Source organism: Lissotriton vulgaris, chromosome 11 (assembly GCF_964263255.1).
Source record: "Lissotriton vulgaris chromosome 11, aLisVul1.2, whole genome shotgun sequence".
In the NCBI taxonomy this organism is placed as follows: Eukaryota; Metazoa; Chordata; class Amphibia; order Caudata; family Salamandridae; genus Lissotriton; species Lissotriton vulgaris.
In genome coordinates this window covers 968190135-968334313 of record NC_141699.1, presented here as the reverse complement: position 1 = coordinate 968334313, position 144179 = coordinate 968190135, and the positions used below count along the sequence as shown (strand labels likewise).

The 144179-nt window shown below is 44.8% G+C and overlaps 1 protein-coding gene and 1 non-coding gene across 2 annotated transcripts; one reads left to right on the top strand and one right to left on the bottom strand.

Moving 5' to 3' along the window:
* Window positions 1-32697: 32697 nt before the first annotated feature.
* CLRN1 (clarin 1) lies at window positions 32698-134179 on the bottom strand. The gene is made up of 3 exons (XM_086944145.1): window positions 133795-134179; window positions 76009-76188; window positions 32698-32963 (listed from the first exon to the last, which is right to left on the bottom strand). Exons 1-3 carry the CDS (start codon window positions 134045-134047, stop codon window positions 32698-32700), a joined length of 699 nt encoding a protein of 232 aa, XP_086800271.1. The 5' UTR covers window positions 134048-134179.
* On the top strand, window positions 96642-96755 carry LOC147683776 (small nucleolar RNA SNORA35). Its single transcript, XR_015302014.1, has one exon. It is a non-coding gene; the product is annotated as a small nucleolar RNA SNORA35 (small nucleolar RNA).
* Window positions 134180-144179: the final 10000 nt, after the last annotated feature.

Here is a 144179-nt window from a genome sequence, read left to right as displayed (position 1 = left end):
ATTGCTTTAGTGCACTTACTATCGAACCACCCGTGCACTTTATTAGCGCCACGCCTATATTCTCTGAACAGAAGAATATTTACCGCTAGTTGGATTTTTGAAAAAGAGGTCTTTACTTTATTGGGATCCTCATCGTCTGCCAGACATACCAAGATATCATCAAGGGATGACGTTATTAATTTTTTCAGGAACCCCGCAGGCTCAACCTACTCCCATTTAATGACGTAACCTTTTCTAGCCGCCAGTTTGATCTTTGGAGTATAAGGGCAACTGCCCTTTGTATTTCGTATTTCCCCCCTAATTTTTACTGTAAAAGATATTGGGTAATGGTCACTAAGTAAGGCCTAACCTGTTTCCCAGGTGCTCACAAACCCTGCATAAGCTGAGGACATTAATGCAAAATCAATTACAGAATTGCTCCCACGCCGGTTAAAGGTGGGTTGAAAAGGGACGTTCGGGGTGCATAACTCATTCGCAAAGGACAGATCAAAGTGGAAGGCAAGATCATTAAAAATATTGCCTATTTTTGTGTGGTCAAAGTGAGTAGGGCTGTCTTCCCCATAATCAGTAAGGCCGCAATTAAAATCACCGACCCAAATTATCACCTTCTCTCCTGTTGTCTGTTCTCTTAGAGATGTTAGGCTAATCGTTAGGTTACCAATTGTTGACTCTATCATATTAGGAGGCACATTATTATAAACATTTACTAAGATTATGTTATGTAATTGGCCCCATCTAAACACCAATACTTGATAAAACGCGGTGGTCAAAAACTTGTGAACTTTTATGTCCCCTGTCGTTGCTACATAAATGCAAAGGCCTCCTTTGTTTCGGCCCTGTACACTAGCCAAGGCTGGTGTGTGGAATGTTTGGAAACCTATGATGTGAAGTTCCTCAATCGTCCATGTTTCTTGTAAACATACTATGCTGTGCTTCGTAATAACATCTAGCCATGATTGCTGGGAAACCTTGCTTAACAAACCCGCTACGTTCCAAGAGAGGAGACTATGAAGAGAATTATGAAGAGAATTACTGCGCTTAGCACATGTATTCTTTAAGCGGGGACTTTCTCTAATTCTAATTCCCTTTGATGAAACATGGTCAGTATAAGCCTGGGGGGCAGTTAACAAGTGGCTATCAACCCCGGGGAGTGTTTTCGGTGGATATATGCATACTACTTCTTCAGTTTCTTCCACCATCTTGTCACTAATTGGAGCAATTACATTTGGGTTGAGTTGGTCCCCTACACGGGCCTGGATTTCTTCCCTCGTATTCTGATGTGGCACTATGATTAGCGGGGTTATTGGTGTCACTAGTTGTTCCCCCGGGGAGTGCCTTGCCTGTCAATCTAAGTCATCCAATCCCGAAAAAACGTCATATCTGTTCATTACGGGAATTGACCAATGTGGAGTGTATGTGGTACATGGGGCAAATTGTGAGCTTCCACCCCAGTGTCTATCTGGTCTTTCTACGAACCTGGGACCGTGTCGTATAGGTCTCCATTGATTTGTATTCATGTTCATTGAAAAGGGGGCATGAGTAGTATGTTTAGAGTTATTACGATGTTCACATCCACCCCAAGGTGACACCAGGGGCTGAGGATAAAAATAGCTCAGGTCTCTGGTCGATATACCATTGCCTCCCCATTCTATGTACCAGTCAATTATGTGAGTGACCACCCTTAGGTCTCTAAAGTTGATGATTATTACATCCCCAGATAAATCTTTGGGTCTCTGTCCCAATCAGGCCAGCCTTCTCACGTACGCTATCTCTCCATCTATATTGGGGGGCAGAGGCAGACAGTGTTCCTGAGCCAATGGTCTACCTTATTCTTTGAATCTAGGTAGTCTTCCCTCTTTCCTTCTATGAGTTTGGGGACCCCTGTGAGAACAATTACGTATGGAGCCGCATCTGGTGGTAAATCTATGTGGCGGTTTGTTCTGTTATTGTTTTTCTCTGGGAGGCTGGCCCTTTCAATATTTGCATCTTTCGCTTTAACTTTAGAGGGTGGGTTTGTTTTTAGAAGTAGTATCAATTGACCCTCTACTCTTTGTCTCCTTTCTTCCTGTCGCCTCGGGTATTACTTTCACTGCTTCTGTTGGTGTTTTCTTTTTACGCCCCCTGTGGTTGCTTTCTTGAGAACTTTTGGAATTATCGCCCCCTCCCTGTTGTTAGTTTCTCAGCTACCTTACTGTACGATTTGGGACTAGAAGGCATGTCCCCAATAGGTAGACCAATGGTATTGTTGGGGTTGTGGCCATTATTTGTGTTATCCGATATGAGTGCTGCCAATTCTTTTAGAATTTTAGTATTTGAAGTGGTTACTTCCATTAAGCTACTCATATTGCTACCCATCCTTTTTACCCTCTCTGTTAATGGGAGGAGAAGGGACTTGAATAGATGTTCCATATTTTCTCGGGTACATTGATTTTGGCCTTTCTCTGGGGACTGTGGTTTAAGCGGGTTTATGTTATCTTGTGTTTTTTGCACCCTCCGTGATTGGTTCTTCCTTACTGCCATGTTCTCATCCATGTATGGATTTGGAGAGGTTCTGGGTACTTTGGTTCTCCTCCCCGTTGAAAAAGTCCTCCTCTCTTCCTTTTTAGTGAAGCTCCTGAAGATGGTTTTGTGACCAAGACTTTGCTCTTGGTAGTCTTGGGAGTGGGTTTGGGCAGCTGTAATAAGGATGGCTCCTCCAGGAAGAAGTCCAGAGAGGGGTCTAAATTAACCACTTCAACAGGCGTCCTATTAATTGACTTCTGTGGGGGTGAGTAATCTTGGAGTAAAAGGGGGATACCGATGTCTGTGGTGGGAGTGTTTTCATTGCTTTGCGTGATGTGTGTGGGTGGGGTCATCGTTAACCTGATTGAACCCAAGGAAGATCTTTTATTTTACTGGAATTCAAAAGACAGGCGGCTCTCGGCGACGGAGATTTTGCGCTCCAATGTCGAGACCGCTTTTGTCAAAAAAGCGTCCAGGGTCCCTCTGACGCTCCCCCCCGCCTGAAATTTCGTTACTTTGCTAACTTTAGTGTTAGTGTTCATTATCAATCCTGTGTACGTGGGCTAAACCAGCAGCAGTTTCTGTGTAATGACTAACACACGGAATACAGAATTTGGGTACCGGTAGTTAAGAGTGGGTTCACTTCAATATTCACAAAGCGTAATCGATGAAGATAACAATACGCTTACTGTACTTGAGTCCATTTGATGGTGGTTGTTAGGGGGGTGGCCCAGTCCAGCCTTATCTGGGCTTAGACGGGCCCGCCCTTGAAGCCGCGCGGCTCCCGCGCTGCGGAGGTCTGCGGCAGATTTTGTATGCTCGGGGAGGGGGAAGTGTCAGTGGCCTCTTGCGAGACCACGCTGCCCTCTGGGGTGGAGAGTCCTGGGCAGCACGCGGTACGCGAGGCAAGAGAGGCAAGCCACGAAGCAAAGAAGCAAACAAACCCCAGCAGCAATCCCCTGGGTGATCCAACAGAGGTCCCGGTTCAGCGGTAAGGGCAAAAGTTCGGAGGTCCTTTGAAAAATGTTGTCCCGCGCCGCGGTGGTCTGAGGCAGATTTTGTATGCTCGGGGGAGGGGGGCGTGTCAGTGGCCTCTCGCGAGACCGTGCTGCCCTCTGGGGTGGAGAGTCCTGGGCAGCGCGCGGTCCGCCAGGGGAGAGAGGCAAGCCATGAAGCAAAGAAGCAAACAAACCCCAGTAGCAATCCCCTGGGTGATCCAACAGAGGTCCCGGTTCAGCGGTAAGGGCAAAAGTTCGGAGGTCCATTTTCCTCTTTTTGAATTTGCGGCAGAACGCAACAGAAACAAACAATGAGGAGAAATAAAGATATATCTCCTAGTTGCACCTCTGGTGGGAAGGCTTCTAATTCTGTCACATTCCCAGGTATACCACTGTTGATAAATCTGGGAATGCCGCAGAACACACGTCAGACTGTGTTTAAAGAAAAATAGTGCATTGCTAATCAGTACCTTCTGCCACAAATATATATTAATTCCATTGCTGCTTTGTGGCGTTGTGCAAAATTGAAAAATATGGCACTGTTGGTTGTCCCATGTTGTCCCATGTAGACTGATCAGTGCTGTACAGATGCTTTACTCAAAATATGTGCTCAAAGGGTAGAATGTGCCAAGATACATTAAATGAGAGCTGAAGGTTCATAGTGGAGTATGCCACGTGTCTTAGCCCCAGTATTTTCCAGCATCCTCATATTTCTTATTAAAAGTCAATTTTTCTTTACTATAAATGAAACAGACATAGCAAATCGTCCAATATATTTGTGTCCAACACTCTCAGTAATAAAATGCCCAAAGGGTCCTTAGCTTTAGAGGAGGAAAAAGGTAAGTGATATAGAGAAAAATCATAAAAAGTCAACGAATTTGCATAGGTAGGCTATCTTATTACTAAATTGACCTATATGTATTATTTTTTTTTAAACCTTTATTTTGTAAATAGTAAATACAGTTACAGACCTACAACAACGGAGGCTGGTCAGTTACACACAACAATAATAGCACAATAATACACAGCTCATCATCCGACAACCCGAGGGTCCGGCAGCGAAGAGTATCGATAACGTAGGAAACATGTGGCATCAAGAGGATTAGTGAAAGGTTTTACATTTTGTATTTTCATAAATAATAACAACAACAGAACACAAAAAAGATCGAGGCAGTACCGTGCGATAGATTGGCTGTCCATATGGCAGGAGGAGATGAATGATGGATGTGCAACACTATGGAAGAGGAGAGATCCTGGGAGGGGGGGGGGGCGAGGGCAAAACGATACAACACCAACATCAAAAAGCTAAGAATCTGAAACGCATAGTCAAGGGAGGTGAAGAGGATCAGGAGTGTCAGTGAAAGGGGGGGTGCAAATCTCACCACGGTACGAATTCCATTGACCCCAGATCCTGCCCCATTTCTTGGGCCTGCCACGGGAGACATATACAGTTTTTTCCCTGAACATGGACCAGTCCATGTTTTCTTTCCAGGTTAGGAGTGATGGTGGCCTCTGAGATCCCCACAATTGGGCTATGTCCCGTTTCGCGACCATGTTACCCAGTGTGACCCATTGAGTCTGAGCAACAGTGCAATCAGTCGGCTCCCAAACATTCAACAGGCAGCGTCTGGCCTCAGGCAGTAACTCAACACCCTTCACCTCACCCATCACCGCATGCACTTGATTCCAGAAAACCACCACTTCCGGACATTCCCACAAAATGTGAAGGAATGTAGCCAGCATACCACAACCACGCCTACACAACCCATCCACCGAATAACCCATATGCACCATTCGTGGACCTGTGACATAGACCCGGTGCAGTATCTTAAATTGCACCAGTCTGAGACGTGCCGGAATCGCGACCTCTTTAGGGGAGGATATCGCCGCCTGCCAGTCTTCATCATCCAACTCCAGCCCATCGCCAGTCCAGGCACCCCGAAGTTGTACAAGTAGGTCCGAGCGGTCGTTAATCAGTTTTTTGTAGATAAGCGAGATGGTGCTGTCAGGGACATACCCGTCTAGCACTCTATCCTCCAAGGGGGAGGACTCCGGGATAGTAGTTCCAGCCGGAAAAGCCGAGCCGAGCGCGTGTCGGACTTGGAGATACCGGAAATATTCCCTGTCACTCAATTTATACTCCCGCTGGAGTTCATCAAAGGACTTGACTCTGGCCTTGGCCCAGAGATCGCCCACTTTACTAATACCAATAAGGTCCCATCTGTCAAACCCCTTCGACGTCTATAAGCTACCCAGTTTCTCCACAGCATATAAGGGGGTCGATTTAGTCAGTTTATCCGTCCATCCCCTGGCCGCGGTCGCACTTCCCCATATTCGCACCGCGACCTCAGTGGGGCCCGTCAGGTGCTTCCTGTCAGCTCTAGAATAGAGCGCTCTATTGTAGTCGCCTCCGGGCAGCTGCCACCTGTCCATCTCGAATGCAGGATTCGGGACAGGACCGTAAATAGCATGGTTTACAGCACTCAGTTGGGACGCCCAGTAGTAGCGTTTAATATCAGGCAACGCAATACCACCGTCGTACCAAGGCAAAGTCAATTTTGCCAATGCGATGCGCGGTCGCCCGCCCCACATCAACTTCCTCTGCAAGCCCTCAATCTCGCGGAAATAACTGACCGGCACCAAATCAAGTGTGTTTTGGAGAGCATACAGGAATCGGGGGAGAGACATCATTTTGAACAGGGCCGCTCTACCAAAGGGGATAGAGGCAAGCCACACCACGCCGCAATATCCGATCTAAGTCGGGAAAGCGGAGGTAGCAAATTCCGCTCATAGCGGACTGTGAGGTCCAATGAAATGTATATCCCCAAGTACTTAAGCCGACTCTAGAAACAGGTATCGGGCAAAAGCGGGGTAGAGAGGGTATGTCTCCCGTGAGCGGGTAGATACAAGACTTGGCCCAATTAATAACTAAACCAGAGTTCTTCCCAAAGGAACTCAAAACATCAAACAGGACACCCAGTGATTTAGGGGGAGGGGTGAGATACAACAATATGTCGTCGGCATATAGCGATATTCGGTCTTCGAAGTCGGGAGACCACCGGATGCCCTTAAGCGAAGGTTCCCAGCGAAGCCATGCGGCCAGGGGTTCAAGGGCAAGCGCAAAAAGGAGTGGCGACAAAGGGCATCCCTGTCTCGTGCCGCGTCCGAGAGCAAAGGGTTCCGAGGCCCTGCCATTAACCACCACCTGAGCCAGTGGCTGCTCATACAGAAGCCTAATCCATCCGATGAACTTAGGGCCGAAACCGAACTTAGCGAGGGTCGCCCACAAATATGACCACTCCACCGTATCGAAGCCCATCGAGGCATCGAGTGAAACCAAGATGGCCGGCTCCTTAAGAGACCCCGCCCTTGCTAAGACGCCATGAAGACGACGAAGATTGAGCGCGGTGTTGCGATGGGGGATGAAGCCGGATTGGTCCGGATGGACCAAGTCACTAATTACCGTAATCAGCCGATTTGCCAAAAGCTTTGCCAGGATTTTGGGCTCTACATTCAAAAGCGAAATCGGCCGGTACGATGAACAGTGTTCAGGAGGCTTGCCATCCTTGTGGATAACCACAATGGACGCTAATCTCTGATCTCGGGGAAGAGATCCGAGATCTTGCGACAATGAAAACATCCGACGAAGATATGGCGCCATTTTATCAGGGCACAATTTGTACAATTCCACTGGTATACCATTCGGACCCGAAGCCTTCCCAGAACGAAGAGAGCGGATAGCGAGCGCTATTTCATCGGAGGAAAATTCGGCCTCCATAAGCTCCTTGTCCGATTCCGACAGGCTAGGCAGTGCGATATCTCGAAGCAGCAAATGTGAGTCCTCTTCCGGCCTATCCGAGACCGGCGCATAAACCGTCTGAAAGTACTGGGCAAAAACCTGAACTATCTCAACCGGGTCCACCACTCGCGAACCATCCACCCTTTCAACAACAGGCACCACCCGATTCAATCTATCCCTTTTATCCAGCCAAGCAATCAACTTTCCCGCTTTATCACCAACATCATACAAACGCCCCTGCTGCTCACGATTCATCACCTTGGCCGCATCAGTGACCAGCGCCCTATATTCAGATTGTTTAAGGGCCAAAGAGTGCAGCCCCTCAGGTGTAACTCCAGACTCCATCCGCTCCTCCAACTCAGTGATTTCATTCTCCAGGTCCACCACTACCGCATTTTTGCGCTGTCTCTCGCTGGCAATTAGGGATAGGGTTTGGCCACGGATCACAGTTTTATACGCCTCCCACAAAGAGACAGGGGAGGACACCGATCCCTCAGAGTGGTCAGAGATCCCCCTAGACAAATGCCTGATTTCCCGTACAGAGACCATCTGCACCGCTGGCACGAGGATATAATCAAGTCTCGAGAGACTCCCATGAGCTCCCGAGTAAAAGGTATACTGGAGCTGTCCAGGGTGCAGTTGCCTCCAACAATCAACTAGACCAAACGTATCCAAGAGACTCCCCAACCATAGCTGTGACGCGGGCAGGGTTCTGGGGGTGCTACGGTCTTCATCCCCACTGACTACTGAATTAAAATCGCCACCCACAACCAGCATGCCATCAGGAAGCCCCAGGATCACCGTACCCAAGTCCGCAAATGTGGTAGACTGCAGGCCGGGCCGAACATACACAGACAAAATGGAGATCGTCTTCCCCTCCCACCGACCCGTAATAGCTGCGTAGCGGCCCCTATCATCCAACACTATGTCATCTATCTATAGGGGGAGGGAATTTCTAACCAGGACACCTGCCCCTCTCGAACCAGTGGTAAATCCAGAATGGGCCACCAAACGGTAGCCCCGTCTATTCAGCGCATGGCACGCATTTCCTACTAAATGTGTCTCATGGAGTAAAATCACATCAGGGGAACATCGCCTCAAATATTGCAAAACTATCCCCCGTTTTATCCTGTCACCAAGACCGTTAACGTTCCAGCTCAGCACCCTTAGCCCCCTACCCCCATCCCAGCAGTGAACACCCTGCCTCCCCCGCCCCGAAACAGACACATAGGATAAAAGCCAGAACAAAGCGCAGCCTCGATGAAAACAGAAAGGAAAAGACCCCCCCACCATCCCCAGTGAACCCCTCAAAACACACCCCCCACCCTGCACCCCTGCGGTAGACCAAAAAGCCACCCCAACTTGCAGTGTGCCTGTCGCCCCATTAAACTAACCTACAAATAGAGAGAAAAAAGTCCCCAGAGGAGGAAGAGTCCCGATTCCCCCCACCCCCGGGTATCAACACTGTAAAACATAACGGACACAAAGCCACTGCCATAAGTCCAGAAAAAAAGTTGGCTCGCCGGCGCAGACTCACTACTCCTGTTCTTCCAAGCCACCTTCGGCACCTCTCGAACTCTCGTTTTTGGTGCGGTTTGCAGGCAAAGTGTTCAACCAGTCACTGGCCACCTCGGGGTGGTCAAAGAAGAGTGCACGTTTTTCATATTCAATCCTCAGGCGGGCCGGAAAAAGCATGGCGTATTTCAGTCCCATATCCCTGAGCCGCCTCTTCACTCCCGTAAAACTCATGCACTGTCTCTGTACCGCCTGCGTGAAGTCAGGATAGAAACTGACTGACGCATTTTCAAACTTAGTGGGACCATTAGTACGTGAAGCTTGCAGGATAGCATCCCTGTCCCGGAAATTAAAAATCCTAGCTATGATAGGCCTTGGAGCGGCCCCCAGCTTGGGCCTTCCGCCGGGGACTCTGTGAGCGCGCTCCACCGTGAAAAAGTTACTGAGGCCCTTAGGTACCAGATGTTTTAGAACAAGATCTTCCACCAGAAGGTCTGTAGACACATCCACGGAGTTCTCCGGAACTCCTATGATGCGGACGTTATTGCGCCTGGCCCGGCTCTCAAAATCATCCAGCCGGCGGGCAAACAAATCATTGGAGGTCCGGAGATTGCGGACTTCAGCTTGGAGGTCCGAGACATCTGTGGTCAGGCTTGCAGTCTTAATATCCAAGGACTTGACCCGCTCATTGGTTTTCCCCAAGTCCGTCCTAATAAGATTGACTTTGATCGCCACCATGTCAATCTTAGCAGCAAGGGTTTCGTACTGCTGACCCATGGTCGTTCTAACACTTGCGATGGCGCCCATAACATCTTTCAATGTCGGCTCTTCAGTCATAGGAGGACTATCGCCGGTCCCCTCAAGGGCCTTACTCGCTCCGCCTGGGGATCCTTTAGGGCGGGTATAGCGCTCAATGGTCTGCCACTGGGGAACCCCACCACGATATGAACCCTTGGTATTCCGTTTCTCGGCGTCCGCCTTGCCCGTCATGATGGGCAATGAGCTCCGACGGAACCGGTGAGATCTGGTCAAAATGGTCCCTTTCACGGCAAGCTCGTAGAGGCAAGAGGGCCAGAGTCCAAAGCAAGCGTAGGACCAGCAGCAGGAGCAGGACAGCCGTGTAAAGCGGCAGCAGATCGCCGTCAACAATGACCAAGAGCGAAACCGAAAGTACCACAGGGGCTGTGGGCGTGTCACACAAGCCGTTGTTGTTCAATTGCCACCTGGGTACCTCGGGGACTCAAGTCCGTGGATGGTCTACGATGTAGGCCGCAAACTTCAAGGCGCAATAAGTCCGGTTCCCGGCGGCCAAATTAATTTTTGGAAAAAGTTCTTAATATCAGCAGGGCATCAGCAAAAGGTACCCGTCGTCCAAATCAGGATACGTTACAGGATAGATGCGGGAGGCGGAAAGGGTCTCGGGAGCCCTGTGCTCACGCGTCCATTTTGGAAACGCGCGAAGCTCCTCCCTATGACCTATATGTATTTTAATAAAATCTCATGTTCAGGCTTAACAACAATAACATGTCTTAGGTTGTGTTTATCACCTCTCCCCTTTATTAAAGGACGCTAAGGTACCCTCCAACCACAAATTACTCTTCACATATTTTAGGGGCGTTAGGAATTTTCCGTGACAGATGATATTGTGTTTTCTTTCAAGTGAAGCTATGTGTAACGATAAAGCCATATTCTCACTCCCTTGTTCTTACCAGACTCTTTAAGTGTGGCCTTTGGGGAAGCTTTCGCTGTCGCAACACACTCTTTTTTTTTAAACATCCATACATGATACACTTTAAATATCGAGAGGCTTTTGATCAGCAGAGTGTCATTTACATTTTGCTTCTACCCCTACAGCATGGGAAAAGGGGTCAGCCCAGTTTACCCAATATCTCCCTTCACTCTAAGGGGCACATTAGGATGTCGGGCGGATTACCCCCGCCAGGCTGGCGGTAGCCACCGCCGGCCTGGCGGGGGCAATCCGCCCGACATCCTCTCCAGAATTCCCCGCCGCCATATTAGAATGGCGGGGGGACCGCCGCGGACGTAAGGACCGTCCGCCGCTTTTCCGCCCGGTCGCCTTGCAGCCGGCGCAGAAAAGGATTAATATGGTGGCGGTGTCTTTCAGACACTGCCAGCCATATTACAATGGGCTTCTGGTGATGTCTTTCCGCGGCGGCGATGCCGCCACGGAAAGGCATGCGGTCTTCACTCTGGGGGCCCCCTGAGGGCCCCCAGAGTGAAGGAGAGGTGGGGGCTGCAAACAGGGGGTACCTGTGGTACCCCCCTTCATTTGCATAAACAAAGCTGCAGGCACCGTGCGGTGCCTGCCGCTTTGTCTGCCGCTTTGTTTATGCAAATACATGAATGCATTTATAGCATTGTGGCGGGTGATGCAGAGAGCACCGCCCGCCACAATGCTATAAATGCAGGATGTGCCTGCCACTGTGGCGGGCACATCCTAATACCCCCCACGGGACCCCTGCCCTAATGGCAGGCGGTCCCGAATTCCGACAGGATGGCGGGCGGACAAAGTCCGCCCGTCATCCTAATGAGCCCCTTAGTGTGCACATTGTTTACATTCACTTAAAAAAGAGTTCGATTTTCTACAGTGCTTGTCCAAAGTGTGTTTTTTAATTTTATTTTTATATTATCTTTAAATAACAGCTTTGTATTTTGCCTGCACGTCGATTTCCCAATTAGATGGTGATTTAATCCATGTCTACTTTTTAAAGTTTATGCTATAAAGAGTTTAAGATGCATTGTAAGATGGTAGCCTGTAGTTTTAGTTTTGGTTGGGAGCTGAACTCGTCTTGTCGTCTTCACAACAAATAGTACAATGCATGGCACAACTGAAAGGCTTCTTACTTGGAAAAAACATCGCCAGTAAGTCATCTACATCATGGAATGCGTTCTAAATAGAACATATTTATTGTGAGTTTATGATGGTCCCATTTACGTGGGATTTTTTCTTTTCTACCTTTTTTTCATGCCATAAGCTTGTAATAAAAGAAAAAGTAGAAATAACTATTGCAACACCATGCTATAGTCAGGCCTATTGGCTTTGCTAATGCTTGTTTAAATCGCGGAGGTAATTAATGGCTTTGTTTTACATCACAGGCACACTTCAGCACTTTCAGAGAACATGGAGGTCATTTAACGTTTCCATTCACTGTGTTAATAAATAATACTGAATCAGTTCTTTCTTTCCTGGTTCCAAATTAATTTCCAGCAGTGGCAATTATTTTTGAAGCTTCATGTTTTATAGTAGTGCTTTTTTTATTGTCTCTGCAAACTTCAATAAACTTCAACAGCATCTCTCAAATATTTATAAATTCTACCAGAGTAAAGCAAATGTTTTTTTAAAGTTTGTACTCTCCTCCTTCCTTCATTGACTACATCTTAACATCTATTTCTGGCACTCTGTCACTGGAGATTTAGGGGCATATTTACAAGGAGTTAACCCCACCAGAACGTCACATTTTCCGACATTCTGGTGACGTTAACTTCTCCGCCTTATTTAAAAGGCGGCGTTAAGCTATTAATGCCTCCTTGTAAATAGTGCCCCTATTCACGCAGCACTTGGGTGCAATGGGTGTTGCAGTGAGTGTTCTGCCACAACAGCCATTGGTTTATGATGCTGCCCCATATTTACAAGGTATGGGGCAGCACCATAAATACCGCCTGGGAATACCTGGACTTGAGCAGGTGACACAAGAAGAAATGTTTTATTTCTCCTCATATGTTGCTCTTTCTGCATGTGCGGCATTCTGCAGCACACATAGAGCAAATAGCCTGTAAAGGTTGTTTGTGTGCAGGAAGGTGTCCCTTCCTGCACCTACACAATTTCCCCTGCAGCGCAGGCACCGTAGCAAAATGGAGCTGCGATGCCTGCCCTGGCCCTATAGAAAGGTAAAGATGCCTTCAAGGGACTTTGTTCAATCTAAGTTTTGTTATTTAAAATTAATATGAGAAGAACCAATTTATCGTCCTTACAATGAGTGAATCAAAACTGATCAAATTGTGTTGTCAACATGAAACATATAAACAAAGACACAGGGTGTATACGAAAGAAGTGTTTTATCAAATAATTCATTAAGAAAAATCAGCTTCATATACAGACAAATAAGCGAATAAGATTTTAGGACTGTGGGTACACATAAAAATAAATTGCTAAGTGACTCAACAGAACCTAAAAGACACCTATCCCAAAACACATTGAGTAAAACAAAGCAAGGGATGAAGTGCAAAGTCGACGTTTCGGTTTCTTAGCAGTTATTTGATGAAACCATCCTCAGGACTGTAATCAGTTCAGATCTGTATAGAAATATTGTAGTCTGTTTGCGGATTATCGTCATCCGCAAGAAGATCTTGGAAGGATCACAGTATCCTAGGGACCTGACTATCGAATGCGGAGACCGCTCATCCAAGTTGGATGTAGCGTCTGAACTTCACTCACATAGGGTTCACGTATTCATACACAGTAGAATTCATCCAGTGTATGTAAGGCCAATTATTATCAAATTTCTGAGAAAAATCAGGGGTCGATGCACATAATTTGCGCTTAAACGAGCCTGTGAGCAGTCAGAGATCCTGCAGTGTCTTAAGATGCAGCGAGGTGAAGTCAATAACGCGTGTCATCAAAGTGAAGCCACTCTGGCCCTAGACAGCTTTTTTAGAGCCAGCACTAGGGGTAACGCGAGGGTGTGCCTCATTCTTGTGAATACGGCACATCCCTGCATTTTAAAAGGGTCATACTGCGGCGTTACCAATTCTGCCGTTACTCAGCCCTCCACCAGTTTCTTGTAAATATGTCCCTTAGACTTCCACAACTAGCGCTGCTTTTTATAAATGTCTGTGCATAATCTAATTTTTTTTTAAAGTTATCTGGAGTCTATCGCTGTAAGATGATATTGGTGCATAGTGTGTAGCACAGAGATATTAACAGCCAATTAGCTCTTGCGAACCAAGATCAAAGTGAAATTGGTTTTATTGAGAAACAATTAATCCAGCTCAATGTTAATAAAAATTACTTTAGAAAGCCCAAGTTTGGGGAGGGGTTTAAAGGAACGAAGGTCCTCCTTCCTAGAGCACCAGTAATCCCGATGGGCCCGCTAATGGAAGTTATAAGGGCCACTGATATTCCAAGATCTACGGTAACTCTACAGGTCAGGAACATTTTATCTAAAAGATTTTGGCTTGAAGGCAGCCAAACCCCTCATTGAGTAAAAGGGCAAAAACATGCAGAAATTGGTGTGGAAGCACCGTCTCCCTCAAGTTGTACCCCTATGGCCCATAATCTGGGGAATTTTGGGCCCTCCGCATTACGATGCCCCTTGTGTTGGTAGCTCCAGGGCGGGTGATAGTTAGTACAAAACTACCCACAAAATGTAAGTGAAGATTGGTACTCACTCTAAGGGCTTTCTCCAAATGAACCACCATTTAGTATGACCAGAAGGGAACTATGCAGAGCTCCTCCAGCAACATCGCAGACACAGTAGAACCATAAAAATAAATAAAAGACTTCTGAACAATGTTTATGTTATTTATTGCAATGCAATTCATTTTGAGATAGAAATTACTATCTAAAATGTCTGTAATGAAAAGGAGTTAATAAAAAACAAATTGGCACAATACAATGTCAATTGAAAAATGCATGGTGATTGCCTGGTAATATTCACATTCACTGAAGAACAAATGGATACAAGGCAAGTTCATGTTTATGGATAAATCTGAAGGAAACTTCTAAAAGATTCCACCTCATGGTCTGGTACAGTGCCCAGGAACAACATGTTTAGACAGTAGCAGAACAGGTAGGTGCTTCTAAAACATGTTGTGTGGCCCTCTCAAAGCTGCTTACAGGGTTTGATGGGCCGAACAGTCCTCTGCTCTGAAACGGAGGTTCCCCTGTGCCTGCAATGCCCAATAAACCTCAGTTACACACTCACAAGCAAAAAAAGGAGATGACATATGAAATATCTGACATGCCATACTTATAACAGTGGTACTTTTTGCAGCACATATGATAAAATGTTTGTTTTATACAAAAAGGTATACATTTCTTTAGGGTACATTCCAAAACGTCGAAACATTCAATATGTCAAAGTTTTGCACATATATATTCAGAAATAAATTTTTTCTTGTTATTAGTGTATTCTTAAAAATTACTGCAGAACATGTTCTTGTGTTGATGCGAGAAGTTCGTGTTACTGTCTTGCGGGAGGGCAAAGTAGCATGTTGGAATGATCCTTCAATGTAGGGATACCTGATCTAGGCGCTGAACTGTATAGAAAAAACAAAGGGGCATGTATAGGGATAGCCATGCAAAGGAACATTCCCAATGAGTCTAATACTTAACCAACCCAACATTACATGGTAAATTGTCTTTGTTTTTAAGAATATTGAGCATGCTATGGATGGTCATAAATATCAAGTGCAAAATACGCTGGTTGCACAAAACAGTACGCAATTATATAATTTAGTAACCATGCTTTAACAATTTTTTCCCAAACGTTGGCTTGAAATGGGAAAGAATTCCAAGCACCATGAGAACTTTTAAAAGGTCCGAAACCCCTAATTGTAGACAGATATGCTCCTCTAAAACCTTTTGCTTTGATATATACTACAACACTTCCGGGGGTAACATCAGGTTATGTTCTATGCCTGTTAGAGGTGCGAGGCACTTATTGGATTGAAATCAATATTGCTGTTATTTACTTGCACATTATGAACAGATGTTTCCTAAAAATCATGGCAGTGTATTTTTGTTTTAACAAAACCAAACAATTTAGGGGCATATTATCAAGCAGAGCGATAGGCAATTATTGCTGCTTTTGCTGGTGGTTTCGGACGCTAAGCGGTGATAATTCTATCGCCCTTTTAGCAAGCTGTCGCTAACTGATGTTAGGCGATAGCGAGTGGTTTGGGGCCCGCTTTGCATGTCAGCGATGTTTATCGCTAATGACATGCAAAGGGGGCGTACCCAACCAGTTAGCGACTGAAAGCAGTCGCTAACGTCGCTATCGCCTATTAGCAAGGCAGGCGTAGCAATGGAAATATTCGCGCTAAGCGCGAATATCTCCAAATACTAACTCCTGCCCAGACCAGTTCTTAGCCATGTTATCCAATGGGAGGTGGATAACATGGCAGAGAGCATTTTGTCGCTAATGCGTGAATATCACTGTATTCTCAGCGATATTCACGCATTTCACCGCTATCGCTGGATATTTGAGCACAATGGAGAAAAAAGTTGCTAATAGCATGTTTTCTCCGCTAACATATCCAGCGATAGGCAGCGATAAAAAAAATGCGCTAAGCGCATTTTGCAATAAATATCACTATTCCTTGGTAATATGCCCCTTAGTGTGTTGAGATGTCCTTCATCCATGTTGTTGTCATTTGCTAAATTTAGAGAACTGTACATAAAAGATAGCCTCCTTCACACATACCAATATATATAATACAAGAAGGTCACTTTTATAAAATACTTCTGAATACTGCTTTATATGTATAAAGTTTGTAATTTTTTAACCTCACCAAGATTTCAATATTGTTCCTGAACCTTCCTTAAATGTGAAATTGTTATTTGCTCTAGGTCTACAATAGCCCCAAAAACATATGCTTATGTTTTCAATGATCTAGGCACACTTTTCAAAGTCCTGCTTTGAAATGTATTGAGTGTGTGTGTGCACCCATGTTTACACATGCACGCACATGCATACACACAGCACTATCTTCTGTTATGCACAGGTATAGAAAAGATGCTGGCTCATACCATGTTGTTGTATGTATTTGGTGTGCACTGGTGCCAACAAGGGGCAATTTAGTAATAGTGATCTCAACAATATTATAATAGGAATGGTGAAATTGCATTTTTCGGTGAAATAATTTTCATACAAATTCTCAAAATTAGACGGATTTCACAACATTTTCGTGGCCACCAGCCCTTGAGGCAACTGAATGTGAGATCACAGTTCGTGTTCACAATTTATGCAAGATATTGGCAGGAGACTACTTTTAGGATAAAATGTCTCTCAGATTTCACTGCATTTTCTGCTCGAACCAATGTCAGATAGGAGACTATTATGAAAAGTTTTATACCTGGGGATTTGTTAGGAGACTATTATGCAAAGTTGTATACCTGGGGATTTGTTTTGAAATGTCATGAAATTCACATATGCAAAATGCATGAGTTTCACATGATTTCGCCCACACAACAGAAATAACTTTTGCGGATGCTTAAATTGTATTCACCTACTGCAACCCCAATGTTGGATAGTCCCACATAATTATATCAGCCTCTACATCCTCACCTTATCTTGATTAACTTAAATGGCTGATGATCTGAGCTGGCTGTAGAATTGCTGGAAACTCCTTGCATAAAATTATTATGAACATTTGTCTCTGGCTTTTTAGGTTAGAACATTCTACTCTCAGTGGTTGAAATGTTCTAATATGCCTTCTGCCTCGGGCTGTACCAGTTGTTAAAGACTCTCTCCCTCATCATAGCACCTCACCTATGCCTCGTACCTACAACTTGGGTTCACAGCCTTTAACAATTGATATAGCCCTTGGCAGCATCATATAACATTATAATATTTCATTATTAATTCATCACCAATGAGAAATTAGCATGCTATAGGATCTCATGGAAAATATCTTTCTTGAATACTGAACTGAAGCATACAATTGATAACTACTTAATTTCTATGTCTCTGAATATCCTCTGGTGACTGTTACAAGGACATGCGAGCAGTGTCGGGAGCTAAACACCTTTGGTTTTCATTGCCTTGGAGCTATAGAATTAGGCTATCACCATAATTACAATTAGCTGATTATGTGGATGGTAACAGTGCACGGGACAAATACCAATATTCCAGGGTGCAGTATTTAGCAGGTGTGATATTAGCTCTCCATTACTAGGTCCACATGAATTCCCCAATTATGAGGTGCAGGACTTGGAATGCTACAATTTTAAAAACAGGAGGTCATATTTACAATGAAAGTGACTCAGTGGGTGCTGCAAGCCATTTGGATGCGCCGCACTGAGTCACTCTCAAAGCACAGGGATGCAACATATATGCAACAATATGTCACATCCCTGTGCTTTCCCCTGCACTGGTACACAAAAGGCTGCCATGCACCAGCGCAGGGAACCTTAAACCATGGTGCAAGGATGCCTGCGTCATGGGGAGATTGATTTTCTGCAGGAAGGGACACCTTCATTTGAGCTGATTTCCTCTTTCCCTGTGCGCCTCGCTACGCCACCCCTGGGGTGGTGTAGTATTCAGATGCATTTCCAAGTTTACAATTTCTTGCTAATCTGGAAATGCATCTGAATACATGGGTGTTGTACGGAAACACCCACAGCAACACCCATGTCACACCCCTTACACGCAAAGTGTTACATGAGAAGGAGCGATATTTACAAGCACAGGTAAAGCCATGCAGATTGACTTTGCGTGTGCTTGTAAATATTGGGCAGCATGTTGCGCCGCCGGTGCGTCACGCAACATGACGTAACGGCAGCGCAAGGGGCTTGTAAATAAGCCCCTAGAAATGTCACTAGTTTTTCATTTTTAAAACGGCTGCTAAGAAGAAAGCCATGTGCTGTACTTTTGCAGGAAGTTTGGACTCATTATGATTTGGGCACAAAATCCTCTTTGTGACTGAAATAGGATTATTGTCCAGAGAGAATGATGACCCACCTCTAGGTTTAGATGGAGCTCACCTCCTGTGTGCTTAATGACATAATGTTTCTACTATCAGTCCTGGGTAAACATTTGGGTAAATATTTCCATTGCACTGCAGTTTAACTAAGTCTGTTAATATTTAATTACAATCTAGGTTCTTAATATAATTTTCACTTATAAAATTTGTTTATAGAGTTTTTGGGTTTACCTAGATTTCAATCTGAATCTGAAATTTTCAATAAAATGTCTTGTTCAAAATCCCAGTCAGGAGTGACAGAAGCTTTTTTGAGGAACATGTAAGAAATGTTCACAAGAGGCACCCCTTTTCGTCTTTGATTGCAGTAAAAAAAATGGTTCTCTGTATCAAAACAACAGTTTTGTTTTACTAGATAGCTAAATTTTCTGGCAGCATCTAGAAGTGCAGTTGACCTTGGCGGCCTTATACCAAATTAAATGGTCAGGCCTTCCTTCCCTTTTCAAATGACATGCTCCCTGAGTTGGGAAGAAAACAGTGTTACATAGGAATCATTGCAAACATTAAACACTATTTCGAGCTAGGAACACAAGGGCCTATTTTTCACCCAATGACATCCTGTAGCGCATAGATGCTTTCAGCCATATAATGTTACCAATCAGTAAATCTTGGTTCCACAAGAAAATGCAGATTAAAAACACAAAGGCTCCGATTATGAGTGCTCTGGTTAATTCCAATCTGTACAGTAACTATGTTACCACACATATAGGAATTATGAGGTTTGCTGCAAACACAGCACCCAGGCACATTTCCTCAGATACATTTAGACAGGTCAAATCAGCTGGAATTTACTGTGAGAAAAACAGCTAGTAAAAACTGGGTCATGTGCATTTTATTGCAATTTATGCCCTATTTTTCTGCTAAAACTCAAAATAATGAATGATTATTACTCCAAACGTACTCCAAACACCTCAATGTCAGCATTTATCGGATGAAGTACTTATCAAATCGGACACAAGGGCACCCGTTAATCGAGGCTACAGGGAGCAAAAATACACATTGTGTAGATTTACAAGCCCCTTGTGCCACTTTTGCGTCATTTTTGACATGCCACACAGATTCGAAAATATGGACGACCAAAATGACATCCTTATTTAAATATGCCCCTACATAAAAGGATAGTCTATTTTAAATTTCTAAGTCTAATCAAACTTATTTCTTGTGAGGTGGCTAATATTCTAATTTAACTCCACGTCTGCCATGTTTGAGGAAAAATGCTTGACAATATTTTTAGAGTCTTGCAAATGGGGGGAATCACTATCCACCCTAAGGTAGTAGTAGGTAGATGAATACATGATGCTGGTATGTGGTCTTTGTTCTGCATTGTGCCTGCTGACTGGCATTTCACTTCCTGCACTGCAGCTCCTAATAAAACAGCACCGCTTTAGTATGTGGGGAAAGGCGTGTCAGTAGGCTGAGAAATGGAGTATGGTATGGGAGGACACCGCCCAGTTAAAAAATAAGTAGCAATCATCACGGGTCAAACATCTGCGTCAAGAGTGAGTTGAGTGTTTGCCAGGTAGTGAAATGTTTACAAATTATCTGCTGATTCAAGTCGAGCGAAGGTTCCAGAGTCTTCAAATTTCCGGTTCTGGAGTGTGGACGGAGTGAGGCCGCAGCAGCACAGTGGTAGCAGGGGCGGCAAAGCCCAGAGCCTGTTACTCCTCCCTAGAGTACTGATGCCCTTACCTCCAGCCCCTAGCCATCAGCCCCATCTCTATTACTGGAGCACGGCCAGAGTGAGCCAACAGCTGCTGCACCAGGATCCGATAGCCTGCCATTCTAGTCCCGTGTGCCTAAGCTTCAACTCCCAGCCCTCAGCCATCAGCCCCCTGATACCGGCTGCAGCAGAAGCCAGAAGACCCATGCTGGTTGGGGTATTGCCACATCCTGAGGGGGGTTGCAGATGCATCCTGCAGCCCGCACAGCCTACTGTGCCTGTCCAGGGCCACAGCTGTCAATATTGGACCTGATTCGGATCCGTGGGGGGGGGGGGGTTTACCTCGTATAGCTTATAACAGCCTCTCCAGCCTTCAGAATCCTGCTTCTCCCGCCCAGCAGTTGTCATCAAAAGGCAGCCGCAATGACCCCGAAACCCCAGAGGATGCAGTGGCTGAGGGATGCCGCAAGTAACCCCAACCAGCAACACCAACAGCAAGGTAAAGAAAGATGAGGTGGTGCGCAAAAAGCAACCCGATCGAGGGAGGGGGAGGGTAGGTTGTGAGCACACATGAAGAGGAAGCAGCTGAGTTTGACTTGGTGTGGCTTCTAGCCTTGTACCACTCCCCTTCCCCAGGGACTAGCTCCAGCCTCTGCCCTCTTTTGGCTCCCAGCCCGTCCTTCCATCCGGCTGCCATCGTGGGTCCTTCCTCAACTCCATCTCAACCTTTTACACCCTCCACTCGACGCCACTCACAGAGACAGCGCCAAGACTTGCTGGTGCATCCCAAGGGCCTGGAAAAACTGCAATGTATCAAACTTCTACCAGATACTCTTGGGTCTTTGAACCTGTATGCCCATGCCCCTATCTGCCTTGCAACAATAAAGTCTGGTGGAGGTGTGAGGCAGCACATTCTTACCAGGAAACTATAGGCAGCACCTAAGCAAAAATTGAAAAACAAAAGCGCAATCCCTAAAGACCCGCTTCTGCAATATCAATAAATGAGGACTTGCACTGCAGCATTAGCCCCAACCCAGGTCCACCAGAGATTAACCATATAAATCTTCAAAACACCAAAAAGAGAGGTGCCTATACACCAGCAAGCAAGGTCTCAGAAACCACCAAGAAGCCACCATGGGCAAAAAAAATCAGGGCGCGGTATCTCATCCTGGGCACACCGCCGGTCACAAATTAAGTCAGCCCAGATACTCAGCAGCCAAAGTGTAAACTCAAGAATGATAGCTGAGGCTTCTTAGTGCAGCTTGAGAAGCCCCAATCGCCAATCACAAAACAGGCAAAATCAACCAGGATGCATGAATTAGACTGCACAAGGCCACACATTGGGCCTGCCAAACATAGTAGGCTCAAAGATGATCCTTCTAACATGAACCAACATTCATAGGCAAAACAAAGGGCTTCCTCAACACCCCTTAATTCAGGCTCCAGCCCGGAGCCAAGAAAGGTCTGGAACTGGGGGACCCTTCCACCCCTATCACTGAGCCTAACAGAGGAAGCCTCAGCCACCCTGGAGAAGGACACTGATAGAGTTACCACCGGCCAACTATAGGGCAGAGTGGTTCCATTAAGCTCAGAGATATGAGTGACAATAGAAAGGTTGATCACTGAGAAAGAAAGTAGGAACTCAATAGGAAACAGGGGAACAGCCCTAGTCCACAAAGCTTTGAGCAGGCACCTCATGCCCCAAGTCACTACAGCCCTTCCCTTATACCAAAAACACAAGAAAGGGCAGCAAACACAGGAGAACTCATGGCAGCTAAAGATAAAAGAGAAGAGGGAGAGAGCCAGCAAGAACACATGAAAAAAAAACAACCACCTTGTTGTAATTTACAAAAGTGGTATTTCCCTTACCCCGTGTTTCCCCCCTTCCTCCCTGCATGTACTTGGTACAGCCCATGTGTCAGCCGGCGCTCGCTATGGAATGTTGACATAGCGGCGCGGCTCAAGTGATGACAGCTGACGACATTCTTGATGTGTTGAACTTACAAATAAAGAACCTACTTTCACGTTGCTTCGTTCGTTATTCATTACATTCTTGGCAACGAGGAGAAGGAGAACTGTGCCAGGGACAGTGGATGTCGTTTCCCTGGGATGATTTTTGCTGTCGATGAAAGGAGGAAAAAGAAGGTGTTAAACGGAGCCGGTGAAGTAAAGTATGAAAAAGATCTAAGACGGTCCAATGGGCAGACGATGTCACAGGGAGCTCGAGTAAGAGGTGTGTGACGCGCAGACAGGCCAGAGCAGTGGAGCTGGTGAGCTTTCACAGGGTGTTTTTTGAGGTTATTCGGGTGTCGCGTCGGGCACCTCACCCACTGGTTAGCTCTCGGCTGTGATCTCACAAGGGAGCAACGTCATGGCTCTAGGGATCGGCAGTGTCTGAACTAAGTCGTGTGTCATACCGGGCACAGGGGGCGCGGAGGTGAAGAGCGCGAAGGCGACAATTTCTAAGTGAGGGAATACGTTCGCTTCAAGGGCAGGCGGCGGAATCCTCGATCCATTTGAGACGCGCTGCGCACTGTGCATATGCTGTGTTCGGAGCTCATGGTGTGAGTTTACGAGGATCAAGGAAGGTACCTTGGTGCGCGACGACGCGTTCCCCGCCTAGTCTCCTCACGTCAGGAACTCTGAGACTCTGACTGAACTCCTGTTTATTTTCGGTCGTGTGCTGGAAATAATTAGTAATCTACGTTGTGGAGGGGTTACAGCCAGCGATTCTTCACGCGCATTTTCTTCCAGTCACCTCGACACTGTGAGGGGAAGTTGTCTATACAGGAAGGTCCCGCCTGGGAGGTGGAGGTTAACGGGCTTATTGGCTGTGCATACAAGATCTGTGGAAGTAGAAAGGGGACTAGTTAAGCCCCTTTTGTCATACTGTTTTCACCTTATGTAAACGTTTTGAGCAGAGGTGGGGATTTCACTAGTGTGCACAGTACCTTTATCCAAAAATAAGCACATCTTCTCTGCAGCTTCTCTATCTTGTGGAGCTATTTAAGCTTGGAAAATACTATTTTTAGTAAGGTAAAGTTACTGTATGGCAATGGCGGGAGCTGGTATGAGCCAGCCTCCACCCTTCCTCAATGAGTTAGGGGAGCCTGTCATTCCCTGGAGGAGGTGGGAAGGCATCTTCAAATCCTATTTAATTGCCATAGGAGGTAGCAATTACACTAACATTCGCAAGCAGCACATACTTCTCCACAATCTAGGTACACATGGGAGGAAGATATATGAAGATATAACAGGGAGGTTAGTGGAGGATGACCAAAACGAAGTGGAGGAAGGTGTTAATGTATATGAGAGCACACTGAGAGAACTTGGGGCTCACTTCAAGGAGAAGATTAATGTGGTGATGGAGAGGCATAAGTTTTTTAAGAGGGTGCGGAAGAGGGAAGAGAAAGTGAGTAATTACATAGCAGTTCTGAGGGGTCTGTCTGCCACATGTGAGTTTGGGCAACTCACCGACTCACTGATCAGGGACCAACTGGTGAGGTGCACCAACGACACTAAAACCCAAGAGGAATTGCTCACCAAAAACCCCAACTTAGATGAGGCCATTAACATAGCCAAGGGTCTAGAACATACCGCGAGGTGCATTAGGGAAATGAAGGCACCTGAGGGGACAAACAAGGAGAGGGCAGAGAACAAGTCTAGCCCAGAGCGAGAAACTGTCTGTAAAGTAGGGGACAAGAACAAAGAGGTGGTTCGTAGTAAGGCAGGTCCTTTGGTGTGTTTTAAATGTGGCAGTCCCAACCATTTGGCAAGTAATTGGAAGTGCCCCGCCAGGAATGTGCAGTGCAGAAAGTGCAACAGGTGGGGACACTATTCTAAAGTGTGTAAAACTCCAGGTAAAGCAGTGCATGTTGTTGAGGAATCCACACAAGGGGAAGAAAGGGAAAGATCGTATATCTTCCAAGTAGGTGATGAGGAAGAAGACGAAGGGGACATGTATCCAAAATGTGATGTATTACTGGATGGTGTGATGTTTAGTACGCTGACTCATGCTCCCCTTACACCCTGGTGGATAAAGATGTTTTTGAGGAAAAATTTGCTAATCATCCTGTGAAGTTAATGCCACCTGACATAAGTCCCAAGGGGTACAACGAGGGAAAAATCCCACTAGAGGGCATGTTAACTATGAGAATATCCTTTAAGGATAGACATACGGTAGGAAAAGTGTATGTATCCTCTAGGGGCTCAACTCTACTGGGCTGGAAACACCAGAAGCAGTTAGGTATCACTCTTGACCCAAATAACGAAGAACAGGTTTTGCTAATTGACCCCTTAGGCGTAGCTGGTAGTCTCACCGAAGAGTTCAAGGAAGTGTTCAGTGACAATTTGGGGGTCTTCAAAAACTGTATGCACAAGATCATTCTCAAGGAGGGAGCTGAACCTGTAGTGCACAAAACCAGATCCATACCATTGCGTATGAGAGAACCCCTCCAGCAGGAACTTCAGAGACTTGTCAGTCAGGGAGTCATCAGGGAGATTGAAAGTTCAGCCTGGTTGGCCCCGATCGTGATCACGGCAAAAGATGGAGGGAACAGTATCAGACTCTGTGTGGACCTGAGAGGCCTCAACGCCAACATTCTGGTGGACAGATTTCCCCTTCCCTTGATAGGCGAAATGCTTAGCACAATCAAGGGGGCAAAGTACTTCAGTGTACTGGATTTATCCTCCGCCTATTACCAAATCAAACTCCACCCGGATTCTCAGATACTCACTGCATTCACAACTCCGTTTGGTAATTTCAAGTTCCTGCGTATGCCATTTGGTTTGGCGTCAGCGGCCGCGGCCTTCCAAAGAGTCATGCAACATGTATTGAAGGACTGTGAGAACACCCTCTGTTTCCAAGATGACATACTGATCTACGGAGGTTGTGAAGTGGAACACAATGAGAGGGCTAAGGAGGTATTGGAAAAATTGAGAGAGGTAGGATTCACCACCAAACCTTCAAAATGCAAGCTAGGAGTATGCTCGGTAGACTACCTAGGACATACTCTATCTGAAGAGGGCATCAAGCCGAAACACGACCTGGTCAGAGCTGTGAGAGATGCCCCTACTCCCAGGTGCAAAGAGGACATACTATCGTTTCTGGGGCTTGCAGAATATATGGCCAAGTTCATTAAGGATTTTGCTATGGTGTCACAGCCCTTAAGAGACTTGATCAAGAAGGACAGCGTCTTCAATTGGGGCAAGGAGCAAGCGGAGGCCATGAGAGGCATAAAGAAGGCCATCATAGAAGCCCCATTTATCGGAAAATTTGACCCGAATGGCGTGACCATCATCTCGACGGATGCCAGCAATAGAGGCATCGGTGCCACCCTGGCGCAGAAAGAGGGGAGCAAAACCAACGTGGTGGCCTTTGCATCTAGGACCCTCACCTCTTCAGAAAAAAATTACTCAACCATAGAAAAAGAAGCTCTAGCTGTCTTTTGGGCAGTCTGCCACTATAAATTTTTCATCTGGGGAATTCCTTTTGAGGTGCAGACGGACCACAAACCATTGGTCTCACTGTTCACGAAGAAAGATATGGAAAGTATGACACCCCGAATAGCTAAATGGGCAGTAGGGCTGCAAGCCTACAACTTCAAAGTATCCTACATTCCCGGACAACAAAACAGGGTAGCTGATTTCCTGTCGAGAGCTCCAACAGAGGAAGAAACGGAAGAGGAGTTGAGAGGTGATTCTATCCTGGAGTTGCGCTTAGCAGCGGTAGAGAAAAACACTTGGGAAACTCAGATGGAGCAAGACGAAACGCTGAAAAAAGTGAGAGAACATATACTTAAGGGGTGGCCGAAGAAATGCAAGGACATGGAGACGGAGATCCAGCCGTACTGGAATGTGAGAGAAGATTTATCGGTAGAAGGAGACTTCATAATGAAATCCGGAAAACTGGTTCCCCCAGAAGCTTTAAGGAACCAAATAGTGGATCTAGCTCACGAGGGACACTTAGGAAGAAGCCTGAGCAAGGCTAGGCTTCGTACTGATTACTGGTTCCCCACTATGGACAGTGAAATGGAGGACAAAGTGCGTGATTGCTATGCGTGCAGTCTAAGTGACAAGTCTAAGCTCACGAGAAGGGCACCATTGTCACCAGTGGAAGTACCAGACGCCCCGTGGAACAAGTTGGGCTTTGACATAGCTGGACCGATCCATGGCAAAGGGCCCCAAGACTGGTATCTACTAGTCATGGTGGACTACTTCTCCAGCTGGGTGACTTGCAAGATTGTCCACAATGTGAACACCAGAGCGATCATTGAATTCATGAAAGAGGTGTTCTCAAGAGAAGGGGTGCCTGCGACACTGGTGACAGATAATGGCGTACAGCTAATCTCAGAAGAACTGAAGGAATTTCTCAAGGACTGTTCCATTGTACACATTTGCACGCCTCTGTACTGCCCCAAAGCTAATGGTAAAGTGGAGAGAGTGAACCGCATGCTGAAAGAGTGCATACAGCTAGCCAAGCAAGCGGGACAGAACGTTGAAGAAGCGATAAGAGACATGTTGTGGGCATACCATAACACGCCAAAGTCTTCCACAGGCTGCACGCCTTTTGAGTTACTGAGGGGAAGAAAAGCCGGCGCCAAACTCACACCAAGTTGGATGGGAAGAGAACTAGAAGAGGAATCCAACCCCCAGGAGGTCAAGAGAAGGATTGAAACTAATCAACGCAAATACAAGGAATGGTACGACAAGAAGTGGGGAGTTAAGGGGAGAGGATTCCAGCAAGGACAAAGAGTCTATGTAAAGAAACCTGAGAGACTGAGAACAGGAGGTGAAAAGTTTTATGCCCCCAGTGCAATCAAGACTCTAAACAAGAATTCAGTTGTCATGGAGGATGGTAGACTGCGGAGTAACGACAGGGTAGTACCTGCTGGAGGGGAAGAAACCAGGTCTCTCTCGACCAGATCTGAGAGTGTGGACATCAGTAGAGATACCAGACCTGGCAGGAGGAGTGACAGAACTAGGAACACCCCCCAGTGCCACAAACATTATCAAATGAGATAGCCACTTGCGGGAGAGCCCTGTTAGTGCTGCAGGTTCCCCGAGATAGCCCCACTGCAGGGACTGGGAGGTGACTGCCCTATTCTCCTCCCCCATTAAAGGACTGATTCCCTTCCCTGGATGTTTTTTCCCCACGTTGTTATCAGTTCCCATAGGGAGGATGATGTGTTGCAATTTACTAAGTGGTATTTCCCTTACCCCGTGTTTCCCCCCTTCCTCCCTGCATGTACTTGGTACAGCCCATGTGTCAGCCGGCGCTCGCTATGGAATGTTGACATAGCGGCGCGGCTCAAGTGATGACAGCTGACGACATTCTTGATGTGTTGAACTTACAAATAAAGAACCTACTTTCACTTTGCTTCGTTCATTATTCACTACACACCTCTGAAGAACAGGCTTGAAAACACCAACATAGTAGAAGGTCCACAACTAACCCCCCAAGCTAGCCCCCCAACAGCTGCCTTGGCAACATCGGAAAGACTGGCTGGAAGAAAAACTAGTGGAGCACTGCCAGAAGAGATCACTCGAGAAAGGTGCTCTTTGTCGAGCACCTCTTTCACCTATAATCAGGATCCCGAGCAACCAGTCAGAATGACAGATCAGCAAACAGCGGCAATAAAGCAACTGGGGGCAATCATAAATATCAACAAAACACTGAATGCAATGGACAATGTGGCACTTTTGCACAGCAGATAAGCTGAAAGTACAAATTTCCATACTGAAAAAATCGCCACATTAATCATAAAAATAGATGGCAAGCTGGACCCCTAAACAACCTATTCATTAGAGTCCAAGATTCAGTCAAAGTGGAACAAAAGCAAGACACGTGCGCCTATGGACTAATAATAGAAAAACTAGAAACTTTATATGGCGTGATGACAACCTTGCTTGATGACCTAAAAAAGTCAGCCCTCTCCCAGGGCCCCAACTATGGATTGGTTCAAAATCAAAATCCATGAGAAAAAATCCCCCCAAAACAGCCTCTACGCTAGCATGTTACCAAACCCAGGTGGATAAGGATGTATCCCCTAGGAACTGTGAAGGGGAAAGGACCAATGCAGAAGCTGCACTCGGCAAACTTAATTTAAGTGAACATTATTCCCCACAGATAAGTAATATCGAATTAGTTATGCCCTAGGCAGGGGATGCTGCAACCGCAAAACCAAGATTTGAATTCGAAGCCAAAGGAAAAAGGGAGACATCCCATTTCAAAGAACAACTAGAAAATGTTTTTAAAACCTACATAAAAGCAATAACTATAACAGAAGATTGTCTCTTATCCAATGGTTATGACCAAACCCAGAAGAGAAGCATGGGAAAGTGGAACCACATATCCCAATTGTTAACAAGAGAAGCACATTTAGTCAAAAGACAAACGCCAGCACCCAGGAGCTCTTCAAATTACAGCTATAAAAGGCCTCCAAAGAAACACCTAGGGCCACATCAACTTCCATTAAGGGCTCAGTTCCAGAAGATGCTAGTGAACCAGCCCAGCTTATGATAAAGGACCCCTTAACTGCCATCCATATACTTCTGATAAACCAGCCAGCTGAGTGGGAGGAAAGGAACCCACCAGCCCCCCTTAAATCCTCAGTTGTGTCATAAAGAATGGAAACAATAACAGCGCCAAGAAATCAGAAAGAGGAAGGCTGGAGCAACCAGATGAGTCATCTGACCTTCACCCACCGCAAACAACCCCAGTAGCAAAATGGGGAGGAATAGGTAAAGTAAAGAACGCATGGGAAGGCAAATCCAGTATTGACCCTAGACCACAGACCAGGCAAACTATACGAAATGACCCACAAGACCACAAACCAGAAGATACCCCCCCCCCCCCAGGAAGTGATAAAAGCAAGCCTGGAATGGATCAAATAACAAACCTTTATACAGAATACAAGTCAAGGGGGGCAGTGGATATCCTCAATAGAAAAAACTTTCCAAATGATGTGTGAACATAGCAGGCCTGGAGCAAATCTTCTCAGCCGATATAGAAGGGGTTGGCTTCCTTCGACCAGGGAATGGTGAGATTAATGAGCACATAGAAATCATCTTTAAAAACCCAAGCCCTGTCAGTGCCCTACAGAAAAGCAAAACACAGCTCAAACAATAGGGCACAACATTGGTGGATTCTGTGATGAGGAAATACCCTGCCTACTTCCTAGAGCAGGATATGGGCAAAACAAAAGGCCCAGCCAAGAGTACCCAAGAACCTGCCTTCTACAGGCTCAGTCTTAAGGAGTTCCTCTGGGGGTAGCCGGCCCCCTGAAACAATGACAGAGCCACTAACCAGAGCTGGCGAAGGCCATCATTGCACAGGCCAACACTCAGCGCCAATAAACTGGGCATGGCTCTCAAGCATATTAAATGCCCAACCTAGCCAAGAGCCTCAAAACATCATAAATGGTGCCTGGTTTGAAAATACAGTCATGGAACATAAGATGGCTAACTGAGTCCGTAATCATGAGCTTAACCATAAAAGAACTGCGGAAACATGACATCATTGTACTTCAAGAAACCTGGGTACTAAATTCTTCCCCTGGCCATACTTTACAGCATATGAATCTTTTGCAAAGGCTTCACAAGCTGGTAGACATGCCTCTGGTGGGGTATCAATTTATGTTAAAAACAACTTAAGGGCATCAACCTAGATAATAAAAGCAGGAAAGGGAGACTATATCATAGTGAAAATAACACATGGAGCAATCACCTTCAGAGAAAGAAAGACAAACTGGCCAGATAGAGCCCAATTAATGTGCTATCAAAGAGTTTTACGACTCTCGAATTCCATGGCATATGCTCAGGTAAGAGAGGAGTTTTGTCTGATCTCACAGCACTGGGCACTCGAAGCCAAATTTCTAATATATTGCATAAAAGCTAAACAAGCTAAAGAAAACATGCTAAAGAGGATTATCTGGGAAACTATAAAGAAACCCCAGACCAATTAACATAAGTATTTCAGCTCTGCACTGGATCCAGTAGAGGTGCGAAAGATGTAGTCTAGGGGCTTTCCAAGACTAATAACCAAGCTAGCAAAGGTCATCTCCAAGGATCAGGACATTTGGACGATCAAGATCCTGTCCCATGGCTGCTGGGCATTCACTTTATATGAACCACCAGTGTCGCGGACTTACCTCTCCTTGCCTTTTCATCTAGCAATTAAACAGGAGCTACTGAGACTGAGACAGGGCTTAATTTTGTTAAAATCATACTGGTATGCAGCTGCAGCCGGTAGTGGGAGTACCTGCCGGGCGGTGATGTGGGGAGGGGAGGGGCAGTAATGTATGGATTACGGACCTTAACAGGTAAGTAAACATAGGAATAAATAAATCGAATTTCGTTGCGTGCACTGCATCCAATTTGGTGATGCAGAATCTGGGAAAAGCAGGACAGACGCTGCAGATTCTGTGCGAAACAGGAAGAATCACGAACTCATATCCTCTATTTATGCAAAAAGCTGCTCCACCTCAGGATTTTCTGTCTGTGCCCGATAAGGAGTGCAGCTGTCGAATCATGCCTAAAGGCTGAATCCTCACAGCTGGCGGCTTGATTCCTGAAGTTAACTGAGAGCACGTCACAAGAGAGTGTCCAACATTCCAGAGGAACTCAATGATTTCCTCCCGACTTAATTGCAGGGTCAATGAAAGCCTAGCAGTGATAAAAAGCACCAGCTCTTTCTGATGGCAAACTGTAAAAGGGAGATAAGGGAACCTATTACGTAAATTGTTAAAAGTTAACCAAGCAGTTCCAGTCCAATAATTATCCTTATAGTTATCTTTAGCTAGCTATTATGCTAGAGCTATCTCTAACATAATAAAATGGGCATATAATCTCTTACATGCTGACCCTGGATCTCCAAGGAATATTTTAAAATTGTAGACTTTTAGAGATGAGGCGTCGCGATATACTTTTAATGAGAACCTTAGTATTGCATTTAATCTGTCCCATTGCACAGTAGCACTTTTAAAATCTTGGACAACAGCACATTTGAAGCATTTTTTTTAAAGAATTTGACACCAAGAATAAGCTTTGACCTGGATGTAGAGAACTGTTCCTAATTAAAACATGCACAATTTGTAGAAAGTATGGAATACACATCTCTGCAGTGATACATATGCTTTTTACTAGAACACAGAGCCCGGCGCTGTATTCTTTTACTGCAGCTAGGAATCCTCCCTTTAAAGCATATACATCCAAATGGAGCAATCATGAAAATACTATAGGAATCTGTGAGTTGTGTGATGGAGGAGTGCCAGATTTACATCATGAATTGTTAGTTTGTTCAAATTCGATTCTGGTAGAAGCCTGGCATCGGTATAAAAGCCCATCTGTTTTAGATATAATTTCTCCTCTGCACAAGGTTTAATTACGCGTTGTAAATGGCCACCTGATGAATTTGTCTGTTATAATTTGTATAACATTTGAAAGAGTTTTTAAAGCTGTTTTTAAGCTGTACTATACCTGTTTTAAACATATCTGTTATGTATTTGTTTACTTCAGCAGAGGTATAAATCAAATTAAATACAACTATTGAAATCTTGTGCTTTGATGCCACTCAACAACATTTTTTGACCGCATCGAAATCCCACGAGGTGACACCTCTGGAAGACTCTTGTTTTAGTTTAAAGACTAGCTCTTGAATAATATTTTAGCAATTGTATTTTAACTGGGGCCTCATCAAGCCATATCACGTGGGGCCTTGGGGGTATGCCCGTAATCCACCAAAAGGCAATAATCGCACTTTATTCACACTTTTGCACTTTAATGCTCGCACTTTAGATAATGTACTCTTTATAAGCATATTGACCAATTTTAAATAGACCTTTCTATGAATCTTAAGTTCTATCCCAAGCCCAGGGCTCAGATCTCCATGGGCTGTAAACTCAATTATTCTGCTAATGTGTACAAATTAACTATGTTTTATTGTAATGATTTTAAATAATCGAAAAATAAAGAATTATCCTATTCTATTCTATCCAGTGACGGCATCTGATCTCACACTCTGTACCACACCACATGCTTATGCGCAGTGAAGTCAGTCACACTGTGATTACAGCATGTCACGACAAACCATAAAGGCCTGATAACTAACACCACTTTACCCTCCTCAGTAGGGCACCCACAAACCTTAAAATATTATAGCACTTTATGACCTCACCACGGTTATACCCCAATACATAACCTATCACATTTGGACTTCCAAGGATAGCACTGTAAGCCTCACCTGGGGTGTGGAGTGTTGTATACATTTCAAAACAATACAATGTCGAGTTACAGTTGGAAGATGTTTATGGATGGTCGTTATCTTGGCAGTCGATATTTTGCTCTTCACGTATATGTTGTCTGCGGTTTTTTCCATGTTTGTTTTTATGTTACCTAAATTTTCCCATCCAAATAATAGTCATGAAAAACTGAAAAAGTTGAGCCGGTGGACTCAGCTTATTAACCCAACTATCTTGGTATACATTGATCTGGATATTTTTTCAGTACATGATGTCTATTGTTGCAGTCGCGGTTTCTGACTCTTTGGACTTGGAGAAAGGAAATTCAAATCCCGCCAGGCGGATGAGAAGGATGTTTGAGAAGTGAACAGCAGTGCAAACCAGGATGAGCCAGAAGGACCGCCCATAGTGCTCGCTGTGGGTTTTAAAGGTGAATGTTCCTTCCTTGTAGTTGGCAATCTTCTCCGACAGATGGTGGATTTTAACTTCTGAAGCGAATAAGACTAGGATAAGACAACCACAAAAACCTGAAAAACAATGAAAACAGTGAAAGTTATTTTTAGTTATATTAGTAAAGTCTATTTTGAATAGATGCATTAAATAGCCATAAAGACGTTCTGCTATTTATGGTGGGCTTTTATACAGTAGGACACGACATGCTGCTTAAAGCGTTACTGATGTCACATGTATGGAGACATGTTAAAAGTGGCACGAGAAACATGCTGTGACATATGTAATAATGCTGTTTCGCATCAGTTCTGAATTTGTAAAAAGGTAAGTGCCAGGGCCCTTCTGAGGAGGTCAGGGCATCCTGCTCCACCCATTGCCCTTGCCAGTGCTGCCAATGACAGTACCAACACAACTACTAACCACCACACTCCTACAAGTGAGACAATTCAGTCTATTCCAGCCACCAAAAGTATAAAAATGGTGTCTGCATCAGGTAATATTTATTGTTAATGTATATTGAATGATTAAACAACTGTTGTCATGATCATCTCAAAATTTACTAACAGCGCCATCATGTGGTAAACTGTCATTAGAGCAGGTGCTGAGAATTTAGGGCCCGATGTAGGTAAATGGGTTTTTCCGATTTCAAAATACCGAGGCGGGCCGAATCGGTATTCTGAAATCGGAAAATGAGATGTAGGAGAAAAACACCGAAAAAATACCGAATAGGTCGGCATCGGTATTGTGATTCGATACGTACCGAATCGGCACGGACCGAATCGGAATGTACCGAATCGGCTACCACCGATTCGGAAATTACCGAATCGGCTACCACCGATTCTGCAATTACCGATTCGGAGGTCGGAATACACCCCCATGGCCAAAATGCCCATAGGAATGCATTGAACAATCCGAATCGGTAAAATCCGATTCGGTAAAATCCGATTCGGTAAAATCCGATTCGGTAAAATCCGAATCGGTAAAATCCGAAACAGCCAATGAGGTGGATCCACCCTCCCCCACCCAAGCAGGGAGTGGCTACCCAGGCAGGTGCAGCTCATTAAGAACATTCTGGAGAGCCAGCCTGAGCTGAACACTCACAGTGAGCAGCAGTGGGAGCAGGAGGCAGAGAACTGTGGATAGCAAGATGGCAAGCACCAGTGAGAGCCAGAAGGGTGGCCAGAAGAGAAAGCCAAAGTTTAGTAGCACAGAGCTGCAGGTGTTGGTGGAGGAGGTGGTGAGGGTGCACAGGCAGCTCTTCGGGAGGCTGTCCCTCACTGTGCCGGACAGCACGAAGAGGAGGCTCTGGAGTGAGATAGATGAGAAGGTCAACGCTGTAGGTGTCACCCCCAGGACCCTAGATGACCTTAAAAAACGATTCTACGACATCCGCAGCCTGACGAAACGCAAGATGGCTGAGCTGCAGAGGCAAGCTGGATTGACTGGTGGGGGCAGGAACCCGGCGCATCCCCTCACGGACCAGGAGGAACTGGTGTCAAGCACCATCGAGAGGGAGTGTGTGACAGGAATCGGGACCCTGGACAGCTCAGCCAGAGCTACAGCTACAGGTAAGAAGCATGCGCATCATGACACACCCTACCAGACACCTCCCCTTTAGACACAATGCACAGCCAAACCCCAGCCCAGTACTGCAATCAACATACATGAGTAAAGCATCATGGTAAATGTAGTCAGCAGAAGTTTCCAAAATATGGCAGTGCAGAACCACAAAATGGAAAACAGTGGAACACATTCAAAGGATATGCAAGGACATGTGCAATGCTTTAATTGTAGTGACTGTAATACATCGGCACTCAATTTACAAATGCTTCTTTATACCTAGGGGCACCATCAGGCGGAGGACCACAAGCTACTGATGCACCAGCACCAGCACCAACTACCAGTGCGGTGGCAGGGCCTAGCACAAGTCAGGCTGCCCTGGAGGAGGAGGATTAGGAGAACAACACCATTGGCCAGGGAGAAGAGGGAGACCTGGTAATTGACGACGCTTTCCTTCACTCCCCACAAATGTCAGGCACACCCCCATTGCTGTTCTCCCCTGAGAACTCTCCGACAACGGCCCACCCTGCACCTACTACACCTCCTGCCAGGAGTCTGGTTGTGACTACACTCAACCCCATCCAGGGAGCTGCGGGTCAGGCCCCGGCCACCACCACACCCACACCAGTGGCACCCCAGCCCACACAGCAGGGCGGCAGCAGCAGTACCCGGAGGCGTGCCATTTCCAGCACTGCAGCGCCGGCACGGGAGGGCAGTGTCTTCCAGGGCCTTGAAGGCAGCATGGTCAAAATCCAACGCCAGCAGGCAAAGTCCATCATGGCCTGCCAGCGCCAGCTCCGCCAGCACAACCTGCAGATGGGCGAGATGGTACAAGGGTTCAAGGCTTTTGTAGACACAAACAAGGAGGTTGCTGCAGGTCTTGGCAGGCTGACCACAGCCATAACACAGTTATGCGGAAGACTTGAGGAGCACGAGCACTCGCGCAGGCGGGATGCCCGCGTGCAAAACCGATCCATTAGCCGCCTTGCTGCTGCAACCGCGCAACTGTGTCAACGTGGTGCCAATATGGAGGCAAGTTTGACACAAAACACCGCCGAGGTCACCAGGGGAATGGCCCGCATCACAACAGCCATGGAGGCAATGATAATCTCCAACACTGCCGCCAATCCAGCCCTGGACCTGGGGGATGCTGGGGACAGCAGCAGCCGCAGCAGCCCGGCCAGCGCTGCGTCGGAGCCGCGCAGGAGCACGAGGCGCTCCGCAGAAGCCGCAGGACATGCGGAAGGGGGTGAGGCACACCCCAGTGGGGCTGCCAAGCGCTCCAAGAAGTAGGCTTGCCAGGGCGGGTGAGGCAACCCGGACCTCAGACATTTGTTTTCTTTACTTTTACATTTTATTTTGGTGCACATCAGTGCAGTATCGGTGTTGCAACATTATTAAAATTTGCTTTTCCCAACAACCATTTACCTGTCTGTGCATCTGTACTCACTCAGAAATAGTTTTCTGTAATCGCCTCACGTCTGTATCTGCCATCACTTGGCGTAGACACCCCAGCAGGCTGTGTTAGTGGCACAGCATCGTCGTCGTCATGGTCCTCGTAGTCAGACAACTCGACCTCAGTGCCCTTCTTCACCGCAAGGTTGTGCAACATTGCACAGACAGCTATGATCTTGCAGCAGGTGATGGGGGTATACTGCCTTGCGCCTCCACTCTTGTGCAGGCATCTGAATCTACTTTTCCAGATGCCAAAGGTCCGTTCAACTACATTCCTTGTGCTTTTGTGGGCCCGGTTATACCTCCTTTGGCTGGGTGTGGAGGGGTTGAGGTAGGGGGTGAGTATTAAAGAGCGGAGGGCATATGCACTGTCGCCTGGAAGGAAAAGGGGTAACATTACTCACATGCATACATGAATTACACTTTGCTACTTTGTGTTATGGGGGTCTGATGATGTGTCTCACCTAAGAGGTATCCTTCACCAAATTCGCCAGCCATCAGCCGTGCATAGATGCCGCTCTGTTGAAAAATGTAGGAGTCATGGGTACTCCCTGGAAATTTTGCTACCAGGTCTGTGATGGTGCACTTCGCATTGCAGATCACCTGAACGTTGATGGTGTGCGTAGACTTCCGATTGCGGTATATGTATTCTGTGTCAGCTGGGGGGCAAATCGGAATGTGCGTGCCATCTATGCAGCCAATGATTTGGGGAAATTGTGCCATCTGGTAGAAGTCAGCTTTAGTTTGTAGCAGTTCTGCGTGGGTTGCAGGGAAAGAGATGTATTGGTCCATCCTGTGTATCATGGCGTCAAGGAATGTGTGGAAGAACCTTGACAGGCTGCTCTGGGTCACCCCTCCTACCGCTGCAACTCCACTTTGATAGCTGCCAGACGCAAGCAGGTGCAAGCTGCATAGCACCTGGACGTGCGCTGGGATGGCGCGTGCCCTTGGGGTGGGGTGGTCCAACAGTGGTTTGAGGTCCCTGATGAGCTCCAGAATGGTGTCTGAGTCCAGCCTGTACCTCTGTAGGATCTCTGCCTCTGTGAGCATGAACAGGGTGATCCTCTGTCTGTAGACCTGTTCCTCTCTTTGCCATTCCCTCTGTCCTTCCTGCTGTAGCCGTAGCCGCCTTGCAATGACATAACAAGCTGCCATCCTGCAAGTTGCAATGCATTTTGGGTCTATTTTTATGGGTTGGAGTTGGTTACCACCTGATTGTAATCCATGGTAAATACCGAGTGAGAAATACCGATTTTGAGCCAAAATCGGTATTTCTGTGCTTCCCTACATCTCCCTATCTGTCCGAATCGGGAACTTTCCCGATCGGTGATTCTACCGATTCGGTAGGTTATCCGATTCGGCTTATGTCTGATTCGGTGTCACTGCCGAATCGGTACATGGACCGATTCGGATAATTTCCGATTCGGTGTCAGTACCGATTCGGAAAATGGACCGAATCGGATAATTTCCGATTCGGTGTCACTACCGAATCGGTACATGGACCGAATCGGATAATTTTCGATTCGGTGTCACTACCGATTTGGTACATGGACCGAATCGGTATTTTTTATCCGATTCGGTGTGTTACCGATTCGTTGCATTTCCGATTTTCGGTATGTACGTATCGGATTATTGTCAAATCGGTAGCCATTCCGATTCGGTATTTGTACCGATTAGGACGTTTTTCTTTGCCCTACATCTCGATGGCAGTATACCGATCGGTAAGGGCCGTAAATCGGTATTTTCGGCCGTTACCGATTGGTAACGGCCTACCTACATCGGGCCCCTAGTGACTCTGCCATGCACCGGAAACCACTGGCAAAAATTAAGCACTGGTTTAGCTCCAACACACAGACAAGGTACAGCATGGCTATCAGCAGTGCAAGCTTCAATCAAACACAGGACAGCTCAGTACAAAAGAAATCATACAAGATTCACTGACATATATAGGGTGGACACAACATACACAGCAGAAATGCAAGATTCTCAAACCCAAAAGTGATGCCCTACCGGAGGAGGTGGTGCAGCAAAGCAGTATACATTTCACTGGAGCACATTATAGAGGCAGCACTGGCAGGTGGGCGAGGGCTTCAGGAGAGCCGCTCAGATTGCACTCTGCAGCAAAGTTCGGGGCAAACAATGAATGTGGATGTGGGATTGCAAGGCTTACTTGGTGACAGGAGGACCACAATTTTCCCTGTATGGTTCTGATCACAAGTAATCCTTCGTAAAATTAGCACTCGCTTTTCTGCATTCATTTGATTCTGCATTATTATGAATGAATGGTTTTATAAAGCTCACAGCTACTCAGAGAGTGTCCCGGTTATGAAGGAAAAGACAGGAAGGGGAACTAGGCCTATAAGTTTAACAGACACGTTTTTAAATATTTACGGAAAGTGGCCTCATCTGGTAAAGATGAGTTGAAAGGGAAGCTTATTTCAAATCTTGGCTATTGGTACAGCAAAGGAGGCACCACCCCGTCTCTTTCTTCTAAAGCAGGGTACAACTATCATCCGTGTATTCCTATATTCCCATTTTGTGGAAAGCGTGGTATGAGATAGTTAAGGCCTTAAACACCATTCTCTTGCTGACAGTCAGCCAGTGCAATTGTTCTTGAAAGTGGGGCATAGAGGAACGTTTTGTCAACTTAAACTGAAGGTGGATTGCAGTGTTCTGTACCACCTGGTGTTGATGTATTTAATGATCTGTTATTCCCAGGGAGAGGACTTTGGCGTAGTCCAATCTGGATAAAATAATTGCCCTGACCAATGATTTCCGCTCGTCCCATTGAAGAAAATCCAAGAATGTTCTTAACGTTCCTAATATCCAGAAACATGATTTCACAACTGCGACTATCTGGGCTTTGAAGGAAAGCTGTATATCAAAAGGAACTCCTAGCTCCCTCATCACTTCCTTAGGAGTGGGTGGCATACCACTGTTCAGCCAAGCACCCATCCAGCCTGGTACTGGAACGCAGCCAAAAAGCAACATGTCTGCCTTATCTCAGTTATACTGTAGGCAATTGACTCTGAGCCATTCCATCATCTCCTCGACACATGCTGAAAAAGTTTATTTGCCTGAGGCAGAATCACCCTGATAGGAAAGCAATAACTGAGTATCATCTGCATACAAAACAATTTTAAATCCGAATGACTCTACCAGAAAAGTCAGTGGGCCATATAAATGTTTTTAAGAATGGGACTCAATGCTGAGCCCTGTGGCCCCCCACACTTTTACTGTTTCACACCTGAGTAAAAGGGCTTCATTCACACTGCTTCTTCTCTGTGTTTTAAAAAAAGAGCAAATCCAACTCAGCGACACTCCTCCCACCCCAATTGTTACCAGCCATTGAAGCAGGATCTCACTGGATACAGTGTCAAAAGCTGCCTATAGATACAGCAGAGTCACAGTGACATCATGACCAAGATCTAAACTTTTCTTAATGGATTCCATGATTTCTAGCAAAGATGTTTCCGTACGATCTTTGAGGTGGCTGGTAGCAGAGCAACTGGTCCAAAATCTGAAAGGATCTTAGGGTCAGAATTTCTTTTTTATTTAAAAGGGGAACAACATTAGTCCTTTTCCAGGATTCTGGTAGCATCCCTGACTGCAGAAAGGCCTTGATTAACTCCAAGTACAGTGGGCCTATAGACTGGCTATTTGCCTCATAATGTGCATAGGGTATGTGTCCAAAGGAGAGCAAAACTTACACTTTCTAAGGTGGTACTTTAGCTCCTCTTCATTGGGTGGCAGAAATTGCACAAGCCTCCAATTTACAAAGGGCAAAAATTGACTATCTGCTAATTTTATAGGCTCAGTGGTGTTCAGCCTCAGCAAATTTGACTGGATTTTGTAATCTAAAAAAACCCTGAACTTCATACATAGATCCAGGCTGATGTCACAAGGTGGGGCCATCATCTTGGGGTCCCTGAACTTTGATACAATGTTAAAAATCTCCTTACAGCTTTCATTTGCTTCCTTAATGCTCTGGGAGTAAAAAGTGCTCCGTGTAAGTTCTTATTGTAAATATGAAGGGCTTGTATATATTGCGATTTGTCTTTCTGTTTACATTGATATCTCTAGGATCTTTCTAGCTTATTACATGCTTTCCTTTCCAAGGAAAGTTCATGTGAGAACAAGCAAGCAAAACAAGATTGTCCAAACTTCAAGGTGGTTACTTCTGGGACCACCGACCGCATCAGCTGCATCAGTGAGCTATTTACTCTCTGAGATGTCATCAGAAGCGACTTCTCCATGAGTACAGGTCAAGAAGAAATTAAGGCCTCCTGGCTTTCAGACATCACTACCTTATTCTGTTGTGTTTGTTTTTTTCCTCACCTGGTTTTGCCAAGTGTGGGAGAAGCAAACATGATTTTTCTGGCCAGTAATTCCAGATGGAAAAATCGCGAGGCTGTGGTTGCAGCAGCACACTAATCACACTGCAGTTTTTTGTTTCTAGAGTGGAGGAGCATAGACAAAAACGCACCTTTCCCTCCCCTAGTCCTCCCACTCCCACTCTACCTCGCCTTCCCCTATTCCCACAAGCCACTCAAAGTAGGTGGTAAATGTATGCATTAAAAATGCCTGGAACAGGGGTTTCCATGTCGTTTTATGACTGGAAATATTGGACCTCTGTGGTAATTACCGAATAGGATTTTGCTCATAACTGCTTGATACTGGGGTGATTTTACTAGACAGAAGCTGTAAATTAGTATTATTTTATATCACAATCCCTGTACTGTGCTACTTGGAATCAGGGCCTAATTGTTTTTCCCACATCTTTGCAGTGATTCTCTGCTTTAGCTAGGCCGCTCTCCTTTATTCACTATTTAGGATGCTAGCATATGGGCAACTGGGCCCTCAGTGAGGTTAGATGTTTCTTTCCTCTTTGCCTGCTATGGGTTCAGGAATGCTGCAGTTGACTGCCCAGATATCACTGCACTATATCAATGGGAGTAGCAGGGAAATAATCAGAACTAAGCCTGTTGCCAATTACAGGAATGTACTACTGAATATCAAGGTCATGAAAATCATAGGTGCAAGGATATTGTGGGCAAAAATTCTGAAAGGTAAGTGTATATAGCAAAAGTATAGATTTACTATTCCAAACTCCACATATTTGTACCTTAAAAATTTATATTTTGTTAAGCTATATATATGTGGAGTTAGTCATAGAAAATCTATACTTACCTTTCAACATTTTGGATTCAATATTTATATTCAGGGTGACACCAAGGACAGTGTACTAGAGCCCGGTCTTGCAGTCGTCTTGCGTGGATCTTCACATCTAGAAAAGCCACATAAATAATGTGCAGTGGCTGCACAATTGCTTTTTTCCAATGGCCATGGCCATACTGTATCTTTTTATAGGAGTCCAAATGCTTTGATACTGACCAAAGCGATGATATCAAAGGACAGGCTGTACGTTTGAGCACTGTCAAGTTTAGATAAAATAAAGTAAACCTTCAAGTCAAGTGAAGAAAATATGTATATTGAGGTCCAATTCAATCAATCAATAGAAAACTTTATTCGGCATCATAAAAACAATACCATAAAAGCACAGGTTAAAAAGGGTAAAAAGAAAATACATTCATGAGTAATCCTATCACCATAAAAACATCATACAAGAGGGCATGAAGGAACCACTTTCAACACCACCCTAATATAATACTCCCACCTCCACCCACGTCATAAATAAGGACAGATGACCATTCAATACATGAAGCAGGCCCCTTCCTAATCAAGTCGTCCCTAAAGTGCTTCTAAGGCGCATCGCCATCCGTAAAAATGTTATTGTACAATACATAGTTAAATTCTCAGATGAGAGTTTAAGATACAGGAGGGCCACCTTTGCCTGTTTAAACCCTTGTTTTTTTTTAATTCTCTTTAGGAAAAGCTTTCTTGGGTGCATGTAAAAAGGACATAGCATTACAAAGTGAAGGGTGTCCTGCGGAGATCGATGATCGCAGCCGCAGGGACCCTTCAGCTCAACGGATCTGGTAAAACCTACTGGAACAGCCAAGCTGTGATGTACTAGGTCCAGCCTAAAACATGTCATTAAAAACCTATCTTGGGCATTGTGGGTAAGAGAGAGGTATGGTTCAATGCCCATGCATGATTTAGTTAAAATGTGTGCCCTCACTGTGGATTTGATCATCTCCTTATCTTCTCTACAGGAGCCCCAGTAATTCAAGAACTCTCCTTTAACAAGTTCCTTGTCCTTAATCATCAATTTGGTGGGGTGGGAAAAGAGTTCCGGATGGCCCAACACCTCAAAGGACTGCTTAACATATTTTAGCCATGGGATGGACAACCCTTTTTCCCGAAGCATACAATCATTGATAATTTCTCTAGTTAATGTTGCTTCGGGGTTCGTCCAGATTTTAATCCAACAGCTAATGGGCTTTAATTTCACGATATCGTTTATATACCTGGCACCTAATTCCTCATGAATGATAGTTGACGAGGTACTCTGCGGGACTTTTAAACCTTGGTGATTCAGTAAACTCCCTTCTGAGCGTGCATCTTTACTACTTTTGAACTTTGCACACACACACACACACACACACACGCACACACACGCACACATATATATATATATATATATATATAAATATATATATATATATATATATATATATATATATATATATATATATATATATATATATATATATATATATATATATATATATATATATATATATATATATATATATATATATATATATATATATATATATATATATAAATAGCTTAGGTATGGTGTCTTGCTCTGCCTGCCAAGTCGTTTCAGCTGCCTCCGATCTCCTGAGGTGCAGTCGGACCTGGAGCCATGCCTGTAGAGCTGGGCTACAAATTCATGGCAGCTGCCCGACCGTGCCGCTGGCGGGTCAAAGGCAAGCCCATTTGTGCATGTCCGTGCACGGAGGATGCCAGGGACCCGAACCCCCTGCTCAGCATGTCATCCAGCCCCCCTGTCAGAAAGGCAGAGGTAGGTAGGCATGACTATTACTCTCGGAACAATCCTTTAAAACTCAATCGCCCAGTGAGAGACGTGTGCGCTCACAGCTTAAACCTATCACTAAAACCTACTAGGTGCAACAGCTGTGACTTCTGCTTAGGTGAATCCCATACTGTGGCCTCTACTGGCGGGAACTGTCTTCTTGACAATTGGAGAAAGCAATGTCTATTACTCAATTGCAAATCATTACCTAAACATAAACTAAAGATAGAAGATCTTATTTTAGGGTTTCGACCTAATGCCCTTTTTTCAACTGAAACCTGGCTAACAGAAATATTGGTCCCCGATATATTAGATGCAGTGCCCCCTAATTACGCTATACCCCACCTTGCCGCTCAACACTCAGAGGAGGAGGGCTAGCGATAATTTTTAAAAGCAACTTGCATTGTCAGCCACAACCAGTTAATATCGCAAACTCTGAGGCAACATTTTTTAGCCTAAACCTAAACAATAAGACCACACTGACTGGGTTTCTAATCTATCGTCCACTGGGTCCAGTGATGACTTTTGTTAAAAACTTAGCCGGTATGTTTCAGGACTATGCAGTCAGATACCCTAATTCCACAGTTTTAGGGGACCTAAACATTCACGTAGATAAAACTGACTGCCCAATCACAAAAAACGTAATGGGTAATCTGAGTATGTGCCAACTGACTCAATTAGTTAATGTCCCTACACATGAGCTGGGCCATCTATTGGACCCCAATATACCAACTCGCCTATACTAACAGCAGCCGAACCCATCCCGGTGGCGTGGTCAGACCACCACTTAATTCATTTCGGAACTAAGGTACCCTCACTGGAAATTGTACCACCCTTTAAACCTACCTCAATCAAATGGGCATGGATTACAGCCTTTGCATTCAGGAAGGTTTTCAAATTCTCACAGACCAACTCTCGTAGAATGCCCATCGACAGCTAATACTCAGATTAAGAGGTGGATTCATCTAGCTTTGGATATACTAGCATCATCTAAGCCAATCAATAGCAGGCGATCTAAGCCCTATGCACCCTGGTTCTCAGAGGAACTCCAGGAAACAAAGAGATCATGCAAAAGGTTAGAACAAATACGGCGCAAAGATTACCACGAACATCATAAATCCACCTACCTGGCAGCCTTAAAAAAGTACCACAAGGATCATAGGCAGGCCCGCACAATTTTTTATGCCTGTTAAATTGAACGATCCAAAAACTCCACCAGTGAGCTCTTCCAGGTAACTAAATCCCTGACCTCCCTAGAACGTAGCACAACGATAATCCCTCCCTCTACTGAGTGCTGTGATCAAATTGCAGGAATGGCACCTACCCCTCTTTCCCGGAGAGTGGTAGGATGTTTAAGATGCTGCATCTGTCCAATACCCTGCCAGACACCTAGGGTAAGCTCCTCAATTTACAACCCATCACTGAGGCTAATACTCACAGTCCCATCCTGAGAATCAAATCAGGATCCTCTCTAGACCCTGCATCCCCAACCATCTTGGATAAAGACAATGCTGCCATTGTCCCAATACTAACAGAGCTGCTCAACCTGTCGTTTTTCTCCGGCATAGTTCTGAAAGAGTGAAAGCACGCCATGGTAATTCCCCTGCTTAAAAAGCCTAACCTAGACCCTTTACAACCTGAGAATTTAAGACCTATCTTACTACTCCCTTACTTTGCCAAGGTGGCTGAGAAGTTTGTCAATCAACAAATAATGCAGTCTGTAGAGCATTACAATCTCCTCCATGAGACACAGTCTGGTTTCAAACCCTGTTATGTTTCACATAGGTATACTAATATAAGCCCGGGTAACATCATATCCTTTCACCTACATCACCTCCCCTACCTTACACAGTAACAAGCTTTGTAGGATTGAACCTTTACCTAGTTCTAGTCCTGGACGCAGAAAGAGGGTTTCCCTGAACAATAGCGTTCTATGACTCCATCTTTAGACTGACTCAGTATGAATGAATATTCATAAGGGTTCTTGGAAACCAGGCTCGGGCTACATCCACCTGCATAATATCTATGTACACGGTTCATCCCATATCTCATCCTCAAATCCAACAATGGCTAATACAAGGAACAAGGGACAAAGGAACCTTAGATACTTTCTGTATAAATACAGCACCTCTTGCTAGTATTAGCTAGAGGGAACCGAGACTTCCATGCCGACACACTAACCAGAGATGCTGAGGCTCCTGCCTGCAGAAGCTCCAGCTGACAGTGCTCTAAACATCCCTTGTGGGGTGTCCAACTCGAGACCAGGACGGGGCCCACACTCCCTTGCTTCCGGTAATGAGGTTAGACAACACCTAGAGGCATTCTTGGCTTTACACCTACTCACATGCTAGGTATACTTAGGTACTCCAGATAGGCATCGAAGGAGTATGCGCGCTTTCTTTTATCATGCATTTTATATCCATGTATGCGTTTATGACTATTGCAAAATGGTAGAACTGTACTATCCTTTTATATTCAATGTACTGCTGATCATATATCTCTGCTACTGTCTAATGTTTGTCGCAGCACATATATTTTACACTACAAGAACTGGGCAATGAATACTTATTGTAACACGCCCAACTGTTTCTTCTGTGTAACTCTCTGAGAGAAACTAAGTGAGCACGAGTGACTAAGTGAAAGGTAGTACATTGTTTCCACGATCCTAGGGGATCAGGGTGGGCATATTCTAAGGTTGCCAGAAACTATTCTCTCCCCGATAAGAGGAGATTCTGGTGGTACGGTGAGCTATCTAATGCAAACAGGATAACATACTCGGTGGGGGTGCTCATAGTCTGCTCCCAATCCTAAAGTTTATGTTAACACCCAACGCGCTGGTCCTGTATGGATAATATAGGAACTACACTACAATGATTCTTCAGCACGGAATCAGCACTACTTTTAGCCTCTGATTCATTACGCAAAATTGCATATGATGATCAAACGGCGGCCCTTATCATGCTTGACCTAAGCGCCGCCTTTGATACAGTCTCCCATGGTCTGCTACTTGACAGACTGCACCGTGCTGCAAAGGTGGCTTGGTTCTCGGTTGTCTGGCAAGCCTTCTGGAAGACCGTACCTTTCAAACTACTCTGCAAGTTTATTTCTCGTCAATTCAACATCTGAAACGGAGTGCCTCAAGGTTCAGGCTTGAGCCCGACCCTTTTCAACCCATATATGCATCCATTGGCAGATCTACTGAACAAACATGGGGTGCAGACGGTGTCATATGCAGATGACACGCAGATGATCCTTACCCTGGCCCAGGACAATGGCAAAGAGGCTGATAATTTCAAACTCTGCCTGGAGGACATGGCAAATTGGATGAAACATAGCTGCCTTAGGCTTAATGCCAGCAAAACAGACATCATAGTGGTAGGAAAACAACCCTTCAACTGGTCATCAAGATGGTTGCCCAGGCTTTGGGATCTTCACCTTCCCGAGTCAGAAAGTAAAAAATCTGGGAGTCTGGTTTGACTCAACCTTATTTTTCTCTGAACAGATTACAGCTCCTACAGGCTCCTGTTTTGAGACTTTAAAAATGTTGAAAATAATCTTAGGACTCATCCTAGACAATGCTAGGAATACAGTGGTATAGGCGATTGTAATATCCAGGGTGGACTTTGGCAATGTCCTCTATCTGGGGGCACCAAAGAGGAGCACACATATGCTCCAGCGGGTGCAAAAACCAGCTTCTCGGATGCTCTTAAACATCCCAAGGCTCGTCCCAACTGATAGCGCTTTGGAGACTCTACATTGGCTCCCTGTTGAGAAGAGGATCTCCTTTATATCCATATGCTATGTCGACAGGATACTACAGGGTAAGGGCCCAAGATATCTTCTTCCCATGATACATCCCTACCACCCCACGGCCAACCTGGAACAGGACTGGCCTGCATTCCCAAATTCAATACGAAATATTTTGGCGGTACCTCTTTTAGGTACGTGGCAGCAAAGAGTTGGAACTCTCTGCCTGTTTACCTCAGACAGAAGCCATTAGAAGCAGCTTTTAGGAAGCAACTCAAATCTGGGCTGTGTAGGAAACATTTCTCTACCTAGAATAGCTCTATCCTTTACGCTCTTGATGATCTCAGCCGCTGAATGGAATTCAGTGCGGGACACTCCGTCATGGAGTAAGAATGGAGCTTTATAAACTGCAATAACATAACATAACATAACATATACATACATATGCACACATTCAAACACACACAAATATATTGAGATGTTTCTCCATCTATATAATTATATATTTATATATAATATTGAATAGTAGCAGCCTTTATTTATTTTACATTATATATTAAATTATTTAAGATTTATTTTCAACTATATATATATATATATATATATATATATATATATATATATATATATATATATATATATATATATATATATATATATATATATATCCATACTAATAATATAAAGAGAGAGCCCAAACCTTTGAGGCGGGTAATCTCAGGAACCACAGCACCAATCACAACACCCAATACAGCGTTGGAAAGGGCAGTTGCAGCAGAAGGACATAGGCTATACAGACGCCCACCATATACATTTAAAAGGTAAAAGAACTGTGCCAGCAAAGTAGTCCCTTGTGGGCGTGTCTGCGTTGTGCTGTGGGCGTGTGCTGGGGGCGTGACAAACACTGGGGGCGTGTGGTACGTTCCACCCTTCATGCCATGTCTCATATTGTGTGCTAATCCCACCCTGCTCCCTTTAAATACCCCTGCACCCCATGATCATAACCCACCCTTACTCCTTAAAATACCCCAACACCCTTAAACACTAACCCATCTTAACCCTATAAATATAACCTGTACCCCAAAACCCAAACCTATCCCTAAACCCTAAAAATACCCCTATACCCCAAAACCCAAACCTAGCCCTGAACCTTATAAATACCCCTGTACCTCAAAACCCAAACCTACCCCATGAACCCTAAAAATGCCCCTGTACCCCAAATCCCAAATCTAGCCCTGAACCCTAAAAATACCACTCTGCCCCAAAACCCAAACCTACCGCTGAACCCTAAGAATGCCCCTGTACCCCAAAACCCAAACCTAGCCCTGAACCCTAAAAATACCCCTGTACCCCAAAACCCAAACCTACCCCTGAACCCTAAAATACCTCTGTACCCCAAAACCCAAACCTAGCCCTGAACCCTAAAAATACCCCTGTACCCCAAAACCCAAACCTACCCCTGAACCCTAAAAATACCCCTATACCCCAAAACCCAAACCTACCGCTGAACCCTAAAATACCCCTGTACCCAAAAACACAAACCTAGCCCTGAACCCTAAAAATACCCCTGTACCCCAAAACCCAAACCTAGACCTGAACCCTAAAAATACCCCTGTACCCCAAAACCCAAACCTAGCCCTGAACCCTAAAAATACCCCTGTACCCCAAAACCCAAAACTACCCCTGAACCCTAAAATACCTTTGTACCCCAAAACCCAAACCTAGCCCTGAACCCTAAAAATACCCCTGTACCCCAAAACCCAAACCTAGCCCTGAACCCTTAAAATACCCCTGTACCCCAAAACCCAAACCTACACCTGAACCCTAAAAATACCCCTGTACCCCAAAACCCAAAACTACCCCTGAACCCTAAAATACCTCTGTACCCCAAAACCCAAACCTAGCCCTGAACCCTAAAAATACCCCTGTACCCCAAAACCCAAACCTAGCCCTGAACCCTTAAAATACCCCTGTACCCCAAAACCCAAACCTACCCCTGAACCCTAAAATACCTCTGTACCCCAAAACCCAAACCTAGCCCTGAACCCTAAAAATACCCCTGTACCACAAAACCCAAACCTAGCCCTGAACCCTTAAAATACCCCTGTACCCCAAAACCCAAACCTACCCCTGAACCCTAAAAATACCCCTATACCCCAAAACCCAAACCTAGCCCTGAACCCTAAAAATACCCCTGTACCCCAAAACCCATACCTATCCCTAAACCCTAAAACTACCCCTGTACCCCATTACCCAAAACTATATCTAAACCCTTAAAATACCCAAACACCCCAGAACATATACCTCAGTACCCCAAAACATATACCCCATACCCATACTTACCTTATCCAAACATTAAAAAAAACATGCTTTTACCATTCATGCATTTACAACGAATTTTGTTGTAAATGTATGCGTAGTAAAAGCATATAAAATGTAATGCCATGCGTTATAATGGCATTGCGGAGTCATGGTACTTCCGTAATGAAAGTATGCGGAGTGATGGTATGCGGAAAGAAAGTTGTGAAATAATCGGTGTTTACCCTCCCCCGGTAAGTACATTGGTGGCACGGCAGCCCACATCTCCAGCAACATACTCATATTTTTTCACCACCCATTTAAAAAACGCACAGGTCTCTCTCATTGATGGCCAGCACCAACATACAGTTTTAGACACACCTCCCGCCACAAGTTCTAGAATTGCGAACTTTAGAGCTGGGGAGCTACGTTCGAATCTCGGCATCAGCTCAACATCCTGTGATTCCAGGCAAATCGCTTTGCCTCCCCATGCCTACCACAAATGAATGTTTTCTTCTGTAATGTAAATTGTGCTTATGCCATGTTGTCAAGTTAGCGCTATATAATATTGCAAGGAAAAATAAAGTAGGGAAACTCGAGTTCACACACTACTGAACGCGCACTCTTAAGTGCATCAGCAGTGCACTGTTAATCGGAGCAGTTCACAGGCCTGTCACAGAAAAGAAATGCTATCAAAACGAAATCCTACAAAACAATATACTAGTGGCCGGCAGCAATTCATACCCGGACAACGTCGGCACGGGCTGCTATCAACAATGAAATCATAAACTAAGGACTTATAGAAATTGAAGACTCACTGTATCTATTAAGCGAGAAGTCCTTACAAGATTTCAGCCTGCCGCCAGTGGTCCAACCTAACCTAACTGGATACCACAATATCGCTACCGCACACAATATTCCATAGCTAAATAACTACCTTGCTCAACACTTGCCTAACTTAGTTCCCGATCAACAACTCGCCTACAACACCATAGTTGATAGTGTTGAAAAGAAGCAAGGCAAACTATTGTTAATAGAAGCCCCCGGTGGCACAGGAAAGACTTACCTAATCAACCTCGTACTTTCCAAAGTTCGATCTTCTGGGAATTTGGCTCTAGCTGTTGCTTCATCTGGAATAGCTGCCACTTTGCTAACAGCTGGGAAAACAGCACATTCTACCTTTGAACTGCCTCTAACAGTTTCCCTAGAAAAGGATTCAATATGCTCTATTCGGAAAAACTGACCTTTGGGGACACTGCTTCAAAATGTGTCTCTTATTATGTGGGACGAATGTACAATGACACACCGCTCACATATTGAGGCAGTTGACAGAACTCTCAAAGACATTAGAAATTCATACAACATAATTGGAGGTGTTACTTTTGTGTTTGCCGGTGACTTCCGACAAATTCTTCCTGTGGTGCCTACAGGAATGCGGGCTGATATACTAAAAGCATGCTTAAAAGCATCACACCTATGGAACTCTGTACAATCTATTACCTTGCGCACTAACATGAGGACACATTTAGGAGGTGGAGATACACAATTTGCAGATCTTCTAATAGAAGTGGCCAACTGAGACATACCTGACACAAATGGCTTTACCAACATACAAAACCTAGGTAAGCGTCTCTGTACACTACATGAACTCATACAACATGTTTACCCAGACATCAAGCATCTTCTCAGCAAAGATTACACATGGATTTGCGAACGGTTTATAGTTGCCGCCCGAAACTCTGCAGTGCATCATATTAATGAACACATACTACAACTATTCCCAGGTGAAACCACAATATATAATTCCATTGATACAGTATTAGATACACAAGACGCTGTGCATTATCCCCAAGAATTCCTCCACTCACTTAACCAGGGCTTCCCCCTCATACACTCCAAATGAAAGTAGGTGTTCCTATCATGTTATTACAAAACCTACATCCACCAGATCTCTGCAATGGGACGCGCCTACTGATCTACCATTTCAATTCAAACGCTTACAATTCCCTATTAACATTGCTTTTGCATCCACCATTAAATCACAAGGTCAGACATACAAAGTCATTGGGATAGACTTACGAGAGGACTGCTTCACTCATGGACAGTTATATGTCGCGCTATCGAGGTCGGGGAATTCCGACAACCAATTTATTCTACTTCCTGATTCTCATGAAACACGAAGTGTGGTGTACTATGAAGTTTTGAAGTAAATGTTATTTTCAATACTAAAACCATTGCTGCCTAGCCTTTTTTTACCCGGACAACGTCGGGACGGGCCGCTAGTATATATATATATATATATATATGTGTGTGTGTGATCAAGGTCCAAGGCGGGACCAAAACGCGTTGTGACGCTCCAGCACTAAAATAAACAAAGAAGCACGATATTTGTGGTCCGTGCCCGTATCTTTTGATTACCTGGATTGTGGTTTTCTGTTTGACGATATGGAAACTGCGTGATATATATATATGTGTATATAAATATTAAAAAACAATATTTGTATATGTTTTTGCACAATATTAGTGTGAATCAATATTTTATTTCCTATATTTGTATACTTACCACTATAAGTATAGGAATACGATATTTTGGTAAACAGTATTTTTTACACGATATTTGTGTCAAATGATATTGTTTACTTTAATATTGGGTTAGCGATCCGATTCTTAGAAACACACCATCAATGACTTAGAAAGCTACAATAATCTTGGGAACGTGAATGCCCCCAAGATAGGCACCAGAAATCTCCGGGCATTACTCTACGCAGACGACTGTGTTTTAATGTCTAGAACCAGCATGGGCTTGCCGAACTTTTGACCAGGTTTAATGATTTTATGAATGAACTTGTCCGAAAGACTAACGTAAGGAAATCTTACACTATGGTGGTGGGTAAATCCACACCATTTTAAAATCTTGTTATATAAAAAATGAAAAGCTGTCTTACGTCCCCCTTTTTCTTATCTGGGAATCCTGTTTGATTAAAAAAGCACCTGGCACCACATAGTTGATACAAGGATTAGCAGTTTTAACCAAAAACTGGAGGCGGTTTTTAGATTCATGAAAAGTTGGGCTCAAGACTGATTATTGCAATTATTAGCATCTATTAGGCAGTCAGTGCTTAATTTGTGCCGGTGCTTTCCGGTGCTTAGCACCGGCACTTATTCTTCAGGGCCCGGTCTATGCTATGTGTCTGCACGTCATATGGCATTGTGTTAAAGTAAATGTAAAATGACCTCCCTGACTCAGCAGACACTGTTGTTCCACCGCCGAGTCTCCGGTAAAGAGTTTTGAGGCTGTGAGAGCCAATGATAGAAAGATTTCAGCTATATCCATGATGCGAATATTAGGCCCTTCGTTCAGTGTTGCCGGTGGGTGGACACTGAAATTGGGCTGGATTTGGTTCTGCTGGTAGGGGCTGTGCGCGCAGCGTGTGTGCGTGCCTAGATTATTTTCAAATGGCCATGCCCTGTCAGACACACACCAGACAGTCATCATCAGTTCAGCTCGACGTCGATGGCTGGCAGCAGCAGCAGGCCTACCACCAGTAACCGTAAGTAGCCAAATTAATGCTGCTTGCATGCTAATAAACAGATTTACACACACACAGCTGACAGGCAGCTGACGCTACATTTTCACATGCAGCGCCGTGCCACCACCGCACACATTCGCAATAACCGTCGTTTCCAGCTTGGTACTGGTAACTAAATACTAGGGGGCAGATGTATGTTAACTGGCGCAACCCCAGGGATGCGCCAGTTAACGTGCGCCACAGTGCGCCACAGTTCCGCCACCCATGGTGCGTCACATTTATAATGCGACGCACCATGGTGCAAAAACGGCACAGATGCGTGACGCATCTGTGCCGGAAATGTAGCGTATTGCTGGAGTTGCGTCGCAAGCGCGACGCAGCTCCAGCAAGGCTCGGGGTGCCCCATCTACACAATGCTGCATGAAGACCTACGCCTGCTTCAAGCAGGCGCAGGGTTTTGACGCAGCATTGGCCTGAAAGTGACTGAGTGAAATCTCATAGATTTCACTCAGCCACTTTCAGGAGGCGTTCCTGCGCAGGAACGCCCCCCCTGCGCAGGAACGCCTCCTTATGGCGCAGGGCTTTACAACGTGACGCATCTCCTAGATGCGTCACGTTGTAAATAGGGCGCATTGTTTGCGCCACAGTTGCATCAAATACAGTGACGCAATTGCGGCGCAAGGGCATCATAAATCTGCCCCATGGCCCCTTAGAAGCAGATAGTGGTTGCGGCATGGCCGAATAGTTTAAAACAGTTCACCAGCTACACCTCCAGATTCCAGAGTAGACCACACTGCAGGTGACACTCATACCTTCGGTGTTTGTTTTTAACAAAAGGACTTTCATTTTCAAGGAAAATAAGCGTGCAACGCAAATGGATTTTTAAAAATATGCAAATGTTTGTTGTCCCATCATTGCACTGTGTCATAGTAATGTTTCTCCTATTCATCAGCTGGTGCAAAGCTAATTGGCTCAGGGCTATACTCAAAACGGACCCAGAATTGCTCTGCTTTGTTCTGCAAAGCATTTACTGCGAAAGAACGTTTACCAATTAAGAGTTAAGTGGCAGCTGCTGAAAGTGCCCTTAACTAAAAAAAAGGTACATACTTTAATATAAACACTAGCGGATGGATTAAGGTTTTCACTGCAATAACCCCGACTCCTCGTGTTGGCAACGCAGCAGTTGTTAGGAAACAACAGGTGGTATGGCCTGAAAACATGTGCGCAGCACCACATCCTCACCTCCTTCTCCCAGCCTGCAATGCTCAATGCACCAAGCGTTGTTTGAAAATTCAGAAAGGCTTTTGATGTCAGAGATGCAAAGGGTGCACGGCCAAAGTTGGACGCACTGGTATTACGCGTGCTGTGTATGGGTGGTGCAATTGGGTGAGTGGAGAACCCTTTAAACCACTCAACAGTTAGTAGAGGGAGCTACCAACCTTACGAAACTACGGGGGTACCCTATGCACTCACAAATACTACATAACACAATGTGTGACAATTTAGGAAACAAAGTGCCAATAAACAAAGCGACAGAAAATTCGTAGGAATCTCCAGTGGGGGAGTAGTCCGATGGAGTCCTTTATTGTGAAAAACAGCCAGCAGACACGTGTTTCATCACTATTGCGAATCCTCAGGGCTATATGTGGCTGGATCAAAACTAGGAGACATGGCAAAGAATGAGCTTGGAAGTGACTTCCACACTGTGTGTAGTAATGAGCCGCGCTTAGCAAGGAGTTGTTGGGTGACGTAATCTTCGAATAGTAGGTAACAAAATGTACACTCTTAATGCACAGTATTTCGGTTCTAGGGTTGTATCATGTGATGTCTGATCTCTGGAGTCGGGTAAAGACTCACTCTGTGGGAAGCCAAAGTGCCAAGAATCTGGCGTGTGTGAGTGCAGCAAGACCGCGTACTCCCGGGACAGCGTGTTCCTGTGTCCAGAGATCAGACATCACATGATACGACCCTAGAACCAAAATACTGTGCATTAAGAGTGTACATTTTGTTACCTACTACTCGAAGATTACGTCACCCAACAACTCCTTGCTAAGCGCGGCTCATTACTACAATATAGGGACAGTGTGGAAGTCAATTCCAAGCTCATTCTTTGCCACGGTCACGGGCCCGGGTGGGTCGGAATTATCACCACCAAATGTTGTTAAACCAAACTCCACAGTGCAGTGGCAGTACCCCGGCTTTCCCTCGCCCTCCCCTCACCCTCCCCTCATAACGCGAGCTGTGCTCAAATATCGGCCTCAAAGTGCGGAACAACAATGAGCCATCTGCTTGTTCCTCTTGCCGGCTAGCAGGCAGGAAATCACTGCAGGTCGGAAATGATTGAGGGCTATCCTGGGCCTGATTCTTTGTGACTGCCCCTGTGCTTGTTTCTGTTTTCTGCAATCTATGGTTATTAATGGTTCTATTATTGAGATATATCTGTAAAGCGCTCTGATACCCCCTACAGGGTCATGTTCGCGCTATATAAAACACGAAATAAATAAATAAATAAATAAAGTATGGTAAACCTGTGAGCACTTCAACACTGGCGATTCGGGGCATCTGGGTTCTGCCCAATGCAAACTTGTCAGGCTAACCTACATTGTCCTTTTTGTTCAGGTGCTCTTATATCGCAACTGTAAAACTAACACATGTCTAACACTATAGAGTGGGCTTTGAGTCCACCCCCTTCAACCACTGTCTTTCTTCGACTAGCCTCTTTGAGCCATACAATCCTGCTGAGTAAACACCTCTCTCCTAATGTTATTGTCTGCCTCAAATTGTATCCCCCCCGCCTCTGCTCCAGTTCTTGCATTGAGTTGCATAAAGGACTACATTACAACTGTTACCCACTCTGCCTGCTCCAAATAGAATCTTCCCAAGTATCTCTCTTTAATGTAGTAATGCCCATTGTAATGCGGAGAGGAGTCAGTAGGTGATGGAAGGTATTCACTTACTTGGTATGAAGTGTGAAGTGAACCGAGTCGGGGGCCTGGTCTCTCAGTGAAGAGTTTCATTTGCCAGGTAGTGAAATCCTTCTGCTCTCGTCGCAGTGCACCATTCGCCCAGTGACAATGACACCCTCTGAATAGTAGCCAAGGTTTCAGATTCCTATGAGTGCCATTTTCATAATTTCTGTCATTTCAGTGTAATTATGAGTGACATTTCAACGACTATGAATGACACTTTCTGAAGAGCAAAATAAAGCAATGAAGATGAGAGAAATGTAAATATCAGACATTGCACCCATTTGTGCATTGAGATTGTCTGACTCTTATGTTTTCAGCTAAATCATCACCCTTTATTAAAGCATCCGCTACATTATGCTCCCAAACAGGGCGTTGCACGTCCATGATTGTTCAACACCTTTGAGGGATGATTGTAATTTTTAGGACAAGGTTATGCTGAAAATGTACTCTGTTTTGCTCCGGAGCTAAAATATTTCTCTAGTGTGGCCTGCAACAAAATCGGAGTCAAAAATATCTATAATACTTAAGGCCTCCTATTCTTAATCCCTAAATTCATTACATTGAAGTTTCTTTTCAAATGTGTAAGTTTGGAACCGCCTATCAAAACCTTACTATGAGGAAGGCTCCCTTGCTGAAATTCAGATCTGGTATTACATCTGACTTTTACCAGTTCCAGTTGAGGATGTGGGTGGAGTCAATAGAGTAAGTGGGTGGAGCCAGTGGAGGAAGTGGGTGGAGCCGGGTAAAGTAGGTGTCGCTTCCGACAAACATTTGAGCACCTGCACTTCATAATTTACAAATTAAGCCGTTCCTCTTCCGTTATTCTGTATGGGGCTGGAGTATGTTTTTTTTTTAACCCAGTGTGACTACAAAGAGCCGAGAATATTTTTACGAGACGCCTGTTGACATTCCCTAATAGTCTCCCCGCTACTGTCTGTCACAGCGAACCTGGCTTTATTCCTTTGTCCTTCTGTATACAAATAGCACTGATTCTATTGTGGCACTCCATCTGGGCAAAGGAAGAACCAGCCCTAGGTCGTGCAAATATTTTAGACTGTTTTAAACCGGATTACATGACAAAGATGTTATATAAAAAACCAGTTAGAGTCCCTTGGGCTGGCGGACTGTTTTCACAATCCAGCTAGCATTGCTAAGATCCCAAAAGCAAAATTGAAAAGGGACGTTCTAACTTGACTATATTTAACTAGAGGACATTTAGAGATGGCACAAAAGAGTGTCTTAGAACACTCACTTCTAGCTTGTTCATTATGCTTGAGCCTTATCTTTACTTTTATTTCAGTCACACTGAATTGTTCTACCTCGTTAGATTCCAGTTTGGCATTTTTTGGTTTCTTATACCCACAAAGTCTACTGCGATGCCAAACTGGATCTGTGCCCCTGTAATTCTAAGTGCACTCCGTGCACATTACACTTCATGTTTTTTTGTCAACTCTATATCAAGCAAAGGCATGCTTTTATTACCCCCCTTTCAAAGTTTTTACACATCAGGAAGTGTCGAGCATCACTATATCATCTTTAGCTTTTTAAAGAAGAATTTACCTGTTTAATGATTTATAGATATATTTCTTCGGCTGTTCATCTACGCGATATTGTTGGAAAATTAGTTTATTTCTTTTAATGAATCATTTTTGGGCTTTATTGTTCACTGGGCCTGGGGATTGTTATGAATTTATTTATACACTGTCGCTTACCCACAGTGCTACCTTGTGCTAAACTGTTGATTATAACTTTGATATTCTGATAGTGAAATCATTATTGTTTTGAAACATATTACTTATTGTCTCTATCACTCGTTTTAACTTGTTTCAAATGTCTTTTGAGGCATTCATTTATGGCTGATAGCCAGCCGAAAAAAGATTTTTGACTGACTGACACACCAGTACTCGAAGTTGTGCTAATGGCGACTACACAACTTACGAGTGGCTGGACATTTAGAAATGAAGTTAAATGGAATCTGCTACTTTCCTCAAACGCCTCTGTGCCAGGAGAATTACCGGTTCAGCAGCCAAACTCCCATATTTAGGAGTGTGAAAGACTCCTGAGATAGACTCAGCTAAATTTAAGGGGAGGAATGAAGAGTAAACATTCAATGTGGGGATATGGCCAACTGAATGAGGAGAGGAAACCATGGCATCCTTGACCCTCCCGGTACCCCCAGTAAGACCCTGTTGTGATCTTTGTGAATCTTCTGCAAGAACTGTGGAATTATAGGAAAATACGGGAAGCAATTGTGAGGACTAGTCTCCAGTAATCTTGACAACACAGGAACAGAACGACGTCTAGTTCCCAATACCCCTCTTAGAGCACCCCTGTTAGGTACCAAGGGGGGAATGTAACGTAATGGAATGTAATGGCTACTTATAAAGCGCACTGTGACCCAACGGGTATCCTGGAGCTAAAGAGTCGTGGTACCCAGCAGCATCTAAAACAAATGGAGACTACAGAAAGGGGATTGGGACAGAGAAGACACAGCTCAGTGGTTGCTCTGCCTGTTCTACTTTGTCTTCTTCTTTCTTCTTATTAAGCTATAATTAAGTACATTTCTAAATACCACTTCTTTATTCAACTTACATTATAGTAAATAAAGGTATCTTGTCTTACCATAACAATCTCGGAGTTAAGCCCCTCTTCTATTGACTTCTCAAAGAGCGTTTGGTTTGCTAACTGTATAATGAATTGACTTGACTCTCTATCTTACTCTCTCCCTCTCTTGCAGGAGATGCATGTATGCCTTCTTAATGCAGTGCTTAATATGAAGAAACATAAGGTAAGTATAATACTTGACTGGAATTACTGTGTGGAAGACTATTGATTTATGTCTATACAATATTTGGTTAACTTACTGTATGCTCGACTCTTCTTGTTTTCAATATTTATTGTTTCGAATAGCCTTGTCTGAGATGAAACTCTAATGTTTTTTCCCTTATTAAGAACTAAGGCTCTACGATACTATTGTGGACTGAGTTTCGTAACTATTTACATTACATGCCTTTGCCAGTTTATTTTTCTCTTCTTTTTTTTAACTATATGCGAGTCTAAGGCTAAATGCAGCGTGGGGGAAATTACGCACCAGCATTCAACGGACTCTTCAATACACAAACTCTTGTCTAGGAAGCGGAGCGCTGAGCTGTAACTTGAGTCTTCTAAAATGCGCAACCTTCAAACCCTACACAAGATGGGGTGGCGTAAAGGACAGACACGCCCACACTCTTACTCCTCAGAAAACAACTAGAAGAACACTACTCCTAATTGTCATATGCAGAACTCGGCTATGACTGAATTTACCAGCATGCGCCTAGGAAAACACTAACCCTGGACTAGGAGGATACCAGGAACCGCTGGAACTAACGTGAGTACCCATGAAACTACCCTGACTAAACTTACGCGACGGAAGTCAGGTAAGCAGCCATACAGGTCGAAATCATTGGTGAAGTGCGCCATAGAACGTTGATGCACGCTTCACCAAACCCAGGATTCCAGGGGAAGACTAGACCGCAAAACAGTAGGCATGCTGGCGGCCATGTTGGAAATCCAGCGCTGCCAGCATGCATGTCAACCAAGGGCACAGTGGTGTTCCAAGCTTGGCCGGTAGATTAGAGGGGCAGAGACAATGGCCTCAGAAGGGTCACGTAAACCCTGACAGTACCCCCTCTCAATGGGTTTTCCTCCAATCATGGTTTAGTAGGGAACTTGGCGTGGAAGGCCCTAATCAATCGGGGAGCATGGACATTCAAACTTTTTTCCCAGGATCGCTCAAATGGTCCATAACCTTTCCAGACAATAAGGTAGAAAAGATCATCATGAACTTTTTTGGAATCTAAGATTCTTTTCACTATGTATTCAACCTCACCATCAATAACTAGAGGGAGAGGAGGAATTGTTTGTCGTAAGCCTGGTTGAACCTTCTTGAGTAGGGAAATATGAAAGACTAGATGAATTTTAGTAGTGCCTGGTAGAGTTAACTGGTTTGTTACTGGGTTGATCATTTTTTCAATAGGGTTTGAACGTATAAAGCGTGGCTGAAATTTACGGGTACCTTTTAGCTTAAGATTTTCAACGACTGCACCAACACCCTCGCCCGATCAAGAAACCCTCCAACAATCATACTAACAAGGAAGCCAGCTGGTTCACTGAAGACCTCTGGGCCACCAAGCAAACCTGCCGAAAGCTGGAGAAGATCTGGCTCCCTGAACGAACACCGGACAGCCACGCCGCCCACAAGAATGCCGCCCGCAGACACCATCACCTCATCAGATCTGCCAAAAGGGCCTCCTTCAAAGACCACCAGACAACAATGCGCACAACAGCAAAGAGCTCTTCAACATCGTGAAGGAACTCTCCAACCCCAGCTCCAACACCAACGATGTCCCACCCTCGCAAGACCTGTGCGACTTGCTGGCCACCTTCTTCCACCGCAAGATCACAGACATCCACAACAGTTTCAACGCCACGACCGCCCCGACAACCACTTAGACCTCCGCCCCCACGACCACCATTCGCACCAACCGCCTGCTCTACTGGACCAACATCAACGACGATGACACCATCAAAATCATGAACACCATCCACTCCGGATCTCCGTCAGATCCATGCCCACACCACATCTTCAACAAAGCCAGCACATCCATCGCACCTCATCTCTGGAAAGTCATCAACACCTCCTTCAAGACAGTAACCTTCCCGGAGAGCAGGAAGCACACCGAGATCAACGCCTTACTCAAGTAACCCAAGGCATACGCCAAGGACCTCAAGAACTTCCGGCCCATCTCCCTGCTCCCGTTCCCGGCAAAGGTCATCGAGAAGACCGTCAATGAACAACTGACTCACTACCTCGAGGAGAACAACATCCTGCACCCTTCCCAGTTCGGGTTCCGCAGCAACCACAGCACCGAGACTGCCCTCATCGCCGCCACCGATGACATCAAGTCCCTGCTGGACAATGGAGAAAAGGCGGCCCTCATCCTCCTGGACCTGTCAGCCGCCTTCGACACGGTCTGTCACCACACACTACGAACACGCCTCCACAACACTGGGATCCAAGAGAAGGCCCTGGACGCGACCACCTCCTTCCTCTTCAGCAGAACACAGAGCGTCCGCCTTCCCCCTTCCACTCTGAAGCCACCAGGAACATCTGCCGCGTACCCCAGGGCTTATTCCTCAGCCCAACTCTGTTTAACAGCTACATGGCAACGCTCGCCCACGTCGCCCATCGGTACGTCCTCAACATCCTCTCCTACGCCGATGACACCCAGCTGATACTCTCCCTCACCAAGGACCCCCACAATGCCAAAACCAACCTTCATGAAGGAATGAAGGCTGTTGCTGAATGGATGAGGAACAGCCGACTGAAAGTGAACTCGGACCAGATGGAGGTCCTCATCCTCGGATCCAACCCCTCGCTCTGGGGCAACTCCTGGTGGCCGACCGCATTGGGAACCGCTCCAACACGCACCGACCACGCATGCAACCTAGGGGTCATCCTCGACTCCACCCTCTCCATGACTAAACAGGTCAACGCCGTCTCCTCCTCTTGCTTCAACACCTTCCGCATGCTCCGTTGGATCTACAAGTGGATCTCCACTGAAACGAGAAGAACAGTCACCCAGGCCCTTGTCAGCAGTAGGTTGGACTATGGAAACGCCCTCTACGCAGGAGCCTCGGCCAAACTCATGAGACGGCTCCAACGCATCCAGAACGCCTCTGCCAGCCTAATCCTCGACATCCCTCACCGCAGCCACATCACATCCCACCTGAGAGACCTGCACTGGCTCCCGGTCAACAAGTGGATAACCTTCAAGCTCCTCACCCACGCACACAAGGCACTCCACAACACCAGACCAATGTACCTAAACAGACGAATCAGCTTCTACCCCCCCCACCCGCCAGCTCTGCTCCGCTGACCTCGTCCTCGCTACAATCCCCCGCTTCCGGAGAGCGACTTTAGGCAGCAGATAGTTCTCCCACCTCGCCGCAAAGACCTGGAACACCCTCCCCATCCACCTAGGGCAGACCCAAGACCTGCTGACCTTCAGAAATCTCCTCAAGACCTGGCTTTTCGAGCAGTAGCGGTACAAAAGGGGGGGTGATGGACGGAGCATCTGAATCAATCAAACACTCACACCCAGTCAAAAGATCTGGGTTCAATCCATCACCGTTCTTTAGCCCACTCTGCCACCCCAGTACCGACATGGCTATATGCAAATCAGTCTGACGCTGTGCCTCATGGGAACAGTCCAGCCCGAACTGCCAAGCCATGTCTTTCCTGGACGGGAAACAAACATCCAGGGACCTGTGTCGGATTCATAATCCTCATCAGCCAGGCTATCTTGAATCCAGTGGCCAAGTGAGCAAGGGATTCACGTCTGAGCATACCCTGTCAACTTAGGGCAAACAAAGCGATACAAAAGGGGATGATGGACGGAGCATTTGAGCAAATCAAACAATCACCCCCAGTCAACTGATCTGGGTTTAATCCATCACCATTCTTTAGCTCACTCGCCACCCCAGTTCAGACATGGCCATATGCAAATCAGTCTGACCCTGTGCCTCATGGAAACAGTCCAGCCTGAACTGCCAAGCCATGTCTTCCCGGGACCGGAAACAAGCTTCCGAGGACCGGTTTCTGGCATTCCAGCCGTCTTCAGCCTGGCTTGCTTGAATCCAGTGGCAAAGTGAGCAAGGGACTCACGTCTGAGCATACCCTGCCACACTTATGGCAGACAAAAGCGGTACAAAAGGGGGTGGTGATGGACTAAGCATCTGAATTAATCAAATACTCACACCCAGTCAAAAGATCTGGGTTCAATCCATCACCGTTCTTTAGTCCACTTACACAGACGTCTGGAATGCCAGAAATCGGTCCTCGGAAGCTTGTTTCCGGTCCAGTGAAGTCATGGCTTGGCAGTTCGGGCTGGACTGTTCCCATGAGGCACAGGGTCAGACTGATTTGCATATAGCCATGTCTGAACTGGGGTGGCAGAGTGGGCTAAAGAACGGTGATGGATTAAACCCAGAACTTTTGACTGGGTGTGAGTGTTTGATTGATTCAGATGCTCTGCCATCACCACCCCCTTTTGTACTGCTTTTGGCCGCCATAAGTGTGGCAGGGTATGCTCAGACGTGAGTCCCTTGATCACTTTGCCACTGGATTCAAGCAAGCCAGGCTGAAGACGGCTGGATTGCCAGAAACCGGTCCTCGGAAGCTTGTATCCGGTCCAGGGAAGACATGGCTTGGCAGTTCGGGCCGGACTGTTCCCATGAGGCACAGGGTCAGACTGATTTGCATATAGCCATGTCTGAACTGGGGTGGCAGATTGGGCTAAAGAACGGTGATGGATTAAACCCAGATCTTTCGACTGGGTGTGAGTGTTTGATTGATTCAGATGCTCCATCCATCACCACCCCCTTTTGTACTGCTTTTGGCCGCCATAAGTGTGGCAGGGTATGCTCAGACGTGAGTCCCTTGATCACTTTGCCACTGGATTCAAGCAAGCCGGGCGAAGACGGCTGAAATGCCGGAAACCGGTCCTCAGAAGCTTGTTTCCGGTCCAGGGAAGACATGGCTTGGCAGTTCGGGCTGGTCTGTTCCCATGAGGCACAGGGTCAGACTGATTTGCGTATAGCCATGTCTAAAATGGGGTGGCAGAGTGGGCTAAAGAACGGTGATGGATTAAACCCAGATCTTTTGACTGGGTGTGAGTGTTTGAGTGATTCAGATGCTCCGTCCATCACCATCCCCTTTTGTACTGCTTTTGAGCAGTAGCAGCATTCCCCACCCCAGCGCCTTGAGACCCTCACGGGTGAGTAGTGAGCTTTACAAATGATATGATTGATTGATTGATTGATTGTGCGGATCCAAACTTGATTCCCCACTTGGAGGTTGGGTTTTTTCTTCCTCTTTTGATCAGCAAAGTGTTTGTAACGGCTTTTAGCGAGTGTCAAATTTTGTGTTGCTGATTGGTGAATTCTAGTTACATGTTGGGCCATTTCCTGCACTGCTGGGACTTCTACACTATCAAGTTGCACTTAAGAATTAGGGTGTCTTCCTGAATTCATGAAAAAAGGTGAGTAACCAGTGGACACGTTTTGGGTGTTGTTATGGGCATACTCAGATGCCCATAAATAATTGGGCCAGTCACCTTTCTAATCCAATAAATAGAGTCTCAGATATTGTTCTTATTCCTATTTGGTTCTTTCAGTCTGTCCATCAGTTTCTGGATGGAAACTGGTGGAGTATCGATGGTCAATGCATAACCCCATGGTGTAAGCCTTCCAAAATCGTGACAAAAAGTGATAACCCCTATCAGTGATCAATACTTTGGGTATACCATGGAGACTAATTATGTGCTGGTTGAAGAGCTGTGGCAGTTGTTCTGCAGTAGGAGTTCCCTCGGAAAGATACAAAATGTGTCATCTTACTGAAAGTGTTTACACAAACGAGGATATTGTCAAAACCTTGTGACAATGGTAAATCTACAATCAAGTCTAAAGAAACTGTGTGCCAACGATATGGGGGGGGGGGGGGGCAAGGGTTGTAATAGTCCTCTAGGAGCTTGTCTGTCCAGTTTACTCTGAGCACAAATTCCACAGCCCAAAACATATTGGTGGATATCTCGACACATGTGTGGCCACCAAAATTGTCGCTTGATCAGGTCTTCCATCTTTTGTACTCCTTTGTGGCCTGCCAAAGGGTTGTCTTGACATTCATGCATGGCTTTTATCTGAAGATCTATTGTGGGCAGAAAAAGTTTTTCCCTGATAAGGCAAGCCATCTTGGATAACTCTCTGTGGGTCTTCTGTAGCCCAATCCCCCATATCTATTTCAGTCATTAGATTCCAAGTTTGTTCTTCAAACGGTACTTGAGAAATTATTCCTATGATTTTGTCTTCTGGAATTATCTGTTGCTTTTCTATGAGTGTCTTTTGGTTTTCTGTACCTAATCTGGATAAGGCGTCTGACTTTCCATTCTTGGAACCGGGCCAGAAGGTAATGACAAAATCAAAATCTGCAAAGTAGAGTGACCATCGGAGTTGAGGATGTGTAAGAGTTTGGGCAGATTGAAGAAACTTTAGGTTTTGGTGATAGGTAAAGGCCGTCACTGTGTGTTTAGCACCCATCAGATAGTGCCTCCTATTTTTAAAGGTGTCCTTTATGGCCAGAAGTTCTTTCTCCATGATGGTATAGTTACATTCGGCTGGATTTACCTTACTGGGAATGGAATGGATTTAACTTACTGGATGCAGCTGCCCAGTGTTTTTATGTCTCTGTGAGAGTATACCCCAGATGGCTAATTCCAAAGCATCCTTTTACAGGTAAAAGGGCTCAGAAGGGTCTGAATGAAGTGGTATTGGTGCTGTGGTGAAACTCTCTTTCAACAAATTGAAGGTCTTCTCAGCTTTCCCAGACCATTTGAAGGGTACGCCTTTCTTCAGTAGTTGTGTCAATGGCAGGATTTTTAGAGCAAATTTGAGACTAAATCTTCGATAAAGGTTTGCAAATCTGATGAAACTCTGAACCTCCTTGATCGTTGTGGGTGATTTTGACTTCGTCACTGCTTTCACCTTTTGTTTGCCCGTCGTTTTTCCCGTGGGTGATAGCACAAATCATAGGAACTCTACTTTGTTAGTGTTGAATAAACACTTTTCTAGTTTTACATACAAGGAGTTTTCTCTTAAGCTTTGTGGCACAGCCCGAACTTGCAATCGATGTTCCTCCTACGAATTTGAATAGATCAATATGTCGTCTATGTACACTATCGCACATTGATCAATAAAATCAGTTAAGACGTCATTAATGAAGTATTGGAATGCCGCAGGTGCGTTACACAATCCGTACAGCATCACCAGGTATTTATAGAAACCGGATTTGGTCCTGAAGGCTGTTTTTCACTCGTCACCTTCTCAGAGTCTAATTAAGTGGTAAGCCCAACGTAGGTCTAATTTGGTGAAGATTTTCGCCTCCTTCACTTGGTCTATGAGTACCGAGATGAGGGGTAACAATTTTTTATTGGTATCCTGTTAATTGCTCTATAGTCTCACAGGTCCTGAGATCCCCTCCCTTCTATGACATGAAGAAAAGGTGGGATAAGACTGGAGACTGGGATTGTCTGATGAATCTGTTCTCAAGATTTTTTCTTAAATATTCTTTTAAATGCTAGTTTTCCTTCTCTGTCAAGGCTTAGATGTGACTGCATGGTAAGCTCGCCCGTGGTTCTAAGTCTATCTTGCAATCATAGGACCTATGAGGTGGTAACTTCTCAGTCTTAACCTCATCAAACACATCTGCAAAATCTTGAAATTCTTCTGGAATCTCAGTTGTTTGTATCACACATATGGATGCTCCGTTTTCACATAGGTTTGCGGCCACACTAAGTTTCGACTTGATTTCTTTGTCTTCAAACAAAGTTTCTTGCAATATTCGGAATCCAAATTTACAGTGCGAGCTCCCCAATAGATGGGTGGGTTGTGCTCCGTTAGCCAGGGGAGTCCTAGAATCAACTGGAATTGTGGTGCATCAATTAGATTGAACTGTAGAACTTCTTGATGACCTTCCTTAGTGATCATTTGCACAGGATCGGTATCACTGGTTATAGGGCCAGACATTAAGTCAGATCTGTCTAGCCTGCTCTGACCAACTCACTTCTTTCTTTCTTTATGGCCTTTAGACCTATTTGAATAGCAAATTTCTGGTCGCAGAAGTTTTTGGTAGCCCTGGGCGGAGTTGGCGGAGTGGGGCTTCGCGGAGCTACGCGAAGTGGGCGAGAAACTACGCCCACCTCCGCACTCCGCGTAGCCCCACTCCGCAAAACCACTGGCCGCCAGCCCCGCCACCCGCCTCCCTCCCGCCCTCCCTAAATACTTTAAAATAAAGGAATGAAATAATTTAAAAAGCACTTACCTTGCCGCCGCTGCCCGCCGCGTCCCCGGGGCTCGCTATCTTCCGTCTTCTTTAGTAATGCGCATGCGCGGGCGGCCGCGCATGCGCATTTTCTCGTGAAAATGCGCATGCGCGGCCGCCCGCGCATGCGCATTACTGAAGAAGACGGAAGACGGAAGATAACGAGCCCCGGGGACGCGGCGGGCAGCGGCGGCAAGGTAAGTGCTTTTTAAATTATTGCATTCCTTTATTTGAAAGTATTTAGGGAGGGCGGGAGGGAGGCGGGTGGCGGCCAGCTACGCTCCGTCTGCGGAGCGTGCGTAGTGCCGCCTGGCTCCGCCAGCTCCGCAAAATGCGGAGTAGGCGGCACTACGCACACTCCGTGCACGGAGCGTAGCTGGCCGCCCACCCCTAGTTTTTGGTAGCCCCGGAATCAATCATAACTGTGATTTCTTCCAAGACTATGTTTCGAAATTTCAACGTAAAGGCGAAAACCAAATGGGTGAAAACACTTTTAAAGCGTTTGCTAATTGATGGTTCATTGGAGTTGTTTCTCTGCTAGCATCCACCAGTCCAACTCCATTTACTGGTGGTGCTGCAAGTTTTCCTTTTCCTTTATTGGAATTCTGGGTCTTTTCTGACAAACCTTCACAAAATGTCAGCTTCTTCCGCAGTACATACACAGCATATTCTGATGCCTTTTCTCTTTCTCTTGTTTGGACAAATGTCCTCGGATGGCTCCAATCTGCATTGGTTCAACTCTAGCTGAGTTTTCTGTGACTCACGGGGATTCTGGCTTGATTGGTCGAAACAGGGAACACTCGACCGAAAGTCTCTTTTCCTTTCTCCTTTTCGTTTGTTCTGCTGGAAATCTATTTCTAAGACCAAATATACCAAGGCTGAGATCTCTGTAGGACAAATAGGAATCTTGGATAGAGCATCCTTTAGTTCTTCTTTTAGCCCTCTGTAGAACATTGCTGTCCTCTCATTTTCTGGCTAATCTGTCTCCACCACAAGTTTGTTGAACTGTGCTAGGTAAGTTACTAGTTCTCGGTTTCCTTGTCTTAGCTCTAGTAATTCATTATCCATAGCCTGCAATGCTTTTCTCCTGTCAAAAACTCGGAGGAACTCTTTCTTGAAGTTTACGAAGTTATGCAAGCTGGGGTCATAGAACGTTGATGCGCACTTCACCAAACCCAGGATTCCAGGGGAAGCCTAGACCACTAAACAGTAGGCATGCTGGCGGCCATGTTGGAAATCCAGTACTGCCAGCATGCTCGCCAACCAAGGGCATGGTGGTGTCCCAAGCTTGGCCGGTAGATTAGAGGGGCAGAGACAATGGCACAGAAGGGCCATGAGGAGGAAACCTCCAGTGAACCCTGACAGCAATAAAAAATATCTCAAGGCAAAGTTATCGAAAAAGCATCCAATGCCCAATGCTATATAGGTGGAGCCTGCTCCAAGGGACAACAACCAGGGGCGAATAAATCACCCCTTGACTTCTAAGCCACTACTTTGCTGAAGCTGGACGCCTTTTCGAAAGCTGTGATAAATGAAAAACATATTTTATTCCCTCCTTATGGAGAGAAACATCTCTTCTTACATCCATGTAGAGGACAGCACCAATGAACTGCAGTGCCTTTGTTGGACAGAGGTGGGATTCTGGAAATGTAGGCGGAATCCAAAATCCCGAAGGAGACCACACACTTCTTTGACATCTTAATCTGCCTTAAGGAAAGAAGAGGAGGCAATTAACCAGTCACCGACATAAGGACGCAACGGAATACCTAAACTATGTAAAATACCCACAAGAACTTTTTTAAAACTCTTGGGGCATAAGTCAATCCAAAAGTTAAGAACTGTTGGTGCTGATCTCCCACGGAGAATTGTATAAACTACTGAAATGGTGGAAGGAGTGGAACATGAAGATATAGTGATCTAGTACTGGCTGGAAGCCGCCTGACATTTTGTGACATTTTGCCATGCGGTAGCCTTCCATGACCTTATCTGGAGGTGAGGGCGGACAGACGTTGCCACCTCTGAAGATGCATAAGCACACAAGACATTGAAGAATAAGTCAGAGAGGAAACATTATTGTTGTTCCATGATGCTAAGGAGAGATAAACAGTCTTGGCCCTCCATCATACAATTTGCCAAGGCCTAAAAACCTTTTAATAGTAACTGTACCATATTTGCTGTGCACATGTTTGCTATAATAGAAAAATTAGAAGCAGCATTTGATTGCTTCATTGCACAATCCACATTTTTGTCAACAGAATCCTGAAGTGAGGCATCCTTTGGAATCTCATTGCCCTGTGATGTAAGATGTGCCATTAGGTTGTCTACCTTGACAACCACGGGAAATTCCTCAGAGAACTTGTCTACTGGATAACGCTTTTCAAAACTGTCAAAAATACAGTCTTATCCACTTTCTTTCACTCATGCTCCAGAATTCATCTGGTAGCCCCATGCAAATGCACTGACTCTGGCTCTATTCTCTGACATTGCAATAAAAAGTAATCTTCTTCGGAAGTAGAATCCAGAGGAGGTAGAGCTTGCCAGAAATTTCAGGACCTTGACCTAAGTGACCCTTTCTACCACTCTCATCCATATATGCACCAGGATCTGCAAAGTCGTCTATCCTGGGAACTTTGGCTGGAATTGATCCTTCCCTGGCCCTGTAGACAGCTTCCACTGCCATCTGAATCATTTGCTGAATTGAAGCAAGCGATGATGGCTCATTAGACCAGGCAACTCCCCAGGGGCCTCTTCTATGCTCGTAAACACATGGAATATAGCAGTATATCCAGAAAAGCATTCACAGAATCATGCGTCGTGACCAAAAACAGCAGATACTTCCTGTAGTGGCTGGTTTCTAAGCAACCAAACTCTTGCGACAGCTCCCGTGAGAAGGCGGCCCGCAACACACAATCTTGGATTAGGCACCTGATTACTGAGAGGCAAATTTGCTCAAAATAGTGCTTGGTGCTAAAGGCATACCAAATAACTACTAGCCAGGAAAAGAAACTGGAATCACAAGAAAAAGGGGTTAAATAACCCAACTGCTTTCCACCAGGGCTGCTAAAGCACGTCCTGTATGAGCGGAAATGTGACTCCCAACCTCCAGGTTCTGCAGGATGGCGATTACATATCACTTGTGAGAACTGGATCAGGGCAGGTGGATGAGGAGGTATTGGGCACTTAGGCCTCACCATTAATTTATATTTGACTAACATGTTGGGTTCCTCCCAACAGCGGCCGCTCTTCTGTTAAGGTGTAAGAGCCTCTCCCCACTGCTCTCTGACAGCAGTGAAAACATGAAAAAGAAAATCAAAATGATAACACAGTTTATTATCATTTTATTTGTTCTTTCTGAGTCGAGTCAAGGGCAGGGCTTGGCCGGGGAATCCTTAAGGACAGCCACAGGGGGAGGAGTGGTGGGCACTGCTGCGAGTGTGCATGTCAGTTTGGCTGGCCGTCTTAGGATGATCAAATGACATGCGCACTTAGATCTTGCCATCCGAGCTGTGCTGAACAGCCAGGTGGAGACCAAGCACAAGCTCCCAGGCCCTAACTGAGTGTCAAACCAGCCAGCTCAGGCCAATCACAGAGCTGCTCTCATACTGGTAAATAGTATCAGGAGCATGAGAACAGGGTCTGGATTGGTGTTGGGGAATGACAGCCTTGCATTGACTACTGGGAGTCGAGAGGAGAGATGCAAAATAGCAACAAGGCAGCAGCCGACAGGTAAGTGCTTTTTTATTGTATTTCTTCGTATTTTTCTCCCCCTGCATTGTCCCCAGCTTCCCCTTGTGCTGCCCTACCGCTTTTGCTTCAAGGCAGCTGCTGTTGCCTCCCATGAGGAAGGTATGACAAATACTGAGATAACAAACTGTTTCTAAGGCACATTGACATTCAAACTGATCATATCAATTTACCAAGATGCCTGGATTCATTTCCGTGAAAGATCATTATAGATACTTAGGTCCTGATTATGATGGCGGTTGACAAGCATCTGACCGCCATCACCGCGGGAATGGAACCGCCCGACTTTTAGTCGACACTTCCACCTGCCCAATTATGATGCGACTGCTGTGTAGGCAGTTGGAAAATGCTTTTTTCTATTGCAGCTTGTTCTGAGGCCTGGAAAAGGGCCTCAGTGCAAGCTGCAATGGAAGACATTTTTTAAACATCTATATACCGTGTGTCAGGCACAATTGGTGCATGAATGTTCGTGGGCACCACATGTGTCCTGCTGGCCCACAGTGTAGGTCCATGGGGGGATGGGGGCCTTTCTAGTGGCTCCCAAAGTGCCATTACGTCTGCCTTTACATGTCGGTTGGGCCGCCATGTAAAAGCAGAGGAAAGAGGGACACCATAATCCCTACGGCAGTGCCTCCACAGGCACTGCCCTCTTTGTAAGAATTATGGTCCGACGACGCCCCAACAGGCTCCTTGAGCCTGTCGGGGACATCAGGTGGTCCTCCGACCCCTGCGCTCCAATCTACCGCATCATTATGCGGCAGTCTGACTGTGGCCTGAGATGACGGATGGACCACAACAGATGGCCTGTAGGTGGCTATCTGCCCAACATCATAATGAGGCCCTTAGGGGTAACATTTTTTCACAGTAAAAATCTGAAATCTGTATTAATTGCATTTCAAACCAATGAACATTCTCCTTTCCCATGCAATATTCTGCAATGACCATAAAGTCGCTAAAATATAATCTTATTATTCACATCCTGTCTTGATAGAGAAATAAAGGTGCATCTCCCATTAAACACACATAATTACATTTGTTAATTATGAAGTTAGGACTTGATTTGCAAAGAATTTGCAATTAGTGTGACGTCACTCTTGGTTATTTCCGGAGTACTCCTGACTTACTTATAGACGTCGGAAGTAAGACTTAAGTACTGCAAGAGCAGATTACGTCAACATCTTTGACATTCCTAACTTTAATGCTTGATGATTTGTAAGATTCAAGCTCAATTTACAGCATCAATTTAGGAGTGAATTTCCAACATATTGTTTTAGCCTCCCTGAATTTGAAATCTATGTTGAAACTTGAAAGTGATTTACGTTTACTATATAACCATCAATATGTTACAATTATCAGTGAATAAATGCCATTACAGAGTTAAAGCTAGCTGCGGATGGTCACACTTGTCTTTAAGGGCTCTTTAAGGAAGTTATAGGTTTAACTGCAGGGCAAGACCGATGCCGAGGCATATATAGCCCAGGGCAGAAGGGCTATAATGCTATTGGAACGTTCAACCCTCTCAGGGTAGAATGCTGTAGATTAAAAACGGAGAAATATAGAGAGAAACCTATTGTAATGTTGGAGCACAAGGTCTATACTTTACGTTACTGGTCCTCTGCCACTCTTGTCTTTAATGGAACTCTCAAAATTCCAATATTCTGATACAGCATAATAGCATGCTGGTGATAGAGTATGTTGGTCGGTAAAGGCCCTCTGATCGAGTTGCAAGTCAGAGCCTCAGGTGATGGTCTTAAGGAAGAGAGAGGGCCTTTAAATACTGGTACAGCCGCCATCAGCAGGCTGTAATGCTGTTGTGCGGAGGCAGATGGGCTATAGTGCTATCAGAACATTTCACTCACTGAGGGCAGAATGTTCTAAATTAAACAGGAAGACCACATCTAGAATATTGGAGAAGGAGATCCACCATTTACTATGCATGGCTTTGATTAGAAGTCATTATCATGAATGAGCTCTTTCCCACTATTGTGATACCACTAGGGGGAGCAATCACTACCCCTGTGTCCTGTTGCCTAACATATCTGTAGAGACCCAAGAGGGGTGGTAGAATGTATGGCAGCTGGAGGCTTGACCCTTTTCCTTTCAATGCTCCTAGCCTTCCACAGATCAAGGAGAGGAGGGAAAACAAAGGTGGGACACTGCCTATGCAACCTGCCTCCTTTTCCTGTGCCCCGCATTTCTGCAATCCGATAGGGCATTGTAGAAGGGTAGCAGCAGGTGTATTATTTTGTATCTTTGGCAGGGGGTGATGAGACTTTCCTTGTATATTTGATATATCTTTGAATCCTTGGTAACACATGTCCATTATTGATGGTTACTTATCTATATTTCAATGTTATTGTTCCTCTGCCCCTTTTTTGTCTTCAATGGAACTTCCAACATTCCAATGTGCACATAACATGAAAAGAAACTAAGACAGGAATAAGTTCCCACTTAGAAGAGTGAGAATTATTGAACTGTTTTGCAGTCTATTTGAGCATAGGAGAAAGTAATCAGAATGTAGACACTAGTGACATTCCTCTATCCTTCACAAAACCCGATCATATCTGTCTCTGATGACCATGGCTCACACATATCAAACAAAAATAATCAAATACATTGTTACTTGTCCTCTACCCCAATTGGAATTGCAGAAAAGTGCTGGAAAAGGGCCTTTGTATAGGGTCACTCTCAAGCCTTTTGTTTTCCTCGTCATTTATGTTGGCTTTAGGATCTGTGAGCACATTGACCATTGCTAACCAGTGGTAACGTGCATGTGCTGTCTTCTCTCAATATGGTAACATTGGCTCAAACCCAATTGGCATATTTACTTTACTTAAATGTCCCTAGTAAAGCCCCACTACATGTGCCCAGGGCCTGTAAATAAAATGCTACTAGAAGGCATGCAGCACCGCTCGTACCATCCACTTAAGCAGCCCACTAACCGTGTCTCAGGTCTGTCATTGCAGAGCCTGTTTGTGCAGTTTATAGTGCCATGACTACCCGGCAAATTATACCTTTTGCCAGGCCCAAACCTTCCCTTTTTATACCTATAAGTCACCCCTAAGGTAGGCCCTGAATAACCCAAAGGGCAGGGTCCAATGTATTTAAAAGGTAGGACATGTACGTTTAAGTTTTACATGTCCTAGTAGTGAAAAACTCTCCATTTATGTTTCAGTACTGCAAGGCTTATCTCTCCCATAGGATATCATTGGAATTACCTTATTACATTTTATAAGTGTTATTTCCAATTGGGAATAGATAACACCTCCAGGTCTGGTGTCTCTGGAATAACAATTTAAAATCAGAACTCATGGTGAGGTTGGATTTTAAATTGCAATTCTGAAAATGCCACTTTAGAAAGTTGACATTTTCTTACTTTAGTCATTTTGTGCCTGCTGATAGTCTCTGATCACATGCCTAGGGTGGATGGCAGATGGGCTTTGTGTAGTTGTCCTAGACAGCCATACACAAAGGGACCTTAGGTATGGCTTTATGGGCCATCCTGACAGGATGGGGGGACGAAGTTGGACCCAGCCTCACTTACACCTGAATAGGCTGCGTCCTGTCTATATGCAAAGGGATGCATACTCCCTGTAATGAGGCTGGAGACAGGTCTGGAAGGGCGGGACCTCTGTAAACTTCAAAGACTTGTTTTTGAAGTCTTCCCCACTTAAAGGCCCAATTGGATATAAGTACTGGACCTCTGAGACCACCACTTCAGTACACCACCTCAACTTCAGTACACTTCTGGATCTATGAGCTCTGACAAGAAGAAGGAGTATTGTGCTGCTGAAAGGACTACCACTCTGCTGAACCTATGTTTTGCTGAACTCCTGCCTTGCTGACCTGCTGCCTGCTGCCTTCTTGCCTGGGTGAAGAGACTGGACATGCATCACTTGAACCCAGAGTGACTCCAAGGGCTAGCTGGCTGGACTCCTGATCTGAAGTCTCAGGGAGACAAAAGACTTCCAACCACAATGGTTCTATGATTGAACTCTGCAATCTGTGATTCTGCCCTGCCAAGTGGTGCCACCTCAGTCCTGGAGCCTTAGAAGCGGGCCTAAGGTGTTTCTCCAGTGGAACCGATGCATCCCCTGCTGAACGACACATCCCTGAGAATAGCTGACGCATTGCCTCTGCTGAGCAACGCATCCCCAAGTAGAAGAGGTGCATCTTCTTGATTTAGCGGTGCATCTTCAAGCAGAACTAATGCATCAACAGGATTCTCAACGTCGACGCATCAGGACACTGCACCAAAGCCTTGCGACATCTCAGAATCAATGCTTTGCCTCTGTTGCGCAACACATCTTTGACCGAGATACACACACCGCTACAGAATCAGGATTTAAGGTACTTTGGTTCAGCTGGCCTAACTGGTCTGTGCTCCACCCCCGTCTGCCTGAGCTTTTGACTTTGTCCCTTTACAGCTCGACCAGATATCCCTCAATAATGCTTTTTGGCAATATCATTCACTTTAAACTTTAAAACTCAATATCTTAAGTTCTACACATTGCCTCCAAGTTAAGAATGACAGCTTTGTGCCAAGCTCCCGAAGGGTGAGCACAAGTTAATTTAGGATGTCCTTGTGCCTTACCCTGACTATGACTGTGGTTACTGCTTGACCAGGGCTTATATCCCAGCCAACCAGGGACCCAATTTCTTTCAAAAGTTTTTGAAGAACATAATTCATACCTACGGTTACCTACGTAGCTGTATATTATACTAGTACACAAATCAGCCCAATCCTGGCAGCCAGTAACCTTGAACTTGAATTTTTGAAGCTGACCTTAAAGGTGCTGCAGAGACGGCAACAAGCCATTTCTCCCACCCTTTCAATTTCATCAGGTCTTCAATGGATAAGTGGCCCATTGAATAGGTCTACTGAACCCATTATAGTTTGCCAGATGTCATGCTTTAAGGGGGCCATATTACCTAGATGGGGTTAATACTAATACCTGAGCCACTGAGACAAGGCCGAGATGCAGCCAGGTATGTAGACAAAATATTAATCATTCCCTAGTTGTAGACCAATGAGTGAATTAGTACACAAATCAGGGGGGGGTTGCAAGCTAGCATGCCAATGGGTCAGAGGTAGGACAGATACCACCTGTGAAGTTCAAGCCAGCAAGATAAGGAAGATATTTGGTGGCAAATTAAATAGGTCTGGCCTAGGCAAACTGGTACAATAGATGCATTTTTATTATTTCTTACTGCAAGTGTATGACACAAAAGAAAAAAATAAAGACTATATACCACTACTTAAACATGGTGACAGATGCTTCAAATAACATTTTAAAGTTAAAAACATAGCCCGCAAATATTATTTCAATAGAACAATATGTGTTATGCCTAGAGGGAGGTGTACTTGGAATAATAATACACACTCTTTATTGCTTTAACACATATTACAGGAAGGAAAGGTGCTCTTAATAGTGCTGAATTACTTAAAGTATTTGAATTACTGTACCCTGAAGACATAGTTTAAACACAGAAGCATGTATTAAAAGTAAAAAGTATTAAAAAGTTAGAGAATGGTAAGAAAAAGCATTGTCAAAGTAAAGAATTGCCCACCAGCACAGGCACTTCATTTTATTGCATACTGCAACCTAAAACCCATTTGACATTCACAATTATTTAACAAAAAACCAGTCTAATGAACTATTATCTCTTTCAACTTTCTGATCTAACTGCAACACGTCATCAATGATTAATTCCTCTAACTTTCTTGGGTTGTTTTTAAGGGCTATAAATCAAACAAGTGTACTAGTGGATGGATAGGAAAAAAGGAAAGTTCTAAAAATGGCTATGTAAATATTGTTATTGTAGTCTATTGGATGAATAACAAGATAATATACACAGCTGGCAATACACAACTGGAAAGAAGTTTATACTCACATGAAAGGAAGCTCCAGAAGTACAGCCCAAGTGGGCCATGAATAGTTTCGTACGGATGGCCAAATGCATTAAACATGAAAAATCCTGTTCCTACTAATGCAAACACGATGAGTGTTGCAGAGAATAGGATGATACTGATGTGGAGACTTGCTGGGATGGTGCTAAGTAAATCTGGAAAAACTTCAGAAACAAAAAAACAATTAGGATAAAAGAAGCAGTAATCATGTTGAAACACGAGTATTATGTTGTAATGCTACTAAGAAGATTACACAGCAACATTAGGAATTTCTCGCATTAGGTTATGTGCTATTTGACAGGTCCAGCAGCTTTTAGATCTCCGTAGGCAAATGCTTTCATGCACCATACCAAAACATTACATTGGGCTTATAGATCCGCCCATTGCTTACCATTCGTTGGCATTATTGTCACTATCATTTGTTCTTCTTATTCAATGGCTTGCCTTGCTCTTGTGTTTGTTTCTGTTGTGGAGCATGGCCTCGTTGGGTTGGCTGACTTGTTTCCTTCCATTGCTCACATTTAGGAAACTACTTTTTTCTTTTTCTGTCAGCACTCAATTTTCTTTCAGAACTCCATGAGAGTGCATGTGTCTTCCATCTCTCTCACTCATATGCTGCTATCCTTCCCTAAACACCTCCCCTGCATACTCCGTGTTGCTCCCTCACCCCCATAAGCTTGTCCAATGCTTTCCCCTCCCCACCGTTGGGTTTTATAAAAAGAAAATGTTTTGGGCCTTCCCTGGCCCAGCCTCAAGTGCCTCTTATGCTCTGTTTTCCAATACCCACTCCAAACTGCCTCCCCCTCACCCACTCATTTGTTACTCTATGAGGCCCTCACGGTCAGTATTATTTTTAAGTAATTTCATTTCCTTTGAATGGCATGGCATCTGCCATTTCAAACTACTATAATATTTTTTATTTAATGAACTAATTGGCGTCTGTCATCTTGGATCGACAAATAAACAATGAGCTCACATTATTCTGTAGATGTGCAAATGATTGATGATGTATGCATGCACATAGTGCTGGTGGTCGTGTCATCATACCTTTTCCATTACTTTTGCTGATTCAACGTAGCATTGACAAAAAGGATTGGTCTGTGGGCCACCAAGGCAACACCTGCTGGCTTCGCCAGTGCTTGTTCTGAAAAGGGGTTCTCTCCAACACCCACTTGATTTCCTTTTTTACTCACTGAATTAGCTGATTCCTTTGTTGCATGGTGGTGATCAAGATGACTGTAGGAGAGTAGGATCTAATTACTATGGTTGCCCCCACTTTTTGCTGGTGTTTCACTGTTTTTAGACTTTAGTCTGGCTGGGGCCTTGCTATCCAGGACCCCAGCCTAGCTGCTTTCCCCCTAAAATGATTAAATGTACTTTAGGTACGCTCCAGTTTGGTTACTGGGGTACCCGTGTGAGTCCCTAGTATATGGTACCTTAGGTACTAAGGGCATAGGTACCCCAGAGGCCTACCAGGGGCTACAGCACGTATTATGCCACCCCTGGGAAGACTTCCAAAATGACACCACGGGACTGCTACTACAGCCTGGGTAAGGTGGTGCATGCACCCCTTACTAAGATATAGGTTACCTATATCTACCTTTAATCACTGACACATGTAAGCCTATCAGTCACTCCTATGGCAGGCCTTATCTCTCCCGAAGGCAGAGTGCTTGGTTTTGTGTGAGAGGGTATCCATGCATGAGCAGGACCCCTCTGCAGCGTTAGGAGCATATTCTCTGAAGCTGTTCTGTGAAGCAGCCAGACTATATACTCTGAAGTGCATTATACCCTCGTGGTAAATGCTAACTTTGGAATGGCTGCATGAAAACATGTCGTGTTTGGTGTCAACACTTTGGAATCCTACCCCCGTCAGTCCTGGCGACGGGGGTAGAATTCCACCCTTCTAGAGGGAGAGACATGTAGACACTGGTCTACCCGGTAATAGTCTCAAAGAGCCCTGGCATCACAAAATGGATGCTGCAGCCACAGACAAGAAACTCCGGCAGGGGAGGCCTGGACAATAGGTTTCTTGTCACAGGAAGGTGTAACCACCTCCCAGACAGGCTATAGTGTATTAGGCTGGGAGAGTGCACTCCAGGAGTGCTTTGAAAGTCTGCACTGGGACACACTTGGTGTCCCTGTGCATAGCCCAGTTCGAACCGGTTACAGGGGCTACCAGCCCCTGCTCTGGCGTGAAATTGGACAAAGGGAAATGGGTGTAACCACCACTCTTTCCAGACCCTCCCATAGGTGGGTCCCCAGAGTATGACCAACCCCTTTTCTTAGTATAAGTAAGGGACCCCAGGAAACAGGATTTTAGATTATACCTGGACGAAACTCTGAAACTGAATCCTGGAACTTCGACGCTCTACTAACGATTAGAGGACAGAAGAATCTCCCTTGGGGTCAAGGATTGACTCTCCTGCTCAAGCAGGCACCAACAAAGCATTCAATCCAGACTTGCACTCCATCTCATGGGTAGGAAAAGCCAACATGCACTGGAAGGAGCTTACACCGTGTATGAACAAGTGGCTGGTGGGCGGGAAATGTGTCCAGATGTGCTCATTATTCATTTGCAGAAAAACAATAAGGTGATGCCAAAGGGGTTAGTGCTCATGAAAGCAATGAAAGAGGATCTTCAGCAGTCTTGCAAGCTCTGGCAGGCTGCTACACCATGTGGATGGAGTTTATACCCAGGAGAGTATGGCACAGCAAGATCATCAGCAATAGACAAAGCTAGGAAGAAACTTAGTAAAAAAACAGAGGGTTTTTTGCTGGGACAATGTAATTGGCAGCATAGAACATTCAGATTTGAGGTATAAGGACATTGAATTTTTCAGAGGAGATGGAGTACACTTGTCCTTGATGGGAATGGAGCTTGACCTGCTCTAGTTGAAGTTGCCGTTAGCTAAAGCGTTTGGAGTCGAGTAATATGGGACATGTAAGTAAGGCAAAGGCTTTCTGTCTATTTGGAAGGAGCAATAAAAACAAGCATTTGTAATGCATTAGGTCTCGCATTTACACGAGTTTAAGCTATTGGCATTGTAAATGACAATGCCTATTATTTTTGTTTTTTAAAACATAAATAAAAGGCATTGTCAATTACAATGCCAATAGCTTAAACTTGCGTAAATGCGAGACATAATGCATTGCAAATGCTTGTTAAAACTTCAGCTTCGGCAAGACCCGGCCCACTTAAATTCCTGCATACATGCCAACATTTATTGTGTAATGTAAACTGTCTGGTGCTGATGTAAAGCGCTTCAGTACCTTCGGGTCAAGTTCATGCTACCTAAAACTGCAAAAAAGGAGGTATTGGGAAAAAAAATAATCGGGGGAATGTATGTTCTTTACCCATTAAACAACACTGGAATAAGGGCAATTTTCGGCGGGAGACAGTTAAAATACAGGCATTTCTGCCTTTAAAAAATGTGGAGTCTGCAGTCTGAATCCAACATGTTAGCATGTACGGTGATGAAGTGATGTGATCAGTTAGGCCCCCTTTCGTACCACTTGTAAGAATCAGCGATGCACGCTGTCAGGAACACGGGTAGAATAGGACGTGGTATTTCGGACAGGTCATGTACTCGTGATTTGATACAGCTTATTATGCTCTTTGACTCTATATGATTCAGACGCTTACTTTGTTATGAACGGAATTTATTCATGGCACATATCAATATAGAACTATTTTGTGGGAATACGTTTCATTTTGCTGTCTACGAAACTTGCAAAGTAAGGTTTTTGAGTACTTAATACACTACGATTTGGAGTGTCTTCCTTTGGAATATTACAGAAAAATACAAGCAGACAGACTTTGGATTTTATGCCCTGAAGAAGTCTACTGTGCATTATACTGCACGATGAAACACGTGTTGGCGTTTTTTCTGCAATTAAGAACATATTGATCGACCTTTGTTTAAAAAAACTACCTGGCTGCATTGTGATGTGAAATTTACAAATAAAAACTGAACCTGGACCTGGATCAAGAGTCTGTTGGATGCTACAAAAGACTGAAAGTGTGCTCAGGGGTCTTTGTATTTAAGAATCAGCGAGTGCCAAAACAAATGTAACCATACTCACGCTCTACGATGGCTGCCCTTCTTGCTCTTCGTAAAAGTAAAAAACACAAATTATACTGTAAATAAATGGCCACTGCTTGCAAGTACAAGGTTTATAAAAGAGGTACTGACTTTTATCTCGCAAATTTGCTTCAAAGGTTATCGATACAGGTGTTTTTGTTTCAGTGAAATATCATGAACATGCCATTCTAAAATTACCAGAATACGCCTGCCCATCTCTACTCTTTATGGGTAAATATCTTTCCCCAAGTGAACTGAAAGCCTGTGGTCTCTGCATTTAAATTGTTGAATCCTCCCAATGTAAAATGGCCCCCACTATTACTTTGTTTGTGTGAACCAGGAGTAACGGAAGTACGTCCCATATGTGAGATCGCGGCTTGACTCGCATGCACTCACAGTGCAGGGATAGGACTGTGAGTGAAGTCATTTCGTTTTGCCGCAGAAAGATGGCGGTTACTGGGAGCCTTAGTACGGAGAGCCTGAGAGAGGAGAATGTGGGCGGACAAAAAGGCACGAACGGGAGTGTGGGTGGGGGGGGGCAAGAAGGCACAGACTGCAGTAGGGGTTAGACAGGGAAACAAAACAGTGTTTGAAGTAAAGGGGCCAGTTGCCATGGCAGGATACTAATGACGACATGGTCCTCATGAGGCAGAACTAAAAAGCCTAAAACCTATTGGAAGGCTGCATTTAGTAAATAAGCCAATAAAAAAGATGGACTGAGAGTGGGCGGAGCTTCCACAAAGCTTCCCGCTATACTGAATACTGCATGCCTTGCAAAGCGAACAGCGCATGTTCTGCCACGCTAGGCTTGACCTAAAAAGGAGTTGAATGACCCAAGAAATTATTGTTTAATAACTTTGCTCGATGTTGGAGCTAAATTGTACTCCAAGGTGATTTGTCCATAAAAGATTGGATTTAGACAAATAGGGTATAAGGGGATTCATATTTCGACGGTATATCCATCACCGTTGTGACGGAGTAACCCCTCCACCGAGATCTAAATCAGACACTTAGTACTGATGGAACACAAAGGTTTTAAACAATGTTTCTCCATGGTAGACCACTGCTTTAGTCTGTGAGCTCTTGGACAGAAAGCAATGGGAATGACAGGGAATTTTTTTGTTTTTTTGTTGGTTTGAGTTTAGCCTTTGACCTTGTAAATCGTACTACCATGCGGGATAAACTTTAGCAACTGGATATTCCCAGTAGCTTATTGGCAATCCTTCTGGACCTGGACCACTAGAACTGGGCTCAGGTAGAATTAGATCTAAATGGGACTCTTTCTGAAAGAATCCCATAGGGCAAAGGGCTCAGATATGGATGTGTCCTGGCTCCCAAGCTATTTTCTTTATTGCCCTTAATAGTACTAATTATTTTTTGACTAAAGTGGGGGGTATCCACATCTTGTGTCTCCTCAATGCGGATGATTTGGCTATTCTAGATCTGACATAAGTGGGCCTCCAGAGGAAGCTTGAAACATTTAATTAGTATAGAGTGGCAAAAAAATGAAAGGTTGATTTGATAAAAACAAAAATAGTAATTTTGGGGAAAAAAGAAAAGCATGAAAGTTGGTGCTAGGCAATGATACAGTTGAGGTACTAAACTCACATAAATATTTAGGAATGATATTGAATAATAAGCTACAATGGGCCTTGCATAAAGAAATGGTAGAGGCTCATGCCCTCTCCACAACAGGAGGTCTAGCACAATTTAAAAACACGTTTAGTGGACCATCTCTGTCATCAGTACCTACTGCTTATAATGCTATGGTGTCAAAGGAATGTATTTATACAGCTGCATTGCTGAATCTAAGTACAGAGAGAAGCTGGGATAAGTGACGGTAAGAGCTTGAAATAACTGTAGGGCTGCCCACAGCACAATGTGTTTGGCGATAAATCTGGTGGGAACCTACAGGCATGGGATTATTTAGCCTATCAAGCCACCTTCTGATTTTAGGATAAGCTCTGGACCTTGGGGGTTCAAACGGTATCAAGCCTTTGTACTAAGGAAATATCAAAAAGTGAACTAAAGTGGGCTGTCTATGTTGGAAATAGATAATTTAAAATTGTGACAATACTGAAGATGGTAAAATTCAGAATAATGGAGGCATCCCACATTTCGAGGGGGAGTTGAGAGAGGCTTGTAAGAGAGAATCGAGGGCAGCTGACATACACTATGTTTCAAGAAAACCTTCAACGAGCTACATGCTAGAGTCCTGGGATAACCTAAGTATGTATCCCTATATATCCATATTCCCGAACCCCCATATGTGTATTCTGCTATTAAAATTTCGGGTGGCATTTAATTTTTATTTTTTTTTAAATTGGAGGTGTTTGAAGTACTTTTTGATTCTAATAACAATTGTAGTAGTGGGTTATGGTACAAAAATGTAAATGTTCATCTTTGTTTCGACTGTTTGCATTTTTACAAAATATGATGCCATTTATTAACACTGCTCTTTTTAAAATATAATACTTGTCATCTCAATGAGGCATTGGCAATTCTCACAAACATGGAGTTCTTAGACGTGGCTTCTGCGTTGGCAACATTTTTAAAAACAAGCGTGGGCTAGAGTTATTCTTAGAAGTGTCAGTAGAGATTATATTGGCAGTCTGGAGCAGGGTTGATGTGTGCAAACTTGATACTGTGTAATATTATGTGGTATTTTTATATGGCAGCTAGGTGAGGATGGTAGGACAAGGTTGTTTTAATGTTTAAAGGATTGGTGCGGAAGGAGCAGTTTTTGTGTGTTCATTGCTCTGTAGACACATGTCTAAACAATAGTAAAGATTTTACCTACCTACCTACCTACCTAGAAGGCGATAAACCTGGAAATTGAGTTCTATCACATTTGGCAGGTTCACGATTGATATGTTCTCGTTTTTCAATAATCACTTAATGCAAATGTACTTTGTAAGTTTCTGAAAAGTGAATAAAATAGTCCAGAGCCTCATATTGCGGGCATATTTTACTACTACAGTGAAGAACTTCTGGTCAAATGATGCTTCATATTGCAGAGGTAACTAATTTTGTTTTAAAGATTCATTAAAAGACTCCACCTCTAATTGTTTCATCCTAAATCAAAATCCAAAGATGGCCCCATTATGAGTCAAATATTTCTCATGTAATTGAAATTCCAATCAGATTTGTTTCTGATTTATTGAATGTGCAGTGGCGGCTCCTCCTCTAAGGCGGAGGAGCATTGCCCCACTAATTTTTTGCAGTGACATGAAGGGAAAATAAAATGATAATAACTTGCGTTATCATAATTTTTTTCTCTTACTTAGCCCGCTTTGCATTAGGGGTTGGGGTCAGGGCAGGAGTGGTAGCACCCTCCTAAAGTGCACAGTGACTGCTTGGCCGGCCCGGGAGTCTTGCACACTTTGCATCTTCTCCATGCAGGTTGCATCACAGGCTACATGGAGAACATGCCTAGGCCCCCAGTCAGTGTCTGAGCGCCGAAACACAGTGCTCAGACCAATCACAATGCTGCTAAGTCAGCCTTATGATTGGCTGTGATTGGTTGAGTGGTCGCCTAGGTGTGTTTCCGGTAAGGCTGAGCGAGGTATTAATATGGAGGTGATGAAGCGGCAAGAAGGTAAGTTTTTTTTTATTCCCTTCCCCTTACCACCCTGCTCCTCTACCTGCCACGTCTTTCCCCTTCTCTCCCCAGCCCCCTACCTCCGATCAGTGCTGGCCGCCGCTGTGAACATGACAGTCAAAACAACAATCTGAACAAGTTGGACTGTGCTCTGTTCAACTAAAGGAAAATGTTGGTAGAAATGTTAAACTCACTTTTCTCTTCTGTTAATGGTTGCATTGAGGCGCCTGTCATATTCATAGCGAGTTCTGGAATGCGAGCAATAGGGGTGCTATTATACTTTCCTTATAAGCAAAGTGAGCTCTTATAGAGCCTTGCCCTTGTCTATTAACCCTTAAATGTATTCTCTTTTACTTGCTGCAGCTGTTTCCCATTCAATCTCCACATGAAAGAAGAACCGCTGAACCTTACAAGTGGTAACACTTTTGTCTTGCAGTTTTTAATCTCTAGTTTATTTGCTTGGCAGTGTGCCCTCTGAGCATTAATTCTAGAGATCCTATTCCAGTGGCACTCAACAGATGCCATTGATAGATAGTTATTACATGCCAGTGATGGCCACTACATGTCAGTGAACAAACACAATGTTCCCTTGGGTACCAAAATCTACCTTACTCATAATACAGATTCCACAGTAGATATGATAGCATGTTAAATTAATGAAATGAAGACAAGGGCCCAAAATATTCCTTCATTGTGATATGTAATATCACACTATTTATATATCCACATATGACAATAAATGTGAATAGCATATGGTGCAAAAGGTGCTCAATATGAAATCCAAATAATAATTTTACATATATACATACATACACATCCTGATCATATAGAGTATCCACATCATATATTAGATCAATGATGGATGCATCCATGTAAAACGCAATGTCCATAAGGAAAACCCAAGAAGATGCTGACATTTCAACCCTACAGGAACCAATCCACGGGTCTCTGCAGAACAGCACCATTTAATAAATGACAATGAATAAAAAGGCTGACCCCTAGTCTCCTACGTGAACACAATTCAACTGTTCCTCGGCACGATCAACTGAAGATCTCGTTGTGGCTAAAGCAATTTCAAACAGCAACACGGCAAAGCAACACTGCATCCAGGAGCATGGGGGACTCCAAATCTGAGACTAAATATCACATTGAAGGAATATCACATTGAAAGGCTCTTGTCTTGATTTCATTAATCTCACTTACTCTCATATCTACTGTGGAAGATGTATTATGAGTACAGTAGCTTTTGGTTGGAAGTGCTACCCATGGAGCCTCTGGGTTGTTTCTGTGAATTGATCCAGGTTCCACTCTGTGTATAAGGGTCCAACCTTGTTTGTTGATAATTTCACTACATGCCAGGAATCACCATCAACTTTTAGGAATTTTAAAAAGATACGAAGGATGCCCATAATATATAATAGACATCTAGAATGCCTCCCAGAAGCCAGAGATGCCCATCATAAGACAGGGGAGAAGCTGTAACCTTTTTCCAGGGATTTCCACATTATTCCATGGATACCAACCATATGGGGCTACTAAATGCCAAATACAGCCATTAGTCAATGGCAAACACATGCAAAAGGATTGACATGGGTAGACACAAACAGCCAGAGAAGCACATGCCGGCACATACACAGAACCTTCTAGCTCCATTTACATAAAAGCAGCTTGCTGTCAACACCTTCACAGTTCTTCACCCATAGCATAGAAACACCATGTAGTTTGTTCTAGTCCATGTGGAGTGCACTCTGGCCTGTATCCAGGCATAGAGGATCTATGGGACACATTGTGGACCACAGAGTACCAGCAGCAAGAGTAAGATAAAAGTGCTGATAGTTATGTCTGACTGGTGTGACTATCTTGTCCCCGCCTGGCCTGCTCCTTTGGCCAGATTCATCTAATGATGGGCTGAGTACTTGTAACTGCTCAGGAGGAACCTCTATGCCCATGTATCGTTATAAAATGCTCTTTCAGCTGAGAAGAATGGTGTTGTTGTACATGTTTTGGACAGTCTAGATATGAAGTAACTATTGTATACCACTAAATTGGTGGATACTGCATCACAGGTTCATTATCTAAAAAATGTGCCCATACAAATCAAGATAAGCCAATGACCAATCTTCATCTGCTTGTGAACAACCTCCAGCCCTCAGATTCAAGAATGTAACATACAGGGATATTCTCCTATTTACAGGTACATTCTCCTATGCTTAGGTACTAGTCTATATGACATGATTATGTCACATGTGCACAAATATCACAAAAGGGGATGAGACAAAATATTGAGTTGCAAATATAGACTTGCACAATTATTGAGTGAAAAATATTGTGAAATGGAAATATTGTCAGCAAGAATATAGCTGTCAAGAATATTGATTTTAGAGTAAGTAAAATCGATGTTTAAAATATCAAGTGCTATTAATAATGATTAGAATATAGTTTTTTTTATAATTGTTTTGTATTTTGGAATATATTTTTCAAATGTATGTGATGTCATTTTTTTCTATTATTGTTTATTTTTTAAAGTATTTGTAATTTTTGGGGTAGTTATTAAATGTAATTTAACCCCTTCACTGAGGCGGCTATTCCGCCGCAGTGCTTAGGGGGCGGGGCGGAAGAGCGGCGGGCGCATGCTGGTGACGGAACCGCTCCGTCACCAGCGTCTGTTGCGCTGTGCTTATGACGGAGCGGTTCCGTCATGGCCCCGCCCACTCAATAGAACGCTCAGCGCAGGCGCGGAATTCACGCCGCGCATGAGCGGCGGGCGGGCCATGGCGGAACGGCTCCGTCATCAGCACAGCGCCACCGCAGCTGATGACGGAGTGGTTCCGTCATCAGCGCTCAAGGGGTTAAGTAATTTTTGATATTTATAGTATCATAGCGGGTTCATAGGGGTACAGTCTGGGAATTAATTTAAATATAATAAATAAATAATTATTTTATAATTAATAATATTTATTTAATTAATAATTAATTAGGTTAATAGTGTAATTTAGTTAATTTCATGTCTGGGTTGTGTTGTTCAGGTTTAGGGTGGGAAGTAATGCAATATTAATTCATTAATAAACACTTGTTAGTTAATAATACTTATTTAATTGAAAAATAATTATGTTATTAGTGTAAATGTGTGGGGTATATTGTTAAAAATTAAAATGAAGTCCTTTAAATAATAATTAATTTATAATTATTGATAGTTAGCTTGTTGATGAATACTTATGCTACTAGTACAAATAATTTGCTTTTTAAATGTAAGTTTTAGGTGTTGGTTGTAAGTTTTTCAGGGGTATGTGGTTGGAGGTAACTAAAATAAAATGTATGTTATAAATTATTTTTTCAATACATAATTATTTTAGTAAAACAATTTTTTATAGGACAATTTGTTTTGGATTCATTTTTAATAATGTTTATAAAGATTTATGTTTATTTTTAATTATAAAATGTATTTATTTAAAAAATGTTTATATGAAATATATTCGTTTTTAAGTATTTATATTTTATTTTGTTATTTTGTTTTATGAAATTATTTTATTGCTTGTAGAGAATGTGTTTGTTTCTAATTTAGTACAGACTGCAGTGGGAATATAATTGTTTTCCCTTCCGCAATCCCACACTTTCCCTACTGTTGCACTGATCGGAAGGGAAATATACCATTTTACCCCTCTGCAATTCAACACTTTCCCTACTGTTGCACTCATTAAGGAAGGAATAGTAAATTGTACCCCTCCACGATCCAACACTTTCCTTACAGTTGCACTGACTGTAGTGGGAATAGTAAATTCTACCCCTCTGCAATCCAATACTTTTCCCTACTGTTACACACATTGTAGTGGGAATATTAAATTGCACTCCTCGCAATCCAACACTTTCCCTACTGTTGCACTCACTAGGGTGGGAATAGTACATTTGACCCCTCCTCAATCCAATACTTTCCCTATTGTTGCAGTTATTGGAGTGGGAATATTACATTTTATTTCTCTGCAATCTAAAATGTGTACTATTGTTGTATTCATTGTGGTGGCAATATAATATTTTATTTTATTTTAGTTTGTATTTATTGTAGGGAGAATAATACATTTCACTTTTATGTGATGTAACAACATTGGGCCTGATTATGTTGGCAGTGAGTGGGTGTCCGGCCACCATCCTTTCAGGAACGGGACCAACTGACTAGCAGGCAGTGGTTACGCTATTGGAATTAGGATGCAACCGCCTACAAGGCGGTAGCAATCTGTATATTTTGTATTGTGGCATGTGCTGCAGGCTGCATGTCGGATGGCCAGGGGGAAGGCAGGCCAGCTACTGGCCCCCAAGTCACTTTCAGCCTGCCTTTTCATGGCGGGCTTACCGCCATGAAACGGCCGGCAGAGAGGGACATTGTCATCCCTACGGTGTGCCTGAGCAGGCACTGCTACTGTTGTAGGGATTGCAATCCCTCCCTGACAGATGCATGGCAGTGGGTCTCTCCACCCACTTTCCTTCTGCTCACCACATCATAATGTGGCAGGCGGTCATGCTGGGTACAGTGGCGTTAGGACCGCCACAGACGGCCTGCTGGTAGTAGTCCCACCGCCATCGTAATGAGGCCCTTTATTACTGTTGTGTTCTGTGAGGTGGGAGTAGTACACTTTATATATTATTAGTATAAGAATGCATTTTATTTTGTTTAAATGTTAGTGGGGAATTTATAGCATTAATCTTAATTTTTAATAATGTATTTGATATTGTTTTAATTTATATAATTATGTTTTTGTTTAGTTAGAAGAAGAATATTTATAATTTATAATGGTTTTTATTTGTAGATTACTTTTGTTAAATTGTAAACAATGTATGATGTTTACTGTTTAATTTTAATTAAAGTGGTTTGCTTTTTAAATATTTTTTGGTATATTGGTAAGTGTCTGTGTGAGTGGCTGAATAGGTGAAAGGGTGGGTGAGTGACTGCTTGTATAGATGTGTGAATGGGTTTGTAAGTGGGTAACTGGATTAGGGAGTAGGTGTGTGAGTTCCAATATGAGTAAGTGAGTGACTGTGTGAGTAGCTGTATGGGTTAGGGAGCGCTAGCATGAGTGGCTGTGTGGGTGAGTGAGTGGTTGTGGGTGTGACTGTATGAATGGGTGAGTGGTTCTATGGCTAAGTAAATGCCAGTGTGAGTGGCTATATGGATGGGTGAGTGTATGAGTGAGTGGTTATATGTGTGAGTGAGTGTGTAAGTGGCTGAGTGAGTGGGTGTATGAGTGACTATGTGTGAGTGAGTGGATGTGTAAGTGGCTGTATTGGTGGGTGATTTGGCTATGTAAGTGGCTGTGTGAGTGAGTGGATGTGGGTATCATTAAATGGGTTTATGAATCGGTATGTGAGTGGTTGTGTGGATGTGTGAGTGGATGTATAAGAGGCAGCATGGGAGTGTGAGTGGGTGTGTTAGTGGTTCTGTGGATGATGGCATCAGTGATGTCATCAGTTATGGCTTTAGAGATGTCATCAGTGATGTCAGCAGTGATGTCACTGACCACGTCATGAGTGAAGCAATATGGAAGGTCATAAGCAGTACATTGCAGGGGCGTACATTATTGTTAGCCCAGTTAACTGTAACTTCTGCATTTCAATGGTTTTATTCCAGTGTAATCTGAACCTAACTATAACATCCCTAGAACTTTTGTTTTTTTTCAGTGATGTTTAATAACTTTTTAATACTAACTGTAAACTGTCTCCTTTGAAAGTTGGTTTGTGAGTGCCTGTGTGAGTGTGGTGAGTGTGTGAATGGGTGCGTGAGTGTCTATGTGGATTTGTGAATGGGTGTGTGAGTACCTGTGTGAGTGGGTGTGTGAGTGCCTTGTGTGTCTGTGAGTGCATGTGTGGGTATATGAGTGTGTCTGTCAGTACCTGTGTGAGTATCTCAGTGGTTGTGTGAGTGCCTATGTTGGACTGCGAGTGGGTTTGTCAATGCCTGTGTATGTCTGTGAGTGGGTGTGTGAGTGATGCTATGCATTTTGGGGATTTGAATACTTGATAGGGAGAACCATGGACTCTGCTCTCAGCAGGTTATGGCGAGAAAGAAACCACTCATCACAGTCACTACACATCAGATTGTGCTCCAATAGATCAACAAAGAATTCACTTCCTTTAACGCATGCGCGCTAGCGGAATTCCTCTCCTGCGCTGAGATTTTAAAAAACGCATGTTACGTGACGAGCTGGGCTCGTCATCAGCGTGCGAGGAGGCTACGCCATGACGAGCCCAGCTCGTCATCAGCGTGGAAGGGGTTAAGGATTTCATATAATTTTTCAATGTGAAATATTGGAGGAAACACACTTGCTTTGCCTTCGCCAAACCAAAGAAGTTATGATTGTTTAGGCTTTACTGAAGTGGAGCTTCAATGGGGGCCCTGCTGTGTTTATATTTGTAAGTGGTTTAATTTCTGTGAAATCAGTACCAGGGCCAGAATCAAACCTCAGTTTTTCCAGGAAGAGTCCTCTGTGTTGCCAAAAACATCTACCTAACTGCAGTGATTTTATTTGGCTAACTAGTAAGTGCTACCTTATTGGGTAAATAGCTTGTGTACATTCTACATAAATGTCTCTAGTGACACTGTGTGAATGTAATTTCGGTAATGTTATTGTTCCTCGAACGTCTTCATCCACAAATCTGTTGTAACATGAATCCTCATGAAGAGAAGATGACAACCTACAAAGAGGTGAATCTTCATCAAACATGGGGTGCTTCCCTTTAACTAAATGATGGAAAGGCCCCCGCTGTCCCAGTCGGTCCTGCAGGAGCAGGCTTTCCTCCTGGACATACGAAGCTTCTAGAAATGCAGGTCCCTGCATGTGGAAGCACTCTTTAATTTGTTCCTCTGCCTGCATGACAGCAGGCGGGGAAACAGATGAAAACTCTGATTCTAGCAAGCAGGAGTGGTGTGACAGCTCCAGCTTTCTGGAAGCAGAGTTATGTTTGCTCCCGCCAAGCGAAAGCAAAGTGCTATGTCCCGGGTGTGGGCACCTGAAGACTGCCCAAGATCTTTCATCTCTCGGGCAGAGAACGAAATAAAACCTCCGCTTCCAGCGAGCGACAGCATTTTGATAGCTCTCACGCGCTGGAATTGGAGTGTTTTCTTTAGCTTGGTGGGAGCTGTCACAGCTCCTACTAAGCTAAAGCAGAGAGCTGTGTCCTGGGGTGGTTCACCTAGAATATAGTAGGAGCCGGCCCTGGGGGGGTGGAGTTCCCCAGCGCGATATGGCTCCAGGAGGTGGGTGGCGCAGCCCCTCTCCGTTGATCTGTACAGGCTGGCCCAGAAAGGTGGTGGTCTCTGGGGCCCACTATGTGTAAATTTTGAATTTGGCCCGGGGAGCTGCTGTACCCCCAGGGGCAGGTGTACTCGTGGACCCCCATCCTTTTGTTTATTTAGCCCCGAGAGGTGGTAGTCACCAGGACTACTAAAAGCTCTAGGAGGTGGTCCCTGCAGCCCCCCTCTTTTTAAAAAAAAAGTCCTGGGGAGGTGGTAGACCCAGGGGTCTGTGTGGCCCCCTATATGCTTAGGTAGCCTTGGGGAGGTGGTGGTCCCCGGGGCATGAAAAAATGACCTTGGAGAGGGTCCACGTGTGCCCCCCTCTTTTTATATTTACTATATGCTGCATGCTCCCAGGACCTGACCCACCCGTGGGTGTTATTAAACACATGTGCAGGAAACAACACTTGAATTTTTTTAATTTTAGCTGAGAATTCACAACTCCATCATGTTTCTGCTGCAACTTTTTTTCAAAAAGTGATTTTTTGAAATGTCGGGGTCCCTCTGTGACCCCAAGACCGAGGCTTGGGGGTCAGGGTATTCCTACCGGGAAACAGCATTTACAACAAGGTTTTTACCAAGTTTTACCTTTATATCCCATTTTTTATCATGCATGGTTTCAGAACGCATATGTTTTTACAATGTATGTCTTTACCACGTATTTAAAGTAAGTTCAGGGTTGTGGGGGTCTCCCACCACAAATACATTGCATATATATATAAATATATATTTAACCAATGCTTGGTAAAGGCATACATTGTGAAAGCATATGTGTTCTAAAAAAATGCGGGGTGAAAAATACATGGTAAAGGCATGCAGAGTATTTCCCTGTGTTGTTCCATCATACAACCCTCCTATCCTGCCCCGTTTTTTTTTTTTAACATTTTTTGTCTGCGTCCCAGGATGACTGCCAACACATCGTAATTGGATTTCTTTTAATATCTCAAAACCTACTGAACGAATTTACAACATTTCACAAAAAGGTCGCTTTCTGAACCAATAGCTACCTTTACTATTCTGTTTAGCAGTTCAAGCTGTAGTTGTATCTAAAATCCCTTTGGGAATTTGCATGGGGGAATTGTGTTTTGGAACCCCCCTTTTTCTCAGCCCCCACTAGATGGATCACCCCGAAACTTTCAAGATAGTAGCTGAAGTTAGCATCGTACTAATTTTGAAAATTCTGCATGGATTTGTCAAATGGTGCCAAAGTTATTGGCCAAAAAGAAACACTCTTTCTATGGAAACAACGTCCTAACTATAACTCTCTACTGGCCAGTAGGTACAAAATATATACATATATAAATATCGCCCACAGGCGGTCGCCTGTAGGTAGTTATAGTTAGGACCTAGTTTCCATAGGAAAAGCATTTTTTCTTTTGCTAATATGTTTGGTGTCATATGACGAGTCCTCACAAAAGTTTCAAAGCTAATGGGGCTCTCAGGTCAGATCCTGTCTTGAAAGTTTTGGGGTGATTCGTCAAGCGGGGGCAAAGAAGAAAGGAGGGTGCCAAAACGTGTCTTCTCCATCTTCATTTCCATAGGATACTGTTGACGCAGCTACAGCCCGTGTAATTCCGTTCAGTAGTTTTTGTGAAAATTAAATATTTACATGTATCTATTCATTGGCATGAAGGATGCTCAAACCCTGCTGATCTCGAGCCTTGCAATCTGATTGGCTGCCAACAGATCCAACCAGGAAGTGTTGGCAGCCATCTTGTGACTCGGTTGAACCGAGTCACAAGAAAAAAGGTGAACAAATATGAAAAGGGGGAAGGGTAGAAACACCCTGACCCCCTAGGCCTGCTCAGGTGGTCCACAGGGATGCTGAAGACCCACAAAAGCATTTTTAAAACACGTTTTCAGCTGGATTCACATAGGGTCCACAAATCCTGCTGAGATTTTTTTAAAAACAAAGCTCGGTCTCCTGCCCTTCATTTTCTTGATGCCCCAAGTGGGCTAGGTACCGGGGACAAAGCTTAATCATGATGTGAGGGCCCCGTTGGCCTCGGGCTATTACAAAAAAAAAGCGTAGGGGAGCTCCTGCCCCCCATGCTGTCCCGGGGCCCACCACCTCCTCAGGCCTTTATTAATTGTTGGACGGGGGCCTCACAGACCCTCCAAGCCTTGGGCACCTCCACCTCCCCGGGGCTGCGCACAAGGTGGAAGGGGGCTGCATGGACCCCCTCCTGGAGCCCTCCTTGGCCCTGGGGACCTCCAGCCCCATGGCTGGCTCCAGCAAGGTTCTGGGGTGCCCGGCCCCTGGAAATTGCAGTTTGTTATGGCATGGCGGGAGCACTGCTCCCGCCATGCCATAGCAAATTCTGCTTCGTTTCATGGAAGTGAGAGCAGGAAAACTGCTCTTGCTTTCATGTCACAAAGCAGTATTGCTTTGGGAATAGGTCGCTGCATGTTTGCAGCTCCCTTTACTCAAAAGCAATGCTCGCTGCTCCAGGAGGCGGGGAGCCAGCAGGGACTGCGTGGGCATTGGGGCTCCCCCTGTGGTGCCCAACGTCATGGCCATGTCCCGGTAGATAGGGTCCCCAGTGCCAAAAATGGGCCGGAAGGGGGGCCACTCTGCCTTGCTCTCTTTTATTAATAAAAAAAAATGGCTGGGCCCCAGGGGATGGGGTTTCCAGAGTTGAAATCGGCTTTGTGAAGGGGCCCCCTCCTACAAAAACTTTTTTTAAATGGCCAAGCCCGGGGGATGGGGTCCCCAGGCTGAAATTGGCCTCAGGAGGAGGGCTGTGCGCCACCTCCTTTAAATATACTTTAAAAAAAAAGAGATGGCAATGCCCCGGGGATGGATTACTGGGCCGAAATCAGGCCTGGGGAGTGGGGCGGCACGGCCTCCATCCCCTTTTAAAAAACAAAAAAAACATAGGCCAAGCCCCTCTGGTTTTGTACAAGACGAGTGAAATGTCAGCCTAACTATAACGTCCCTGAAACCTGTGTTTTTTAAGTGAATATATAAATATATATATATTTAAATATTTTCACAAAAAAACAAAGGTTACAGGGACGTTATAGGTAGGCTCAGGTTTCACTCGTACAAAACTCGTGAAATTCAGCAGTTATAGTTAGCTGAGCTAACTATAACTTGCGCCCCAATACTGTACTGCTTTTGAGCTCAAATATTACATCACTCATGACATGGTCAGTGACATCTCTAATGACATCAATGATGACATCTCAAATGACATCGCTGATGACATCGTTCAGTGAATGTGTGTTTTTAAAAGGTGTATGAGTGTAAAATATATATATCAAGGTATATTGGTGAATCAGTGGCTAAATGAGTGCCTGAATGGAAGATTAGGTAGGAGGCTTGACTGACTGTATAAGTGTGGGATTAGGCGTCTCAAAGAACGTATGGGCGAGTGACTGGTTGTGTAAATGTCTGTATCATTCTGTCAGTTAGTGTCTAAGTGACTGTATGGGTGTGTGAGTGAGTACGTGACTGGCTGCATGGGTGAGCGATTGGTTGTCTGAGTATCTGCATAGTTGGAGTGTTTGTGTGGGTGGGTGAGGGGTTGTGTGACTGCCTCTATGGATGAGTGAATGAATGAGCCAGTTTCTTGTATGTGTTAGTGAGGGCATGTGTGAGGGCTGCATTGGTGAATGACTGTGTGGTTGAGTTATTGAAGGTGTCAGTGGTATATGGGTGAGTAACTGGGTATATGAAAGTGTTTATAGTTGAGTGATGGGTTATCTGAGAGACTGTATGGGTGAGTGAGCGAGTGAATGTGAGAGTAACTGTAATGGTATGTGTGTTTGTGTCAGTAACTGTACAGATGAGTGAGTACATGTTAATATCGGTATGAGTAAGTGAGTGGATGTGTGCGTATCTGTATGGGTAAGTAGCCATGTGTTTTACTGTACAGGTGAGTGACTAGGAATGTGAGTAGCTCTATGGATGACTGACTCAGTGTGAGTGGCCATAAGGGTATATGAGTAGATATGTCAGTAGCTGTATTAGTGAGTGAGTGGGTATATGAGTGGCTGTATGGGTGAGTGAGTGGATGTGTGTGTAGATCTATGATTCAGTGAGTGGGTGTGCAAGTACTGGTATGTGTTCTGAAAATGGTTCTGTGTGAGTAGGCATATGAAAGGTTCTAGGGGTGTGTGTGGATGTATCAGTGATACAGTGGATGATGTCATGAGTGATATCATTTGAAATATCATGTGCGATGTCACTGACCATGTCAAGAGTGATGTAATACGTGAGGTCATAAGCAGAGCATTGCATGGGGTGCGAGTTGTAGTTTGGTCAGCTAACTATAACTGCTGAATTGCACTGATTTTGTATGAATGAAACCTGAGCCTTGCTATATCATCCCTGTAACCTTATGTTTTTTCAGTGAACTTCTAAGTTTTTTTTAAAAATTTCATTTCCTAACTAGAACCTCTCTGTAACCTTTGGTTTTTTCAGTGAATTTCTAATTTTTTTCAAATTGTTTTTCTTATTTTCTTAACAATAATGTCCATGTAACCTTTGTTTTTTTAAGTGAATTTCTATGTTTTTTTAATGAGTAGTCAGATTTGTAGAGTGGTGGAGAAAGGGGCGGGGTCTCCGACCACCTCTCAGGAATCCTGCTATGTTTGACTTACTGGAGTTAACAGGAGGGTTTCTGGGCTCCCAGGAATCCTCAGGATTCAAGAAGACTATATCCCCAACCAGCAATGCACCAGGACGCATGTTTGCTGAGTGGTGGAGAAAGGGGGCATGGCCTCGGAACACCTCTCAGAAATCCTCCTGTGTTGGACTTACTGCAGGTAACAGGAGGGCTTGTTGGCCCTCAAGGACACTCTAGAGCTAAGGAGACTTCATCCCCCAAACAGCGGTGTGCCAGGAGGTACCTTTGTAGAGTGGTGGAGAAAGGGGGCGTGGCCTCCAAAGTCCTCTCAGCAATCACACTCAGTGGGACTTTACTGCAGGTAACAGGAGGGCTAGTTGGCCACAAAGTCCCTTTGGAACTAAGAAGACTTCATTCCCTTACCAGCAGTGCACCACGAGGTGCATTTGCAGAGTGGTGAAAAAAGGGGGCATGGCCTCCAAAGACCTCTCCGCAATCCTCCTGTGTGGGACTTACTGGAGGTAACAGGAGAGCATGTTGGCCCAAGGACCCTCTGAAGCCAAGTAGACTTCATCCTCCAACCAGTTGTGCACCAAGAAGTCCATTTTCAGAGTGGTGGTGAAAGGGAGTGGGCCTCCGGCGACTTGTCGGTCCAATTTCTTATTTTTTATTCATTTGGGGAGGGGGCCCATGGCCCCCTTCCCTGGACCAATTTAGGCCCCAGGACCCCATCTATAAGGGCCAGGCCTTTTTTTAATCGGGTAGTGGTGCTGTTCTACATTGCTCCTGTGCCGATTTCAGGCCCCGGGACCCCATCCTGTGCAGCCCAGCCTTTTATTTTTTATTGTTTTAGGGAGGGGGCCACACACACCAATTTTAGCTCCAGGGACCCCATCCAATGAGGCCTGGACTTTCTGAAATTGTGGAGATGGACCTGGGGACCCCATCCCCCAGGGTCGGACCTCTATTGTGGGTGCCAGGGCACCAACCCACACCTGTTGGGGGCCATAGGGGAGCCTCAAGGACCCCACAGTCCATGCCAGTTCCCCACCTCCTGCAGGAGTCCACATTGCTTTTACACAGAGAGAGCTGCTAAACATGCAGCTCCCTCTGTGTAAAAGCAAATGCTCTGCTTCTAGCAAGCATGAGCATTTTGTATGCTCTCGCTTGCTAGAAGTTGAGCATAGTTTGCTATGGCTTGGCAGGAGTGGTAAAGCTCCTGCCAAGCCATAGCAAACAGCTAGATCCCTGGGATGGGCACCACAGGACATAGCAGGAACAGGCCCTGGTGGGTAACGGTCCCCAGGGCAATCTAAGGCTCCAATAGGGGGGCCACACTGCCCTCTCCTTTCTTGAATTTTACCCCGGGAAGGAGGTGGTCCCCTTTGCTGCAAGGGGTGTCTGCATGGCCCCACCGCATTCTTCCCAGGTAAAGCCCCAGGGAGGTGGCAGTCCCCTGGGATGGGGGGTCCAAGAGGCCCCCCATTAGAAACAAAATAAGCCCCAGGGTGGTGGTGATCCTTGGGCAGCAAGAGAGGCAGTATGGGCCTGTCCCCTGTGCATTAGTAAGCTCTAGGAGGGGGCGTGCACCCCCTTCTAAACTATGCAAGTCCCCCCGGGACCTGACCCACTCGGGGACCAATTATTAACAAAACAATGGAGTCTGCGATTTTTTTTTTAATTTTCAGCAGGAGCTGCGGATCCAGCATGACTCCCACCAAATTTTTAAAAAAACATAATGCTTTTTTTGGCCCTGTCGGGTCCCTGTGAGAACCCCCAAGAGGCCTAGGGGGTCAGGATGTTTCTACTCTGCCCCCTTTTCTTTTTGTTTATGTTATTTGTGCGACTCAGTTCAAGCTGAGTCAAAAGATGGCTGCCAACATTTCTTGGTTTTAAGTGTTGGCAGCCAATCAGATCTCAGCATGAGATTGGGAAGGGTTGAGGATCCTCCATGTCCCTATATATACAATTGGAAATATCTTTAAATTACTCCACAGCTACTGAACTGACTTACACCAATTAACAAAAAAGGTGCTTTCTGATCCAACAGCTAGCTTTTTGACAAATTTTGTGTAATTTGTTCAGCAGCTCGAGCTGTCTCTGTGTCTAAAGTTCCTATGAAATTAACATGTGGAAAGTGGACAACAGCTGACGTGAGTGGCAATATGAAAATTCTGCAAAGATTCGTCAAACGGCGCCAAAGTTCTTAGCAAATGAATAAACACTCTTCCTATGGAAACTACATCCTAACTATAACTACTTACTCCAAAGCGGCACCACATAGGACAAGTCCAATAATGATTTATTGTCTCAAAAACACAACAGTACGACGCGTTTCGGCGAAGCCTTTGTCAAGTATGTGACCTGTGCCCAGATTCCCACAGAAATATGGGTCATAGTTCATAGACAGTGAGAAAACACTATCCACTATCCTTGCCAGGATAAAGAGACAGAAGCATCAATGTCAATACATTTCATCTTTTTCGTTAAAAACGTACTATTGCAATTTCTATTGTACGTGTAATACAAATCTCAATTTATAAAACGTTTTTAGAAAAATGCATTCTGAAACCACATGAAAAGTGACATTCTCCTTTCAGCACATTGTGTCCACTTGAACATTAAGAGACAATTAATGAAAAATAAAAGCACATGGCACATGTAGGATCGCACGATGGAGCAGCCTATAATATGTGTGAATCAAGCATAATAAATGCAATCATTAATTAGACAGTAATGTACTAAATCAGAAATTACAACACATGAATGGCAACGCATAGGGTAATGTATCCCATACACAAAATTTGATCAAGGAGTTATTAGACACAAATTCATAAATAACAACCCCAAGTGTGTGTGGATACCAATAATGTTGTATACATTGTGGATTTCTTGGTAATGTACCCAAATGCGCATCAGATTGAATCAAACAGTTACATACATGATTCATAAATGACAGGTAATGTACCTATACAATAACCCTGCATGATAAACAAATCACTTAAGACCACTATCCTGGCGAATGCAGAAAAAAGGAAAAAGGGGGAGAAGACGGAGGGAAGGGAAGGGTAAAGGGAAAAAAAGGAGGAAGAAGTTAAGTCAGTCAGTCAGTCAAAGGCTTTTATTATCGGTAGAAAACCATAAAAAGACATATGTACATATTTCAAACAAAAATACACAAGTAGAGCTAAAAAGTAAGAATGTTTAAAAGATCGTACATTACAGTCCAAGTATACAAAAAATTCATAGAATAGCTGAATAAGAGTTTAAGTACATTAAAACAAAAAATAGCACTCCCAATAGACAATCCCTTACCAAAGTGCGTATAAGGAACCACATTCATTGCAATGTTTATTCTACCGCTGGGATGGTAATTTGTAGACTTTCGGTTTTTAGTTTTGCACACCTTGAGTACCACATGGACAAGAGAAATCTCGCAGTTGCAAACACTATCAGAGGGGTGGTGTCATATTTAAGGATTCTGAATACCTCCCTGTAGTCCTTAAGGCCCCTGGACTTGCAAAGTTTAATGATCCATTTCACTCTTGCCTTGGCAAAGGAGGGGCAGAAGAGCAGCACTTGCAGATCTGTCTCTCTGCTACTTGCACACCCTGGGCAGGAACTTGCGGTATATAGGGCATTTAACCATTTATGTGTTATGCCCCTAAGAGGCAATGAACCGTTTCTAAACTGGATATATAATTTCTTAGCCAGGGGTGGCTGAATGTCATCCAAAAAAAATTCAAAATGAGGATGGGCCTTGATATCCAGAAAGGCGTTAGTCAGACTACCCATGGTAGAATTTGTTGTTGTGAGTTCCATTCGGTAGCGCTTTTGGGCCACACTCAATGATTTATGATGATACAGGGCGCAAGTCTCCTCGGGGGATGACCACATATTCCCCTGCCTAAAGCAAGGCAGAGTTCCTTGATGTGGTTTAACCAGGGAATTTTCCCGGTACTCCCCCTGGACAAAAGGTCCCCCAGATCCTCCCTATAGCTCAAGAGCTCGGGGGTCGACCATAGACGTCTCCAATACAGAAGGGGACGGTTTGAGACAGTCTCCTGGATAGGAACCAAACCTAAATCCAGCCGAAGGGGAGTCAGGGGGGGTACTCATAGGGAGCCTCAGGAGATGCCTGATAAAACAGTTCTCAGTGAGGGATAGGGGGGCAGCATGAGCATCCCAGCAGTGATCCCAGACCCCACCCCCCCCCACACAAATCTAGAACACGCAATACTGCTAGGCATCAGTTTAAATTGTGCCAAAACGCTGTCTGCAACTAGGCCCAAACCCCACTTTTCCACTAGGGATTTTCTTCAAACCACTCGCAATCAAAATTAGACTATCCCAGCAGTGCTCCCAGACCCCCGACTCACCCCCACAAATCTAGAACACCCCCCTACAGCCCCCCCAAAAACATGCAATACTGGTATATTCAAAACATGGCAAATTGCGCTGTTCACAAAAAATTGCTGTTTTCAGCACTTCCACTACTTCGATCCTCTTGAAACTTACCTGGACACTTGTTCCAGCGATTCCCAAGAATCTCAGCAAGGCAGAACAAAATCAAACCACTGCTCTCTTTGAAGATGAAGAAGAAGAAGAAGGTCCACGACTAGTTTTCACTTAGTTTTCACCCAAACACACGCGCCCGCAAAACACCAAAAAAGGCCAACATTCTGCCAATTCTGGACCAAAGAACACCAAACCCCCCTAAAACCTTGCCAACATCATTATTAACAAGCCTGCATTGGGCCCTGAGCCCTAGACTCAGCGGGAACCCTACCAACTTAAACCCAAAAACCCTAGTAAATCGCACTGAACCCTAAACCCTAGATATGCTTTGTCTGTCTGTGTCAAAGGGCCTAGGTATGCTACATCAGCAGGATGCTTCACTCAGTGGGGCCTACCTTGACCGTCTGCATGGCTCTGCCACAAGCATGGGCCAAAAATCCGTTCCACTTAAGAATTTGCGATTTTGTCTGTAATTTTGCGAGATTTGCGAAAAACCGAAAAAAGCAAATTTCGCAAACACAATGGATGTTTGGCCCAAGCTTAAGGCAGTGCCATGCAGACGGTCAAGGCAGGCACCACTGAGTGAAGCAACCTGATGTAGCATACCTAGGCTCCTTGTCAGACAGACAAAGCATGTCTAATTGTGTGCAGCAAGCCACATAGCCCCAATTTTACATGAACTGCTGTCTGGAGTGGACTCTGCCTGGCAATACAACAACAGTACACTACCTCGCCCTCGACCACTACATACCACTAATAGACAGACATATAGCTCTGCTGCAGTAGTTGTTGTAGACTGGTTTACCTGTTTGCCACTCACAAATTGGCCATAGTTCTTCCGTAAACTGGCCCTGATGATCCATCCATCCAGTGAGTGACTGTAAAGAAAAAGATATGTCATTTAATCAATCATCATGGTATATTGGCAAGTGAGTTCACTCCAAGGACATTTTGCATATTGTAAAATATAGTGGCCCCTGAATTTGAAGTACAATTTGAATTAAACAAGGTAAAAAAAATCTGAGTAGTTGACATGAGTTACAATTACTGTGTAAAAGATTAAATAATAACTAAGACAAGACATATGATTCATAATTTCATGCACAAAAACAAACAGCAATTGGTTTCATCAGAGCCAGACAGCCATTGCTGTCCACTGCATGCCATCTTCTCAATTATTCATTACCTGTTCTACTTTTTGTCCGCATCTTCTTCGGAAAGTGAGGACCCACAGAGCAGTCTCTCCTTTCAATATCAGAAGTAACTCTGTCAGCAATCAGCAAGCATGTAGTCAGTCAGTAATTTCAGTCCCACTTGAGGGGACTCGTCGTAATCCATCCATCTGCTTTGAGGGAAATGGATAGGGGGAGTCTGGAGGAGGAGTATAGAGGAGCATGTTGAGTTGTGAACCTCAGCAAAGCAGACTGCGGCACCTTCAAATCAATAAGGAAAATAAGATGAAGACAGTGCTGCTGATGGACTTGTTGTGATTAGGTGATTAAAGTTTTGTTGTGGTAAAAGTTGCAAAACAAAGAAAGGCACACAGGAATAAAAGTGAATAAGGACGAAAAAAAGGAAGTCATTTTCAGGCCTCGGTGTCAGGGAAGTAGAGCTCGTCCTCAAACTCTATGAATTGAGACAGGAGAAGGTCAGCTAACAGAGAAGAACTTCCGTCACCTAAGTCGGTGTCCTCTTCTTCCTGCGTGCATTCACGTATTTTGTAATCTGGTGGTATCAAGTGCTGATTCATCTTGATCAGTGTTAACCTCTCCACATTTTTGGGCGAGAGGCGGGTCCTTTTGAAGTTACAATGGCACCAGTAGCACTGAAAACACGTTCAGAAGACACGCTTGCGAGTGGGCAAGACAAATAATTTAGAGCCAGGTTGGTGATCAGTGGCCTTAGAGGCATTTTCCTGTACCAATACAGCAATGGGTTCTTATTAACAAAGACCTCTGTTGGGTCATCCAGATAGGCCTGCACCATCGACTCAAGGTTCTCCACGCTTGCTCCACTTTGCGACCATCTGTGGCCTTTGCAGCACTGTAACGAGCAAACCCTTGATGAGTTAGCCACTCCTCTTCCGACAATATTATGGCTCGGCCTGGTGCAGGTGAGGGCGATGATACGGTTCCTGCTGGTGTCGTTAACGGCTGTGAGGGAAAGTGACTCCCTTCGGCCACAGATTCAGAAGTGGAACTTGACGCCGGATGGCCTGCTGATTCAGTTGTACTTCTGCCGGCTCCTTGAATTTTCTGCCGCTCTTTTTTGAACCAACTGGCTGACACAGCTAGCCAATGTTTGTACTTTGAAACATCTGCTTCATCAAAAGGAATGAATGCTTTGCTGACCACTGCCTTTTTATACCGGGGATCCAGAATAGTGGCACAAATGTAATGTTGTTCTGTATGTATGTTTTTAAGCCTTTCATTGTCAACTAGGCGGCTTAATAACCTCTCCGCCAAATGATATGCGTCTTGCTTTTGAGCATTTTTCGCGGAACGTTGAAGATACCGCCTGCAGTTGGTGCTCTAGCATGACCAACAATGGGATAGCTTTGCCCAAAGAACAGTCCTCCCTGCTGACTTCACGCGTGAAGACCTCAAAAGGACGAAGCATGTCTGTCAGGCTTGCAACTAGCTTCCATTGCTCCAACTCTAGCCTCATGTCTTTCATAGTAGAACCCAGTTTATAGACATATTTATTTATTACCCCTCACTGCTCAGATAGACGCTCAAGCATGTAAAAGGTTGAGTTCCAATGTGTTGCCACCTCCTAGATGAGTCTTTTGACTGGCAGTCTACATCCATGTTGAATGCTCCTCAGCTCCTTCCGGGCCTTAAAAGAATGGCTGAAATGTGTGCAGATTCTGCGGCAGGTGGTCAGTAACTTGCTGACTGAGTGTTCTTTTATCAAGAAACCTTGCACCACGATGTTAATACTGTGCGCCAAACACGTCACTCTGAAATAGTCACCTTGCTGCATGGGCTTAACTATATTACTGCCATTATCCGTGGAAACATAACCAACTATGTGATTTCTTGGATGCAGCCATTCAGAGACCTTCCTATCAAACTCGTCCAAAAGGTTAGGTGCAGTATGAGTTTTCTCCATGGCAAACATGGCTAATGTTGCATGTTTCTGAGTAGCTTGAAAAACTGTGTCCGGTTCAACACCTGCACTTGACTTGTCTCTAACCCTTGCAAAAGAGACCCAGCGTGCAGTGATGCACATGTAATCAAGGGCTTGGCAACTGGTCCACATGTCTGTTGTCAAGTGGATAGTGTGAACAGCACTCTTCTGCAAACCTGCCCCAATCTCCTCCAGCACATCTTGATGTAGTGCTGGAACCGCAACTCTGGTATAATAGGACCGGCTAGGAATCTTCCATTTAGGGCAGACTGTTGCCACAAATTCTAGAAACCCCACCCCTTCCACAAAAGAAAAAGGGAGAAGGTCCAGCGCTAACATTTTAGCCAGCTTTGCTTTATACAGACGTACCGTTGAGTGGTTGCGTTCAAATGGCGCCTCCGAACAAAACATGCTTCTAATGGTGGGCTGGACCGTTTTACGTGATGATGATGATGATGCAGACTTCAAACCAGTTAGGCTCATTGATGTACTTTTTTGCATTGGTGTCTGTCCCAGGCTCTTAGTGTGCCTCATACATGTTGCAGGGGTAGAGGGTGTGGGCGCTACCACTGCAGTGCTGCTGCCAGGGGTACTGGGTGTACCAGAAAATTTTTTGCTTGGTTCTTGACTTCCCCCCTGCACAATCAGCCCCTCTTCAGCATCAGATGCAATGTGAATGGATACATTTGGATCAGTTCTACTTTGGACTTCCTCGATCTGACTTAGGTGCGCATACCACTAGATAGGGTGGTGTAATTTTGAGATGACCTCTCTGGCCTCCGGTAGCATAGTTGGTACCAAGCTTACCCCGACTAACGAATACTTTACAATTCGAACAAACGACCACGTTTTCCGCCTTTTCGCTAACAGTAAAGAAGTCCCAAACTGGGGACTGGAGATGTCTGCTGGTGGTGAAGGTGCTGACTTTCAATGCCAGATGAAGTGGAGGATGGGCGTGGCTGAATTTGTTTCTGTTGTTCACTTACAGCACCACTACTGGAGGTAATCGAGTTCGAGCTGGATGGAGGTCCCTGCCGGCCCTTCTGACTAAAAAAGATGGAAGCTGTAGGTCGTGTTGGTGTTGTAGTTAACTGCGTTGGTGGTGGTACCAGTGCCACGCCGCCCACATCCCGCTCAGGAGCCATTCGGAATAGGGTGAAAATGTCTCTCTGCTCCATGCCCGCTGGGGCTGGAGTGAAGTCTGTGATGTCGTCGCCAGACTGTTCATCAGCAGCAGAAGATACCACTTCTTGTTCGTCGTCATCACACATAAGTCGAAGCCTTGCGGGAACCTTCCTTTTAGGTTTAGCTACATTTGTCGGCTCATGGCGTGCTTCACTCTCAGACTGCATTTGTGGGTTCCAATCAGGATCAAGGTCATCAGAATGAAGGGGGCTTGAAGAAGAACTTGTAGTAGTAGTAGTAGCCCTCCTTGACCTTTTTCTTGCTGGGGATCTGGAAGACAATGGATCATCATCAGGAGGAGTGGCTTCTTTGGATGATACATCCTCTTGAATATCAATTTACTGATGTGCCCCTATTTCTGGAGGAACAAACGCTGTAGGCAATTGTGCCGCTTCATGAACCTCTAGTTGCACCTCTCATGCACCTGTCCATGCGCCTCTCCTTGCGCCTCTACTTGCGCCTCTACTTGCGCCTCTCCTTGCGCCTCTACTTGCGCTTCTCTTTGCGCCTCTCCTTGCGCCTCTCCTTGCCCATGTACTTGCGCTTGTACTAGTTGCTCCTGTGGTTGTCGTTGCGGCTGTGGTTGTTAAACACTCGTCAGCTGAGTTACACCCGGCGTTGATTGGATGGTACTTTCTTGTGATGAGCCAACATCACCGGTCGATGATGATTGAACAACCAAAGTGGCTGCCACAGCAGCACTCATGGTTTGGACCTAACTTGGCGTGGTGGCACTGAGCCCAATGAAGCGGAGGTGCTGCTTCCAGCTTGGTCCCCGGCGGACAACGCTGCTGCTGCAGGCGTAGTTTTTTTTCCCCAAAAAAGGGGTCGGTGGGCACACCAGTCTCCTTGGTAGGTGGTGCCACTTGCTTCTTATGCTCCTTCTTACTGGCAGTGGCACTGGCAAATTTTTTTGCTGAGGCGCTACGGCCACCTTTCTTTGGGGCCAACTTCTTCAGATGTCAGAACAGCAGGCCGCAGTTGCACAAGTTGCAGAGTTGTCTTGTCTGTCTCCACACGTGACGTCGCGTGACGTTGTGCTGCACACACCGCTGCAGGACTTCTTCCTGGCACTGGTGGTTCTCTTGTGCACCTAAAAGCAATGAAAGCTAGAGGAACATCAGTTAAACACCCTAAAAAGTCAAAAAACACACAACAATCACCACAATCCAATGCCATCCATGCCCTCAATGATGTTTAAATTCAAGACACCCCACAGAAAGACTAGGTCCATGCACCACTCACTACACCTGAGCCTACTGGCTAGTGAGGCTTTACAGGGACCCCAAAATTAAAAAAAAATATCAACATATAACAGTGAGCTAAAATTCCATGACATAAATGAGAATTAAGTTAAAAAAAATCACAAAAACAGTTGTATCATGCACCCATGACTAACCCTGGGCCTACTGGATACTGTGGCTACACACAATAAATATATTATTTAAGTTGTGAAAAAAGTTTTAAAACTGTAGTTGCCTCACTGCAATGTCCCAAACAAACAACACCAACTTACTTGTAAAATCTCAAGTTCAAAAGTGATCCAAACTCCAAAGTCCAAAAAGTCCGCAAATACAAATATCCAGCAGCAGCCACAAAAAGTAATCCTTCCAGCTCCAGATCCAAATCAAAAGTGACCAGGACAAGGACAACGCACTGGGAGGAGCCTGCTGGACAGGAACAGGAAGTTGGAGACTCTGGGGCACTTCCTTCCTCCCCCCACCCAAAAAAAATTGACTCCTTGCACCAAAATGTGCAGCCAAATGTCAATCTGAGGAGTTATTCTGATCAAAATCATCATTTTCAGAAGGTTTATTTTATTTTAATTTCTTCTATAGCGCAGGAATCAATCCCGTAAGGGTATTTCCGCGCTTTGCCAGCTAAGAAGATAGTAAGTAGAGCAACCTAAAAAGAATTATGAGGATAGGAATGCTTCCTGATAGAGAAGAGTTTTTAATGCCTTTCTAAAGGACAGGTAATTTGTGGTTGTTCTTAGGTTGATGGGAAGATTGTTCCAGAGGGCAGGACCAACAGCAGAGAAAGCACGGTCTCCATGTCTAGTCTTCTTTGTAATGGGAGGTTTTAACAGGGCTTGGTTGCAAGAACGGAGGGACCTGCTGGGCTGGTACAGTTCCAAAGACTGGGATAGGTACTTAGGACTTGCTCCATACAGACATTTATGCACCGTGCAGCAGATCTTAAAGTTGATGCGCTGCCGTATGGGAAGCCAGTGCAGTTCTTTCAGCAAGGGCTTAGAGGGAGTCCTAGCAGGTGCACCCATGACCAGTCTTGCTGCCGTATTCTGGACCACCTGCAAACGGCCTACTGCATCTGCGTTGGCCAATGTCAGCAGGCCGTTACAGTAGTCCAGGCGACTGGTTACCAAGGCCTGTACAAGTGTCTTTCTACAGGTGGCAGGAAGAAAAGGAAAGACGCGCCTGAGTAGACCAATGGTGTGAAAACATAGACCCGCAATGTGGTTAGTGTGTTCTTTCAGGGTCAATTTTTGATCCAACTTCACTCCAAGATTTTTAACATGTGGTTTGGGTACAGGTACTGGGCCAAGGTCGAGTGGCCACCAGTCAGGGGACCAAAGGATACTAGCTTTGCCAAAGAGCAAAACCTCTGTCTTTGTAACATTGCACTGGAGGCAATTTCTCGCCATCCAGTGTGACACCGCTCTCATACCCTCAGCAAAGTTCCCCTTGATTTGGGGGTCAAGGGAGCTGAAAGGGTAGAGGAGCTGGGTGTCGTCAGCGTAGGAAACCGGTATGAACCCATATTTCCGCACAATCTCAGCAAGGGGGGCCACATAGAAATTGAACAATGTAGGGCTAAGGCATGAGCCCTGTGGCACCCCCTTCGTGAGCCCCCTTGAGATGGAACCGAAGGGGCCCAAGCTGATAGATTGTGATCTTCCGGAGAGGAAACTCTCCAACCAAGATAGTGCTACGCCACCGATTCCTACTCCCTGCAACCGGTTCAGTAAGGTGTTATGAGACACGGTATCGAAGGCTGCAGACAGGTCCAACAGCACTAGAATCATGGAGCCCCCTCTATCTTGTGACATTTTGATCTGGTCTGTCACAGAGAGGAGGGCAGATTCAGTGCTGTGGTTGGGCCTGAATCCAGATTGGGATTGGTCCAGGCCCCCTGTCGCTTCGATGAAATTGGAGAGAGTGGTGTTAACGTGCTTCTCTGCCAGTTTGCTGATGAAAGGAAGGAGAGAAATCGGGCGAAGGTTGGAGAGTGCTGACCAGGGCAGGGTGGAGTTTTTGCGAATAGGGTTCACTACCGCTTCCTTCCAAGCAAGTGGAAGCTGACCTTTGGCAAAAGACAGGTTAAGCAAGTTCTGAATATGAGGACCCAGTATCTCAATTAGCGGGGAGATGAATTTAGCTGGTATCAGATCCGTGGGAGAACCAGACTTAGTTTGGTTAATGAGTATAGTCAGGTCCTTGGTGGTTATTTCTGGAATGTCCAGAAGAGTTTTTCCAGAGGTCAGTTTCGAGGAGGTTTCAAGGACTTCAGGTCCCAAAGTGTCTGAGACTGTAGTGATTTTTTTATAAATTCCTTCAATTTTGTCCTCAAAGAACTGGGATATCTTGTCACAAAGTTCTTGGGTGAAGGTGTCTGGGCTCTCACATACTTCAGGGCTGGTGAAAGTTTGGATGATTTTAAAAAGCTCTTTTGTAGAGTTGCCTGCCTCTGCAATTTGAGTGGTCAGACTTATTTTCCTTGCTTTTTTAATATTTTTGTAATAGGAGGACATGGCCTCCAGATAATGATTCTGATCTTCCCTATTGCCCGTACGTCTCCAAAGTTTTTCCAGTTTTCTGCATCTTTTCTTTTCTGTTTTAAGAGTTTCCGTATACCATGTTTCCCTTTTTGCTATGGTGGGTTTTTTGGCATTTTTCTGTGGAGCCAGAGAGTCAATGGCTGTCATCAGAGTGGAATTAAACATGGAAAGAGAAATTCGATATTATCGAATTTGGTAAGTAGAGGCTGTTCCCAAGTTTGAGTAAGTTTGGGAAGAGTGATTTTGTGCCATGGCCTACGTTTAATAGAGTGAGTGGCCGGGCGGTACGTGGAATTAGGTAGGTGTGGTATGGAAAAGGCAATCAATTTATGGTCCGACCAATTAATATGCTTAGGGGGATGGCAATGGACATTAGGGTGGGTAGTAAGGATCAGGTCTAATGTGTGACCGCCCGAATGAGTAGAGCCACTATTTCTAGGGTGTAACCCTAGCAGAGCAAGATCTGTAAGGAAAGCATTAGTATCCTGAAGGTCAGCAATGTCAATATGAAAATTGAAATCTCCAAGTAAAATGAAGTTTTCATTAGCTTTCACATGGGGGGCTAGTAATTCAGTGAGGGCAAGGGAAAAGCCCGCATTGGGTCCAGGTGGACGGTAAACTAAGGCTCCTTTCCATTGAGTTTTAGAATTAATTTTTAAATGAAAGATTAGTACTTCCATAGTGGGGAGCATCACCTGTTCTAGGACTCTAATATTTAGGGTGTCTCTATATATGATAGCGATTCCGCCTCCCACCTTCACAGGACGGTCAAGGCGAAGAATTTTATATCCCATGGGTATTCCTAGGGTGATGGTAGGAATAGTGTGGGGTTTCAGCCATGTTTCAGTTAAGAAACATATCTTAGGTTGAGAATGGTAAATAGTGTCCCATAGTTCTATGCAGTGTTTGGGAAGTGATCGAACATTTAACAGAAAGCTATCCCAGTTGCCCTGAACATCAGTGTTCTCTATGGGCCGTCCAGAGATGATGTGGGAAGGCATGGCTTGAAAGCCGCATGTAATACATGAAAAGGGGCCCTCAGGACACGTAAGCATTTTGTTTTTACAGCAGTATTGTTGTGGGGGTTGTAGAGCCTTAAGAGCGTGTGGTGCATACCTGATACAAGGAGTGGAGGTGGCACGGTCCATAGTGACAAGAGCAAGGAGGGTGGCCCCTGGCCTCGTCCGGTCGCGGACGGGTGCAGACGGGCTACTCTTAGGCTAGTCTTCGGCGATGTCTTCGGCTCCCCTGCGCGCGACAGCTGCGCGCTCAGTAGGGGGCGAGGGCTAAATAGCCCCGGTAGACTCAACTACTAGAGCGCTAACCGCCAGCAGTTCAAACAGGAAGTGGTGTCCTCCCCCTCAATCCGAGGGAAGACGAATCAGCGCTCTTAAGTGCGATTTTCGATCTCCAAAAGTGCACAAACGTCTTAATTGTGATGAAGTGAGAGCTAGAATGCGATCAGCTATAATTTTGGATTTCTTGTGCATAATTGCAATTTTTGCAATTTCGGGAACGCAAATGTCCTGCCGGAAGTCAGCTGCGCGCCGCATCTACGTGTTCGGCATTGTTTACTCCCGCAATGCGTGATCGCGGGCCCTTATGACGTACTCGCGTTGTCAAACTCTTGTTGTTCAAGATGGCGAGCCGTGATGACGTAAATGCGTTCGAAAACTCTTGCGCGATAACGCAGCAAGATCGAAAATGGCGCAGCACACGCAAACAGGGAGAAAAACAACTCTGCGGACTTAGAATCACGGTAAGTCAACGCCGAGCGCGGCGTTATTGTATTTTTCAAGCGCAACCAAGTAAAATAATTCGCAGCATGCAAATTTGCGGATTTTTGGGCAAATTCGCGCAATTCGCGGACCGCGAAATTGCCAAAAATCTGCAAATTCGCGAACAAAAGGGATTTTACGCCCACGCTTAGTAGATACATATTTGAATTTTTTACTTTTCCAATTATGTTAGTGGACCTGCTATATAGACAAGGACCGTGCTACTGTTTGTAAGCATAAGTGAGAGAAGTGTTATTGCTGGCATTTTGATTGGTTGAATTGACAATATGGTACTTCTAGGGTGAGTTTTTGTTTTTTTACTTTATTCTTTTAACATAATCTGTTGTTTGAATTTGCATAACACTAGAGGAAAAGAAATCACGCCTTTACAGAGCATTTGAGTGACATAATGCATTCTTACGAAAACATGGGTCATTCAGCAAGCCTCTTTTTATCTTTAATACATACCATTACAAAGATTTATTTCATGTCGGCTTTGAGTATGGAGCATGGAGCAAAAAGAGTTCTTCGGAAGGTGGTAAATGAAAGTATTTGCTAATTAAGGTACACTTTTTGTTTACAATATGGAGCACAAAATATGTGGAGCAAACTTTAAAGAAAAATAAAATTCTAAAGAGGAAATATATGTGTTCAGAAAAATATAAGCAAGTCAAATCGCCATGAAGAGTATATGTATGTTTTTTATTTATTTTTTTGATCCACCTACGCATTTGTGTAGCTGTTAAGTGGCATACGCTTTTGTAGCTAAACGAGCCTTTACTATTGATTTTAAGTATATGATTGCAGGAAAATGTATCTTGGATAAAACATATTCATGAGAACCTGAATGGTTTCAATAAGACATGGTGCACATCTACATGTTTTATGTGTTCTACATCACCACGTGCACCCATTGTGCATTGCACAGCGACTCTTGTTGCACATGATCCTGTGCTCACTTAATGCCCATAATCTAGTCTCTGTGAACTCTACATCAGCCAATGATCCCCTCGCAAAGAACACCCTGTGATTCATCTCATGCACAACAACTAGAGCCCCCAAGGTACACTTGACTTGTGCACCTTGATGCACTTCATCTTGTTCTCCCTACTGCTCATCACCTTGTGTTCTGCTAACGTCTACCCCTGTGCTCAGTGCTGAACAGGGTTAAGACTTCTGGTCTATGTGTATTGGTGCCTGTATCTTTTCAGGTCTATTTGAATTGCTCCCTGCATTTTGTCGGAAGTTGGAGAAATGTCCTGAACGTGTGCTGGTTTTGTGCTTTTATGCATGTTGGATGTGCGCATGTGCACTAGTAGGCTTTATGACCCAAAATGCTCAATTTTTACAAAAGCCATACCCATTGGCTTTGTCAATAAATTTTTTTATTCTCTATTCCTTTCTCGTCCCAGCCCATTTGTGCGAGCTCAGTGCTTTCCGATAAAAAATGATGAACACAGTGGCAAGAATGTGTTTTTTACGAAGAGCTTTGTGTTTAGTGACACTGTATCTGTTAATCTGCACTTCTTCATTTTCTCCCCTTGAGTACCACCACTTTTTTTCTAGAAGAAAGAGAGTACCGGTACTCATGGGAATCTGACTTTAACCGAGGCAGCGCGCTCCCTTTATCCCTCAAGTTATACTACGGCAGCACCTTGCAAGCACTGCACGGAATCAATCATTGGAGCTCGTCACCAGGACCCAGCGTGAGCTGCTTTGTAAATCAGAGCAGGGGTGTGTCTGCGGAGTCATTTGCTTATCCAAAGATCTTTCACAGTGGGCGCTAAGAGGGGGCTGTAAAATCTAATGGGTGGCGGTGGAATGCACTATTCAGGACATAACAAAAGAATGTATGGAAAGGCTTTTACAGTCATCACGCATCTGAATTGCTTTCTTGCACACTTCCACTTCCACACTCGCTGATTCCTATTTCATCGACCTTGGACAGACCTTAAGACCAATCAAAAATGTGGAGATTGGCACCTGGTTCCCCAGTACAGACGTTGTCAGCTCTGGCCCTAACTCCTGTTTACATATGTTCCAGGAGAGACTTGTTTATTTATTTTATGCGGTTTTTATATAGCGCAGACTTTACCCGAAGGTGTCAGAGCGCTTCACAAGAGGAACAGTAATGATACATGAGGAGAACATTACAAGTGAGCATGTTACAAAAGCAAACGTTAAGTTACATGAGGCAAAAGTGACAATTGTGAGCAAACAAAATACAAGAGGTAGCAAACGATACATTACAGGAGGAAAAAGTGATATGTGTGCAAGTTACAAAAGCATACAAAGTACAAGTAGAGGCATAGTACTGCAATAAATGGCAGACACTCCAGCACAAGAACAAACGTTACATGAGGCAATGGTGGCACTTGCGCAAGTATCTAAAGCAAACAAAATGAAAGAGGTAGCAAACAGTATGTTACAAGAGAAAAGTGACGTGTGTATGTTACAAAAGTGTACCAGTACTGGACAGATGGGTCAGTGGGCTGTAGGCCACCGGTTCGATTTAAGGCAGGCTGAAGCAGCATGTAATCCTTAAGCGGTTGATAAAATGCATGCAGATTTCGTGCATACAACCCTGGCACGGTCAAAAAGCTAATTCCGCCCCTTGTTCCCCCTTAGCCCCACCCTAAACTTCGCCCACTGCTCCTTTTGGTGAGTACCTGCACTTATTTTTTTCCATTTAAAGCACTGATTTGAACACTTGAGAATTTGAAGCCAATCAGAAAAACAGCTGGCTGTTGTCAAACATAAAAACATATAAAGAGAATTGACCACTTCAAGATGGCTGTTGTCAGGGGGTAGTGGTGGTGGTGGGGGTGGGGGATTATGACTTTCAGGTAGGAGTCGATTTTGGACTTTTCGTCGTCTCCACCACAGTCAGCGATATATTTGCAAGTTGTCTGCTTTCTAACAAGTAAAACTCACCCCCCCCCCACCCCACACTTGCATACTGTTCTGCAGAATATTTTTCACCGTCAATCTGCCTTAAATAATCACAAATCCGTTGAACTTTGGCAACCGGCACATCCGCAAATATTCAATTAAAATATTGCGATGTCTTTGCCAAAATGAATGATGCTACGTGCTATGAATGAATATTGGTGACCTTTACAAAATGAACCACTGACCCAGAAACTGATGAGAATCAGATGGGGTCATTGAGGCATAAAACATTTCCTGCACAACAAAGTCTTCTGGCTGAATGAAATGTGCTTACGATTAGATGAGGTTCTGTGGCCAGCTTGAATTACATAATGGGAAGGAAAACAGCTAAAAAACGAATGGTGCATTTTTAATGTGTCAGCCTTGACATGCACGCTCTGCTATAGTTCACCTCCGCAGGTAATTTGCCTGTATCCGTGGTTCATAGTTAAGTCATCAAATGAAACAAACATGACAGCCCTTGAATATAACACACATGACAGCCCTTTCCTTGTGCCTAAATGCAAACCTGGGCAATACAATGTAATATTGTGCTGATGGGTTACTGCACAAGAAAAACTGTAGTGCACTCTATGCCCAACAGAAGACATGGAATGGGACTGTCTCTCTTCTTGGCATGAGTATTGTTTTATTAAGTTACTCTATATTTCTGATCATCCTAGTAATGGAAGATATTGCCCGAATAGCACATTTTGAGATGTGTTGTATTTCTGCTTGTGCTATTTCCTCACCCATGGAGTTTTCTGAGGAGGTTTTCACCAGGAATTACCTGGTGGAATATGTTCCTGGAAAATGGCCCACAAATCAAAAATAACCTGTCGAAAATAGTCCAGAAACACCTATTTCCGCTGGTAATCCCCAATCCATAGTAGGCTGCGCTAACACATCCTGAAACTACTCCACTCTGTGGTATGATAAGTTCTGGCTGCAGTGTTAAAAGTATTGGAAATCCTATATTGCTTAGAATGACGACCTATGACTTCTTAATGTGCCGGTACAAAAGATGCTCCGTCCATCACCACCCCCTTTTGTACCGCTTTTGGCCGCCATAAGTGTGGCAGTGTATGCTCAGACGTGAGTCCCTTGCTCACTTTGCCACTGGATTCAAGCAAGCCGGGCTGAAGATGGCTGGAATGCCAGAAACCGGTCCTCAGAAGCTTGTTTCCGGTCCAGGGAAGACATGGCTTGGCAGTTCGGGCTGGACTGTTCCCATGAGGCACAGGGTCAGACTGATTTGCATGTAGGCATGTCTAAACTGGGGTGGCAGAGTGGGCTAAAGAACGGTGATGGATTAAACCCAGATCTTTTGACTGGGTGTGAGTGTTTGATTGATTCAGATGCTACGTCCATCACCACCCCCTTTTGTACCGCTTTTGGCCGCCATAAGTGTGGCAGGGTATGCTCAGACGTGAGTCCCTTGCTCACTTTGCCACTGGATTCAAGCAAGCCGGGCTGAAGGCGGCTGGAATGCCAGAAACCGGTCCTCGGAAGCTTGTTTCCGGTCCAGGGAAGACGTGGCTTGGCAGTTCGGGTTGGACTGTTCCCATGAGGTTCAGGGTCAGACTGATTTGCATATAGCCATGTCTGAACTGGGGTGGCAGAGTGGGCTAAAGAACGGTGATGGATTACCAGATCTTTAGACTGGGTGTGAGTGTTTGATTGATTCAGATGCTCCGTCCATCACCTACCGCTTTTGGCCGCCATAAGTGTGGCAGGGTATGCTCAGACGTGAGTCCCTTGCTCACTTTGCCACTGGATTCAAGCAAGCCGGGCTGAAGACGGCTGGAATGCCAGAAACCGGTCCTCGGAAGCTTGTTTCCGGTCCAGGGAAGACGTGGCTTGGCAGTTCGGGCTGGACTGTTCCCATGAGGCACTGGGTCAGACTGATTTGCATATAGCCATGTCTGAACTGGGGTGGCAGAGTGGGCTAAAGAACGGTGATGGATTAAACCCAGATCTTTTGACTGGGTGTGAGTGTTTGATTGATTCAGATGCTCCGTCCATCACCACCCCCTTTTGTACTTCTTAACGTGCCAGCGGCAGTGGCTGTTTTCCAGTGTCTTGTGGGCAGCAGGCGTATGGGTGTCACTTTGTTTATTGCAGTACATTGACACGTTGGCAGGTGGCTTGGAGCTTGAGGCAATCACAGATAATAATTAAAGGATGTGATTGTTGTTGCTATTAGTGGGTCAAAGGGGTGAAATATACGAATGTGCAGAGTGTGACCAGCATCAACATTAAGCGTCTGAATGCAAAGCACAGCAGCACATAAATATTCATATATATTAATAAAACATATTTTCTCAAAAGAGGCTATTGGATAATTCCACGTCCCACTTGTGCCATAAATAAAAAATTTCCACTAAATATCACAATACACAATTCCACTTTTTCTCTTCGTCACCACCATCTCGGACGGCTACAAAATAATTCAAAAAGACTGCATCAACAACCTGGGTGGAGGCATCGCCATCGTACACAAAAGCACCGACCACCTTACCACCCACTTGGAAGACCACTCGACCAACATGGAGCACCTCCACTTCAAGGTCCAGAGCAACCGGTACACTACCCTCCCGGGCACCCTGATCTACAGACCCTTCCACCCGACCCCGTCCACCCTTCAGGGACTCCATCATCAACTTCATTGCACCCCAAGCTCTTGCCTCCTCAGATTACATCCTCCTCTGTGACCTCAACTTTCATCTGGACAATCCCAATGACAAGAACACATCATCACTGCTCGAGAACTTTGCCACCATTGAACTCAAACAATGGGTCACCTCCCCAACCCACTCAGCAGGACACACGCACAACCCCTTCTTCTCAACCAGTGACAACATCACTTTCAGCAACAGCCTTGAGCTGCTTTGGACCGACCACTGCTGCGTCCACTTCTCCTTGACCAAACCCACCGTACACAATCACGCCCACTGCTATCCGCACAGAAGTTGGAACAAGGTCACCGAAGTACTGCTCACCACCTACCTCAGCAGAACCCCACCTCTGACTTCCGCGGACACCAATACCTCAGCACGCAACATCCACCGATTGATCTCCAACTGCGCCAAGAGTCAGACACTGACTCCCCTCAAGAAAGAACCAGGCAAGCGACCCACCAAAAAAAGCCAGGTGGTTCACTCCCGCCCTTAATGAGTCCAAACACACCCGTAGACAACTCAAGTAGAGGTGGAGGAGCGGCAAGACCCCAGAAGACTGCGCAGCCTTCAAAACCGCTTTCACCGCACATCACCACCTCATTAGAAAAACAAAGAAAGTGGCCCTACAAGAAAGGATCAACGCCAACGCACTTAATAGCAAAGAACTTTTTGCTCTGGTCAAAGAATTCCAGCACAGAGACAGCAGACATCCTACCCTTCCAAGACCTCTGCATCAACCTCAGCACCTTCTTTAACAGTAAGATTAAGAAGATTTATGACAGCTTCAACAGCCTCGATATACCCAAGACCCTCTCAACCCACTTGCATCCACCTCAGCCAAAGACACCGGACTCCAGCAGACCCATTTCATCTGGACTCCCCTCAATACTGATGACACCCTCAAGAGCATCTACTCTGGAGCACCCTCTGACCCCTGCCCATACCAAATCTTCAACAAAGCGGGTACCTCCATCGCCCTCAAACTCTGCCGCACCACCAACTGCTCCATGAACTCTGCCACCTTCCTGGAAGACTGAAAACACACAGAGATCAACCCCTTGCTGAAGAAACCCTTTGCTGACCTGAAGGAACTAAAGAATTAAGACCCATCTCTTTGCTTCCCTTCCCAGTCAAGGTCATCGAGAAGGCCATCAATGCCCAACTTTCTGAGTTCATCGAAGCAAACCAAATCCTGGATCTCTCCCAATCTGGCTTCTGAAACAGCCACAGCACACAGACCGCCCTCTTCACCGCCACAGATGACGTCTGCACTTTCTTCGAGCAAGGCAAAACTGCAGCCCTCCTCCTCCTGAACCTCTTGGCTGCCTTTGACACCATGTCAAACCGCACCCTATGCACAAGACTCCACGATGTTGGCATTCATGACAAAGCCCTTGAATGGATCTGCTCCTTCCTCACAGGCTGGACACAGAGAGTCAGACTACGGCCGCTTCACACTGAACCTACAGAGATCAGCTGCAGAGTGCCTCTGGGCTCCACTTTGAGCCCCACTCTCTTCAACATCTACATGGCCTTGCTTGCAACCATTGTGAGGAACCACAGACTCAACATCATCACGGACGCTGATGACACCCAGCTGATCCTCACCAACGAACCCACAGTCGACAATAACAACATCCATGACCGGATGAAGAATGTCGCCGCCTGGATAAAGGATAGCTGCTTCAAGCTAAACTCATAGAAGACCAAAGTCCTCATCCTGGGCTCCACCCCTTCGCCTGGGACAACTCATATTGGCCCACAGAACTTGGATCCAACCCACAATACAACCATGCATGAAACCTCACATCATCCTGAATTCCTCGCTCACCATGAACCAACAGATCAACACTGCCTCATCATCCTGCTTCTACAGCCTATGCCTGCTCTGAAAGATCTTCAAATGGATCCCCACTGAGTCCAGAAGGATGGTCACCCATGCACTCAACTACGATCAACTACGGCAATGCACTCTATGGCGGCATCACTCAGAAACTCCTCAAGAAACTGTAGAACATTCAGAACGCCTCTTGAAAATACTCATCCTCAATTTCCCCTGCTACAGCACATCACTGGCCACCTGAGCGACCTCCACTGGCTCCCAGTCAATGAAAGAATCAACTTCAATCCTCTCACACACACCTACAAAGCCCTACATGAAGCGGGACCTGCATACCTCAACCACCGCCTCGCGTTCCACGCACCCACCAGAGACCTCCGCTCCCCTCAACAGCCCCTGCCCGCTGACCCACATATCCACAATTCCACAGCCAGAGGAGATCCTTCTTCTACCTCACAGCAAATTCCTGGAACACCCTGCCTCTCAACCTCAGGCAATCACTGTCAATGCCTCAATTCAGTATGGACCTCAAGACCTGGCTCTTTGACTGAACAACAGTGCCTTCGACGGATCAGCAGTCCAAGATATCTAGCACTGGATAACTGCAGAATGTTTGTACTGCTTCCTAATTATATTGTGAATTAAAAAAAACACTTCACAAGTTTGCATTATGAAATTCAAGTGTTCTTAGATTAAACAAAATTTCGATGCAAAAATATGACTTCAACACAATACATAGACCCCAGAGTACGATTGCCCCAGAAAATCGCTACTATCTTGATTTTACTCTAAAAATGGGGCATAACATTTGATAGTTTCAGCTCCAAAATCAGCATTTAGTAGACTGTTCTGATTGGAGCAGGGTCAAGTCTGATTTATATATAACTGGGTCCAAACTAAGGTGACATGATGTGCAAAATAGCGATGGATTGGGTTCGACCCCAAGCAATTACCAGTGGCTAAGATTAATGCAAGCTGTCTATCCATCGCTTGTTTGTATAATTTACTGTGCCGCCAAAGTGGGATGGGTTTGCCCAGACATGGGACCCATGCACACTATGTCATTGGATCCAATTTGTACTAGGCTGAGGAGTCCATATCTTGGGTGAAACTGATCCTGGTTTTCTTGGGTTCGTTTTCAGGGAGACCAGGCTTGGCAGTTTTGGGCTTGACTGTTCTGATTGGAGCAGAGTCAAGACAGAAGTTCATATAGCTGGGTCTAAAATTAGGTGAAATGGTGTGCAAAATAGTGATGGATTGGGTTGTGGCTGAGAATAATTCAAGCATTCTATCCATCACTTCTTTTTATTATACTCTAGTGCCGTGGTATTCATAGTATGGCCTGCGGGCCGCCAGGCCTGGCAGGCCTTCCTTGGCAGCCTGAGGACCTTGCAGGTAATGTACCCATGGCCCCCCAGAGAGAGCGAGAGAAAGTAGAAAGAGAGAGAGAGAGAGTGAGAGAGAGAGTGCAGAGAGAGGGAGGAGGGAGAGTGGAGAGAGAGAGAGGAGAAAGAGAGAGAAAGTGAAGAGAGAGAGAAAGTGGAGAGAGAAAGAGAGAGAGAAAGTGAAGAGAGAGAAAGAGAGAGAGAAAGTGAAGAGAGAGAGAGAGAGAGAGAGAGAGAGAGAGAGAGAGAGAGAGAGAGAGAGGGGAGAGGGAGAAAGTGGAGAGAGAGGAGAGAGAGAGTGGAGAGAGGGGGAGGAGAGAGAGTGAAGAGAGAGAGAGAGAGTGGAGAGAGGAAGACAGTGGAGAGAGAGTGGAGAGAATAGAGAGAGACTGACTGACTGAGAGACTGGCTGACAGAGAGAGATTGACTGAGATAGAGACTGACTAAGAGAGGCTGACTGAGAAAGAGAGACTGACTGGCTGACAGAGAGAGAGAGACTAACAGAGAGAGAGGCTGACTGACTGAGAGGGAGACTGACTGAGGGAGAGACTGACGGGGAGAGAGAGAGAGATTGACTGAGAGAAAGACTGACTAACAGAGACTGACTGACTGACTGACTGACTGACAGAGAGAGACTGACTGACAGAGAGAGAGACTGACAGAGAGAGAGAGACTGATAGAGACTTAGGGAGAGAGACTGACAGAGAGAGAGACTGACTGACAGAGAGAGAGACTGACTGACAGAGAGAGAGATTGACTGAGCGGGAGACTGACTGACTGAGAGAGAGAGAGAGAGAGAGAGAGAGAGAGAGAGAGAGAGAGAGAGAGAGAGAGAGAGAGAGAGAGAAAGAAAGAAAGAGCGAGAGAGAGAGAGAGAGACTGACTGAGAGAAAGACTGTGATGGAATTGGGGTCAAAGTGAGTATGAAGCTATAATGCCTCTTAAGATTGTTATTGTCTGCTAATAAAATGTATTATCAAAATGTGCTCTTTGTAGTTACATCTGATTTTGAAATAAAGCTTTGTCGCATTGCCTAACGTTTGGAAACAAGTTTGATATTTTTTTACTCTAGCCCCGACCCCCCCACTAACCCCACCCCTACCGGTGCAGCCCTCGGCCATAAACCACACTGTAATTTTGGCTCCCGACTGAAAGATTGTGAGTACCCATGCTCTAGTGGGACAGATAGGCCCAGACATAGGCCCCGTGCACACTGTGTCACTGGAACCAAGCTGTACCCTGCTGATGAGCCCCTTACTAGGGTGAAACCAATTCTGGGTTGTTTGTGTTACGTTTCAGGGAGGACCTGGCTTGACTGTTCGGGCTGGACTGTTGCGATTAGAGTAGGGCCAAGACTGATTTACATTTAGCTAGGTCCAAAATTAGGTGACATGGTGTGCAAAATATCGATGGATTGAGATGCGGCACGATCAAATACCAGGTACTGTGGTTAATTCAAGCATTCCATTATTCACTTGTTTGTATAGTATAGTGTGAAGTGAGCCGTGACCTTTGCTGCACCGACTGGCTAATCGCACATATGCAGGTTTGAAGTTGGCGACTCCGTATGATAGACGGGCCCCCGTGAACATTGTTGCTGTGTCAATCGGGCTGTATCCTATGTGTGGAGTGAAGTCAGAAACCCTGTATGCCAGGAGGTCCGCCGTGAAGGTTGCTGCTGTGTCGATCAGGCAGTAGCTTGTGTACAGAGTAATGATGGTGACCCCGTGTGCCAGGGGACAATGGCATGGTCTGGTCGAGACATTCTTTGTGAGTAGCAAGCTGCTATGTTGACCTGAGCGGACTCTAGGCCCAACTGAGGACCTAGAGGATCGCACACCCCACCTGTGGGGAGGATTCCAGGAATCTTACCAGCACTGGAAGAGCATTGAGGGCTAGGGGTGGATGAATAAATCCCTCCGCCGACAGAGTTCGGTGAGTTTTGCCCACTCTGTGGGGAATTCTGAAAAACTCTGCAAAGTGATGCGGAGAGGAGTTTTTTTCTCTCTTGAGGCTCACCAAGGTTAAGTTGGAGAGCAAGAAAAATTGCATGCTATACCTCCTCCCTGCAAGATTTCTCAGGGCGGGTGGTCGTGGCAGGTCATCACCACTTGTGTTAAGAAATCTGCCACTCACATTGAGGAAGCTGCCACTTGAAAAGAATATCTACTCGAGTGGTAGAAAGAAGCAGCGTCCTCTGGTGTGATGCGTAGAGCCATTTGTAATGATTTTACAGCACAAGACAAACTCCTGTTGCTAATATAAGTACAAGCAGCGTGACTTATCACACTCCGCCGCTTGCAGAGCTATGCAGATTTATTTGGGCACTTCACGGAGTTCTACAAAGCAGAACCAGAACTCCACTAACTCCACCTAGGCCTATTGAGGACTCCCCAGCCTCTGCCTCCGTAGGACTGCATGTGAGGAACTCGAGGTACCTTGTCCACTGCCCCTCCTTGGCTGCGTGTGAAGAACTTACCGGCGAGAGCTACTGCAGCTTCAGGGCCTGCAAAGATGGCGCGCTCAGAAATTCTGGTTATTCTGATCATGCAGGTGCAGGTCAGGCTGATTCCTGGGGCATAATAAAGATTATGAGTGGGACTCCTGATTCTCAGACTACTAGTGGGGCTTAACCGGAATGTCACCTATAGCGGATGGGAAATAATCACTACTGCTAGTGACAGGTGGAGTGGGACTCAGGAACCCACCTTTAAAACCCCAGAGCCCTGACATCAGGGGACAGTGTGTATTGTCTGTGAATGTCGTATTTTACTCTGTGTTCATATATACCTATTTGTTTTGTCATAAAAGCAAATATTTGATGGGTCAACCATTAATTGCTGCTGCAGAATGTATTTTGAGTTGTGAGCCTGTGTTCACTTCCCTTTGTCTACCTCTCCCTGAGAAGCCGTGGACTGCTCAACCCACCCTACCACTGAGAGTCAAGTGTTGAAGGGGTAATTGGCCCAGCTGCTAAGGATCTTTGTATTTGGGAATGGGACATATAGAGTAAAAGGCTCCAAACACCATGGCTGGGTACAGAAGCTCCTTTTTGCCTTGTGGTCCTCTGAACAGGGTTCTGACAGCTGTCAGAACTGCTAATTTAGTTGTTTTTAATGCATAAGCTGGAAAGTACCTAAACACATACATGAGCAGACCCCCATAGTGTGAAGGCAAAACCACACACCCACACACTCTCACAAATACACACGTACACAGGCAGTGGCCTGGTAGGCTCAGGTATAGGTGAAGACATGCGCTTTATGTTGCTTTGGAGTCTAATTTCTAAAACAGCAGATTAGGTTTTGTTGTTGAAAAAGATTCAAGCACTCTGCCAGCTGAACTACAAAGTTACTTATTTGAGTCTCAGCTGGAAATAATTATTGAGAAAATTGTCCATGTTGAGCAGAGCCATCACAAGGGGAGGGTAGCTGGGGCTCTTTGCCCCAGGTCCTGGGCATTTTTTAGAGCCCTGTGCTCCTATTCCAAAACACATACTCTTGAAAAAAGCAGACCTGGCTTGTTTGTTCATGATGCAGGGGTCTGCAAAACCTTTGACCTGGGACCCACAAAAACATCAGACTACAGTGATGCCAGCCAGCTGTTGCATCATTTAGGGTTGAATCATAAGTTGAATTTTAAGTATGACTTTCATGTCAGTGCCAAATACTTTCTACCACATGATACCCATGTGGATCTCTTTTCCGCATGTCCACACCAACTCTACTTTCTCAATGAGCCACACCTGGAACACTCACATCTGCTAGTTGTCTTTGTGAGCTGTGTAATTGGAAGGTTAGAATATTGTGAAACACTTGACACGTATTATCTGCAGATAAGTAAATTACACCCAGCATTAATTTGAGGAAATATGGCATTATGACCAAAGGGTCTTACAACGAAAATGTTATGTACTAACTCAATCTAAATATGACATTCCTGTTACCTCACTCGTTCAAAAGGTGTACGTTTAATTCTAAAGGTTTTGTAGAAAAGTATGAATATTATTAGTTGCGGATATGCAATGCTGCTTTAACTTTTCAGTGAGAACAGGCACACAACAGGGCACATGCCACTTTGTGTAGAATATATTTGAAATATCAATTGAAAACTTGATTAAATGTCCACAAACAGATATTAGCTGTATGTTGACAACTATGACAACTTCTAAAAACTGAACAATACATTTCAATATCATATGTGTAGGAAGGTAGGATCCTTCTGCATGGTTAACCCTACTTTCGGCCTAGTGCTAAACTGTATTATGACTAGTCTGATTGGGATCCTGATAATCAGGACCCTAGTCTACCCTCTTTCTCTCTAAATTGTTGTGTTGAGTACTTAGGTACACTCCAGATTGGATACTGGAGAATCCTTTTCAGTCCCTAGTATATGGTATCCATGTACCTAGGGCATAGGTACCTCAGAGGTCTCCAATGGGCTGAAGCATGTATTATGCCAGCCATGAGAGACCATTCAACATGGCTTGCCATTGCATCCTGTGTAAGTTAGTGCATGCACCTCTTAATAAAGATATAGTTCTACTATATCTAAGGGTCACTGCACTCAAAACCTATAAGTCACCCCATAGCAGGCCTTTACAATCCTGAGGGTAGGGTGCTTGGTTCCAAGTGAGAGGGTGCCCCTGCATGAGCTGGACACCCCTGCAGCCTACAGAGTCCATTCTCCCGGGTTTTCGGTGAAGCAGACGTATACTATATAGAGGGGCATCACGTAATCACACGGTGAACATCTCGAAAATGGCTGCAACTAATCCTATCATGTAGGGTATCAAACATGTTGGAATCATACCCCCACACCATAAACAGTGTGGGAGGTATGATTCCAAGCACTGGAAGAGCCCTTCGTTAGGCTCTCAGTGTTCCCAGTACCAGCCCTCTAGTCCCAGACAGCACAAAATGGTTGCTGCCAACCAGAGAAACATTTATACCCTCCTGCTGCTGAACCTAGCGGGAGCAGAGATTGGAGGTGCTATAGACATCCTGTCACAGGGAGGTGTGACCAACTCCTAGACAGGGTTTAGTGTATTGGGACTAGGTGGGTGTGCTTGCCAGTGCCAGAAAGACTGCATGAGGGGCACATTTGGTGTCCCCATGCATAGTCCAGTTTAATCTCCCTTGGAGTGAAGGAGTCACTCCCCTGCATTTGAAGGCACTGCAACTAAGTCAACAGGTCTGCAAATCCTGAGCTCCTCCGGACTCCGTGGGCTTTGGAACACATGTGGTGGCTTTCCACAGCTCTCAAAGCTTGCTCTACCCTTTCACGAAGTTTAAGGCCAGTATCCCTTGTGGGTGTTGCAATAACCGAACCCCTGTGCACCGCGCCCAACTTGCAGTTGCAAAAGTTGTTGGCTTCTTTGCAAAAAAATCTTCGGGTTCCAAGTAGCCCCAACCTCGAGCATCTCCTGTGACCAGAATCTTTAGCCACATCGCATTTTGTGCATTGTGGCCTGCATCTTTTGGTGAGCTGCTTGCGGTCCTCTCTCTACTCCAGTGCCTCCTGCCCGTGAGTCTACTTGAGGGCCACGCATGTTTCTTTTGGCTCCCCTGATTACTAAGGGCCTGCCCAGACACCCCTGCATTTTCTGAGTCCTCTGGACCTTGTTGGTCCAGACATTGCTCCTTCTTTTATTCCTGCGTGGCTTGCCTTTGCCAAGGCTTGTTGGAGTGCCCGCTAGACACTGACCCCTCAGCACTCAACATTATACGTGGGACAGCTCGTGCATGGCTCCTCGTCTTTCTCAGCATTGCCTGGTTCTCACAGCTGCAGAGTCAAGGTCATTGTCATCCTTCCTGAAGCACCCGACATCGGAGGGCATTCGTCTTCCAGGTCTCCTGGTCACTCCTGAGTGGCATAGACTCTGTCCCCTCTGCTTTTAGGTACTCCTCTTCTAGAATCCACATTTGGATTCCCACAGACATTTTTTCCTCTTCCAACAGCGCCACTTTCCTGAAGTACTCCATTTGGTTCGACCGTGGTTTTCCGCCACCAATTCACATGTATGCACGCAGGTTACCTGGTGTAGGTAACGTGGGTACTAGGGTATCCATGGGTGGGGTGGCTCTCCAACCTTTTATCTTCCCAGGGGTTTCTTCAGGGTCCACTGGGAAGGGTCCCTAATCTTTAAAAATCCAACTCGACTTGCACATAGACTTGTAAGGAACATGTGGTTGAATTCCCTCACTGCACATGATCTTCGTGGGATCCCTATCTACTTATCTTGGGTGGTTATGTGGGTCCCTAGCATGTCTACGTCCTCTCAACACTGTCTTGACTCGAGTCGTGCTTCTTATACCACTTTCGTAGTATATGGTTTGGTCCCCCCTGGGGCCACTGTGTATTTTGTGCTACAAACTGTGTTTCTTTGCTTATGTATTGTGTGCATTGTGTTTATCTCCATGTAGGAGATAATGGAACGTACTAGAGAGTATAATATATATTTTTATAAATACTTGGTGTGGTTCTTTTTCACTTAATGTATACTAAAGCTGCTTTACGCTCCTTATGACTAAGCCCGAAGGCTGTTCTCCACAGCTACCACTTAGAGAGCTTTCTAAGGTTGTCTAAGACCTCTTAAATCGCCATAAGGGTTGTCTGGACTGGTGCAAAGTGCCCACTTACATTAGTGGACATCATATACCAGGCCAGTTCCCCACAATATGGTACCGTGGAATGCTGGCAATACTTCAGTTATAGTGTTACACTCACATTAGAATTGTTTTGTATGGCTAAAAATGTTAAGTTTGCAACAAACATAAAATCCATTCTTAATAACATATAACTTCTCAATACCTCATTAATTTTAATTACTACATGAAACATTTTCAAGCATTCTCAGACTTGGCTTTTACAATCACATTTCCTATTATAGCACTGTTTTCTAAAATGATTCCAAAAACCTTCCAATTTTTAAAGATACACTTATCATTAAGCAAGTTAGCAAAGCTACAACTCGTTCCATATCCTTCTTAAACTTTTCAAATTGGGGATTCTGCACAATTCTTTTCTCTTTCTCCAATAATGCACATAAGTAATGTAAGCATTAAGTAACTTATTAAGAGTTTGGTTTATAGGATACTCTGTCAAATGTGGTGGATAACCCGTCCATCATAATACATGCGCTACCAGCAATAATGCACTTGTTATATGGACGGTGTGTCATATGCCGTGGGTTGAGTTTTTGCCAGGGACAGACATCTGCTGCAGATGGAGTATTCCTTCCACAAATCTAAAGCTAGGAGGGCCTGATTCACAAAAGTAAATGTACACTTTTGTGTAAAAAAACAAAATTCAAAATTCATAAACTACAATTTAATAGCAATGTTATGACTTTGGAGACTCTACAGTTAGGGCAAAGAACTAAGCACATAATAACAGAGAACAGACATATCTTTTCATGAACCGAGTTCTACTCCCCAATTGTGGAGTCAGAAGTGTAAGTTTACCTTTGTGAATCAGGCCCTAAGTCTCTAACTGGTTCTCTGAAACTTAACAATAACACAGTTCCAATGTAAGACCTCCATTAGTGTTCATCTCACACAGCGCACCCAGCTTTGAAATAACTTTACAAACTCCGGAATAGAGAAAGCTTTATCTGACTTACTGTAAACTACGACAAAGTTAATTGCAAGATATTGCACCATAGAGGGCAATATTAGCAATTTATCATAAATGAACAAAATTGTCATGAAAAAGTAGCAGTGAGTAATTTCCAAATATAGTTAGCATAGTTTTAGGCATACATTGTCAAAGTTCTGTGTTTTTTTTGGCATTCGTGAACTATTTTAATCAGTTAAGCTACAATGAGACAATTGCATAAGACCAGTTATTTTGTGGACAAACGAGGGCCTAAATTTACAAAAGTGTGTGTGGGCATTTGTGTGATGCACCCTAACTATGAACCGCACCTTCTGGCTTTTATAATGTACAATAGAACTACAGCACATCAGTTTGTGCCACTTTTCTCAGCTCTGCCTTACATATGCACCTCAGTGTGATCCTAAGGATTTTGGGGGCCCCTGGCAAGAAATATTATTTTCGGGCCCCTTTTTGGTGCAACTTTGCATTTTATCACCCATTTTCTACTAATTTAACCTTCTCCATGCTCATGACGAGCTGGCACAGCGCTCCGGTGCTCATGACGAGCTGAGCTCGTCATGAGCCGTGGAACGCTCACACGCGGGGATAATTCCCCTGCCGAGCGTTCCACGGGAACGGGTATGGTCATGACGAGCTCAGCTCGTCATGAGCACCGGAGCACCGTGCCTCATGATGAGCTGAGCTCGTCATGAGCACCGGGCCGCTGTCCGCGCCCAACCACCTCCCAGCACAGCGGGGGAATATGCCCCGCACGGAAGGGGTTAAGCGCTAAGTTGCTGATCAATATTGAATTATATGTGAAGGGTTAAGAAACAAAAATACACAGAAGGGAGCTAGAGAGAAATTTCACTTTACCAGGAACGCGCTTCAAATGTAGAGACCCTTAGCAATTGCCCACAGTAAGTGGATGGATTCGGCCATCAAATCTGCCCATCTGCTTTTTGCCCTTTTTACTGTGGGTGAGCCTCACAACTGGTCAGTGGCGTCACTAGGGTTGGTGTCACCCGGTGCGGGTAACTCATGGTGTCACCCCCTCACGACTTACCGCATGGACCTCCTCCGCTCCGAGTCTGCCAGTGGAACACAGATGGCAAATATATATATGTTCATACAGTTTCTCTTTACTGCGTCATGTGATGAAATCACAGAACCATATTTTCATCTTGTGATTGACTGTCTCTTTCACTTTAAAATCTGGTTCCTCTCTTCTCTTTGTGGGGACTTGAAAGGCGCAGCATGAATGCTCTATTTTCTAACTGGTAACCCCATAACGCCTCCAACAGGCCAGAAACCCAAAAGAGAAATGGCACAGCCAGTGTACCCAGAGAAGCAGGGCCCCAACCGAGGGAATGACCAAAATAACAAATCACAAGTCAGCAGAAACACAAATCCACAGCCAAAAGCACAGGGACATAAAAGCTGCCACTGCCAGGATGGACAATAAGGCAGCAGGATGAAGACCGGCCAGCAAAGCAGGCATATTTCAGCCAAAGCAGTTCACTTCATAGTATACCTATGAGGTGAACTAACTGTGAAGTGAACCACCTGCAAGTGAAGTGACGAGTTCAAGGAAAGGCCTTGCCTGCTCCCTGCCTTGAGCAATGAATCATGCAGCCGGCCGTGTGCAACTGCAAGCACAATGCACCGCCTGGGTCAGGACTAGCCTAGGAGGCTGGAAGGGCGGGGCCGGACAGGGTCTTCTATTTATGTATGCGTTTTTATATAGCGCAGACTTTACCCAAAGGCGTCAGAGCGCTTCACATAGGAACAGTAATGAAACATGAGTAGAAAATTACAAGTGAACAAATTACAAAAGCAAACGTTAAGTTACAAGAGGCAAAAGTGACAATTGTGAGCAAACAAAATACATGAGGTTGCAAACGGTGCATTACGGGAGGAAAAAGTGACATCTGTGTGCAGGTTACAAGAGAAAACAAAGTATAATTAGAGGTATAATACTGCAATATATGGTTGACGCACAGGAACAAATGTTACCTAGGCAATGGTGGCACTTGTGCAAGTATCGAAAGCAAACAAAATGTACACCCCTGCAATACAGTCCGCTTCAATGAACAAAGCAACCTTTCCCGAGCCGAGAGCTTAATAGGCACGCAGCAGCTCATTAAAAACCCATCCCTGCCTTTGAAGGGTTAGAAACCCTCGAAACCGGCCGCACGCTTTCTGATTATATAATGCAATTTTGCAATGTTTGGCAAATTTGGCAATAAAGGCACTGGAAGCGCTGGAGGGTCGGCCAAAGATTGTGCGTGATTCACGAGCTGGCGTGTGATTCTTTTGAAAGCTAGATAAATTAAAAAAGCAAACAGTACTAACACTGTGTTAGCATCCTGCCTTTTGCCACTGATGACATCTGGGCTGTGATGACCTGCACTCAGAGAGCAGCGGCTTAAAGCAAACATTTCAAATGCAGGACGATGTCTTTTTCTAAAGGATCCCAACTCATTAGAAACCATTTTCCTGCCTTAGGTGATTACAGTGCGTGAACTTGAAAGGGTATGACATTTTAAATTGATAAATAATAATGAAATTATAATGTTTCACAAGCTGTGTTGATAGAACTTACTGATTTATTATGAATGAAAAACAAGTCTTTGGAAATGTGTGAGTCGTGCCCTTTTCCATTCTCATAGGTTTGAATCATTTAAATTATAAAAACTCCATTTAAATCCCTTTAAACTTTTATTTAGAGGTTTTACAAAGTGCCACTGTCAGTGCCACATTCTATGGAGCATTGTGATCTCCAGAACTCATTAGTGAAACGAAGCCCGTGGTGCAGACTGCTGTGGTGTGTTAAGTACAATCAGATAGGGAGGCCCTCTGTGTGTAATCTGCATACAGCTCATGCCATTGCCTGTAATATGCATGCATAGCTGGGTTCGGCTTCGGTTTCGTCACACTCACTCACAGAACAATTGCAAACCCTTCGTTGTGTGACAGTGATTGTGACCCATCTGTGCAGAATGCAGATGGCGGATGATGGTCTCATGGTGCACGTGCGATCAGCTACGGGCCGGGGTGGTGACGGTGGTGCGCTTGACTTGCACTAAAGCAGGTAGCCGTAGTCAGTGAGTGTGGTAGATTGGTGTCACCCCCAGATGGGGTGACACCCGGTGCCGTCCGCACCCCCCGCACCCCCCTAGTGACGCCACTGCAACTGGTGACTCACCCACGGTAAATGCAAGGTAAATGGATTGAACATTTTTACCAACATTGTCCGCCTTTTTAGATAAGGCTACTCCGACACAGCATGGTTAAGGGACCTTTGGCTGGTTACACATAAACATGAATGCACACATGAGAACAACGTACCTAAAACTCCTGTTGTGCACCGCCCTGTAATTGCGCATGGGTAGCAGGGCATACAGGAGACTCTGCAGGATTGCATTTTGACCTGGGGCCTCATTATGTTAGTTTACACTCATAGGGAAATAGGGTGTGTTTTACTGTTTTGTCCACAGTGACACTCCATTATACACCTATGGGAAGACTATCTTAGAGTGCAGTTTAGCTTCCCTTTGGCCTACACAGAGCTTTGACGTAACAAAATTGGATGGAACTTGTATGTCAAACCCAAATTTGAGAGTTCTAATACGATATCTGTACAACATATGAGTTAGTCAGGATTGTCATATTTCTCCGGCTCTGCTCAGGATCACAGCCCATGCCTTTTGTCACCCTGCTGTGCCAAGTTAATTACATTTCACTCCAGCAGCAGGTCAAAGGCCACCCCACAATTGACAGCACTTCACTTAGCTCCTGGGGAGGATAGTGATGGGGATAACGGATCATGAGAAAAACAATGGGGGAGGTAGAGGAGAAAGAAGCGGAATCGTCCTCCAAACTATTTGTAAATAACCAAATAGAGTCCCTCCAGGGAAATAAGAACCAAAGGAAAGAAATAACAACCTCGTTGTGGAAAGGAAAACAACTTCCTTTTAAGTAACCCTCACCCACCAGTGTTACCCCTTGGTGGCATGCTTTATCATAGGGTTCATCCTTAACCTACTACGGAAAGGGGTGTTCTATGACCAGCGAATCCACTGGAGCACTAATTGTATGAAGTTTCTATACACTTATGCTGGTTGAAATGGTATTAGAGTGGGTTTAATTGTGCATAAAAAGAGGTTTCGAAATATTTAACAAGTGGGAAAAAGTTAGTTTTCTCACACCCCTAGCCGATATGATTAAAATATGGGGATGTTGGGAAGCTCCAAGGTTATATGACCCACAGAGTCCCTGGTCAACTAGTTTCAAGCCCTACCCCAAGGCTTTTCTGCAGGACCTAAGGGGGTTGCTCCCACTCCTATAGTCAACTGATCTCTAAGTAATAGCAATTAAAGGATGAAGGATCTGCATCAGTCAGTCAGCTGTAACACTATACTAGTGGGCATGGGCCAGCACAAGTCCACTTAACAAAGGAGGGAGTCCAGATCTCTGGAGCCAACAAAGCAGGGGTCTCCCCTTTGAAGAGTTGGTGGAAAAGGCCCTTGCAATGATGTCAGTGAGGGGCAAAGCTGAGGCCCCAGGGGAGATGTGACCAGTGGCTCATCAGTGATGCCATTTTGAATTGTCCCAGCATGGTAAGCATACATTTTGGGGCAGGGGTAGAGAGATGATGTTGCACACCATGATAGGCCATACAGTTGCCCCCAGGAAGAGAGAAGCTTACACCTCTGAGGAGTAGTTGGGAGAAGAACTGGGCTTCTGCGGCTAAAAGGAGAGAAGCCCCAGAAGATAAAAGGTGAAAGGCTTTTGCAGATAGCCAGTGGAACCAGCTCCCTGTAAAGTCTGCAACTGTAGAGGGGAGGAGGCCTAAGGAGAGTGCTTTGGCTGTCAAGGGCTCACCACCAGGAGCAAAATGAACCCAAAAGCATGCACAATGGGGCCCGAGATAATGGTGGGAAAAGGTTTCAACCTTTGACGGCCCCAAGCTAGGCCTAGAGCAAGTGGAGCTCTGCAGCCCAAATACTTCAAATCCCCCAGGTGTGCAAGTCCCAGGGGTCACCGCGAAGAGGGTTTTCAAAGATTTGCCCTGGGAAGGGCATGCGTGGGGCCTCGTCACCAGAGCTCCAAAGGTCTGGAGATCACAACTCCAGAGCAGGATTTTCATTACAGAAACCTGGGATGCCCAACTCCGGGACCCCCACCACAAGACTTTGGGGAGTTCTGTTGTACCCCAGAGAGGTAAACCAGGAGTGCAGGATCCCAAACTCCAGGCCCTGAAGTGCCCTGCTGTGTGAACAGGGAGGAGGATTCTGTGATACACAACTCTGGGTGCTAGCAGCAAGGAGGGGCACAGGGGAGTGCCTCTACACTCTCCCATTCATGGTGTGCCTGCACCACTCCCCATGGCTGTCTCTAGAGAGAGCGGGCGGTCACCATAGGGACCAGCTGCCTGCCCACAGGAGCAAGCAGGGAAGACGAGCTGCCAGCTCCCATGGGCAGCTTACGATGTCTTGCTCATGTGGGCAGACGGCTAGAACAACCAAGGGAGGGATCCCTAGTCTGCCCCCAATGCATGGAAGCACGTGGTGGTGTCCTAGGGGGACCGGGCACCCCCAGGATATAAAACCACAAAGAGAAAAGGCAAACTAGATGCACATGTCTGTGAGGTACATTAAAGGTAACTAGCTGGAGCTGCTAATTTCATATTCATGCTCATGAGAGAGTGCAGCAAAATGCCCTGCTGTGCTGGTTATGGACAAAACAGACTCTTGCTCCTTGTGGTGATCCAGGAGGGTGGGGCCTCAACCAGCAACATAAAAAGAGTGTGGGGATATGCAGGGGGCCACAGCACCTCTCAAGGAGGCCCAAGAGAATGTTCTCCAGGTAACTGACCAAGGAAAGATGGCTGCCCCAGGATTTTCTTTAAGCACTACCCAGACTGCAGCATGTGCTTTACAGCTTGGAGAGCATTGCCCTCTCTGGGTTGAGCTTACGGCTGCATGTTCTGTGGTCTAAAGGTAGTTAAAGCAGACTCAAAAATATGGTGTGGTCAAAAATTATTTAAGATAGTTGTAATCAGGATTTGACAAATACTTTAATGAAAAAGTGTTCCACGTTACATTTTGGCACTGACTTCTTGCAAATAATTATGCACCAAAAGTTTAAGCAATGCTTTTTTCAAAAAATTTCAATGACAATTCTTCATGTAAGGGGTTGCTAATGCTGACAGTAACCCATGTTCCTGAGAGGCTGCCTTGTTTCACTAATGCTGATGTGAGCATCTTTTTCTATTGCCTGATTGCTCATAATAAATGCAGAAGAGGATGTCATACTTTACTACTCATAATGCAGGGATGTCATGCTTTATTACTGATAATGTGGGCACGTGATTGAACCCTTGACTATTCATAATAAGTGTAGAGGGATTATGGTTAAAGAAGTTAGTGATTGAATGAAGTATTACCATAACATGTGATTCAAATCGTGAAATGAGACAACATTGACCTAATGTAAACTGACACCCCCATATAAGGTTATGTGCTGTATGGTAGATGAATGGGGTGTACTGTGTATTTTGGGGTCATGAAACTTTAGGGGGTAAATGTTATGTTGCCAAAGTTATTTCCGCCCGTCTTATGTATATTTGTAAATTACTGTGTAGTATGAGTAGTGTGTGTGATAAATTTATTTTTTACTTACATAAGGGAAAACACAGACTGGACTTTTATTTATTGAGTGTTATTATTGTGTACCATTGAATGTGATTACCAGCCCACACCACCTCCCTTGAGGAGGGCTTGGACTGCTTTGCTTGTTACCCTGAGAAAGTCAAGTGCTACAATAGGGTGTTTGATTCCCAGTGGAGGGTGAATTTGGATCCATCACTTGTACACACCACACAAAGAATGGCCCATTTCATCACACCCACTTTTCTCACGCCTTAAAACGCCTCTGATGCCCCTGCGCAAAAACTCAGAAAATGTGAGCCTCTGTGTTGTAATTAGCTGATCACATCCTGATAGCATTTTTATTCCACTCTTATTACCAAAGAATGTTCCCCAATGTAACAACCCCTTCACATTTGCCCTTTTCACCTATTGTCCCTGGCTGCTGACGCTCTAGTGGCCTGCTTGTTGATGTAACTATTCACTCATGCATAATTAAAGGGGCACCCTGCCACCTGAGCTTGTAATCGTGTCAGTTATGTTCATGCATTTTTTATGTTCATGGGTAACGGTGCTCCAAAACCACGAAATAGGTCGGAAACACAATTGCAGTATTTAAGTTAGCAAATATTAAAAATGAACTTAAACACAGTGCCAATTATCTTAAGATATATTCACTATACAAATGTGCATATTTAAATACGTTGTACATTTTCGGATTACTCACATGAGAACTGGAAAGGCCTGGTCCCGAGCCCACACTGCCTGACCCTCTGACCCCGGAAGAGCCCATACTGGATCTCACCGATGAACTTCTCGAGCTCTTCCCCTGTGGCGTTGACCAGCTGGGCACCGGTCTTGCAGAGAGTCGTGCCTCGAACCCACAACTGGGTGCCAATGGCGGCGGCAATCCCGAGGGCACAGGCGAAGCTCAGCACGCCGGCCAGGCAAAAAATCACTTTCTTCTGCCGGGTTGGCATCTCCGGAAAGTACGTTTAATTCAGCGGGGCACGTGCTGACGGGAACACGCAGCGGTGCAGCAGCTCAGGCCACCATCCTGAAGCAAAACACGGACACCCCGAGGTCAGAACTGCGACGCTTCCGGTTACTCTCCCATGTTAGAAGCGTGCCTGCTGTTACTCACAAAACTAATGCTGAGGCTTAAAGTGCAGAACTTGTAGAATGCGCTGTCCTGTATCATAAAACAGCATCAAAGAGGATATGGTACAAAATGGTCCTTCGCTCTTAAGCGTCCTGTCGCCTGGTAACGAAGGGTTCGGGTAACAGATGCAGCCCTCCTGTAAGGCGATCGATGTCTCCGCTCTCGCCAAAGCCCTTCTGTGTGGTTGGACGAGCGGGCACCCCCGCTCCCTCTGTAATTTGTCTGCTGGCCAAGGCGATAGTCTCTTCCACTGGATTTCGTTTTCCTCGGGGGAGCCATGAAAGTGCCACTTGCAATTACTACTCCCTGTTTATTCATTGCTGGGCCATAGCCGTCGCGTGCGTTATTCTGACCATTCAGCAGCTTGAAAAGCGAAGCGTTTGTGCATCTGGAATCAAATATCCCGCAACGAGATTCGCGAGGAAAGGCCTTTCCAACATTTCCATATTTTGGGAAAAAAATCTGTAGTTCGACAAATTAAAAATATTGACCACTTAAAGTACTTAATCACAAATGCATGAATTATGTAGCATTCTAAAGGGGGGTAAGCATTTTTGCTTTTTATATCTGGATATGCCATCGATGTTTTTGAGGGAAGTAATATAAATACATATATTTTTGTCGAAATTGATGGACAGGATTCATAAAAATAAAATAATGACAAAGGTTACACATGTGTAGCTTTTGTTTTTCTGTGTTAATTGACATGCATTTATACATTTGATGCAAAAATAGTAATTGCATGAGCTATATGTGCAGATGTTTGATATAATCGTCCAGTTGCCATTGTTTCTGGACTGTTGCATTGTAAAGTTTGGCAACCTCACCCATACAGCCTGTAGCACAAAGTGAAATGTAATACATTCACTTAATTTTAGATTTTTAATAATCTAAGTGGAAATTTTGTCCGCAGATGAACTGAAGAAGTGTACATCATGGGTTTGAATATGAATATACAGTATGGTGAGAAAAGCCTGTGATGACACATACTGTATAGTGCCCACTTAGAGCCCTGTATTCAGTGCTGTATTCATCTGTGCATTGAATACTATGTTTTACATTTGGTTTATAATATGCTGGACAATATGCACAGCACGCTCTGTGTATTCAGTTTTGTAGACTATGGGGTCGATTACGATGCGGTACGTAAAGGCTACAAACAAGATTCGGATATGGCGAATCCGATTCGGAACCCATGTTTATGACCGAATCGGACACCTTTCCGGACGACTGATTACGATGCAAGGAAACCGTTCAGGCTGTCTCAACCGGTTCCGAATTGCATTCGGACAGCCTGAGTCTTTCAGAGCTTATTCATACAGCGCTATGGACACGGTTTGCAAACTAGCGATTACAATGACTGATTCGGACAGCCGCTCCAATTCGATCTGCATGACACAAAACAGTTATTTGAATATGTCATTGGGGGCCTGTAGCCGACCGCCACTTGACCCGGAGGCCTGCGGTTGGTGCCCGTGGAAGTACCCATGGGACCCCTCTTTCTAACCATGCACAGTGTGGCAGGCACCATGGGGTGCCTGCGATAGGGAGCATGGTTTTCCCAACCACCTCTTTTTCAATGGGAGCCTGTGTTCTTGTTCAGAACACTGGCTCCCATTGAAGTCAATGCAAGTCAGACCGAACGGTTTTCGGAGGCATCATAATCGATTGGTCGTACTTGCAGAACCTGAGTCGGTAAGAAACGAATCTGAAACCGATTCGGTTGGAAGAGTTTCCAAAACGACATCATAATCGGCCCCTAAGTGTGGTACTTTGGACCATGAAACCATAACAGGTGCAATGAATACTTTAAGTAGGAAGGATAATTTCCTTTTCCTATTCACTTGTCCCTAGGTGAAGGACCCCTTGTGGTTCTTGATATAATTTATTGAATTGGCCTCATCAGCATTATGTGGCATGCTTCATCATTGACCATCTCATCCCACCCTGGAAAGATAATACTACCATGTGACCTCAACCTCAAATGATGAGATAGTTCTTGAGATCTATTTATCACCTAGATAAGGCAGGGATCCAGTCAGAATTAGAAATGTATTTTTAGTGATATAGTTTACTTCATGCTCTGGTAGGCATAGGTAGCTCCTGTAGACACACATACATCAAGGAGAGATGCCAGGTCTGATACCTATTCATCTGATGTCGGCTGGTATGGGACCCTCCATGTCTCCTTGACAAATGTTGAGCTGCTCAGCCCCACCAGACAATGAAGTAAGGTATCTTCCTAAGTAGAGTTGAAAGGTGCTAAAAGGAAAGATAGGAAATACCTGTCTTTTGTATAATATCATTTCAAGAATAGTAGAGGTAGGCATCCCATGATAGCCCTGAGGAATGCCCCTGACTAGTTGTCTGGCATCTGCATGGGCAGAAACATGTTGACACTTTTAAAAGGTGGTTGGGTCATTGCTCCCCAAAAACATCAATGATTGAGCGTTTCATCATTTTTAACTATACCTAATTTACCACCAAATAAATGATATAACTTAAGGTTTTTAAATTATGATTGGATCCCTGCCTTATCCAGGTGATTAATACATCTCAAGAACTCCATAATCCATTGGGGTTGGGACCGCCCTGGTAGTATTATCCTACCAGGGTGGAATGAGGTGGCCAAAAATGAAGCATGCAAACCAGAAATTGTAGAATGCACTCAAAATTGTTCCTGCAACTTTTATTGCTGCTCAAGGGTTTTAAGGCGTGCCACCTTGATGCGTGCTCGTCCGCACACGCGTTTTCAAATGTGAAAGAAATAGAGCCTTGTTTGGTCCCCAAACAAGATGCACATCCACATGTATAAATTAATCTATAGTCTTCAACCAGTTCATCATATTTTAATTTTCCATTTACCAAAAATGTTCACCATATGTTCAATCCAAAGTTTTCATGTTACTTCAATTTTTCAAAACAATATTTTTATCGATGCCTATTTGGGCTTTCAAAAGCAGCAGAGAGAGTTCCAAATTCCTCATATCACTGTGTCTTTAATTTCTGTCCGATGCATTTCGGGATAATTCTCTTCCTCAGGGGTAACTAAAACACAAGATATGTTAAAGAGCCCATCAGCACTATCACTAAAACATAAATTCAACTAAAAAACAGCTTTAACTTAAAAAGGCATCCTCACATTACACCTGGTGCAATAAAACGATTTCTTGATTCTCACAAACGATACCACACTACCCCCTACCAAGTATTCATGACCCGAAAAACTTCCTCTCAAAAATGAACCTTATTTTAAACCCACCTATATGTGTGCCTGAGACCAAAAGTCCTCTTTGAAGGTGTAGTCAATATCTACCTACTAAATAAATGTGACAAATGTGTATGTCCTGTGAAAACAAGAATCTATTTATGTAAATAAGACCCCTTCACCCAATAAAAGGAACATACCATTGTGCCAATATGAACCGGTGTGCTTACCGAATCTTCCCCGTGCAACAATATTCCATTTCCATAGACTGTGGCTGACTACTTGAGTCGCCATATGTCATGCTGTCCTTCAGTTGACTGCCGTAAATGAGGCCCATTAGTGACTATATTCAGATGAACCCCAGTTCATCATGGTCTGCTTAAAGCTCCTGTGTGCCTGATTACTTGCTGGTGTCCCAACACCAACATGCCCTTGCTCATCAAGGAAACAAACAACAGGCTCTATCATTGTCGAACACAGCATGATATAAAATATAGAAACCTACCCATGCATACTACAACTCCCTGCATGCCTCAAAAAACCACCTGTTATGCCAAAGAAAATATTTTTACAAATACAATGCATATAGAGCATGTAAATCATGAATATCACAGACACAATATCTCAGAATTTGTCAGTATGCCACATTTTGTGGGTGAGGCGAACTCACCCAAATATATCTAGACCCACAAGGGGCATGGTGTCTAGAGACAAGTGAATTGAAACAGGAAATGATACTTCCTACTTAAGGTTTTCACTGTGCCTGTTGTGTTTTGATATTCATGTAGGATGCAGCACAATGCCTGCCCCACCTTTTTTCTCCAAGTGTTTTGGAATAATGTACCATGACCTTCTTACAGGTGTGGTACTGCGCAATTTATACTGTGCATCCAATGTTGTATACTTTTAACTAAATAATGAGCACTATATGCTGCACATTCTTTGGTGTGCAATTTGTGTGTACGGAACAGCACCAATGAAATTCTGACAACTTTCTCTCACTTAGTGCAAGATTACTAGTTTGGGGATCTTAATGCAATAACAATGTGCCTGCAGTCCTAAAAACACAGTGGAGTCGGCAGTCTTCCGCCTGTCCAATTAGGAGGCATGCAGACAGAGCCATGGACCGCGCCGATGGAGTGTGTCCCACCTGCTACATGGCAGGCTGCAATTTTGGCTATTCATACTCTATCGCCGATTATGAAAACACAGTTGTACTGGCAGTCCTCTTCCGGCTGTTTCCAGATGGCAGTAGTCCCCCCATAGTATGCTCTCAGCAAAGCACCATAACAGTGGCCATTGGATGGATACAAATACAACACACCTGATGTTGATTGGCCAAGTGGATACACCAGCAATTCACACTATGAAGCACACACCATTTCAGACCATGATCCTTTGCCACTCCACTACAGCACAGCTATTTTCAGCAGAAATGTTGGTGAGATAAAGCAGGCCTTTTTCTCCCGGCCCTTTTACCACTCTCCACACACATTTTCTGCACATGTTCTTTACAACCTTTGATGTATCTTTGTTTGTATTTTCACTCGGGAAATGGCAAGGCAAAATATCAATGTTTTTCAGAGTTGTCAGTCATCGTGGATGAAATCATAAGAGTAGAGTCCAAGTCTAACATACTTAACTCAGTCAGAAAAGGGAAATGTGGTCCAGAATAGTAGACAAAGTGAATCCTGTAGGTACCACGCTGCACACACAGGAGGAAAGTAGGAAAAGGTGGAACGACGTCAGGGGGAAGGTGCATTTCTTGGACTGGCGGTGGTCCTCCCAGCATCCCAATACAAATGTTACCCTAAGAGGAGGTCTTGGCAATACTACATTCTGAAGGCTTCACAGGAATACCTGGGGCAGGGTATTCTGGTATGTAACACCTCACTAACTGTCACAATACTGCAATGTCCTGTTTGCCCTCAATTCGGCTTTTACCATTGTGTTGTTTCTTAACACGCAATCCTCAAAGTATCAGAGATGTTGGTTTGTCTGTTTTAATGCGTATTGTTGCATATAAGATCACATGAATTAATCTCCATTACATGCCACATGTTGTAATGGTGTAATGGTGTCTGTAAGTGTATTACTATAAAAATATAATTCCAGGAACAATGATATGTGTTCATATGTAAATGTATGGTTTATTCCAACTGCATTTTGGTAACAGGTATGTTACACTAACCACTTTGCAAGTCTGGGCAAGTAGAGATTGAAGCGATTGAGACTACTATGAGACCCTGTTTCTGTGAAAACAGGATGTAATTGTGATTTTGCCCATTCTTACTTGTCTGACATATTACAACTGATGTTCATTTCTTATGAAGTGAGCAATCTGCATGCAATGCTCTGCTCAGAGACATTTCTGCCTACTTTGCTTCATGTATTTAACGTCCACAAAGGTCTTGTTAATACGTTCAATACCACTGAAATATATCACAATAGTAATCTCTACCTATTTTGTTTTTCCTTGTTTTCTACTTACTGTTCACAAAATAATTGACTGTAGATGCCACACTTCCATCAATAACAATGTTCCCTCTTTGACAACAGGTCAATCTGGCAGAGCACCTGCCCAGAGCTTGTCTACTGAAAAGACACCCACTCCACCCCAGGACCAAACCTTCAGGGATGACAATACTCTTGGTGATCTGGATGAGGATGACGGTGCTGGTCCATCTGGGCAGCCTGGGCAGACAGCAACAGAGAGTCTCACTCTGCCCACAATACCACCTCCCATCACAGCTGCAACACATCAGCCAACCTCAGTTCCCTCAATCTGAGTACCTAGCATAGTTTCAACCATCCTGTACCCCCAGTCCTGGATCCTTATGTGACAACCATCATCCCGCTAGAGAGGAGCCAGGAGCCAGTGGGAGAGGGCACCATGAACCAAAGGAATAGGCTCATGCAGATAGTGGTCATGGCAGGGTAACTGTGGGCCAGCAGAGTGAAGTCATTGAGCCACTCACACCCAGGCCATCATCTACCAAGTCGTGGAAACCTATTATGAGTCACAAGGCGTGATGGGCCAGGTACTCAGTGAAATCCAGGAGATGAAACAGCTGCAGAGGGGCATACACCATGAAATGCAAGCCCATAACACCAACATTGGCTGTTTAATCTGGGTGCTGCAGGACATGCCCACACACCTGTGCAGGGTTTTTCCAGCAACATCTAACTCTTCATGTGGTCCAATAACATCAATCTCATCAACATCTGCAGCAGCCACAGGAAGGGAGTCCCTGCCAGAGGATGACACACCTGCAGACACCCCTGTCCCCGCAGGTGTGGATCCCCCCTGCACTGGCAAGCTGGGACGTCCACGCAAATAACTAGGAGGTGCAGATATCAAAACCTCCAACACCGCCAGAAATAAAAACCTCAAATAAAATTTACTTCAGTGTGTGTTACACATTCATTCTGTGGACGATTTCTGGATACATTTACCTTTCTGATGGGAACAGTATTTTGGAAATTGGACTTCAAACGATTTATCATTCTCAACTATGGTTTCATTTACCATGAATGGCTTCTTCACTTTTCTGTTTTCGTTTGGTTTTGCGGAAAGTTTATTTTATCCTTGTTCATTTAAATAAATCCACTAGTCTGAAACTCATTGCCTGCCGTAGTATATCTCACATCTAGCAATGTATAAATGTACTCCCATCTGAGCTTTACAATGCCAAAATATCAACTTGTATAAGCATGGATATGTTGCATATACGCAATGTTTAGCTTAGGATCACAACTATGTCTCACCAACACATACATACAAGTGTATTCTCATATACCATTGTTTTTGTTGACATCAGTTTAGTATTGTATACTACAAGGGTCAAAGAGTACAAGATGATCAACTATCCTAATATCAATATAAGGATGGAGTGTAGACAAGTGCATTAATGGTATTGAAGTTGTCTTGGGTTATGACATCACTGTGACCAACTGTTTCAAGGTAATGTAGCATGGATGCATGCATGTGCTCATGCTAATGTTGAAGCCTATATAGTGAACCATGAGGCTGGTGTAATCTGTGCACTTTAGAAAAGTTTTGTGTTGAAATCTGATGTTCAGGTGTGCTAATGCAGTTGCAATAAACCAATTTTATATGCCATTTTAAATTCACCCCAGGCAACGAAGGAGAAAGGGCCAACTTCATTGGCTGGTTACAGTGGTTCCGGTCATGACAGTATAGAATGAAGAGACCCAGTGACTGAGAGAGTGTGGGGAGTGCCACAGATGACCCAAGCTCTACTTCAAAATCTTCAGAGTCATCCTCCAGTGGACAGTCCAGAGTGGTGGCGGACCCCACAGGATTTGTTCCAACTTCATTCTTGTACGCCACCCTAGTTCCATCATCACCCTCCCTGTTTCTCCCAAACCATTTGGCCAGGCCCACCTCCCTACACGGGGAGTCGTGTCCTTCACTCAAGGCACCTCAGCCCCTGCTCCTGTCATCACTGCTGCACAGAGTGAGAAGGCTATTGACCTCCTGAGCAACATCCCTGTGGGTCAGACTGCACTACTGAACACCATCCATGGGCAAGGTAGCCATCTGCAGACATTAGGAATGCAAATTGATACTTAGCTAAAACATCTGCATCAATACCAGCAATTAACCACATCATTTTCTCCAGACTGAAACTGCATGTATCTATCCAGTTGACCAATTTTAATAATGGTGCATAAGATAAAACTAACTGAAAAACCTACAGTCAACACTACAAACTAACCCTGGGCCCCACTGAGTAGCATGCTACCTGTCCACAAAGCACCTCAACACTCCATCAGGTGTATTAAGCACTACATAAATCCACAATACATACAGTACCATGTGCTTCACATTGCATGTGCGGTGCACTGTGCACTGTGCATTCTGAGCAGCCTGAGTATATACACTTCTGCATATTAGGAAAAGTGAATTTTACACCACATATTTAGTACAGTATGTCATGTACCCGGTACTGTATTTTGTGTTGTGCTTTCTATATTCTAAGTAGATTTTGTATATATACTACTGTAAATGATGTGCGGTGTATTGTACAGTGTATTCAGTAGTGTACATTGGGTACCTGTGCTGTATATTTTCTCCTGCATAGTCTGTGCAATGCTTCCTGTCCTTTGATCATATTTCCCCTGGGGCTCATAATGCCTGACTCATACATGTAGAGTGTTTCTCCACCCAGATTGCTCGATGGAGATCCAGAATGCTGGTCCCTTTTGGACTGCATCCTAGGATTTCATCCCATGTAACCCTATCAGCCCCTATTGTGCTAACTTTCAGTGCAATCTGTCCCCTCCATATGTTGCATTTCAGTGTTCCGTGCCCTATATGCATTGCAGTCTTCTACACTGTTAACACTATTTGAGTGATTAGTGAACCATATTCATTCATTGTAACGTGTATGTTAAACTGAATATAAGTGGTTAGTGTCCCATATTTGTTATGACATGTATTCTGTGAACTCCATTTGAGTGGTGGTGCCTGACACACATTTGGACAATACTTTAATGAACAGTGCCTTAAAGGTTTTGTAAGTCTGTAACCAGCAAACCACAATTTGATTCTGTACTGTGTAATGTAGGCCCGTGTATTCTAAGCCCACGAATCCCATTATGTTATGCTACATGTCTGGACACATTTAGAACAGTCATAGAAACCCTATTCTCCCCACAGTCTCTATCCTCCTCCTTGATGGACATCTGATTCTTAAGCTATGAGTGAGAGAGGTTGCAGACAGTCTTGGCTGAGCTGTGGCTGAGCTCCAAGAGAGCACAACAACTGATTACTAATAGCCAGGCTTGTTACTGAGAGGAATTACTGGCTTACCCATGGGAACTTGGACCAAGCAGCGAGGCCTTCCATAGAACAAAGTGCATGGGGTTGGACCATGTGAAATAACACTAAAGCAGCACCACAGTTATAAAAAACATTGGGGCATATTACCAACAACTTCGATAATTATTGCTATGCTGGTTTAGCAGCGATATTTTTATCGCCGAGCTGCAGCGATTTTTATCGCTTAGGAACCTTGCTATTATCAAGGTTTATCTCCTAAGCTATAAAAATCGGCCGAAATGCATGAATATCGCTGAAAAGTCAGCGATATTCATGCATTACTGAGCTAATGCTCTTAGCCATGTTATCCACCTACCATTGGATAACATGGCTAAGAACTGCTCAGGGGCAGGTGTTAGCTTTTGGAGATATTCGCGCTTAGCGCGAATATCTCCAAAAGTTGGTAATAGGAGATAGCGATGTTAGCGACTTTTTCCAGTCGCTAACATCTTGGCACGCCCACTTTGCATGTCATTAGCGATAAACATCACTGACATGCAAAGCGGGGCCCAAGATGGTCGCTATCTCTTACTAGCTGTCGCTAACTGGTGTTAGCGACAGCTAGGTAATAGGGAGATCCTTTTATCTCCGCTTTCTTGGCTTTTAAAGCCAAAAAAGCAGGGATAAACCCCCTTGATAATATGCCCCATTGTTTTTCAATTTCATAATTGAATAATGTATTGATTAAAATAACACCTAAATAAAGAAGACTCGATATTAAAATAAACACCTTCCACAAGTAACAATGAAAACCAAAAAATCAATGCCAGTGGGGTGCAACTGACTCGAACATAGATTGCTTCTGTGGTCGACAAGCAGTGGAATGAGGTTAGATACAAATTGGATTATCATGATAAAAGCTCATGGAGGGTGGAGACTAGTGATAGAGGAATA

Bases quoted from the DNA above. Each gene is read 5' to 3' on its own strand.
- CLRN1 (XM_086944145.1), bottom strand. From the start codon at position 134,047: ATGCCAACCCGGCAGAAGAAAGTGATTTTTTGCCTGGCCGGCGTGCTG. The intron at 76,189-133,794 runs GTGAGTAATCCG...TTGTTTCTGAAG, and splicing joins CAGGCCTTTCCAGTTCTCAT to TTTTTCCAGATTTACTTAGC. The intron at 32,964-76,008 runs GTGAGTATAAAC...ATTGTTTTTCAG, and splicing joins CTTCTGGAGCTTCCTTTCAT to GTTTTTGTGGTTGTCTTATC.